This window comes from Uloborus diversus, chromosome 8 (genome assembly GCF_026930045.1).
Source record: "Uloborus diversus isolate 005 chromosome 8, Udiv.v.3.1, whole genome shotgun sequence".
NCBI lineage: Eukaryota > Metazoa > Arthropoda > Arachnida > Araneae > Uloboridae > Uloborus > Uloborus diversus.
The window spans coordinates 62,969,625-63,101,924 of NC_072738.1; the positions used below are offsets into that span (position 1 = coordinate 62,969,625).

The window sequence follows — 132,300 nt, forward strand, 5'->3', positions numbered from 1 at the left end:
ATATTTGCCTCATTAAGAGTGTTTTCGAAAGAGCTGAAGTCTTAATAAAAATTTAAAAAAAAAAAAAAATGACTTCAAAAACTGCAGCTGGAAATTGCTCTGAAAAGTAAAAAAAAAAAAATGTCATTTTTTGAATGACATTTATACTACTTTTTGAACATGATTTTTGAAGTCGGCGCAAAAACAGTAGATAAAATCATACTTAAACATAATTTAATGACAAATGTAAATTTCAATGGACCTAGGTTTTTCAATCGAATTCACATACAACATTTTTAACAACATATTTGTGTATCGATATAAATGTTTCGTTCGTGAACTTTGACTGGTTTTCATGAAAAATGTAAATGAAAAGTGGTTACACATCACCACTTTGGATTTGAAGCAAAAGTGCTACACTGCCTTTTAGCACCTCCAAATCTCAACTCTGACGTTCTTGGTCTACACGGGGCAGTTAAAGGCAAAGGGGTGTAAGTGAAAAAAAAAAAAAAATTTTAGATAACCAACACAAATAGTAGGTGAACCTCTCCTTTGCTTTGGGACAAGAATATCCCTGAAAGTTGCTGCTATACAGCGTGAATTAGAAAAACTTTTCAATGAAAGCCTACCTAGGACCGGAACTTTAATTGCGTTTTACTCAAAACTTGAAAATGTCCACTCACATCCCTGTGCTTCTCACTACCCCCTCACATGACAAACTTCTACACTCATTTCACGAAAACGGCGAACGAATTTTGATATTGATTCCATCACTGTAAAAAAAAAAAAAAAAAAAAAAATCCGAAACGTTACTGGTTATTTCCGTGGAACGTTGCTGGATTTCACGATTTTTCACCTATTTCCCCCTAAAATCAAGTGTCTTTTCAAAATAGTTTTCTGAATTGCTTCAAGTTGAACGAATGCGGACTCCTCAATTGGTCGGAAAAATATTTTTAACTATCAGTTCAAAGATTATCTAAGTGTATCGTCTTCGGTTTGGTTATGGCTCGTCCAGGTTGACTTCGTTCCCAATGAGAGTGAGTTAGTAAGTCTGGATAGATGCAGCTTTGAAAGACAAGAATTGCAGGTAAGGGAGATGCATGGTTCTTACTTGCAATTCTGTCATGGATGCGTTGAAGTTTCTGGAGTTCGCTTAGTATCTCTGGAAGGTTTTAACCAATTCTATTAAATCTGCCGAATTTTCCTTGAATGCTCTAGACTGACTTTAACCGGTCCTCCATATTCTTCAGAAAGATTCAAGGATAATTTCAGTAAGGTTACTGATATTTGGTGGAAAACATTCCTGGCTTTTCAAGATATGTTAATGGCAGAAATTGGGCACATCATCTGCCCATTATTTTCCAGGAACGTTTTTGAATCGTTTTTACAGTGATGTTGAGAAGTGTGTTAAATAATTAAAAAAAAAAAAAAAAGAAATGAGAGAAACGTAAAGAAAAAAATGAAGTAGCAAAAGAATAAATGAGATACAGTAGACCCTCGTTTTACGCGGGTTTATTTTACGCGGTTTCGATTATACGCGGTTTAAGGTTTGACACTTTTTTTTTTTTTTTTTTTTTTTTTTTTTTTTTTACGCGGATGCGGCAATGCGAACAGATAAAATTTTCCTCCCTTTCAAAATCCAAACTCCTAAAGATTGCCGATTACACGTAATAAATTGCATTTTGGCGTACTAATAATCGAGCTTGGACTACTGGAGACATGTTATACGATTGGTTCCAGAGCTCTTTCCAGAAGTAAAGTTATTAAACACACACAGTTCAGAACTCACTGGAAGATGAGCTTTCAGGAGTGACAAAGGAGGAAAAACCAACGAGGATATCGACGTCGATGACACACTACCAAAAACGTTCACATTGAAAATTTTCAGTCATTCCTAGACAATAGAAACCATCTTTCTGATTTGATAGTGAAGGAAGATTCTATCATGGAAATGACGAAAGTGATCATGGATGCGTTAATAATCTGCAAAGAACTACAAAGCAAAAAAATCTTATTGACTGCCGAAAGACTATTATCCCAACAAAACATAAATGTGAAAAAGAAGACAAGTTCGGTTGAAATGAGGTGCGGGAAAGACGGTGTCACTGACAAAAAAAGTTCAGATCTAAACAATTACCAAGTTCCATAGCAGTTCCTCATAGAAGTTGAATTTTCCCATGTTCTTCAATTCATTTAGAAAACAATTTTTTACTTGCTTTGATAATGAGTTTTAAACTTGCGGCAAGTTTTAGTCATCACTATTTTTTTATTTTTTTTCAAACTTGCCAAGTTTTAAACTCAATATCAAAGAAAGTAAAAAATTGTTTTCTAAATGAATTGGAGAACTTGGGAAAATCCAACTTCTATGAGGAACTGCTATGGAACTTGGTAACTGTTTAGATCTGAACTTTTTTTGTCGGTGACACCGTCTTTCCCGCACCTCATTTCAACCGAACTTGGCCTCTTTTTCACATTTATGTTTTGTTGGGATATCATTACTTTTTGAAAAGCTAAATCAAAGGTTATGTTCTAATTTATACAGTTATAAATGCAAAAGCGTATATTACAAATATATGATTTCTTTTTTTCCCCTGCTGTTACGGTGCAGTGGTTTGCGGTTCCTTTTTATTAGAAATTACTAGCAAAAATACCCGGCGTTGCCTGGGCCAGTAATAATTGTGAGAAACAATCGCAAATTTTTTTTTCTGTTTTAACTGAAAGAACTCAAAACACACCGCTTTGACGTCATTAAAAATTGAGCTTCATCCTTACCCATAAAAGTAAAACAGCAATAAGTAAAAAGAGCGAAAGAGTATTCATTTAGAAGCGAAAGCGCAAAGTGAAGCATATAAAAATTTGAAGAATTTCCAAAATATATCTAACAAAAACAAAGATCACTAAAAAAAACTGTGCGCTTTATTTACTTAAATAGTACACACACACAAAAAAAAAAAAAGAAAGAAAAAATGCTCTCTACTATGTTTACCTAAGTGTGCAAAAAGTGAGTTTCCAAATGTTTAAATGACTTTAGACTCATGTTTGCTCCGGAGAAGCCTTGATTCAAAATTTACATTATGATTACTTTTAATGTTGCTGTTGTTAGGCAACGAATTTTCGAAACAATGGGTTTAATCTTTAATCATTTGATGTGGAAATTACATGACATTTACTGTTTTCGATCACGACGTTCTTAAACTAAGTTTTTTAGCAATAAATTATAGCCTAAGTTGTTCCCCGATAATGTAGCTATCAATGGTGAAAAAATTGTTAAAATCCCTCAAGTAATTTTGAAGTTTACCCCGGACATCCGGACAGAGATTAGCCCTTTATGTATAAAGATGAAGATATTTTGATAACTGGGGACTTGGCGCGATTGCTAATTTTGGGCAATAATCATCTGTTTTCCCATTTATCAGCAAGGATAACGTACATTAGCTCTTGGTCTTCGGCTTCCTCAAATTTGTCAACAATTAGGAAAATTGCTTAGACTCATCTCAAAATCTGTCTGGAGTTTCTTTATTGTTCGGGGGGGGGGGGGGGGATTATCATAACGTAGATCGTAAAATATGCAGAATTTTCGAAAATATCTCTCTATTGTTGAAATTATTGCTGCCATTTTTGCTCCTCCTGTAAAATTTTGCATTTAATTGAGATCTAAAGTTTTTATAAAATTTTAAACCCGGTTATTTTTTATTTTTAAGGCTTAGCTCTAGATGTGCAATTTTAATTATTTTGATGGATCATTTTTCATTACAGCGGAACTTAAAGTATTGTTTTAAGCCCCGTTTTGGTTAGAAATTAAATTGTTAATTTAAAACTTCAACAACCTTGTTTTGGCAAAGTTTGACGAGCCCATTTGTTTTGATTTATTTGGCGAAATATTTTGCAATCGCGCGGTGAAGTGATTACGCCGTGATGCTCATAAAAAATAGCGTAGTTTTTTGCTATTTTAATGTAGTTTTTTGACTTTTTAGATTTTTCCCTTTACATATGCATGAAAATCTACCTTTATGCCAAATTTCAAGCATGTGAGACACTTGGAAGTTTGTAAACATTTTGATGAGTGAGTGAGTGAGTCAGTGTAAAAAATGACCTGAATGAATAGATAATTTTTCCTAACCAAATTATCGGAAAGAACTGTACATAAAAACATTTGTTTCTCGGTTCAAATCCATCAGAATTTTGGCACCAATGGCAAGAATACTTTTAGGATTATCATACTAATCAGTACATTATTAAAGGAAAAGAAGGTGGAATTTGAAGACGAAACAAATTTTATTTTCGTCCAGATAAATTACTACAGGGTAGTTCTGTACACACGAGATCAGTGCAGTGGAAGATTTTAATCTTTGGTGGAAAGAACAAATTAGAGAAATATATGAACTTCTCGTTCAAAAGATCGAACCGCTAATCGGTCAGAGTTCGCTTCCCTCACTGATCGGCTGGATTACAGGAACGTGGTGGATTGGTGACATTGGCTATAACAATACAGTTGCGTGATTATTTGTTTACTACTGTTAATGTAGATTATTGTATTTTTTATTCATTTCGTGAAATATCTTAAATTGCAAAGAATTGTTTTTTGGTTTTTAAAGAGTGTTTAGTCATTTTAGTTGAAAAACGTATTTATTTTACATCTGAAGGGGGAGGATTGATTCTCGCTTATTCAGGGAACTGTTTTTACATTTATCATTTTTTTAAACGATATCCATTCGATTGTTTTATTCTTTTTCATATGGGGGACGTTGCAGCGGGATTTCCCGTTTTTTCTAGATGGGTAGTTAGTTTTTTTATACTTAATATCTGAGGATGATTTTTATCCTTTGAGTATGTCTGAAAGAACAAACCATACAATCTATGACGATCTTTCAAGTACGTGAGAAAAAGTAGTTCATAAAACAATTGCTCAGTGGACATTAGATAAATCAAGTTGTAATAAACATACGCATTCTGACACCAAGCAACTTAAAACATTTTCTATTTACTTATTTTTTTCAACAAAACGGTTCAAATACTTGATAGTTTATTGAAATTTTTCAACATTTCAATTTACAAAGTTTGAACAGAACAACGTCTGTCGGGTCCTCTAGTAAATAAATAAAAATAAGAAGATAAAAATAATTTGAATTTTGGCCTCTTGAATTCAAATTATGTTTTTCGCAATCACGAGTGAGTGTGTGTAGGCGTGTGTGTTTATGTGTGTGGGGGGGAGGGTATTTGTGTTTGGGTGTGTAGGGGGTATGTGTATGTGTATAGGCATGTGTGTTTATGTCTGTGTGCATGTATGAGTGTGTGGGTAGTTGAGTGTATGAGTGCTTGTGTGTGTAGGTGTCTGAATGTGTTTGAGTGTGTGTGTGTGTAGGCGTATGTATGTGTTTATGTGTTTGTGTGTGTACGTGCGTTATGTATGCGTGTAAGTGTAGTATATGTACGTAACCTGGAGACGGTTTTCGCTAGAGGAGTAGCATCGTGAGGCGGCCGGTCGACGGTGATGCTGCAGAGGGTGTTGGCGGGAAAATAAAATGATAGGACCTCAAAACAGTCAAATAAAAGCAATAAGCAATCGTGATTGCTCAATAAATTAAGTTTATAAGTAATTTGAATTCTGAAATTTTTAATTCAGATTATGTTTTTCGCAATCACGAGTTGCGACAGAACCCTACTTATTGGTTACTACCCTACTCACTTGTTTCTAGAAACGGCTCCTGTCCCTCCTCTTAGGCGGTTACGTGTGTACCCTGTACCGTTGTGTATGTTTATGCTTGCGTGTGTGCGTAGACCTGTGTGTATCCACGTTGGCATATGTATGTGTGTAAAAGCACGTATGTGTGAGTGTGTATGAGCGTGCGTGTGTCTAGGACATGGACGCCACCGACCAGGAGCAGCGGCTACCGGGAGGAGTCACGCCTGCAGAGGACGGTGGGGTTGAAAAAGGAACCAAACATCAAGGACGGTCAAATGAAAACAATTAGCAATCGTGATTGCTCAATAAAATATAGTAATATATCTTTTTAATTATAATTTAAAAAATTTAATTTTTATAATGTTTTCTTAAATTTGGTTTAGAGCTGGCCCCTCTGTGTCATGAATTTTTTGATGAAATTTATTAAATCTCATTTTTTTTTAGATTAGAAAAAATAGTACATGGAGTCAATGGTAACCTTTCTTTGCTTTGCTCTGTAAGTTATTTCTTCTCAGCGCGTCATAACTCAAAGGATTGAGTGGGTTTGTTTACTGTAGTGGGCTATTAATAGTTTGAGTTTTTTGTTCATTTTCAAAAGAACAATACTATATATTTATAGCTTACGGTAACGTGTAAAACTTGGTTGCCTAAAGAAATGTGACTTTTGATGAAAATTTGCGGGAATATGATCCATGGCGCAGGTAGCGTCATTGAAATATTTAGGGGAGAAGGGGGGGGGGGAGAATTTGAAAGGGACTATTTTTAGACTATGTTCGAACAAAAAAAAAAAAAGAAAATCTTTTTAAACAAGTGAAGTTTAATTTCAAAGTTTGGAAATTCCTCAAATTTGTATATGCTGAAGTATAGTTTTTTCGTTTCTAAAAGAGTACTATTTTGTTCTTCATACTTATTGCCATTTTACTTTTATGGGTTAGGAAGAAGCTCTATCTTTAATCACGTCAAAGCGGTGTGTTTTGAGTTATTTCAGTTACAGCAGAGAACGAATAAAAGTTGCAATTGTTTCTCATAATTATTACAGACCCCGGCAATGCCGGGTATTTTTGCCGGGTATATCTGCCCCTTACCCCCAGTTACCATCGAATAAAGAATTATTTTTCGCCAGGAACGACCAAATACATGCATTTTCTTTATAGTATCTTCTTTTCGGAATTAAAAATCATATCTTATGAATATAGATTAACCAAACATTTTACGCAGTTTCATAAACTTGGCAAGTCTCTGGCGAATGTACGGTATTGTGGTTCTTTGGCGATTAGAAATGGATTTGGATTTATTATTTTACATTTTAACGCTGCTTTTAATTGCAGAAATATGAAATGAAACTAAACAAAATGACATTTTAAAAACTTATTTGTTGGGAATAGTTATGATAACGTGTTCGGTACGAGTGTTCTTAAATTTTGGCGCCACAGCCATTACAAAAGTTGCATTAAAATGTAAAAATTCCGCCAAATTAATTTTGGTAAAAAGATCATTAAGTACTATGAGGTATTGAAGTTAAAATTAATCCACCAAATTAGTGAAATAACTCTTAAACAACATTAAAACTACTATTAAAATCTAAATTAATCCACCAACTTCATTTTTTATCTCCAGTCTTACCAGGCGACTACGTTAGTGCATTGGCGAATTATTTAAAATTTTTATGTAACTTTTCATTTTCTTTTTCCTTTTTTGTGCGTGTATTTATAAGGGTTAATTGTGCTAATTAGGATTTTGTGGAATTAATGTCCCTATTTTATAGGCGACAATGGAGAATATTGTTCTTTCTTTCTTTTTTTTCCTTTATTTTGTTTTTGTTTTTTTTATTTGTTTTTTATCCTATCGGACCTGCACTGATGAAGATTTTTGAAAATAATCATGACTGAGATCATCAGAGAGATTTGGAAACGCTGATAGAGACCATTCTAATAGAGACTTTTGGGAATGTTTCTCTTTGTGAAATGAGAAATTTTTTGTACTATTGTCCTCATTTAAATCTGAACTTTAAAAAAAAAAAAAAAAAAACTGTTGTCCTTACTCTGATTTTAATGGTATTTTCACTCTGAACTTTTTGGTATTGTAATCAGGACCGTTTACGTTATTTAGATACAGTTGATTTCCTTCTAAGGGGGATTTTAAAGGTTTGATGTTCTTACTCTAAAGGGACATTATTAGAATCAAGATTTGTAGTGATTGTTGACCCTATTTTGGGACGGTATCTCCGGTAAGAAGCTATACATTATACAATAATTTAGATTGCCGGTGTAGCACTGGATACTATTTGACGGAGATCGGGATTATAAGGAAACTAATTCACTTTATTTAAGAATAGTTGACGTCGCTCGAATTGAATTTTTTGAGAATTACCCAAACTAACTTCTTTAGAACTCCTGAGCGCATAGGCGTCGGAACCGGGGGAGCTAGGGGAGCTTGAGCTCCCCCTGGAATATTTCAAACCGGCTCAGCTCCCCCGGAAAATTCTAGCATTGCAGCTTATTGCCGTACATTGATTTCCTCAAACCTGATTTCAAAAATGTGATCTGCCTTTTCTTGGAATTTCGGAATTTCCACCCAATAAGCAACAAAAGCAGGGGGCAGACGGAGTGGTCAGTGCACTTGAATTCACCTTCACCCTTTTTTTACTGTTAAAACATTTCTTGATTCCAGAAATGCGGAAAAGTGGTCTCTACCCCGCGGCCAGCGAAAATCAGTACCAGTACCAATATGGATTTGCTCCCCACCTTGAGCTCGTGTTTCGGCTTTCGAGAGCGGCATTGCAGTTCAGTTCATATTCTTATTAGTTTTGCATGCGGTTTTTTGTCCAATGTGGTGGCAAATCCAGAATTTTGTTCTGGGGGCGGCTGAGGTAGTTAAAATTCTTGCTAAGGTCTCCTTATCATTACCAAAGTTTATCGATGTAAACGAAAGTGTTCTGTATCATTATCTGCTATCTAGGGGTGTTAATGACTAATGAATCTTTCTGAGTTACATTTGAAATTATCTAAAATTTGGTATTCAGTGTTAAAATTTTAAATTTTAAATGTATATTCAAAGTTTTTTCATTCGTTTAGACATATTTGTTATGCAATTTGAAGGCAAAATTTTCAATTCTTATTACGGATGCAAAACAATTACGCTGACAAGGTGATGTAAATGAAATAGAAGAAAGAAAAGCTGAAAGATGCTAAACAAATAGTGAAAAACAGCGAGAAAGAAGACAAAATTTTAAGAATTGATATTAAACACGAAAATTAAAGAGAGAGAAAGAAAGAAAAACAAGTAGCTATTCTATCTACACTTTTTTCTCCTTTCCTTCTTTCAGTGAGTAAATGTATAAATATTTGGAACAGGTAGGGAAAAAGTTCAGAAATTTGAAGGGAAATTTCGGAAAACTAACACTCCTGCATCCTGTTACTATCGCAAATTTGTGTATCAACCTTAAGAAAGAACGAAAACAAATTAATTGATAAAGATAGAATGGATGTAGGAAATTATATATATATTTTTTAACATTAAGATGCATAGACAGAGGGTGAAAGAATTTATTTCTGGTATGGGGGTGGCTGCAGCCTCATAGCCCCCCCCCCCTGAATTCGCCTTTAGTCCAATGATCACAAAAAGAGATAATAATGAGCCAGTTTGGCATTTAAATATGAATAATATGGAAGTTGCTCCAGGCATGACTGAAAAAAGGTTATTAAGATTGTTTGTACTTGTTCAAATAATGTTGAACTTGTTCAAATAATTTCAACTTTCCAAAAACTTACAGTGGCTCCCAAAAGTATTCGTACACTTACGATTTTCAATGAAATACACCATTATCGATTCGTTAAAATTGATATTTTGGAACGGGTATTTAATTATAAGATCTATCATTTATTTTTTAACAAAACTACATGAAAATTGTTAATAACATAATAAAACTTGATTTTTAAGAAATCAATAATCAAAAAGTGCCAGAAACTTGATCTCACCAAAGTCTTCGTACACTTTGAAAAAATGTCAAAAAACTAGTATATAATCTAACTTTTTACTAAGTTATTATTTAGTAGAATATCATGCAGTATCAGCAACAGCTTTTAAACATCTGGGAATAGATTTCATTGTTTTTTTTTTTTTCTTTCTTTCTTTTTTTTTTTTTTTTTTTTTTTTTTTTTTTTTTTTTTGAACAATTTCTGAGTAAGTGTTCAGCCGCACTTCGAGGCTTACTGTTTCTAATTCGTTTTCCGTTTCAATAGTGTATTTTCGTAATATATCCACCAGATATCTCCAAATTTGTTCTATTAAGTTTAAATCTGGCGATTGAGGAGATATTTTTAAGCTTAATGACAATATTTGAGGCACCAAACGCAAACGTGTGCTTCTTATCGTTATCTTGATTTAAAAAAAACGAAGTTGTTTCCGATTGACAAATTTTGGGCTAATAATTTAAAATTGTTTTTAAAAATATTTCACTGAACAGCGTGATTCATCGAAAAGTTTCAAACTTCCGAGTCCTGCACCCTCACACAAGAACACCTTCACTGTCCTGATTAGCTGATCCCAACTAAGTTCTTTAGATTTAATTTCTCTTTTTTTTTCTATTTACAATTATGCAACAATTTAACCCAAAATGTTGAATTAATTTTTATTTTTAAGTAAGACGTTGTTCCAAAATGTTTTGAGCTTATTTATCATTGATTTTACGGCGGAAAACGTAAGCTTTCTGTTTTTCGCACGAACAAGAAAATTTCTGCAGGAAGAGGTCCCATTTAATCCAGGTAATCAGAGAACTTGGCGAATAATTTTAGGGGAAAATTAAACAAAAATGTTTCATTCAATTCTGCAGAAATTTTTTCATCACCCAAAGGTGTATTTTTCATCATTTCTTTTAACTGTAAATCTCCGATCACGCTTTGTTAACTTTGCATTTGACATTTTCTTACCTTGTTTTCGATCCGATTCTTGTCTTTAAAGCATTTTATCAAGCACTTCACAATAGAATGGTATAAATTAACTAATTTAGTGACATTTCAAACCAATTTACGGCTACTAAAAGAGAAAAAACATCAAATTTCGAATTGTGTTTTTGGTTTATGCGCATAGCTGCTATTTTAAAATAATAAGCAGAATATTAGGGCATAAATAAACAAAAAATTAAAGCCAAATGACTTTACAGTGTGTCATCACAATGCAAAAATAATAAAAAAAACAACTTATGATAATTTTAATCATGAGTTTATTCAAAAATATTTCAGTGTGAGATGACTTTTGTGGCGTATTTTTTTCTCTGACCCTTCGTCTTTTGACAAATTTCAAAAATAAAATCTGGCAATATTTTGAAAAAAACTTCTGGGTTTTATTCAGAATGGCATAGGAATATTGTGAAAAAAAAAAAAGGACTTCATATTCGATTTCAGTTCGCGTTATTTTGATTTTACTACAAAATTTCAAGGTGTACGAACATTTTTGGGAGCCACTATATCTCATTTTAAGTTATCTGACCCCTCAGATTATACTTTAAGAAGTTATAGTTATTCTTGTTTTTTGAGCAATCACGATTGCTTATTGCTTTCATTTGACTGTTTGGATGTGCTATCATTTTATTTTCCCGCCAGCACCCTCTGCAGCACCACCGTCGACCGGCCTCACGATGCTGCTCCTCTAGCGAAAACCATCTCCAGGTAGCGTCAATGTCCTACACTAACACGCATACATACACGCACGTACAAACAAACACATACACCTACACTGTTATAACCAGAGGTTCCAAACGAGTGAATATATTCCCCCTAAGGTGAAAGCATGGTGACCAAGGGTGCCATACTGGCCAGGAAGTAAAGCAGAGGTGCGAAAGTAGCAGGCAGTCGTAGACAGGGGTGCCAAAACAGCAAGCAATCGCTAAATGGCTTGCTGGCGCATGCGCTTCCGGCATACATTCACCATTCAACCACTTCAATATGGCGGACGAATGATAGATTGCACTACGCGTGGCTTCTACGTCTTTCACATTGAATGAAGTACACTATTGGATTAAATCTCAACTTTTGTGGGATAATTCTTTAAAATAACAAGTAAGTACAGCTTTTGATCACTTTGTAGCTTTTAGGGCTTTCAAACATAGTTAAAAGTACGTTTAATGCTTTTCAGTTACCGTTAGTCCGTTACGATACCGTAGTACCGTTAGTTGTTTATTTTCAGGTTACCGTTACTATCGTGAAAATTCCATCATTCACACAAAACGCTACTAAATGTATCTATCATTATTTTCTTGAGTACTCGATAAGCAACATTTAATCACCGAAATAGTAACCGCAATGATATTTTCAATAACCAACAAGTGAGAACCTAAATAAAAATGATTCTTGTGCTTCGTGTAGCGAGTGCAAAAAATAAAAAAGAAATCTCTCTCCGTCTATCTTTTTCTTTTGCTTTTTCGTTCAAGTGTTTGAATCATTTCCTGTTAGCGGTTATTCGATAGTGTTAGGAGTATTTTTAAATTTTTAACTGTTGAAAAATTTTATGCGCATTTTATTTTATTGTTATTTTGATTGAAATGTTGAACGTTTGAGAAACGATTTTGTTTTATCGTAACTTGAATATCCCAGAATATTTTTGGCTGTTCATGTAAATAATTCATAAGTACATCTACACTTTACTTTCGGTGCGGTTATTTCTCACAAATGATCATTAACTTAACTATGATTATTCAAATAATTACTCGTCTTTAACTTTAAATATATTTGTGACAACTCTTTGATACCAAATAAAGTCTGTAGATATTTATTGTTTTATTCATCTTTAATATTACTTTGTAAAACAAAAAGAAAAAAAAAAAAAACTCATCAGTACGCAGAATTTTTTTACAAGTTTTTTACCGCCCCGAGAGTTATTATAATTATTATTATTTATTTTATTTATTTTTAAGAAAAGGATAAAAATTTCACAGGTCCGCAATGTTTTTCATTTGTTTTTACCGACCCGTGGGTCAAAAGAGGTTGAGAAACACTGATGTAGAGAACGATCAGATGAATTAAAGCAATGAGCACTTCTTAACTATGTTGAAAACTCTGAAATATGGTCAAATGCTGTAATTACAAGTTTTAATCATTTCCAGTACTGAATTCATGCAATGTGAAAAGTGTGCAAAACGTAGACTATCATGAATCAAAACAAAACTATTTAAAAAAAAAAACACAATATATTCAAAAAAAAGCACACACTACGGGGGAGGGGGGTAGGAGGATCTACAGTAAAGGTGCCATTTCTCTCTCCGTAGGTTCATTCTTTTCACTCCGGCTGCCTACTTTTTGAAAGGTGCCTGTTTTTCACCCTAGTTAGAGGTGAAATTTCGGCTCCGTATTGGGTGCCGCTGGTGAACAAGCGTTTCACCCCTGAAAGGTGCCGAATGCAACCTGTAGTTTTAACAGTGTACACACATACACAAACACATACACACACACGCATACATACGGACATATATACACACACCTACACACAATTACCCACACACTCATGCCTGCACAGAGACACAAACACATATGCCTACACACACATACACATTCTCCCCTACCACAAACACTCATACACACAACTACCCACACACTCATGCCTACACACAGACACTAACACATATTCCTACACACACATACACATTCCCCCCCCCCACCACAAACACTCATACACAACTACCCACACACTCATACCTGCACACAGACACAAACACACACACGCCTACATACACACACACACACACTCGTGATTGCGAAAAACATAATTTGAATTCCAGAGGTCAAAATTCAAATTATTATTATTATTTTGTTTTTTTTTTTTGCTTTCTCAAAATTACTATTTTTTCATCACTTCCAGATATATTTTTATGCCAAAATTGTTACCTTTCATCTATTATTGCAGAAAAAAAGCCAACAATATTTTATAGTTTCTATCAAAGACTCAAAGACTTTAAACTAAAAATTTATCTCAATCTCCGCCCTCCTGTTTCATCCATTCCCCTTTTTCTAGTTCTCAGATAATAAGAAAGTCTTCTAAATGCTACGCTGTCGAAGCCTCCCCTTTCCTCCAAAATTATTACAAAGCGCCTCAAATTTTGTTTTCAAGGCTCAATTCCCTGAAAATTTCCGGAAGAGAGTCCTTTGAATGCCTTGCCCTCCAAAACATGGGAGATTATGTAATATTCCGTTTTTGGGACTTCAATTTCCATAAAATTGCTGGATCCCTAACGCCAACAAATATGATTCACAGTCGCGTTTTCCAGCAACTACAATTTCGAAAAATTAAGAAGAAGAAACCTCTGAACTTTTTCTGATTACATCATTGAAAAACGCTCTCTATTAGGACTTCAATTTTGAAAAAGTTCCAGAGTAGAGCCCTAGTACAGCCTTTTCCCCTGCCATCATTGAAAGTTGTCTACAATTACGTTTTTAGGACTTCCAATTCGAAATATTGGGACGGAGATGTAAATCGTTCGAAAAATCGATCGAGGACAATCCTTCGAGTCATATTTTCACTAAAGGCAACAAATATGGTATATAATCGCGTTTTAAGACATTAATTTCGAAAATTTTTCAGGGAGGGTTTTCGAACCTTTTCTCCCCTTAACATTATCAAAGATCACCTATAAGTTCGATTTTAGAACAAGAATTTTGAAAATTTTCCGGGAGAGACCCCGAAACACCTCTATTTCTACGTGCTCATCTTCGAGTACTAATCGACTCCTTTTCAAAACCAGAAGTTTAATCACCTCATTCTCTCCATAAACAATTGTATATATACAATATTCAATAAGAGATGAAAGCTTCGAAGCCAATTTTTTATGGGGAAAACGTTTAAAAGCCTCCTTCCCCCTGTCACCCCCTAAAAAAAATATTTTCTGGTTGCGCCTCTGCTTCTACCCCTTAGATTCCAGACACTTCTTATACTGTGTCCCAGCTCCCCCTACTTCTACAAAGTTCCTACGCCTCTGCCTGAGCGTGTTCGTGATTTAATTTGTGTAATTTTTTGGATGTCTTCCCAGTTTTGCCGACATTTCATTTACCCCCCTTCCCCCTGATTTTCAGTTTTATCATACCTTTTGATACATTTAAAGGGGCAGGCAATTTGAAATGTCAGCGAAACTGGAGGCAAACCATTTTTTTTTGGTAACTATTTGAGCTCTGCCTGTGTTGACCGTTAACTTGAATCGATTGAAAAAAACTACATCAACGTGAGCAAAGCCGCGGGTAAATGCTAGTACATAAATATTTTACGTTTTCATCCTTTGACGCAATAGGAAGAAAATGAGTGCTTCAATGGCGTAAGCACTACAGTCCAGCGCCGTGTCCAAGGGGAGGGTTTTAGGGGTTAAACCCCTCCCTTGGGGAAAAAAATAAGCAAAATGAAGAAAATGTATATTTGACTTAAATTTACTTTAATGAGAAAGTTTGCGTTCAGCGTTTTTATTTTATTTTAATTTTCTCTCTGAAGTTTTTTGCGATTTACAACTGCTAAAGCCTTACAAACTGATGTAATATTTCGGAAAAAGTATGGCGGACGAACCGCTGAATGATCTACCAATGCAAAGAAAGAATATTGCTTATTGTAAGGAGCTTATGGTGAATTTGGCATATGTTACATCTATGGAGATGCATTAGTGATTGTGCTTGGCTATGTAATTTGCATCTGCAAAGAGCTCTTTCTTGTTTAGTTTATTAAGCATTATTTTAGAACATAACAACCTGATATACATTCTACATTATAAAAGAATTTGTGAATAGTTTTTAATACTCATTGCAATATACTACATAGTAAACAGATTTAATTAAAAAGAAGCAAGCAAAGTTTGATTGAAGCGAATCTGTGAAACGAAGGAATACTTTGGTAACTTGTACAGCTAGAGGTATCCTTCAAGAATACAGCAGTCCTTACATGTGAATAAACGCCATACTGGGATCGGCAATTTGTCGTAAAACTAAAAGCTGTAAGGGGGTTGAATTCTCCCCCCCCCCTACTGGTAAGATTAAAACCCCTCCCTTTATGAAAATCTGGACACGGGCCTGCTACAGTCGTAACAAGCAAACATCTTAAGTCGATGTATAAGAATGGTGAATTAATTCATAATGTTTCTGTATAAAACTGGTAGATAATTTAGATTATAGAAGATTGCTCTTACTTAATAAGATTTAATAATAATCAACACCTAAATTGTTTCTTACTCTCTGGTGTTTTTTACGTAGTATGGTTACAGTTTTTAATACATTTATTTAAAACCCGTGCTAAAAGGAGAAAGGAATAAACTTGGTTAAGATCAGGATTTCTAAGTTAAAATCGACTTTTGTTATTGCTGAAGTCGGTTAAAATGTAGCCTATGTTATCCGGGTCACAATTACGAAACGAATGACACCTTATTCTTCAAAATCGGATGAATAGTTTAGGCGCTACGGTGTAACAATCGTAAATACAAAAACATACATAGACTGCTAAAATCATAACCCTTCCTTTTGGCTTTGCCGTAGTCTGGTAAAAAGCAAAATATATGCAGCAAAAGTTATTTACTCAAAAAACTCCAACCTCTTGTGCTTTTTTTTTCTTTTTTTTTTCTCTCATGCATTCCCCGTTTTTCTGACAAAGAGCACAATGAAAGTTAGTTTATTCAACTCATAAGGATTTGACTCCTTCCTTAAAAATCAACCCGATAAGCGCATTCCATCTTTAGCAGAAAATAAAGGAGCGAAATTCTTCCTCACTCTTTAGCCAATAATGTGGTTCAGAAAATTCTTCTCGCCTTACTCTTTAACCTATGGAAAATCTGATTCAGGATGGAAAAATTTCTCCTAAATCCCTCCTCCCAAATCTCGTCAAAAAACATCCCGGTCACATAATTCACCCGAAAGAAGAGTCACGTGTTAGAAGTGCGAAAGGAACAAAAGAAAATATGACCAGGGGAAAGGCTTTATGGACATGCGTCTTATAAAACGCGCCAATTCGACCTCTGGAGCCCTCATCATGGGGGGTGTTGAGGGGTGCAATGACGCGTCACACAACAAAGGACCTCTTCGATCACAATGGGAGAAATGCGGATACAGGTTTGAATGAGAGCAGATTCAGAAACTTCAAATATTATGTCCTTTTGGGTGAGTAAATAGCTGACGGGTCAAAAGAATTCAGCACCCAGCATGGTTAGTTTAAGTATCGGTTGCTCAACCCCGATATTGTTCGTTTGCATTTTTCTCGCCAATAACTTTTAGGAGGACTTCTTGTGAAGTCACTGCTATTGGGTAATGGTATCTTTTTAAGGCATCAGGAATTGATTCACGTCTTATCATTTTTCAGAACTGGCATGTGTGTGTGGATCTAAAAAATGTGGTTACCTCCGCAATGCATGTAATACAACTCTTCCACATTGTGCGGTTCGTTTATTGCATCTATAAATTTATAAGGCACCCATTTTGGAGGAATAAAGTTTGCTTGTGATTGCAGTCCTCACAAATGGTTAATGTTTTTCATTGAAAGAGAGATGTTGCACAAGACTTAAAATTGCACGTAGTCAATAAAATCTCCAAGCTATAAAAAGTTGCATTTGAAGCATTGTTGCTGTTATATATTTGTTGCTGTTATATATTGTTTTTCTACAAACCAAAATAACCAATAACCCTATGCCGAATATCTTTCGGAGAAAAACAACCTAATGTGAAATTTTTATAAGTTGATTTTTCTTTCTCTCATTTTAAGATTACCTTTTCTTAATATTTGTATCCATTTTTTAACTGCATTGTTTTTGGCCAACAAGCATTTACAACCAACCTAACTAGCCTACTGTCTTAGGCGGCATATAATTTAGGGTCTCACAATATGCCTGAATAACTCACAGCATGAATCTCTGCTTGTCAACTATGGTTTAATGACAGATAAAGAATTCCATAGAATGTATGAAGTACACTGTAGGAAAATTCCTTAACGTCACAGATTAGTTTCGGGCAACGTTCCGAGATTTCATCCGTTTTCGTCAATTTCCGGTGAAAATCAAGTACAGGGTGTCCTGAAAAAGACTGACTATTTTTAAAAATTTATAAAAGGAAAACGATTAATGATTAAAAAAAAAAATTCTTGTAGAAAATTCATGTGGTGGGTCGTAAATTTTTCCCCCTGAGTTCCAAATTTTAGTTGAAATTTTTTCCAATAGATAGCGCTGCAGATATTAAGCCCGTAAATAAATTTAAAAAAAACTTATTTATTATTTATTGAAAATTATTTAATTGCTATAGAAAATTACATCATAATTTTTCGAAAATAATGAACAAACGAACAAAACAATATTTTCAAACAATCGTCGGCTGTAAATTTGTGTTAAAACTCTGTCGCAATCGGAGGAAAAATCGGTGAATTCCAATTCTTCTTTTTTGGCTTACCGGCTAACTATGTGCAGCGCCATTTATTGAAACATTTTTGAGCTAAAATTTGGAACTCTGAGGGGGGGGGCGGGATTTAGCGCCCAAAGAGTGAAAAATAAATTTCTGGGTTTTGTAGCTTTGGAGAAAGTGCAGGCAAGTGAGATATTCGGTGCCTATTTGCAATTATACTTTAACTGGTCGTGGTTGCAATAAGGCTTCAAGAACTTTTTTGGTAACTCAGTAACATGACTGGCTCTTACTGGGAGTTTTCTGAGTTCTTCAGAAAGATGACAAGATAATTTCGGAAATGTTACTGATTTTTTAGCGGAAAAACGGTCCTGTTTTTTGCAAGAGATATGTTGCTGGCAGAAATTGAACATATGAGCGGCACATTACTTTCAAGGAACGTTTCTAAATAGTTTTATCAGAGTTCCTGAAATATTGCCTGGGGTACTTCAAGGAATGATTTCACGTTGAAAGGCAATGAAAAAAATGTAGAGCATGTTTTTCGTTTCAATCGCTTTGTCTAACAGTATATTAACTTGAATTAACAATGCAAAACCAAAAATTATTTTCCGTGAAAAAGAGTTATGCTTTTAAGCTTTCAAGCTGGCAAAGCTCGTGCATATTTCTATAGTAATTCCTTTAAAAAATCATGTTTTTTTGCTTTTTGAGATTTTATTGTCTCCCGATAGAAATAAACTTATTTCCTGCTGAGTGAGGGTATCCATTCCTTAATCCAAAATCATCCCTCATGCAACCGCAACCCCCAACAGGGAGTATCGCGCCATCTTATCACACCCGCTTTGAGTGACATCCGTGACATCTTCTCTGATAAAGTCTGGCTGAGTGTCACTTCTGAAGAATTCCGTTTGACAGGATGGGGACCGCAGTTATCAAAAGTGGGCCATCATAGCAGAAGTCACTCAAACAGCTCGTGTCAGGGAAAGCAAAAAAAAAAAAAAAAAATGGTAATGTTGTCCAGAGAATGTACGTTTCTGTTGAAAACATTTATGGAAAAGAAAAACAAATGGATAGAAAACAGCAAAAAATGGTGTGATTTTTTTTATTGTTCCTCAAGAACTGATGAGTACAGTAATTTGCTGCGGTTTTTGGAAAGCATCATCTGTTTGCAGGATTCGAGCAAGGCAAGGTGATGCCCAGTCCCATATACTGGTAAAATTTGATGTTCCTCTTACAAGAAAAACTGCATTTCCAAAGCAGTAATTTCCAAAAAAAAGAAAGAAAGAAAGAAAGAAATTTACCGTAATTTAGTGATTCTAAAATTGTAGCGTCCTGTTCGCACGAAGTTGCAAAGACCGAGTCTCAATGAGGCCCTGTCTGCAAGGCATAGCCTCAGGTAGTGGCGGATCCAGACGACCCTGTTATGGGAGGGGCGATTGAGTAATACATTAAAGGCTTGGGGGGAGGGGTTGACTAATGAAAATAAAATTTTTAAAAAGTTTAAGAACTGAAGCATGTCCCCCCCCCCCCCGAATAATCTGTATTGTTCAAAGAGTTTGAATGAAAGTTTTAGTGTTTTCGAGTACCAACAAAAAAATTGAAGAAAAAAAAAGATGTACTAATATTCGGGATTCAATATCTTAATTAAACCCTTCAACTTTTGATTCGTTTGAGGACTCGTGAAGTATTTTCAGTAGCCATTCAGGTCCTCAATTGCACTTTGTTCTTTATAAAAAAAAGTGCAGTATCAAGATGGCATCTCTTTTTACCAGTTTTCGTATCGAACATAATGAAATACTAAAATTGCATTTGTAAATAAAATTTGAGGATAGTTATGGATTTGTTTGTTGATTTATTTAATATTCGTGCATAAGTAGGAGTGTTTGCAGCCCTCTCCCCCCCCCCCCCCCCCGAAAATTTCTGTTACTGTTTGACCACGGATTGTATGGAATTGAATGAGGGGAAAAATAAAAATTTGATGCGCGTATTCCGCTCATTTGAATGAGACTCTGCTTAATTTAGAGGCTAACATACATCTGCAAAATCTGACATCCCTGAAAACTAATAGATGCTTCCATTTCCGCGTGTAAATCGGATGTTCGCCTTTCCATACAATCCGTGGTTAGACAGTAGGAACACATTTTTATACTATTTGGTGGTTAATAAGTGGAAGGGAGGTATGGAGATTTTTTGAAATTTAAGGGTATACATATTTCGGAAAACAATTGTTTGCTATCTTTGTGTTCTTGAAGAGAAAGTATGACGCTCAGGAATTCTCTCAGTCGTTTTTTGATATTAGAGCTTCGAAAACGCAATTTTAGATACCTTTAGGGATGCTAAAAGCCAGGAGGTTCATGGGCTTTCCCCCAGGAAAGAAAATGAAATTGAAGACCTAAAATCGCAATTGTAGGCCATCTTTGATGACGTAGCAGAAGACATAGGGTTCAGAACTTTTCCCCAGAAACTTTTCAATGTAGGAGTTCAAAAAACGCTGTTTTAGACGATCGTTGAATGATGGTAAAAGATGAGGAAAGAAGGACATAGGGGCTCCTCTCCGGAAATTTTTCCAAGATTGAAGTCCTAAAAACGCATGCAAGCCACCTTTTATGACGTAGGGGGAAGGAACGGGGTTTGGAACTTACCATTGGAAATTGTTCGAAATTGGAACCTTGAAGTGCGATGGTAGGCCATCTTTGGTAGCGCTAAAGGAAAGGATGGGGTCAAGAGATATCTCAACTTTTCAATATTGAAGCTTCAAAAACGTAATGTTAGTAGGTCTTCATTGGTATTAGGGGGAAAGACTCGAGATCGGGGGCCCTCCCCCGGAATTTTTTCGGAATTGAAGTTGGAAAAACATAATTAAAGGCCCTCATAACGACATTTTCGAAAAAAAAAATCGATTCTGGCCATTTTTTCAAAATTGAAGCTCCAAAAATTCAAAAGTTTTGATGATCTTCGATGACATTGGATAGAGAGGGTTAAGGGATCCCTCCTGGAAGATTTTTGGAATTTAAGTCATAAAAATACAGTTGTAGGCAATTTTTCGTGATGTGTTGGAGGGGGGAGAGAGAGAGTTTGGTGATCTTTTCCCTCAAATATTTCGAATTCACAAACCTTTTTGCGGGGGTGAGGGTATCGCCCTAATCTCCCCCCCCCCCCTTTGGATCCGCTACTGTACCTCAGGACGACTTATTACCATGAAATAGTGATGTTGAGATGATTTACTGTCGCATCTCGAAAACTAGAGGCTTATAACTCAAATATTTCTTTTTCTCAAAGTTTTCCTTGGGTCCCAAACTTTTGAAACTGTTGTGAAAACTTCCCATTATTCGAAGACCAAAAGGTCGAACGTTTTAGCCGGTCCCTTGAGGCTTTGAGTTATCGAGAGTTAACCTTAGTATGCCTTTATTTTCATTCTAAAGTTTTGATTTATTTATTTTTTTGGCAACGAGAAAAAAAAAAGAATTTGGAGTGCTTTATTTTTTAACAGAAAGAAAGAAATGTGCAGAAGATTTAATTTTTTACCAAAATTATTTATTCAAGATGACATTTTATTATTTATTTATATGTTTTCTAAATTATATACTCTTTTTTTTTTTAGTTTTTGGCAGCGGGCGAAAAATAAACCCGAGGTACTTAATTTTTACCCAAAAGAAAAAGAAACAAGTTTTTTTATTTCATTTATTTGTTTATTTTGTTGATAATATGTTTTTTTTTAAATATGTATTTTTATTTTTAGTTCTTTTTTTAAAGCGATTAAATTTTTTTCGTTGAAAAAGTAAGCTGCATTGTTTAAAAGGTGCTGCTACTTTATTTATTCGTTTACTTATTTTTACACACCATTTTCATCAGATGTGAGAGGAACATTTTGTTTTCAGGAGTCAGCTAAAAATGTTAAAAGCTGTGTTAGACACAATTTGCAGTCTTAGTTAATTAACAAATTATTAATCAGGTGCTAGAAAGTCGATTTCGGTACTATAACACGGGAAGTATTAGGTTTTGCATTGTTCCAGACTGAACTTTCTGTTTTATGCTCATGGGCGAACTGGCCCGCGGGCCGATGCGCCCTCCCGCCCTCAAGGCTGAACACCTTTTTTCTATTTATTTGTTACATTTTTTTTATAAATTAATTTTATTACTTTATTTTTTCGTGCAAATTCCTTACTTTTCCTTTTTTTTGTGCTAACATTTTTTTTCCCTTTAAACCCGCAAACCTGTGTACCATCGGTTTTTTTCTTTTTCTTTTTTTAATTTATTATTTTTTTTTTCCACCTTTTTTTTTTTTTTTTTTTTCTTTTTTGCGCCCTTTGGAGGCCAAGATTGACTCCCTCTTGCGTGATCCAGTCCATCCCTGTCTATGCTACCATGATACTATTGATCTAGGGTTTGAAATCTTTCACTTATCTATACATATTCCCACCTAGGCCGAATTTGTTGTGCTTGTGCATGTGAAGAGAGAGATAAATAAGTGCTCCCGAGACAAGTGAATGCTTCCACTCTCTCCACAAAAAGCGAATATCTTATGGAGCATCCTAAATCCAATTTGTGGCGTGTTCAAACAGATAAAACGCTGGAAAAAAAAAAGAGAAACTTCTTACATATAAAGGCCATAAAAGTGTTCGTAAGAGCTAAGGACGGGGGGGGGGGGGATGATCTCGGAAATACCAGTGGCTTTGAATACCATCTTTGACCGTTACGTCATTGAGTATTCTTCTCGGCTGGAGGTGTTCTAATGGAAGTTGACTTTCTTCTCCCTCCCCTCCCCTTCCATCGAAAGAATTCCGATGTTATCAATGATTTGGACCGGGCCAGACGCACGCCTCCTCTTCCTCTCACCCCCCCTCCATGTTTTCATTCTATTTTCTATGCAGACGATGTCTTGCATTAAATGCCATTTGTTTTGGAACAGCCCACAATGTAATTGAACATCAAAAAGAATGTTTAAAGAAAGTGATTTTGTTTTCCAACATACGCCAACCTGACTTGGTTGTCTCTCATTGAAATCGGAAGAATCAGACAAGGTGTAATTATTTTCCTTGAAGGACAGGGACATGGAAAAATACGAAATTGAAAAAAATTTCTTGGAAGCTTGTTGTTGTTTAATGATTTTAACTATGCATTGAGGGAATTTTTAATAATCAGTTTTTGAAATTCGTGAACATGCGCAATCCATAATAACAAAAGAACACAAAAGGCAAAAGCGGGGGGAAAAAACTGTGCAACACCAGATGAGACTATCTAGCAAAACAGTCGGAAATGAGTAAACAATTCGTTCAACGTCACAAGTAGTAGGTGAGGACACAATGGGGTTGTTTCCGAAATTTTAAAAGCATTATTTTTCTGAAAGAGCAAGCCTAAAAACATAAGATATAACCATTGTTTAAATATTTATTAAAATTTCTTAAATAATTATTACCGTATTAATGGTAATAACTTATTTAAAAAAATTTAACCGTTTTTGAAATAATTATAATTTTTTTTGCCTGAACCTCAACTTTTGAGAGAGGAAAAATTTTCAAATTCCGAATGAAGTTCCGAGTTTTTACCGAATGACGAAACATGAGCATACTGAGCATGCGTCAAATACGAAAAGCATCATTGTGGGGGGGGGGGGGTGCGATTTTTGCAGTTATAAGCATTCAAAACTGTAATGTAATTTTTTGAATGCTGTCTCCAAATTTGCCGAAAAAGGAATTTTTTAAAAGGTTATAGTATAGGTGATAGTGAACTCAAATACAATTTTGAAAAATAAGACTGTATTTCAAAAGATTACAAGACATAAACGAAGTTTCTTTATGGCAATCCATAGGTGCAAAATTAGACTAGAAAATGTACAATTATAAGCTCAAAAATACAAGTGAATAACACTAACGCTAAAAATAATCAAAGTTTGCATTTGTCTTGTTGTCCCAGTAGCTGACGTCATTGTGTTGAAAGAAACCAACTCCTTAATATCGAAAGTAGAATGAAGACTGCTGTTTGTATGGTCCATGGGTGGGGCAATGACCATATTTTCAAGAGCCAAACTTCCACCCGAAGTCACATTGATTGCAGATTGAAAAGGAATACTTAATATTTCAGAACCATTATCGGAACTTTTTTTCTGAGGGCAGTGCAAAATTTTTGGAAACTTTGAGGTAACTTGACCCTCCCCACCCCCCCCCCCCCCCCTTCCTCCGCAAAAACTATTCAAACATGCATTCAAAAATCATTATTGAAGAAAAACGTTTCAAAATTTTTTTTTATAATACTTTTTCAGTTTCAGAATGTGCTCTCAGCCCAAAATTTTCGAATCACAAACGCCCTTGGGTCACAGTGACCTCTCATCTGATCTTCCGTGATGAATAATTTCGAAAATACATACTTCAAAAGAAAGTGTCAAGTAATTTAAAATTTAGATTCAAAGAAAAAAAAAATGTTTCCATTGGGTGCGATTGAGAGATTTACTTAAAGAAATCTCAAAATGGTGTCGGTTATCTGGTGGAGAAAAAATGAAATTTGAATTTTTGCCATCGTTAATTCGAATTATGTTTTTCGCAATCACGAGCGTGTGAGGCGTGTGTGTGTTTGTGTAGGCACGTGTCTGTGTATGTACGCGCGCGTTCGTGTGTATGTGTATGTACGCGCGTGTGTGTATAGCGTTCGTGTGTATGTGTATGTAAACGTTCATGTGTGTTTAGGCGTGCGTGTGTGCAGGCATGTGTGTGTATGTAGACCTGTCTGTGTTTGTGTATATACGCGTGCGTGTGTGCAGGCGTGTGTGTGTGTATCTACGCGAGTGTGTAGAATATGAACGCAACCTGGAGACGGTGCTCGCTAGAGGAGCAGCAGTGGGAGGGGCCTGTCGACGGTGGTGCTGCAGAAGAAGGCAGGGGGAAGGGGAAATAAAATCAAAAGACGTCATCAACAGTCAAATGAAAACAGTAAGCAATTCGTGATTGCTCAAAAAAAACCTGTGATTGCTTAAAGAAATCTCAAAATGGTGTCGGTTATCTGGTGGGGAAAAAAATGAAATTTGAATTTTTGCCATCTTTAATTCGAATTATGTTTTTCGCAGTTACGAGCGTGTGAGACGTGTGTATGTCTGTGTAGGCACGTGTGTGTGTTTGTGTAGGCACGTGTCTGTGTATGTATGCACGCGTTCGTGTGTATGTACGCGCGCGTGTGTGTGTAGCGTTCGTATGTATGTGTATGTACGCGCGTGTTTGTAAGCGTTCATGTATGTGTAGGCGTGCGCGTGTGCAGGCATGTGTGTGTATGTTGGCCTGTCTGTGTTTGTGTATGTACGCGAGCGTGTGTGCAGGCGTGTGTGTGTGTGTGTACGCGAGTGTGTAGGATATGAACGCAACCTGGAGACGGTTTTCGCTAGAGGAGCAGCAGTGGGAGGGGCCATTCGACGGTGGTGCTTCAGAGGAAGACGGGGGGGGGGGGGGGCGCAGAAATAAAATCAAAAGACGTCATCAAAAATCAAATGAAAACAGTAAGCAATTTGTGATTGCTCAAAAAAGAAAAAATGTCAAGTGTACTGAAAAACTTCCACTTCTTAGCTGAACACTTTTCTGGGAGCGCCATTTTATAGGAAGACAAATTACGAACAAATTTCTCGCAGTCGTCAAGCTAATAATCTTAAAGTAACTTCACATATTTTTGTGGCATAAACAGTCTGTAAAGTACAAAGTTGACAAGCTGAGAAAAACGAAGAGAAGCTACACCCGGAGCTGGAAGAAATGCCACAAAAAGCAAAAGATTCCGTGCAGTATTTATGACATAAGATTTGCACTTCCTTTTTCTAGAAAAGTCTGCTGCTGCCACAAAGGCGAGAATAAATTTTGATCTTTTTGACATTGACTCCTCGTTCAGTGATTTCCTGGTGGGGCGTTATCGCCGCTGATGAGATACGATTTCTGAATTTCATGACATTTTCAGATCAAAATCCAATAAAGTACGCTTTCTTATGACTTGCGACCAGACAGTTCAAGAAGATCTGAAAATCATTTGCGCAATTTCTACCTGTTGACCTTTCGTTAACTTGTAAGCCCCCGCTTATACTTTTCGTATTCCGTATACCATTCTTGCAGTTTCCTTTCATTCTTCTTTTTGCTTTTATTATTCGAAGGTTTGTCTGGGAATTGCAAAAAACATTCGGATTTATAGGCTTAAAGATGGTGCATTTGTAATGTGTTTTGATTTCACATTCGTGAAGCATTCGATTTTCGTTTTAAGTCAAAGCTTGTCTTACTTTGCTTTCTTTTTTTTTTGGGGGGGGGGGGTGGAGGGGGGACGAATATAAAATGTATCTATAAACAGGTACATGGTGGAAAAATCTTTTAAATTAATGTCTTGAATCCAGGCAAGTCTTTTAGGGCAGTGATTCTCAAGCGATGATCCGACGGCACCGGTCCGCAGAAAAACTTGACTGGTCCCTGAGATTTTTCCTCGCGTGCACATTAAAAACATTTCCATACTAGAAAAAAAAAAAAAAAAAAAGTAAAATTTTACAAAAATACTTATTAATTCCTTTTATACTAAAAAATTTAAAAGGGAAACTTTTTTTAAATTATCGTAAAAAAGAGATAAAATATCAGCTGTTCGCAAAAAATTTTCACGAGTGTTTGACGGTCCTTAAGTCGAAAGGTTTTTTCCCCCAAAAAAAGAAAAAGAAAAAAAGGGGAAAACCTTCACTGGTTCTTAAACCAAATTTTCATTTTTTTAACGGTCCGCAAAAGCAAATTTTTTCTCAAATAATAATAATAATAATCTTACTACTATTATATATGCGGAAGTTAGTCTGTATGGATGTATGGATGTATAAATGTTTGTTACTCTTTCACGCAAAAACTACTGAATGGATTTTGATGAAACTTTTCAATAATATAATTTATGCATCAGACTAACAAGGGTAATTTTCACCCCGTTATGGGGGCAAAACCTCCCTAGGCGGGCGATAAAACCCAATTTTCGTATAAATTCTCTAGTATGAGGATGAAAAAATACTTGCACATATTAACATTATATGTCCATCGAAAGCTTTGATTTTTCTGCTGAAGATGGCACCTGTTCCAAATTTCTAAGTTGAATAAAAAACGAGTTATGAGCTTTTTAGTTCCATGTTCGAAGGCTTTCCTCAACACAATTTAGTATTCAGTGTATCATCTCAACTCCCTGCTGATAGCGACAATTGTTGTATTGTTGACTATTTTTGCTTTTCGTCTGACTGTTCAAGGCTTTTCTCAAGTTAAATTTTAAAGTAAGATTTTTTGCACAAGATAGGCAAATAATACATGGATTTGGCTGATTATTTTCCAGTTTTACGCAACTTTGAGGCAATTAATGTTTTTTTTTTTTTTTTTTTTTTTAATTTATATGAAATGAGAAGTTTTTTGTACTATTGTCCGCATTTAAATGGGAACTTTAAAAAAAAAAAAAAAAAAACTGTTGTGCTTACTTTGATTTTAATGGTATTTTTACTCTGAACTTTTTTGGTATTTTAATCAGGACTGCTTACGTTATTAAGAAACAGTTGATTCCCTTCATGTGGGGGATTTTAAAAGTTTGATGTTCTCACTCTAAAGGGACAATATTAGAATCTGGATTTGTAGTGACTGAATATTTTGGAGACTATTTCTCCGGTAAAAAGCTATACAATAATTTAGATAGCAGGTGTAGTGCTGGACACAATTTGACGGGGATGGGGATTATAAGGGAAATGGTTAACTTTATTTAAGAATTGTTGACCTCACTCGAATTGGAATTTTCGAGAATTACCCAAACTAACTTCTTTACAACTCCTGAACGTTTTCCTGATTTATGTTGTGTGATTTTTTGGGTATCTTCCCAGCTTCGTCGACATTTCATTTACCCCCCCCCCCCCCCATTTTCAGTTTTCATCATATCTTTTGATATATTAAAGGGGGGAATGCATTTTAAATGTCAGCGAAACTAGGGAGAAACCATTTTTTTGGTAACTGACCTCTCCCTGTGGTAACCATTAACTTGAATTGATTGAAACAAACTACATCAACCATCAACGTGAGCGAAGCCGCGGGTAAAAGCTAGTAATAATAATAATAATAACGGAAGAAAAAGGAAACAAATGAAAAAAATCACCGGTCCGCGACTTTTTTTCAAAAGCATTTACGGTGATTTAATTGTCAGAATATGAGGGTATTTGTTTCTTTAGTGTTAAGTTAGCAAAGTTAAGTTAAAAATCGAGAAACAAACAAGATTTCCGATTTTTTTTTTTTTGGGGGGGGGGGGGGAGAAAATTTTTTGGAAAATTTATACCCCGACAGAGAGTGACCCCCTAAATTTGAACATCGTTTTTTTGTACAAAACTGCTCAATTAACACATTAACATATGCGGTAATTATTTCAATTCAAAAGCGTAAAGTTCTTAAAACTCTCAACAAAGTGATTGTTTGATAAGTGTCTACCATGTATGTTGGGAAAATTTCGGTACTGACTAGTGACCCAAAATTCGGTATGCTCCGAAATCCAAAATTGGTGTTGGTCTCCCTGCTGCCTGACTTCGGACTTTATGCTCCACTTACTTGCAGTAAAAATGAGATGAATAAAAGTTGGGATTTTCCTCCTTTTTTCCAAAAAATATCTGCCATGCATCGGCATTTAGATGCTTTTCAAGGCCGATGGGCCTCCATATATGTTAGCATCGGCCCCCAATGCCGATGCCGATTGGTAAATTTTTGAACCATCGCCGCCGATGCATCGGTCGAGTCCTAATATTCACTTATTTATGTACTACTTATTTGTTTATTGTTTCATTTCCTTTACATTTATTCATTAATTCTTTTAGTACTCTTTTCTTTGATCAAAAATATGTTTAATAACCGAATAGAAAATATTTCATTAGAAAAATATCTTTTTTTCATCTCAAATATATTTCTGGTGACGGCCTTGCACATACACACACAGGATTTTTTCAAAAATAGTGAAAATGGGTTCAGTACCAATTAGGATTAAAACGTCAAAATTGGAAAGTTTTCATGAAACCAATTCTTTCGCTTCTGATGTACGTACGACTCATACTTATGCTGTCATCTAGTTGCGGCTTCCCTTACTATTCCAATAATTTACAACGGTATGCAGCGGTCGCAAAGGTCGTTTTCGAAATTTTAAAAGTGTGCATGCATTTATGTTAAGAGCATGCTTAAAAACATAGGATTTAACCATTTCTTTAAATAATTTGACAAAGTTAAATGTTTTTTTAAAAATATTTTAATCGGTGCGCAAATTCAATGTCCTTTTTTTACACTTCTGCACATGACATCACAGTGATGAAATGCCTTTCACTGATGCCATAAGCGCAGAACGCAATATTTAATTCGCTTCTTTACTCACATATACTGGCAACGATATGGTTGATAGCAAACGTAAAGCGCAATATTCGCTTCTGAATTATCGATAGACAGCAAGCGCAAACATTCAGTGCGCCAGTAGAGTGCGCGCCAAAATTCATCATTTGTGACGTCATAAAAACCACGCTTTATTTGAAAGATCGAAAAATTTAAAAAAATAAATAAAAATTAAACGTTTTGAGAATAAAAAAATTTCTTCGCTTTTTTTTTTTTTTTTGAGCAATCACGATTGCTTATTGCTTTCATTTGACTGTTTTTGGCGTGCTATCATTTTTCCCACCGGCGAGGCCCCACCCTCTGCCAGCACCACTCGTCGCGTCGGCCGGCCTCACGATGCTGCTCCTCTAGCAAAAAACCGTCTCCAGGTTGCGTCCATATCCTACACACAGACGCATACATACACGCACCAACACACACGCACACACAAACACATACACAAACACCACCATACACACATACCCCTACACACATACACAAACACATACACGCATGCATACAGACACCTACACATACACACAAATACACACAGCTGCCCAAACATTCATGCCTGTACACAGACACAAACACATATGCTTACACACACACACATACACATACCCCGCCCCCACGCACACAAACACTCATACACACAACTACCCACACACTCATGACTGCATACAGACACAAACACACATGCCTACACACATACACATCCCCCCCCAGGGGCGTAGCTAAGGGGGTTTTTTGGGGACAAACCCCCCCCCCCCCCCGAAACGCTAGTCTCAAAAAAAAAAAAAAAAAAAGGAGAGAGAAGAGAAAGAAAAAAAAAAGAAGAAAAAAAAATCAAAACAACTTTTATTTTCTGAGTAACAAAGGTCAAAAATTCACTTCGCTCCCCCCCCCCCCCCAATGCCATTGAAAATCTGCTCTATGAGTGACCCTCAAGTATAAACACGCCTCCTTATGCTGCGACAATTTGATAATTGAGTGAAATTTGACACTTCGCTTTAGAAATGAGATTGATTTGTTAAATCCACGTATATGCAGCCTTTCTTTATCATAGATTCTGCAAATTGTTAAATATTGTTACAAATCCTGTAAATAGTAATTATTGTAGTAACGTAACCTGTAAATAATTTCCCGTAATGAATATACAACCCCTTAACATATGGCTAAAGTATACAACCCCCTATTCTTTTTATTTTCATTGATAAAATTTGATAACGGTCTACGCATTTCTCGAAGCAAAAAGAATGTTGTAGAAAATTCTTGGATGTTTATAAAAGCCGTTAGCGATGGATAAACGGGGAGTTTCGATTCAGATTTCGAACTGAGTGTGTGTATTAGCTCTGTTTATAGCGAGGCATTTCGCTGTGTTGTTTTCGTATTTGGAAGTAAATACGTGTGTAAACGTTGAGTTTACGGTGTTGCGTGATAATTGCTTAATTGCTGATGAATAATTTTGCAGCTGTTGACGATCTTTCCTGTACATAGTGTAAATAAATTTCCTGTGCTTTTATCAAGAACTGTGTCTTCATTTCAAGAAAGTGGAAGTCGCACCGAATCCGTAACAATTTGGCGCCCAACGTGGGGCTTCTTCTGGACTTTCTTGCAGTAAGTGTGACTTTGGACTTTTTTTTCATAAAGACTGTTTGAATTTATAGACTTTGTTTTTATGGTGATTACTCGCGCAATGGATGACCAATTAAAACAACTTCTGGAAGCAATTAATGCTGTGAAAAGTGACTTGACCGAAAGTTTGGTAGCTAATCAAGAACAATTAAAAAATGATATGGCGACTAACCAAGAACAATTAAAAAAATGAATTGGCGACTAACCAAGAACAATTAAAAAATGAATTGGCGACTAACCAAGAACAATTAAAAAATGAATTGGCGACTAACCAGGAACAATTAAAAAATGAATTGGCGACTAACCAAGAACAGTTAAATAGTGATTTAACTGCTAAAATTACTACAAGTCAAAATGAAATAAAAAGTGACCTAACGTCGATGAAAACCATGATGGAGAATCAACTAACCGCCATGGGAGATAAAGTTGATGCTCTGGAAGAAAAATTTGATACTGTGGAAGAGCGTATCGCCAATGTGGAAAATAAGTTGGAAGAAGAAGACAAGAAATTTACCTCATTTAAGGAAGAAATAATTAAAGACATGGAAAGGAGATTGGCGACCGCGGAAAGCAGCTCTGTACAGTTTGGCGCTCCCACATCGGTTGCTCGACCGTCCATTAAACTTGCCACATTTGATGGGAAAACTTCGTGGCAGGTTTACAAAACTCAATTCATGATAGTGGCGGAAGCGAACGGATGGGACTCTGCTACCAAGGCCTGCCATCTTGCAGCATCCCTGAGAGGTGACGCAGCGGACATTCTTCAGACCCTTCCGGACAGCCAGCGCCCTGGATTTCGCCGCCCTCACATCTGCGTTGGAGCTTCGCTTCGGTGAGAAGTGCCAGAAAGATTTCAGCCGACTCCAGTTGAAGTCCCGTTTCCAGAAAACTGGGGAAACCCTGCAAGAGCTAGCGGCGGACGTCGAGAGATTGTCTCATCTTGCTTTTTGTGACTGTCCTGCGGATGTTCGAGACAACCTGGCACTCAACTACTACATCGACGGGGTTCGAGATCCGGAAATCCAGAAAGCTCTACGGATGGCGGATGTCAAAGACCTGAGTTCTGCTGTTGTGTATGCGATGAAGTTGGAGGCCGCCCAGCAAGCAACCCGCAAGGATCGCCATTCAATCCGCGGCGTGAAAACTGATGAGCCTGATCCGGTTTCGTCACGTTTTGCTGATCTGGAAAAGCAAATAAAAGAAATTGCAGGAATCCTCAAAAGGAATTCAGCTCCCAAGGACCATAATGGACAATCACTTAAGTGCTGGAAATGTGGTGGCGAGGGTCACTTACGAAGAAACTGTGAAGCTCGTCAAGAAACCAGAGGGAAGAGCACCTCTCCCTCGCAGGTCCAGGAAAACTAAGCCATGGCAATCTCGCGGGGCGGAGGTCGCCAAATTGGAATGAGCCCCATCTTAAAGTTTTCCAGATTTCATCGACGAGTGGCGGCAGTAATGGACTGTTTGTTTACGCATATGTAAACGGGTTTCCCTGCGAACTGATTATTGACACTGGAGCCAATGTTACGATCATTAGAACAGATGTGGCTCGTCAATTTGGACTCAACATTCTGTGGACGCCGCCCTGCGTTACCCTCCAAACTGTGACAGGTGACAAGATCGAGATTGAAGGTAAAGTGAACTTAGAAATTGTGTTTGGAAATGCCATTTACCATCATACCGCATTCGTTGCTGCTATCATAGACCCCTTCATTCTCGGATTGGACTTTTTAAAGAAGTACGACTTCAACCTCGACTTCAAGACTAACGAGCTGCACTCGACGAGAGAAGACATAGCAGTCTTTCCCGCAGAAAGTGATGTAAAATCCGCTCATCAAATAATTGCCCAAACAGATTTATCAATTCCCTCAAGGTCAGAATCATTAATACCCGGCTCCATTGAAGAGAGCAATAGTTTTAGATTTGGACTCATTGAATACCCCAACTTAAGCAATAACCCAAAAGGAGTGCTGGTGGCATCTACGCTTGTGGACCTTTCCAAGGATGTAATTCCTGTGAGAGTCGCCAACGTGGGTGAAAGGCCAAGGAATATCCGGAAAGGCGAAGTGTTAGCAACTTGTACTCCCGTAAACTGCATCATTAGAAGAATCAATTCCCCCGAGACTGTGTCTTCTGAGTCCTTGACATCGAAGTTAATTGGGAGTGCACCCTTATCGAAGGATCAAAGAACTGCTGCGGAACAATTGGTGGACGACTTCAAGCATCTGTTTTCATCTACATCGGAGGATGTGGGCCGGACGAATTTAACGCAGCATAGGATCTACACTGGAGAACACCCCCCTATTAAACAGCATCCAAGACGACTACCGTTCGCCAAGAAGGAAGAGGTTGAGACCCTCCTGAAAGAGATGAAGGAGAATGATGTAATCGAACCTTCATCCAGTCCTTGGGCCTCTCCCATCGTCTTGGTCCGAAAGAAAGATGGCTCCACCAGATTTTGTGTCGATTACCGACGGCTGAATGAAATCACCAAGAAAGACAGCTACCCTCTTCCACGGATAGACGACACCTTGGACACTCTTTCCGGACACAAGTGGTTTTCGACCCTGGACTTGAAGAGCGGCTACTGGCAGGTCGAGATACACCCTGATGACCGAGAAAAGACAGCATTTACAACTGGACAAGGCTTATGGCAGTTTAAAGTGATGCCCTTCGGCCTCTGCAATGCACCAGCTACGTTCGAGCGTCTTATGGAGACAGTGTTAAGAGGACTTTCTTACGAATCCTGTCTGGTCTACTTAGACGATATCATCATCGTGGGACGCAGCTTCGAAGAACATCTGGCAAATCTTAGGAAGGTGCTGCAAAAGCTTAAGGAAGCCAATCTGAAGTTAAGCCCGTCCAAATGTAATTTGTTCCGCCGGGAAGTGAACTACCTTGGTCACATCATCTCTTCTGAGGGTGTGCAAACCGATCCAGAGAAGGTATCTGCGGTCAGGAGTTGGAGTCGTCCCGAAAACATCCATCAGTTGCGAAGTTTCCTGGGGCTCTGCACGTACTACAGGAAGTTTGTGAAGGGTTTTTCCAACATTGCACGACCTTTGCATAAGCTGACGGAGAGCAAGCAAAAGTTTGAATGGTCCAAAGAATGCGAAGATGCATTTCTACGGCTGAAGGAGGCTTTAACATCAACGCCTATCCTCAGCCTGAAAAATCCTTCATCCTGGACACTGATGCGAGCAACGAGGGAATTGGAGCTGTTTTATCCCAAGAAATTGACGGAAATGAACATGTCATCGCTTACTGGAGCAAATGCTTATCAAAGTCGGAGCGAAATTACTGCGTCACCAGAAAGGAGTTACTGGCCATAGTGAAAGCTGTAAAACACTTCCATCATTACCTCTACGGCCGAAAATTTCTGCTTCGGACAGATCATGCCTCGTTAACTTGGCTTTTGAACTTCAAGAATCCAGAAGGCCAGATAGCCAGATGGATACAGCGGCTCCAGGAATATGACATGGAGATCAAGCATCGAAAAGGGTTATCTCACGGTAATGCTGACGCTTTATCAAGGAGACCCTGTCCTGAGAACTGCCACTATTGTTCCCGAATCGAGAAACAGTATGGAACGACTAGCCCTACCGCCTATCAGGTGACAGTGACTCCAACATCATCAGAACCTGATCCATGGAGTGATGACCAAGTTCGAAAAGATCAACTTGAAGACCCCGACATAAAACCAATTTTAGAGTTCATGGAAAGTGACAGTCGACGCCCTAGCTGGCAGGACGTTTCCATCTTCAGTCCTGCAACAAAAAGATACTGGGCTTTATGGAACTCACTCCATTTACGGAACGGCGTGCTACACCGGAAATGGGAATCTGACGACGGCAAGACATCTAGGTGGCAGTTACTACTTCCTCGATCCAGGATTTCAGATGTTCTGAAAGAAATACATAGTAGTGCGACTGGAGGACATTTTGGTGTCTTGAAAACTCTCAATAAAGTTCGGGAGCGCTTCTTCTGGAGCAAGGCGAAGGATGACGTGGAGAAGTGGTGCCATTCTTGTGACGCCTGTGCTGCTCGTAAAGGACCGAAGAAGAGAAGCAGAGGGAAGCTACATCTGTACAACGTTGGAGCTCCTTTCGAACGAATTGGTATCGACATCCTGGGTCCTCTACCAAGAACTGCTGATGGGAACAAATACATTCCTGTTTCCATCGACTACTTCACCAAATGGCCGGAAGCATATCCCATTCCAGATCAAGAAGCTACCACCGTAGCAGAGACTCTAGTCCAACATTGGATCTCGAGATACGGAACACCTTTGCAGATTCATTCCGATCAAGGGAGGAATTTCATCTCCGCTGTGTTTAAGGGCCTATGTCAAATTCTCGGAATTGAGAAAACTAGGACAACACCACTACACCCACAATCGGACGGCATGGTGGAGAGATTTAACCGCACAATCCTGAACAATCTCTCACTTATGGTATCCAGAAATCAACAGGATTGGGACAAGAAGCTACCTTTGTTCCTGCTGGCCTACCGCAGTGCTGTCCACGAGACTACTGGATTTGCCCCATCTCAGATGCTCTTCGGACGAGAGCTTCGGCTACCTTGTGATCTCGTCTTCGGTCGTCCTCCGGATGCGCCTTCATCGCCTGAGGAGTACATCCAGGATCTCCAGGCCCGGTTGGAAGACGTTCATAACTTCGCACGAGAGCGAATCAACATCGCGGCGGAGAAGATGAAGACCCGATACGACACAAGGTCTACTGGACATGAATTCAACGAAGGCGACAAGGTTTGGTTATGGAATCCCATCCGACGGAAAGGTCTGTCACCCAAATTGCAGTCGCATTGGGATGGACCCTACAAAGTCCTTAACCGACTAAATGACGTCGTAGTGAGGATCCAAAAATCACCTAATGCAAAACCTAGGGTTGTACATTATGATCGGTTAGCCCCATACTATGGCCATAGTTCATGAGTATTACGTAAACAACCATGGTTGATAACATAAAAGTTGTAGATAATTTTTGCTTTTAATGTTTAGTAATATTTCTTGTTATTATTGTGTTTTCTGTATCTGTTAGTTATTATTTAATGTGTGTATTTGTGAACATGTGATAGGAGTTTGGCACCCTTTCTGGGGATTGTACTGCCCGGGACGTGCAGTCCTTGGGAAGGGGGCAATGTTACAAATCCTGTAAATAGTAATTATTGTAGTAACGTAACCTGTAAATAATTTCCCGTAATGAATATACAACCCCTTAACATATGGCTAAAGTATACAACCCCCTATTCTTTTTATTTTCATTGATAAAATTTGATAACGGTCTACGCATTTCTCGAAGCAAAAAGAATGTTGTAGAAAATTCTTGGATGTTTATAAAAGCCGTTAGCGATGGATAAACGGGGAGTTTCGATTCAGATTTCGAACTGAGTGTGTGTATTAGCTCTGTTTATAGCGAGGCATTTCGCTGTGTTGTTTTCGTATTTGGAAGTAAATACGTGTGTAAACGTTGAGTTTACGGTGTTGCGTGATAATTGCTTAATTGCTGATGAATAATTTTGCAGCTGTTGACGATCTTTCCTGTACATAGTGTAAATAAATTTCCTGTGCTTTTATCAAGAACTGTGTCTTCATTTCAAGAAAGTGGAAGTCGCACCGAATCCGTAACAATATGTTTAATTTTATGAGTCGCGCAGTGGGAATATTGGATACAGTCGAATCTGTATATTTCGAATTTCACATTAAAAAAATCGAGATAAGGAGGTTTTGAGATACGGGAGCTTTAAAAAACTTTTTATAGAAATTTGAAATATGATGGTGAAAATTTGAAATCGATACTGAAGACAATATTGGCTCTTGATTAAAATTCCTCTTTATTAGTTTTGTTAGGTATTTATTCTATTACTACATTATTAAATGCTTTATTGCGAGTTTAAGGAATCATTTTGACAGTAAAAGAAACTTTAAGCATATCTTTTTCAAGAAAAAGTCTTGTATTCCTTTTTGGTCCCTGATTTTTTTTTTTTTTTTTTTTTTTTTTTGATTCATTATTTATCCTCTTGAGGTTAGCAATTACTGGAAATCTAACTTGGCCAGTATTCTACGATTTTCCTTTTTTCATCACTTGAAAAAAAACGTATACTTTTTTTTCACTCCAATCATTTCGGTTTTCTAAGGAACCATAATTTTAAGAAAGAGAGCAACCAAAGAACAGTACTAATCCAGATAACAGAGCGAAATGGCTTTTAACTTGAATGACCATGAACTTGGAAATGTTCATTTTACATGTCAAACCTGTGAATTTCACCCCTTTACTCTTCTTCCAAGAAAGTGCGCGAAACGACTGTCCTTTAGTTAATCTTCCTGGAAAGCCTATTCGTGGAACGCATTTCTACTTTTTTTCCACTGCCTCCTCAGTTCTTGAAGACAATTCTTCTGTTTCTGAGTTGAAGAAAATGTTTTTGTTTGCTGCTTTAAAGATCATTGGGCTTCGAATCCGAAAATGATAGCAAAACCGGAATTCGAGACGATAGAGGTTTTTGTTGGTCTGGCATTGTGTGTGTCATAGGTCATAGTCAAAACGACCTTTGCTAACCAGAGTATCCATTGCAATCACATTGATTTTTCAGCCAATATTTACTGCGTATTCTTTTGGAAAGGTACAGTCTGTTTAAAATAGTACATTCTAAGTGAAAGTTGTTGCATAATGAAGCGAGCAAAACCGATAACAAGCTTTTTTAAACCCAAGGAAAAAAATTAAAATGACGAAAAGGATTGCTCTAAAAGTTACGTCGTCTGAAAAAAACAAGTACAGTCTGAAAAGCAGCATTAGTCCCATCGGACCCTTCTGAAGTTAATTTTATTTTAATTCAAAAGAAAAACTGCATAGCATTACATGAATAAAATGTTTAAAAACGAAATGAATCTAGATTATTTCTATTAGCTTGGTTCGCATTAAAAAGTAGAAAATAAAAAAGATTTCTGTTTATACTACTCGAAAATTGCTGTTGCTCTCTCAAATAGATATTTATGTAAATTCTAAAGCAGCTAATAAAATTAAAAATAAAGACTTGAGAGGAGAACAGATGGTATGCATTTGAGCGAATAACTTTCTACCGCCTATATTTCTTCCCTAACTTTTTTTTATTCAAGTTTTATTAATTGCTTTAGAATTAGCATAAATGTAAATACATAAAAAGCAACATATAAATATAACGATATGAAAAGCAATTACATTTTTTGCGGGTCATAATTCAAGAAGTCTTTTTTTATTTTATTTCATACTTTTAGTGCAAGCCAAGTTAGTAAAAAAGGTCTTTATAGTCTGACCACCGATGAGATTGAAAGTCAAACATCCAGTTTACAGGCGGAAGTGAAAGTATCTATTAGCTTTCAGGGATGGCAACTTTTGTAGATGTGTGTTAGCCTCTAAATTAAGCAGTCACACTGAAATGAACGGAACACGCTCATCAGATATTTGACTTCCCCCTGATTTGGATAGACTGGTTTTGACAAGACCGTTGCTAGAAAATTTCACTTTAAATTAAATGGCGGGAAAAGAAAAAAAAAAAGTGGAATTTTCTATAACATTAAAAAAAATTTCTTTGCTTTTGTTTTGTTTGACACAAGTATCGGAATTGGGGCACCCCATTCCCAAGTATGCAAGATTCACCTCATATATATATATATATATATATATATATATATATATATATGTTTTTAATGTTTTGTTGACAAATGGATTGGTTTTTTTATCAGGCTGAACAATGGATTGGATTTGTTTACGCGGATTTCAAGGTAAGACAATTTTGTTATAGGCAGGTACTGTCCCCGTGGAAGGCTAATTATCGGAACTTGTTTTCCTAATTATCCCCCCTGCTTTTAGTTTTAGGTTTGAGCTCTAGTTTATTGTTTTTAGTTTAGCAAGTGGTGCGTTTGCCCATTGTTACTCTATATTATATGTACTGGAGCTTAAGCATTCTCTTCTAGTTTATAGTTAAAATTTTGGTCTTTTGACCATAATTAATGAATCCTCCACGGCTGATGAGCTCTGGATTCACTCTTTTTCTATTCCTACTTAATAGCTGTTTGCATTTTTCCTTTTTTTCATCATTTGTTATTTATAATTTGTTTAATATTTGTAATTCGTTTTGCTTAATTTTATATTTACTTGGCTTTTTAGTTTTGCTGCGTTGCGCATCTATGGGCTCTTGGTGTGGTCTTTTCAATATTTTTCACTTTTATTATTATTATTATATATATACATACATATATATAAATGAAGTAACCCCCCCCCCCCGAAAGTCGGGTCTAGCTACGCCTCTCCCCCCCCCCCACACACACACATACAAACACATACTCGTGATTGCGAAAAACATAATTTGAATTAAAGATGATTATTTTTTTTTTTTTTTTTTTTTTTGTGCATTTTATCAACTTTAGTGACTAAAAAAGTAGTACTTTTGACTGATGGAAAAAACCCCATTGCGAAAGATCCCAAAGGAAAAGAAAAAAGCACATGAAAAATATTTTGTACAGTCCTGTTCATTCTAAGGAATCCCCGAACCTGCAATTCCGCCATTTACTCGACGCTTGGAGGAGAGACTAATAAGTTCCAAAATGTTTCAGAAAAACTTGAAAAAAATTTTAAGAAAAAGTTTCATTAAGTAATGCCAAGATTTTAAGCAGGGCCCATACTTACACGAACCACTATGGGGGACTTAACCGGATGGATGGCACCCTGAAAGTGACTCTGTTTTTTTGCTCCAGACCAGGAGTTGAACAACCCTTGATCCAGCTCCCCCAAAGGTATTGATTAGGACTTTGTGACCACGAACATATTTGACGTGCTCCAGTCCCCATTAACGAAGACTGAGGATCTTCGACCAGCTGGAACGCTGGCAGCGAACTAGTGATGTTCCGGATATCCGTATCCGTATCCGCGGATCGAAAGCTTAGCGTCGTTTTTTTTTTTTTTTTTTTTTTTTTTTTGTAGAACTTTAATTACCGGAGACATCAAATAAAAACCGATGTAACTTTTTCATAATTATGGTAGTAAAAATTTACCCGTACGTTAAAAATGTTGGAGCTAATTGAAAGAACGAAGTTTTCTGCGTTTGATATTTATTTGAAACTTCCAACTTATATACAGTAGGCGCTATAATCTTGTTAAGTAAATATTTAATGCAATTCTAAGCCTTTATACGCGTGATTGGTAGCGATTTCATTATCGGAAGATAAGGAGAAAAAGCTCAATGATTTAAAATTTTTACCTGCTGTCAGTTCATATTTGTTAATAAAGGTGTGTTCTGACCCGCGAAATTCATCTTAATATGAGGTCTGCTCTCGGGACATGTATTGTTTTTTTAATTTTTAATTTAATATTAGTTTTTGTTATTGATTTGGGGTTACTGTTATTCTTCATTTTTGTTTTTCTCGCCATTCTTTAAAAAAAGTGAGACTCAATTCTCTATTTACTGTTTGTAAAGATGTTCCCGGCTCTGTATTTCGTCGGTCGGAGAAGTTCGGTGGAATGGGTCAGCGCTGTATTTATGCTGAAATAAAATGGAAAAAATTATTTCTAGTTTGTCCAGTAGCAGCTTTATACTCTTGCTCCTGTATCCTACATCTACCGAGTAAGCAGTAAGCTAGAAATAATTTTTCGTATTCCATCTAAGCATTAATGCAGCGCTGACCCATTCCTTCCAACTCTCCCTCAATTTTAACGGAGATTTCTTTAGAGAGTAAATCATAATCTTGATTATATTAGTTGACATTTTTTGAAGAAACTGCCATTATTCTGACGGGAATACCTTCCGTAACAAATTTTACACTTAGCTAGTTAAATTGGGTTAAAAAAAAATGAGATCCGTATCCGTGGATCTTGACACTAATGATCCGTATCTGTATCCGCGGATCTACTTTTTTAACGATCCGGCACATCACTACAGCGAACCCGAAACCCTCCAGTTACAAGTCCAACGCCTTATCGATAGGCCACTGTGACATCTCTCTCTTATATATAATTGCAGTGTGTGAAAATTAGACATTAGCCCAATCGAATAGCGTTAAATGCGTGACTCGTGGGTCACGGGTTCAATACCGTCTGACTGTTCGAAAACCCTTATGTACGCTAATGCTGACTGGGGCATATTAAATCTGCAGTGGTCACAAAGTTCTCCAAGTTTCCAATCAAAATCAGTGCGTCTGGAAGTGCTGCATCAGGGGTTGCTCGGCTCTTGGTCTATATCAAATTATTAAGAACCGATTTTTTAAGAGCCCTATGCAACCGGTAAAACCACTTCTGAGGTAGGACAGTATAGGCACGGGAAGCCCCGAGAGTGCGGAGTACATGAAGATTTCGGCAAATTTAATGCAACGTATAAGCGGTCCTCAATGCCGACATTCCCAGGCATGTATTTGCCCAGGGCAACAAACTTTGAATTTCCAAGTAGGCACACAAAAAAGCTCCTAGTTTGGCAACTTTTCAGAAGAAAAGACAACATTTTTCTTTTACTGCGTATTTATTAAAACAAACCATCGATACATAGTATTTTCTAAATGCATTTTTTTCCAGCTTTAAATAAAATTAAACCTATATAAATAAAACAAAGAATATATGTGTACGTATGTCTGTATACATGCAAGTTCCCTATACAAATCTAGTTTACGTAGGATCTCGACCAAATTTAGCAGGGAGGTACTTGGGCACCAGAGAAGGAACGTAGGGGGATGGCGGTTTCGAAAACCAAAAAAGAACCGTACCTTTCGAATGGGGTTGTTTCCTTCAGTCAAAAGTAGCACTTTTAGTCACTGAAATTGATAGAATAAGCAAAAATAAATAAATAAATAAATAAATAAAAAATAATAACATGGACCGAGAAAATTCTTTAATTTTTCCCAACAGTTATTTTTTAATTAATTTTTTAAAAATGTCCGATTTTTCAAACAAGGCGTGGTCTAGATGACGTCACAAATGATGCTTTTTGGCGCATCTTTGTACCGCGTTTCCACGTTATGATAAGCAAGAAACGAATTAAAATTGCGTTCTACGCTTGCTATCAACCATATCGTTTCCAATACATGTGAGTAAAGATGCAAATTTAATATTTTGCTCTGTGAATGGCAACGCAGAATGACATTTCATCATTTGTGATGTCTCATTCTCTAATATGCTCGAAAAAATTAGAATAAAATAATCTGTAGAAACCACTAATTTTTTTGCATCAGATAAAATTTGTTCCAGTGTTCCAAGGTAATTAGAACGTGCATTTTACAACTGTTTTTAACGAATCTCGCGCTAAAATGAAGGTGAATTCAGTTAGAAATCCATTGTTGATCACGGTCATTGTTGGAAAGTGCTTTTAATAAAATTTGTAGCGTGAAGAAAACCATTGAGAAGAAAGATCTGTCTGTTGCCATTTTTTTCTCGAATATGAACAAATAAAATTCTGGCTTTTGTTTTTAGGTTTTTCCTGTGATCGGGGAAAGTTAAAAATTTTCCTTTTTTGATTATTTTCCGCTTTTTTTAGGCCTGATTGCTGAACACGCGTCACTTGACATAACTTTTATTATCAAGATAGACCGTGCAAAGCCGGGCGACGAAACTAGTAATAAATAAATTGTCATATTATATCACATAACTCGTTCTGTATCTGCCTTTACCATCACAGTGTCCACACGACATATGATTACAAATAACATAAAATGTCATTATTATTTTTTTTATTCATTTACTTTTTTTTTTCCCCATAAAAGCTTGATTTTTGCGAACTATCTTTTTAGGGGCTATTTCCATGATAGTTTTCAAAATCTTGCTTCTTATTTTCAGAAACGAGGCTCAAAAAAGCCTTTTTTTTCCTAAGAGAAAAGAGAGAAAGTATATTTTTAAACACCAATTAGAGGATATGCCCCCGAATTTGTGATGCCAAGCAACTAACATTGAAATGTTGGAAGTGTCCTCTAATTCCTAAAGACATATGGCAGTGACCGAGTTGCGGACTTGGAGGGAAAATGACTGACTCCGATTCCGACTTTTGTATCTCAAAACTTTCAAATACTGACTCCAATTCTTTTACACCAAAATCAGTCCGACTCCGACTCCGCTATCAATGGCAGAGTTGTGGACTTGGAGGGAAAATGACAGACTGCGGATCCAACTTTAGCAAATTTAAAACCTTCGAGTACCGACTCCAACTCCACATACAATGACCGAGTTACAGACTTGGAGCAAAAATGAACGACTCCAATTCTGATTTTTGTAATCTTAAAGCCTTCGAGTAACGAATCCGAATCTTTTATCCCAAAATCAGTTCAACTCCGACTCCACAAGATGGGAAGGATGTGGACTTGGAGGAAAAGTTCCTTACTCCAACTCCAGAAGTTTGTAAATTTAAAACTTTCGAATTAACGACTCCAAGGGGTGCCCACTCCCCTAAGAACAAGGGGCCATCCCTTAAATTCCGTAAAGAACCCCCCCCCCCCCCAATGCAAGATCCGAAGGGTGGACTGGCCTGCCGGACCCGGCCCGTGGGTTGATGCGCCCCCCTCGAACGCCCTCTATGTATCTTCGTTTTTTTTTTTTTTTTTTTTTTTTTGCCCTCAAACCTGTGCAACTTCATTTTTTTGAGCAATCACGATTGCTTATTGCTTTCATTTGACTGTTTTGGCGTGCTATCATTTTATTTTCCCACCGCCACCCTCCGCAACATCACCGTCGACCGGCTCCTCACGATGCTGCTCCTATAGCGAAAGCCGTCTCCAGGTTGCATCCATGTCCTACACACACGCGCATACACACACAAACACATACACACACGCATACATATACAGACACATACACACACACATACACACAACTACCCACACATTCATGATTGCACACAGACACAAATACATACGCTTACACACACATACACATACCCCCCCCCCCCCCCACATATTTCGCTAGTTCCCTGAAAAGCCTTCGGGTGGAGCAGGGCGGGGAGTCTCGATGGGTACCCCCCCCACACACACACATTCATGCACACAACTACCCACACACTTACGCCAGCACACAGACACAAACACACATGCCTACACACACAAACACATACCCCCCCCCCCCCCCACACACACACGCCTACATACACACACTCGTGATTGCGAAAAACATAATTTGAATTCAAGATGTCAAAATTCAAATTAATTTTTCTTTTTTTTTTCCTTTCTTTCTTTCTTTTTTTTTTTTTTTTTTTTTTTTTTTTTGCTACCTTTATATTTTATGCCTTTTTTTTCTTACGGCCTCTAACCTGTCCGCCATCGTTTTTTTTTTTTTCACCCATGAATCTGTGTGCCCTCGTTTTTTTTCCTGGAGCTCTTAAAACCTGTGCGTGCGTGCACCTTCGTTTTTTCCCCCTCAACCATTTGTACCATTTTTTTTTCTTTTTTTGTGCCGTCGAACTTGAGCACTGTCTTTTTTTTTTTTTTTTTTGCTCTCCCCCTCTCGAACTTTTTCCCCCTCACTTTATTTTATTTGCGCTGTCGAATGTGCGCGCTTTCGGATTTTTTTAAATCTTTTTTAATGAGTAATCACAATTCCTAATTGCTTTCATTTGAGCTCCTGATGTTGTGGTTCCTTTTTCATCTTGGACCAGGATAGCCTCTACAGCACTTCAGCCCATCGGCCTCTGCTGGCGCGCCTCCTCTGGTCCTGACCACTGTCCCCCGGAATCCCCGTGCATGTCCTACACATACGCGCGCTCATACACACACACGCGCGAAGCGCCTTACACATACACACTGACACAGATACACGCTCACACACACAAACACCTGCCTTTACACTCTTACACTCACGCCTACGTGCAAACAGGCAGTTCTACACACGCACACGCACACGCACACGCACGCCTACACACACGCCTACTCACACACACACACACCTGCTCACACACAACTATACATACGTAACCGCCCATGAGGAGAGGCAGGGCTTGAAAAGACAGAAGCCATTTCTACAATAGCTCCAGTGAGTACAGTCCTGCCGAAACTCGTGATTGAGAAAAACATAATTTGAATTCAAAATTTCAAAATTCATATTAGTTTTTTTTTTTTTACGCCCTCAATCCTGTGCACCTTTTGTTTCATATTGCGCCATCAAGCCTGTGAACCTTTGGTTTCCTTTTTTTTTTGCTCCCTCAAACCTGTGTCCCTTGGATTTTTTTTTTAATGCACCCTCAAAATTCAAAGATTTTCTCTCTCTCTCTCTCTCTCTCTCTTTTTTTTTTTTTTTTTTTTTTTTTGCGCCCTCGAACCTCTTCGCCTTACGGTTCTTGTTTTTTTGTACCCTCAAACCTGTGCGCCTTCGTTTTTTTTATGCGCCCCTTTAGTCAAAGTTGACGCCCTCTTGGGAGACCCAGTCCGTCTCTGCAAGAACCCTCTCTCCCCCGAAAAAGGTAAAGAATACTTCTTAAAACACCCCCCCCCCAAAAAAAAAAAAAAAATTTTTTTTTTTTTCAATTGCGCATTCTGCGCGCCATGACCCTACCCCCCGCCCCCCTCATGTGGGCCACCGCCTTCCTTTACTTCAAAATCAGCCCAAATCCGTAGCCCTGAAGCAGACTCACGGTTCAATTTGTAAGCAAACAAAAGTACCTAATTTATTAAAGTTTGCATATGTAACTTCCTTAAATTCCATCAAATACGAGAATATTCAAATTAAATTGAAAACAGATACAGAACAGACGTTGAACCGCAAGCTTCTTTGCATGGGCAGATTTAAGGGGGGAGAAGGGGGCAATTCCCCCCCCCCCCTCAGTCTTGATAAGACTTTATATATAGTAACAAAAGACTCCTAACAAAATCTGAAAAGAAAAAAAATGATGATTTTTCTTTCTTTCTTTTTTTTTTTTTTAATAGTTCAGAAGTGAAAATGAAGAGCATAGCGAATGTCCTTTTCTGACGGGAAGGAGGCGGGCAGCGTACCGTACACTGTATTGCAAGTAGTAAAGCTGTCACTGGGTTGCTGAAAATATGTTTGAAACGACTCTTTTGAACTGAAAACGATTAGGACAAATATATAATTGAAAATATTAGCTGATGGAGCTATGCGTTCAGCTGCAATACTTAAAATGATCGACTGTTATTTCAACAAATTAGAAGCTACAACAAAGATTAAAAAAAAAAAAAGATTTACCTATAAACTAAGCCAAGCTGTAGCTTAGGGCACCCATTTTGTTGAAAGGCCAAGGCTGGATCCGGAAAATTTTCAAGGAGGGGGCGATAATTTTTTACTATTTACTCTTTACTCTTTGGAACTTAAATTTATAAAAAAAAATTGGAGGAGTGTACTAAACCCCATCGCTTACCCTTACATAATCAAAGGTGTCCTACAGTTATGTTTCTTTCGAAAAACTTATAAACATTCGATATAACAACGCGGCTCAATAGCTTGCCAGGGTATTGCGACGGGATTTTTCCTGGTTCAATAGTCCTACCGCTATTGCGCCGGAAACATGCGCAATAGCTTGGGAGCTCATTTACGCTGGATTCGCGGCCGGCGCATTAGCCACCCACAGCCGACTTGCTTGAAAGAGAGGCTGCCGATCCGGCTTTGAAAAAGAAAACATTTGGTTTGAATTATTTTAAAAAGTAAAATCTTTTTATTAGTATAAGTATGGAGACTCTCCTAGAACAACAACGGAGATATCATGAAGAAAGGGAGCGACTGATTGATGCTATGGTCAAAGAGATGCTCTACAAAAAAAGCTCTGTAAGACAGTACATTTTATAACATACTTGTTTACTAACAAAAATAACCGGCGTTGCCTGGGTCTGAAATAATTATGAGAAACAATCTACTTACATTCGTTATCTGTTTCAACTGAAAGAACTCAAAATACACCGCTTTGAAGTGATTAAAAATCGAACTTCTTCCTTACCCCTTAAAAGTAAAATAGCAATAAGTAGAAACCAAATATTAAAACAAAATCGTATTCATTTAGGAACGAAAGCACATATAAATTTGAAGAACTTCCAAAATATGAAATTAAACTTCACTTGTTTAAAAAATGTATCAGTTTTTTTTTTGAGCAATCACGATTGCTTATTGCTTTCATTTGACTGTTTTTGATGTCCTATCATTTTTCCCACCGCCACCCTCCACAGCATCACCGTCGACCGGGTCCTCACGATGCTGCACCTCTAGCGAAAACCGTCTCCAGGTTTCGTCAATATCCTACACTTACACGCATACATACGCGCACCTACACACATATACATATATACACCTACACACATACACAAACACATACACACACAAACACATACACACACAAACACACACTCACATACACACAACTATCCACACACTCATGCCTGCACACAGACACAAACACATATGCCTACACACACATACACATACGTATTCTTTAGCTTTAAAAACAGCTACAGTTTAAAAAATTGCAAAATGCCTCAGCTATTGAATCAGCTTTCCACAAAAAAATATGGGGAAATTCCTGTTGGTGGATTGGATAATGAGTAAGTGTCCAATCAGCACAAATAAATTTTTTTAATAAACATTAATTTCAATAAAATTACATTAAAATGGATAATAATCGGCCAAAAATCCATTTATTCTATGCCAATCTTTTGTGAAAACGTTGCTTTAAGATTTGACTTGAGAAAAGCCTTGAACAGTCAGACGAAAAGCAAAAATATTCAACAATACAACAATTCTAGCTGTCGACAGAATAGAGTACACTAAATACTGAGTTGGGTTAATGAAAGCCTTCTAACAAGGAACTAAAAAGCTTATAATTCGTTTTTTATTCTACTTAGAAATTTTGAACAGATGCCTTCTTCAGCAGAAAAATCAGAGCTTTCGATGGACATGTAATGTTGCTATGCTCAAGTCGCGCCTATATTAGAGAATTAATGGGAAAATTGTGTTTTAATGCCCCCATAACGGGACGAAAACTACCCTATGTTAGGCTTGCCAGATTTTTGAAATGCTAAACCGGGATACCTTAATGTCCTCCCCTTCCCCCCAGCGTCGCTAGCATTCAAAAGTACACACTTGTGGCTGATTTTTGAGTGTTTTGTAAGGCAATTTATTCTCAATGTTATAAATGAATGGTTATTATGAACCTAAAACAGGGACAATAAAAAAATGACATAGGCAGATAAAATTTGAACATTTCACTTCTTAGATGTAATTTACTTTTGGAACCCGATTTAAAGAATTAATTTTGACCGAAATTTTTGCGTGTTAAATCGGGGTTATTCGTAATATTGGAGTGCGAAAAAAAAATTAAGAACATCTGCATTTACCTGATCTAAAACCTCTAATAAGCAACTAAACAAAAATATTCTTATTTAGAAACTATACACTTTTTATTCAGCATTCCGCGACTTATCAATTACTGTTAATTTGAAATTTTAAATAGATGCTTGACAATTTCCTTGATACCTGACTCGAAATAGTTCTCTTTCGATTTTATAGAGAGAGGATAATACTCGTCATTTACATTCTGCTGCATGAGATATGTTTTTAGTTTCCAGACCATGTAAAGCATTAGAAAAAGTAACAGTTTGAATTGGAGTTTCATTATCGCTTTCTGCATCAGAATCACTATTCATTGATTCAGACAAATCAACAATTTCATTCACTTCAGTTGTATAGGTAGTAGAGAGTCTGTCATCACTTGTGACATAGAATGAAGGCGCTTCCGGTTGCACCCTCACCTCTCAAAAATTGACAATTTCAAGAAAAGTATTTTTCTGCTTTGGAAAAGATGAATAGATCATTTGGAAAGCAATAAACTATTTTGTAACCCAAATTAACAATTTTTTTTTTGACTGTTAAAATAATTCATTAATTAGAGGTTTATTATTTGGTTAATAGCGGTTTTTGCCTTAATTCTACTCTGGGGCAAAAAGAAAAATTCACTAAATCGTGAAATTCGTTAAATAGAGGTTCATTAAATCAGGGTCCGACTTATTTACAATTTATTTTAGTGAGAAAGAACACTTTGAATGAGGAATAAAAAATTGAACAATATTTATAAAAACTTTGCATTTTGACTTTTTTAGACAGTCTTTTTTGGTTTTAATCTTGAAAAAATCCTTACTTACAAACTAATCCGTTATTAGTTGAACAAGTCAATGTTACAAATGAAGTAATTATCCAAACTATTCCATCACAGCTAATTATTTTTAGACCTTTTTGTTCATTTGTAATCACATTTATCTTTTTCCTGGAATGCGTAGTAAACCGGCGGGGACGCCGGGATTTTGTATGTATTATTTTGATGCATATGCTATATTATTGGAACGTTTCACTAAAATCTTTTTAGTAGTTTTTTTGCGTGAAAGAGTAACAAACATTCTCACAAACTTTTGCTTATATAATAGTAATAAGATATATTTATTTTCTTCTTTTCAATGATAAGTTCTTGTCAATTAATTTTGATTTCTTCATTCCTTCTTTGTAGAATCGAGACCAAATCAACTCCGACCACAGACTTCGAATTCTTCTTGATGTGAGTATGATAATGCTGTTCGATCCAAAAATTGTCAAAATTTTTAATATTTTTGAAAAAAACTTTTATCAGCTGTCTTATCATTAATAAGATCATTTCTTTTGTTGAAAGAGATTTTCCAACTAAGCCGAAACACAAAGCTTGAATTAGCTTTTCTGTGTGAGAAGTAGTATTTTCTGTTCAAGGTAAAGTAACAGATCAGGGGTCTGTCCAGGATTTTTCACAGGGTCCGTTTTTTGTGAAAAATCAAATAATTTTGTAAAAAATGAATTAATTTTGTGAAAAATCAAATAATTTTGCAAAAAAAAAAAAAAAATTTTTTAAACGAAATTTTAGACTTTAGAGATGGCACAAACTGCATCAATTAAACTTAAAGTTGAGTGTTTTCCTCTTCTATGTCGAGAAAATCATTCTGGGGTGTTTTTCTGATATTTGGCGGGGGGGGGGGGGGCATCGCTCTCTCAATATCAATATTTATCTACCATTCTACATTATGTTAAATTATACTATAAATATTTCTGTGCAGTATTTAAAAAAATTGTAACAAAAAAAAATAAATAAAATAAAATTCAGAATAGGGTTCAGCATTTAGCTTTTTGACCCAAGACATTCTTAAAAAGCACAGAATTTCGTTTAAAACTTATAAATTCCGTGATTTTAACAAAAATAAAAAGATATTTTAATTGTTTACCTCTTAATAAAGCATAATAATCATCAAAATTCGAAAAATCGGATTCCCATAGTGGATGCAAAGAGATCGCAATTCTCAAAGTGAAGGCATCAAAAGTATAAAAACGGCTTGTAAAAGAAATATTTTTGATAAAATTATTTTAAAATTGCAATTTTAGAGTCCTATGATAAACATTTCATTAATATCTGTGGACACAGTTGACGCAAAAAAAAAAAAAATAAATAAATAAAATAAAATAAAATAAACCATCTATTCAGCATTTTAATTTTTGACTCATAACAGAAAATGGAATTTTGCTTTAAAAACTTGAAAAGAGAGTTCTAACAGAAATAAAGAGACTTTTCATTTATTTGCATCCTAATAAAGCGAAGTTAGCTTGAAAAAAGAACAAAATATGATTCTCATATCGGATGTTAAAAGATAGCATTTTTCAAAATGTAGGCATCTAAAGAAAAAAAAACGGTAATTAAAAGAGTTTATTTAAAGTTAATCATCCTTGTTAGCATCGAAAAATCAAAACCCATATAGTTTTCTCCCAAAATAATTAAACATCGCACCGCACCCGTAAAAACGCAAATATTGACAAACTGGTAAAATGATGAGAATATTTTCTAATCAAGTCATTATAAAGGTTCAACGCCAGACGCTAAGTGGTGATAATTTTGAAGTTGGTAACCCTATCTGAAGCGATCATATTTTTTCCCCACCCATATCCCCCTTTTCCCTATCCCTTTGCAATTCTAAGTTCATTTCGCAGATATATATTATTATTGTTTATTAAATCATGAGCGGAGAAAAGTGCTTACCAATGCCTTTTCAGAAAAGTTTACAACAACACCGCTGCTAATTAGCTGTGATAAAACAAACAACCATTATATTTATTTGGCAGTAGCAATTATTTATCGCTTGCAGGAGCATCGCAAGAGTGCCATTTTTTTTTTCAAAGTGCCGATTTTTTTTTTTTTCAAAATTAGCCGATTTTGTATAAGCTGATCCCTATAATTTGATTTTAAAAAAGGTTCCAAAAATTATCGGTTTATACATAGAAATATGCGTTATTTTGCTTTCAGATTTGCTCTTTCAATAAACAATTTGTGAAAGATCCGATCTTGTTAATCAAAATTTTGTGAAGGGTCCGTTTTGTTTGATCGGGATTTTGTGAAAGGTCCGTTTTGTTTGATCGGGATTTTGTGAAAGGTCCCTTTTGTTTGATCGGGATTTTGTGAAAGGTCCGTTTTGGTTGATCGGATTTTTGTGAAGGGTCCGTTAACGGACCCAAATATCCTCTGACCAGACCCCTGCAGATGAATAATTTATTTTCATACTGACATGAACAGTAAATAACATAGTTTATTAGTTTTGAGCAAATCTGTTTGACATGTAAATTAAATTTGTAAAAATTAAAATATAAGTTTTGTTAGCTATGCTTAAGTTTTCTTTTCTCGTATCATTCCCTCAAGTTAAGTAACTTTGACAGCATACAGGTGTTGATGGCTTAATGGCTTAGAAGAAAGGTAAGAAATGTTTTTAAAAAATATTGATAGAACTAAGCCTGTAAAGTTAGAACATGTTGTTTAATATTTGAAAAAATATATATTTTGTGGAATGGAATTGATAAAAATAATTGTCTTCATTTCATACATTAGTATACTTTTTTGACCATATGCTCCATTAATATTTTTTAAATTCAAAGTTCACCGTTATTCATTTAATAATCTCCTATATGTAATGTTGAAGAAATGCTTACTTGCAATTTTTATATGTAAATATGTTATTGCAGAGGCACATGGACTGTACCGAAATGCTAAAAGAACTTTATGAAGATAAAGATGGGTATGTTCAATATTGTTTTCTGGAATGCTAATACAGTAGAATACCTTTATAACGCTGACCTATATAACGCAATTCTCTATAAACCGCACAACTTTTCAGAAGTAAACAATAGGTTTTGAAGTTTAAAAAATCCCTTTGTTTTGCCTTGCTAACATAAAAATTGTTAGGAAAATTAAATTTTGAAACAGTTTTTCATCTTTCCAGCTTAATTCAAAGCTTTTAAATAAAAATTAATATTCACAATAATGTTGTTAATAAAGGCACTAATTGCTTATTGACATTTGAAAAACAATACAGACAAAGTGAAATCACTCATAATAATATGTGTGTATGCATTCGGGTGGTTCAAAAAATACATGTAAAAAAGGTTCTCCAAGATAGCGGGCCAACCCTCAATATTTTTAGACTTATGGATTAATATACTGGAAAAATTTTAGCTTCCTATTTCAACTGAAAGAGAGCGCTCAACCCCCTTCCCCGAACTTTATATGTATGGGAAGGAGGGTTAAAAAAGACATTGAACTGAAAAAATAATGTTACATATTATAATATACACTAATAATATACATATTCATTGCAATAAAATAATTATTTACAAAAAAACAGCTGAACAGCTGGGGAAATTAAATGTTTCTAAACTTGTGACATTTTTTAAATATTACAGCTAATGTTAAATTAAAGGGTCATTGAGCACCCTGGTAAAATTGGAGTAAGAAGCTAAAACTTTTACATCATAATACTATTAGGAAGTCTAAAAAAAATAGGGGTTGACCTGGACTTCAGCTGAAAAAAATGTTTTTTTTTTTTAAACTTCTCTGGTATGTATGTATTATTTACATAAATTACTAAAAAGATCAGAAACATGCCAAATAGTGATCTTTACAGTCCAACTTTCCAAGATGATACTTTGCCATACCTTTTTTTTTTAGAATATTATTATCTTTGAGATGGAATAAGTAAAGCAAAAAGCGAAAGAAGCCAGAGGTTGCTTTAGCAGCGTTTTTTTTTTTTTTTTCATCTCCCCTCTGGCGAGCCTATGAATGAATTAATGATTAACTGAGTGTACAATCAAAGGATCAATTGCATAGCAGAATAAATGAACGAGTGCCATTATAAATATTTCTGTAGTAAAAATGCTTGTATGAAGTAAAGAATTCTTTAGTGAAAATCTCAATTGTTTAAAATTATTTTTAGCTTAAGGAAGGATGAAATTGCATCATTGTCTGGACCCAATGAGTTTGCTGAATTTTATTCTCGCTTGCGAGAAATTAGAGAATTTTATAGGAAACATCCTCATGAAGTAAGTTTTTTCTCCCATTTATTGCTTTTAAGTATGCATATTGTCATTTAACTCAGAGAAATTTGATTAACGTTGATTTCTTCTGTGACAAATTTTACTTCGAGCATTGTTAATACTAATTAATAGGCGACTTAATTAAATTTTGTATTTTATTTTTCTTTTGTTTCTTTTTTTTCATAAGATAGGGGGGGGAGGGATGTTCACTTGACATTTTATTTCTTTTCTTATCAGTTTTTATGAAACAATGATAAAAGAACTATGAAAAAAAAGATGTATGGTGTATACTACGATAACATTACTGCAGAGGCGGGAGTTGAGAAAAAAACTGAGAATCAGTTCCTGTCCTTCAAAGAAAAGATCTTTTAATAACGCAAAGAATTTTGTTGAGAAAAAACTTTTTTGAACAATGCAATGCTCATGAGTTGATTTAGAAAAAAATTGGGTACTTATGTACCTTGCAGACAACAATATGAACTTTAAAACCAACTTTTCACAAAATTACAAACTTATGTAAGCCTTTGCTGCTACTGAGAAATATTTACTTTCCTTTTTTTTTTTCATTATTGACCTTGATTCTATCCAATTTTTAGATATATCATCCCTCCCTCTCAGCAAGTGTGGTGTACTGTGAGGTTACTGCATTCTGAATTACTGTATGTCAAGTTTAACCCTGATTTCTATTTTAGATTCAAGTTCCCATGTCTGTTGAATTTGAAGAGTTGAATAAACTGCGCGAGAACACAGATGACAATGTTCCTGAAAGTTAGTATCCATGTTTGCTTTTAATATAATCTTTCCTGAAAAGAGTGCTGTGCTCGAATAAAATTCAATCTCGCCTTTTTTTTCTACTTGTTTTCTCAGTTAGGATGAGCATAGGTGACTGGTGGTGATGAAAAGTGCGAGGTCAAAGGAGGTGTAAGGGGGGGGGGGGAACACAGGTTAGATTTTTTTAAAAATGAATTTAATGTCATTATTTATTACAGTAACCCCTCGTTATACGCGTTTTTCGGGGGACAAAGAAAAAGAGCGATATATCCGAAAGCGCGATATAAAGGTGGTCATTAAAAATAGTTAAAAGTTCAATACACAAGTAAATTAGCATTCGTTCTTTTTGACAAGATTTTCTAATGGTTTCGATGTCGCTCACATATGTACTATCACACCTATGGAAATTTAAACAAGATTGAAATTTAAGTAAATTTTCACCGTCAGAAAGTTAAAAACATCAAATGGCGAATGAAGACGATCTTTCTAAGCTACCGCGAGACAAGAGGGCCGCATTCTAATACCCTCTTATTCCCAATAGACTTTCTAATCCGTTTGACTTGCTGTAGAAAGGATGGAAAAGTAAAAGTAACCACATTGTTTACAGAAAACTCTTTTGCCCGCCCAGATTGTTCTTCCTTTCTTAATGTTTCTTTATGCTTTAATGTTTCGGGAGACAGAAGAAAAGAGCGATATATCCGAATGAGCGATATAACGAGGCGCGATATAACGCTACTGTACTTAACCTCTAAAAAAACTCTAGATACGATCTCAAGAAACAGTACAGATGGCCACAGTGGACTACCAGAGGTCTGGCGAGACGAAATTTGGGGCCGTTAACAGACCATTCACAAAAATCCGAATCAACCAAAACGGACCCTTCACAAAATTCTGATAAAGAAAAACGGATCATTCACAAATTGTTTATTGAAAGAGCAAATCTGAAAACAAAATAAGGCATATTTCCCGTGTATAAAACCAATAACTTGTGGAACCTTTTTAAAATTTAAATTAAAGGGATGAGCTTATACAAAATCTGCGAATTTTGCAAAAAACGAAACAAATCAGCGATAAATAGTGTCAAATAAGTATAATGCTTGTTTGTTTTTTGAAAGAAATTAACAGCTGAAAGTCGGTTTGGTTTTAAATAATTTTGCTTGTTTGTTTTGTCATAGCTATTTTGCAGTGGTGTTCTTGTAAACTTCTCTGCTCTGAAAAGGCATCTTTAGCACTTTCACTTTGCGTCGTAAGCACTTTTCTCCCAGCTCATGATTTGATAAGCAATAACAATTTCTATCAGCAAAATGAATTTAGAACTGCAAACCGATAGTAGGGGTGGGGAAAAAATGTGATCATTTCAGAAAAGGTTACCAACTTCAAAATTATTGCCACTTAGCGTCTGGAATGAAACCTCAATTATAGTGACTTGATTAGAAAATGTTCTCATCATACCCTGCTTGACAATATTTGCATATCTACGGTGCAATGTGTAACTGTTATCTTGGGAGCAAATTATGTGGGTTTGATTTTTTGATGCTAACAAGGATAATTAAATTTAAATTAACTCTTTTATTTACCATTTTTTTCTTTACATGCCTACATTTTGAAAAGTGCAATCTTTTTACATCCGATATGAGAATCATATTTTATTCTTTTTTCAAGCTAACTTCGCTTTATTAGGATACAAATAAGTGAATAGTATCTTTACTTCAAGTTTTTAAAGCAAAATTCCATTTTCTAGTGTGAGTCAAAAATTAAAATGCTGAATCAGTGGTTTAATTTTATTTTTGCTTCAACTGTGTCGATAGATATTAATGATATGCTCATCATAGGCATCTTAAATGCAATTCCAAAATAATTTTATTAAAAGTATTTCTTTTACCAGCCGTTTTTAGACTTTTGATGCTTCCACTTTGAGGATTGCGATCTCTTTGTATCCGCTATGTGGTTCAGATGTTTTGAATTTTTGATGTTTAGTACACTTTGTTAAGAAGTAAACAAATAAAATCTCTTTTTGTTGTTGTTAAAATCACGGAATTTATAAATTTTAAACGAAATTCTGTGCTCTTTAAAAGTGTCTTGGGCCGAAAAATTAAATGCTGAATCCCTGCCTGATTTTTTTTTTTTTTTGCACTTATTTTAAATACTGTATTATTTAACACAGTGTAGAATGATAAATAAATTTTAATCCTTTAGGAGTGCCCATCTCCCAGAGAGCAATGCACCCCCCCCCCCCCCCCCCCAAACACTAGCAAAACGCCTAATAATGATATTCTCAACAGAAAAGAGGAAAACACTCAACTTCAAGTTTCAATGATGCAGTACTTGTGCCATCAAAATTTTAAAATTTTGTTTTTACAATTTTTTTTTTTTTTTTTCACAAAATTATTTGATTTTTCACGAAATTATTTGATTTATCACAAAAAACGAACCCTGTGAAAAGTCCTGGACAGACCTCTGACTACTTTCTTACAATTTAAAGCTCTATTTTACTTTTTATGAAATATTAATTTGAGAAAAAGTAAAGAAATTGCATTATTTTGTCAAGTTTTCTGTCTTTAAACATGTGAATGGATCAATTTTATCTTTTTTTTTCCCTGATCGTTGATTTTGAACTTAGAAAGGTGGTGGGGCAAAGCCCCTTTACTTTTAAAAGTGAGGGGGCGGCTGCCCCCCTTCCCCACCCGTACAGAGCCGCCTATCAAGATAAGTTTATACAACTTCAGCGATACTGTGAAACAACTTCTAATGTATAATTAACATGAGGCGCTTAATACCAACACCACCTCAATCCATAAATTTTCAGCAGTTTAAATTGATCTAATTTTGATGCCTAATGTATTGATATGAGGCAGTGAGAAGCAAAGGGATGTAAGTGCCAAAATTAAACATTTCAAGATAGCCAGTACAAGAGGTAGATAAAACTCTCCTCTGTTTTGGGGCAAGAGAGAGTATTAGTAGCCCTGGGGTGGGTTCTGTTATGCAGCATGATTTAGAAAAAGTTTTCAATGTAAGCTTACCTAGGACCGGAACTTCAAATAGGTTTTCCTCAAAGCAGGGAAAATGTCCACTTACATTCCTTTACTTCTCAGTGCCTCATATGTAAAAAACATCCAATGTATTAAATTCTTGTGAATTCTTCCCTTGATAGATATGGCCGATTTTACCGATGAAGAAGGTTACGGAAAATTCCTTGATTTACACGAATGTTATGAAAAATACCTAAATATTCGAGGAGTTGAGGTAATGAAAATATTTCTTTAAAATAAATAATTTGTTGTAAAGTGTGATCTGTTACTAGTATAATGTTTCAACCAATTGTTTTAAGTGACTGGATAAAAGAGTGAGAAAGAAAATGTTTTAGGTTTACTATTTACCATTGTGCTTACTTAATATGTAACCATCCCTTGATGAAGTGATAAGTATAGGTACCTATCGGGTCATGAAGCTGTATTAGACCTGGTTGAAAGTTATCTGAAACATCACTTGGAACGTAAAAGCATGTTCACCAGTAATAAAGTAGCGCTAGCTTGGCCATGCAATTTCTAAAGCAGAAGGAAAGTGCTGCTAGGAAACAGAAAGTCTGAAATTGGAAGCTAAGTCAAAAATAAAAGCTTTTAGAAAGTGTTCAGTAGTATTACTGACATATATGAGAGAAATTAAGACAAAAACAATTACTTTTCTTAACAGCTGCATCAAGGATACTCAGGAAAGAGGGGGACGAGGCGGGAATCTTGGAGTAGAGTTTGGATCTTTAGGGGGGGTAAGGTGCACATCTGTAATTCATGTATTTAGTTACAATAAAGTGAGCATTTAAATGCCCCATAAATAGCAAAGATTTGTCCCAATATCATTTTTCTTAAAATGGCGGGTGAATGAAAACATTATGAAGTATGCAAGTCAACTAATTTTCACTAAACATTTGTGAGCATTCTTTTATTTGCAATAAAATTTCAAATTAAAGTGTCCACAAAATTGGGTGGCACAAGTGCTACAGATAATAAAAATTGCAGATTAACTGCAAAAAGACTAAAATGAGGGAAAACAAAGGTAAAAATTTATTCTTCCTCAAAAACATGGCTGAATTTATTCATAGTACTTAGTACAGTGGAAATATATGCAGTACAGTAAAAAAAATTTTGTATTTTTGTACAACAGAAGTTAATATAAATAAAGAAAAAGTGCATGTACAATGAAGAAATTGGAAAAAATAAATAAATCAATAAATAAATAAAACAAAAACACTACTATAAGCTTAAATTAAAATTTTTTAATGGAAGCTTAATAGAACAAGCATTGCACAGATGATCAATGCATTAGTTTTGTTTGATATACCCTCCACCTTGTATCGGTAACTGGGAACGCGCAATGACATTTTTGCCGCCAGATCAGAGCTAAGCTGTGCCAATGTGGTGAGCATGTGAGGGGTCTAAGTAATTCGCATGCATCCATAATGTCAATTTGAACAGACATTACAATGCCATTTGAACAGACAAGTGACTGACAGTGCCATCATTCGGCACGTTTTTGAACTATTTTTTTCCTTCACCAAATGAATCCCATGAACTCACGACTGTTCTGATGAATTCTCAAGTTTTTGTGTTCCATAGTTTTTAGATTACGGAGTTTTGAAATTAGGGCTTTTATTATAATCACCCTGTTCATTGAATAATAGGTTAAGTAATAAGTTAAAAGAAGTGTAAGAAAAATTTACAAAGTTTGAAATCTGACTACTAGGACTATGTTTTCAATAATTTAAATTAAAAAGTTTAATTCCTGAATTCAATTTATTGTTATAAAATTAACAATTTTATAATTAATGTGCTTATTCATTTCAGAAACATGATTACTTAACATACTTATCTATATTTGATCAACTTTTTGAAATTCCAAAAGAAAGAAAAAACTCAGACTATAAAAAGTAAGTTCATACATTTGTTTTTTATCATTTTCTCAAAAAAGCCTTTTTATCTCCTTTTGCTTTCAAGAATTTCAACCTCTAGACTTTAAATTTTTTGTTAAATTGAATTTTTACTTTTGTATATAGATATTTGGAGGCATTGCTTGAATATTTAGAAGGTTATGTCAACCGTGTAAAACCTTTGCTTGACTTGAATGAGGTATGACTAAACTTCTACACTTTCATCTTTTTTATAATTTTATTTTTTTATTTATTAAATTATTCAGGGGTCTGTCTAGGATTTTTCACAGGGTCCGTTTTTTTGTGAAAAATAAAATAATTTTGTGAAAAGTGAATTAATTTTGTAAAAAATAAAAAAATTTCGCAAAAAAAAAAAAAAAAAAAAAAATTGTTAAATTGAAATTTTAGTATTTAGAGCAGGCACAAACTACATCACTGTTTTAGGAACAGCTTTTAATTCAAAAATATAAAGCCTCAACTCTTATTATATTAGCACGACACTGAAAACCAACTGAACCTTTTTTCAAAATGAAACTTAAAAAATGGCAAACGCCTTTTCGAAAATAAAATCTCTATTCAGAAATTTCGAGAATGCACTCGATGTTCCCTAAAGAAAAATAAACAAATTAAAATGGACATCCCATGCAATGAAATGAGTGGGAACCGAAAATATTGTAAACCCCAATACCTGATAGTAACAGCCATTTAAGATTAAAGAAAATGAAAAAATGGATTAAATCAAAAGAGAGAGCGAGGGAGAAAGAGAAAGCGATGAGAGAACTTTTTTTTTCCTTTCCCCGTGGGAAGGGCTCCAAGTTTTCTGCCCTTTGCCTCACTGAAACATGGTATAAGCGACGCGAGATGAGACACATTCCTTCCACTGCTTCTACTAATGCTATTGAATGAATATATTTTTCGAAGGAGCAGGAAGGGAGCCGGCCCATACACATCTTTCGGGGGTGACGTCGCTTGCCGTTTTCGTAATGCTCGCAGTTGGTTAATTGTGGGCCGCTGTTGAAATGGCCTGAAGGATCATTCTTAAAGCGCTGTCGCTAGTTAACAGAAAAGGAACATTTTTTTCTTATATTAGCGATTAGCAGAGTGCTAGAAATCTGAAATCAGTTTCACGTCCTGATTTTATTTAAAACTGAAACACAAAAAGACATTTTTAAACAATCTAATTCTGCACTACTTTTCCGAGTGGGCTCGGCCCATAGTGACGAGCCGCCACTGATAGCTTTTGATATACCTTTTAAAAAAAATTTTGGTTTGCCTCTATGAGCATCGACAACTTTATCAAAAAGATTTTACTAAAAAAGTAAATGGATTTTAAAAGTGTTATGTGTCTTCATTTCAGGAAATGGCAAGTGTACTTACAGAGTTTGACAAAGTGTGGGAACAAGGAAATTTTCCTGGATGGCAAGTAAGATAGCTATTTTTGTTGCTTTTCAATTATTTTATGCCTTAAGCATGACTACACCAAATATTCGTTTGATATTCCGTATACTGTACACTTCCAATTATTTGTCAAATTGATTGGCGCAAATACCGTGGATAATGAAAATTGCGGATAACACGAAAAAAGGCTTAAAATGTGGGGCAAATAGAATGAAAATTATCTTTACTTAAAAAAAAGAAAAAAAATTGTGCTGTGCATAAAAGTTAAAAATATATGTAGTTAATACATTAAAAATGAATTGTATTTAGTATACAAAAGCAATAAAGATAAAATATACTTACAATATGATCCTACTTAATTATACCTTACCCTTCTGTACAAAATGTAAAACAAAAGAAACTAATTTTAAATGTATGCTTGTTTGAAAAGAAAAAAAAAAGTCATTTGTTTTTGTTCCTTCTTGCAAAAACACATTTTCTTGATTTTTGACTATGATTTTCTTAGCATCAGTTTTTCAGCCAGCTGAGCCCCATGTTGCCCCTTAAAATAATCTGTCAGTATGAAACATTTGTGTGTTTGGCTAGCCTTCTTCACTTCCACTTCTCTTGTCTGTTTTCCCTATTGCTTTATTCTTCCCTATTGCTTTATTTGCGATCTCCTTATTTGTCAGTTAACTGAGTACAGTATTTTTTACCCTGTAATCGAACCCCCCAACACAGATAATTCACACCTCAGATTGTCTACTTGTAAATAATCAGGAGTTTACTGTACTAGTTGTTCTACAACTGTGCTTCAGGTAACCATGCATTCAGCAGAGCTGAGTACATTACTATTCAGTAGACAAATTGAAATATTTGACAATGGGGTCGTTTCCAAAATATTCAAAGTTTTTTTTTCTGAAAGAGCATGCTTAAAAACATAGGATCTGACCATTTTTTGATAAATTTGATTAAGTTTAATCTTTTTAAAGAAATTACTTAAATCGGAGCGCTTTCATTGTTTATGCTTCTGCCGAAGACATCACAAATGATGAAATGCCATTCACAGGGCAACATATTTAATTCGCACCTTTACTTACGTGCATTGGCAACGATATGGTTGATAGCAAGCATAGAGCGCAATATTTAATTTGCTTCTTGATTATCATAATGTGAAAACGCATTAGAAAGATGCGGCAAAGTGCATCATTTGTGACATCATCAAGACCACACCTTGTTTGAAAAATTGGACATTTAAAAAAATAAATTAAAAAATAACTGTTGGGGAAAATGAAAGTATTTTCTGGGTCCATGTTATTTTTGCTTATTCTATCAATTTCAGTGACTAAAAGTAGTACTTTTGACTGAAGGGAACAACCCCATTTGTAAAAAAATCTAATATTTTTTATGCCTTACTATTGTACTACAGTACAAAAATTTTTCAAAATTTCATTTTCTAATATTATCACATTTAAAACAATTTTAATACAAGAGAAAGCACTTAGGTGTTAAATTTAAATTTTATTGTTTTTCAATTTTTCTTGAATCTTATGACACATAACATTAACTGTACTATCTCTAGCTCATTTAAATAAGAAACAATAATCAGAAAAAAACCCTCATAATATGGTGTTCATAAATATGTAAAGTCAATTAACTGCTATCTTTTAAATAAAATATGCAGCTAAAAACACAATTATCATAATTTCACAAATGCTTTAAAAAATACTAACACTACACTTGGGTATTACATTTTGCATTGTTTTAATTTCTAAAGTTTCATACCATATTACATATTGTTTATAAACAAACTAATTAGATTATTCACTGTAATCAAAAAAAGATGTTTTCACAAAATAGGTGAACTTTTTTCATTTTAAATTGGCATTAAATAAAAATATTGCAGTTAAAAAAGTTGAATGAAATATTCTTCATTTGTGGTTTGAATTTTAACTGAATATTTGGTATCCTGCAAAAAATGCTACTTAGTGCATCCGTGCTTCATTTTTCTCAGATTAATTTGTAGCTTGACCAACCTTGTAGTAAAGCAGGTCACTTGATTTAAAACTGTATTTGTTAATCAACTCTAAAGTGGAAGACAAAGTAGTTACATGTTTCAAACTTATTTTTTTTAGAAAGAAACTGAGAGTGCTTTGACTCATGCTGGTGCTCATTTAGATTTATCTGCTTTTTCGTCGTGGGAAGTGAGTATTTGTCATGGATATTTTAATGTCATTTAATATCTTATGTTTTTCAGTTTTTTTTAACCCCCAAAATCTCAATGTGTGTGTGTATGTGTGAGTTTATTCTTTTCCATATTGTGCATTTTGCCAGCTGAACTGTTTGGTTAATGTAAAAAAATAGTTTGCTTTATTTGCACGAGCTTATGCTTGCCCTTTGGTATAATATCTACATGTTTTTTTTTTTAAATATACATCCTAAAAATTATTGTAAATGTTATTTCATCATACAAATCTGATAACTACTAAACAGGTCACAGTAAAGCAAAATAAGGTCTAATTGCAATATTTAGAAGCTATGTCAAGTACATACAGCAAGATTTTAAGGCTGTCCCATGATCATGTATGATTTTACACTGGAATAAATGTTAATGCTTCTTAGAACTTAAAATCTGTCCTTAATATTTGTGTTACATATTTCTTGCAGTTAAGTGTTACATTGAATAGTCTTTTATCGTTTAAGTTTTAAGTCTAATGAAGTCAAAATCATTTCTTTGTCATTCGTTATCACCGTCAAATTTACTTAATGCTTTATTTTCAAAAATTTAATTAGTTTTCATCTAATGTTGAATCTGTTGAGCTTTTTTACAATTTCCTTGTATGCAAAATAGTTGTAATAACTATGTTTCATATCATAGAGTACCATAGAAGGATTTACATTTTAACAGACTTGATTAGTAATTGATTACACAGGGTTACACATACAAAAATGTTGCGTGTTGCTAGAAAATCTCATTAAAAAATAGAAATAAATAATAATAAGTGAAGCAGATTATGTCACTAACCTTTTATTTTTTTAAAGAAGAAGAAGGAAAGTAAGACCAGAATAGTAAGCCTATATGTTACTATTCTGGTCACTTTTTTCATTGTACAGTGGCTCCCAAAAGTCTTCGTACACCTTCGACTTTCAACGAAATAGGCCCCAATCCATTGGTTAGAATTAATATTTCGGAATAGGTATTTAATTATAAGATCTATGATCAATTTTCAACAAAACTACATGAAAATTTTTTAAAAAAATATTAAAACTTAATTTTTTAAAAATCAAAAACCAAAAAGTGCCGGAAACTTTATCTTACAAAAGTCTTCGTACACTTTATAAAATGTCTATATATTATTGAATAATCTAACTTTTGATTAAGTTATTAATTAGTAGAATATCATACAGTATTCGTAACACCTTTTAAACGTCTGGGAATAGATTTAATTTTTTTTTGAGTAATTCCTGAGTAAGTGTTCAACCACACTTCGAGTCTTACTGTTTCTAGCTCTATTTTCGTTTCAACGCTGTATTTTCGTAATCTTGCCTCCAGATATCTCTAAATATGTTACATTAAGTTCAAATCTGGAGATTGAGGGGGTATTTTCTAAACTTTAGGACAATTTTTGAGACACTAGACGCAAACGTTGAAAAGTCGTGTGCTTCTTATCGTTATCTTGATAAAAAACAAAGTTGTTTCCAATAACCAAAAATTTTGGCTAAGAGTTCAAAATTGGTTTTTTAAAATATTTAAAGGAACAGCATGATTCATTATCTCATCAAAAAATTTCAAAATACCAAGTCCTGATGCTGATATGCACCCTCACACTAGAACACCTCCACCGTCCTGATTAACTGATCCAACTAAGTTCTGAAGATTAAGTTCCTAATTTTTTTCTTCTACTTACAATTATACAACAATTTAACCAAAAAAAAATGTTGAATTAATTTTTATCTGTAAGTAAGACGTAATTCTAAAACGTTTTGAGCTTATTTATCATTGATTTTGCGACGAAAAGCGTAAGCTTTCTGTTTTTTTGCACGACCAAGAAAATTTCTGCGGGAAGAGGTCCCATTTAATTCAGCTAATCAGAGAACTTGGCGAACAATTTTAGGTGAAACTTAAATGTAAAATGTTTCATTTAACTCTGCAGAAACTTTTACAGCACTCAAATATGTATTTTTTCATAACTTTTTTAACTTTAAATCTCCGATTACGTTTTGTCAACTTTGCCGGTTGACCTTTTCTTACCTTGTTTTCGGTCCGATTTCTTTCTTTAAAGCATTTTATCAAGCACTTTACTCTACAAACAAATAAAATAACTACATTAGAGACATTTCAAACCAATTTACTGCTACTGTGGGAAAAAAAAAATCAAATTTTTAATGGTGTTTGCGGTTTTTACGAATATCAGCCCTTTTATAGTAATAAGCACAATATTAAGGAATAAATAAACAAAAAATTAAAGCCAAATGACTTATAAGGGTCAACACAATGCAAAAATATTAATAAAATGGCATATGATAATTTTAAACATGAATTTATTCGAAAATATTTGAGTGTACGATGACTTTTGTGGTGTGTTATTTCTTTGTCTCTTCGTTTTCTGACCCATTTCAAAAAGAAGATCCGTCAATATTTTGAAAACACCAATGGGTTGTGTTTAGAATGACATAGGAATAATGTGAAAAAATATTGGACTTCATATTCGAATTCAGTTTCGAGTTATTTTGGTTTTACTAAAAAATTTCAAAGTGTACGAACACTTTTGGGAGCCATTGTATATCACTTTTTCATTGTATATACCACTGGATTAACTTATGCATTACAAAAATATTACTCCTATTACTAAAGTAACAAATATATCACTTTTAAAAATCATGAATTGTTTTAAGAAAATTTTAAATTACTAATTCTTTTTCCCAGGAATTAGCATCACTTGGTCTTGACAGATTGAAGTCGGCACTTATGGCTCTTGGTTTAAAGTGTGTGAGGGTACGTTTTTACTCATCTGTAATTACATACATGTTGAAGCCTTTTTTTGATGTTTCTGATAAAATTATCATCTCAGTTGCTTAATTTTTTCAATGGATTTTAGGCTCCTTGCTAAGTGCTTATTTGCATATTATATTTGGAGAAGTTTTTAACGCTGTTACAAAATCTTCAGCAAGCACAAATACAAAGGAAGAGGCAGTGATCCCTTGAATAGTTTACCACCAAAAATGTTTTGAAACTAAAATTCTAAAAACACAATTTTAAATGATCTTCAATGATGTTATGTTCGGTTGCTCTCTCCCAGCATTTTTTCGTTGCTGAAGTCAAAAAAACTCAATTTTAGATGATTTTTGATGATTTCAGAGTTTAGAGGGTTCGGGAGGAAGGAAACATATATGATGTCAAGCAGTAGGGGTTGTGCCTTAGGATACATAATGAGGTTTCAGTAATTATAATCAATCACCCTCTCCTTGAAAATGTCTGAAAAATGTTTTCAAATTCCATGAATCTCTCCCCCCCCCCCCAAAAAAAAAAAATTAATTTGAATTTTGACCTCTTGAATTCAAATTATGTTTTTCGCAATCGCGAGTGTGTGTGTGTGTGTGTGTGTATGTAGGCATGTGTGTTTATGTGTGTGTGGAGGGTATGTGTGCTTGTGTGTAGGGGGTATGTATGTATATGTGTTTGTGTCTGTGTGCATGTATGAGTGTGTGGGTAGTTGTGTGTATGAGTGTTTGTGTGTGGTGGGGAATGTGTATGTGTGTGTATGCGTATGTGTTTGTGTCTGTGTGCTGGCATGAGTGTGTGGATAGTTGTGTGTAGGTGTGTGTGTATGTGTAGGTGTCTGTATATATGTGTATGTGTTTGTATATATGAGGGTGTGTGTATGTATGTGTTTGTGTATGTAGGTTATGTATTTGTGTGTGTGTGTAGCTGTGTATGTATGCGTGTGTGTGTGTGGCATATGGATGCAACCTGGAGGCGGTTTTCGCTATAGAAGCAGCATCGTGAGGAGCCGGTCGACGGTGCTGCTGCAGAGGGTGCTGGCGGGAAAATAAAATGATGGCTTATTAAAACAGTCAAGTGAGAACAATAAGCAATCGTGATTGCTCAAAAAGAAAAAAAAAATCTGCACAAAGCATTAATATAAGTTTTTCTAAATATTTTTTTTTTCATCCCTCTCTGTCTGCATAAGCCATCTTGCTGATTTCTTGCCCATATTGCCAATCATAGTATTTTAGTGTACGTTATGTATTTTCTTTGTAATACCGCTATTTTCACAACTGTTAGTTCTAGATGTATCATCTCAATTGTAAAAATGGTAAAAATAAGGTGCAGAGTTAAGATATTAAAAGTTTGAAGCAAAAAAGAAAGGTAATGAAAAAATATAAAAAGTAACTTTTTACACGGACCCTAGTACACCTAACTTATGTTTAGGGAAAAAATCTCCATTACAAAATATTTCCAACACGAAATTTTATGTGTGCATTGGGTGTGTTTTTTCGAATTGTATAAGCTTTAGTAATACGTTTTTAACATATCATAGCATAATATACACATTATTTTTTCAACAGCATTGAAAAATATATATATATATATAATATATATATATATATATATAATATATATATATATTTTACTTTGACGACTTGTCATTTTTCTGGACGGACAATAAATTCCAATCTCATCTTCTGCATAGTCACTTAAAATTTTAAACTCCAATATGTTCTTGGTTTTTGGTCGCAAATGTTTAAAATTATTTGTGTTAGTTATTTTTCAATGAAGATCATTTCCCTAAACATAAGCTAGGAGACCTAGTGTTCGTATAGAAATTTTACATTTTTTTTTTGTTCTGTATCTTAACTCTGCATCCTGTTTTGACAATTTTTGCAGTTTGGAAGTATGCATATAGGGCTGACAATAACAAAAGCAGAGTTCTTGCAGGTTAAACGGGGATACACTATATATGTGTAAAGGACTATACCTAAATCCAAAAGAAATTTCTGGCTTTTTATGCACTCCCCCCCCCCCCCCCCGGAACAAAATTTGACTGTACCAGTGTAACTAAGGAAATGTTTGGTAGAATGATTCTTTGTTGTCTCTTTTTAATTTCAAGGTACTACAACTACTTCTAATAATAATAATGTCAGTTATTGTCTAATTTGAGGTCTTATACTGTGCACGTATTCATGCATATACATAATTTATCTTCTGTTGTAAGTGTAATGTGCATCATACTTTGCATCATTATATTTGTGCTAAATTATGAATGTCATTTTCAAATGTTTTAGAAATGATAGATGTACTTTTATTATTGTTCCATGTGTATGAAGCATTACCATTTTATATTTAAACGTGCAGGACATTAGAAGAAAGAGCTCAAAGATTGTTTGAAACAAAAGGGAAAAAACTGAGTGAACTTGATCCTACTGTATTTGCCAAATCCAAACCAGGCAAGGCAGGAAGACACAAAGACATTGAAAGACAAAAAGAAACAGCTATTTTAGAGGCACAGCTGTATCGTTTTGTGGAAATAGTTTCTGTGAGTTCCATTAGTTTAAGCCTTTTTTTTTCTCTCAAATTCAACCTTTTAAGTATGCCTGATTTGTCTGCTGTATATTTTATGCTTTTTTGTTTGCATTTTCTTTAAATTTTGTAATGTCCCTATGTAGCATATCTTTGATATTGTTACTTTAATTGACAATATTCAATCTGAAATGAACGAAGAAAAGAAAAAAAATAGTAAGAAATTAAGATAACACTTGCTGGAGACTCAAGAGAAAGGCTTAAATATGACTAGAAGCTTGATGTTGTTGCATGATATTACTTTTAACAAAAAAAAAAAAAAAAAAAATCTGGCCTATTTTGTTTTTTTTTCTGCAAAATAAATGAGAATACTTTATCCTTAGGAACAAAGGCAAGCAACAAAAGAAAATGTTCAAAGAAAACAAGCGAGAACAGTAGGTGAAAGGGAAGAATCTGATAATGAAGCTTCTGAGTCTGAATCAGATGATGAAGATGATAATGATGTCATTTACAATCCCAAGAATTTGCCTTTAGGATGGGATGGCAAGGTATGCTGCTTTTTTTCAAAAAACTCAAAGTGTAAAAATACTCCTTAATAAACTTTAGAAAGATCGTTATGTATGTAAATGTTTTTCAATAGATATTTGTTTAAGTTATATTGTAAAACTTCTGACTGTTTATGGGGTTCTTTCTCACTCAAAGATATTTTTCAAAAAGGTATGAATTATTTGATAAAGCTTAATCTTTGTTTTGCACATTTAATCACTTTGAAAGCACTCTTTCCTTGTATGTGATCAAAATCACAAGAGTTCAGCATTTGGTTTTTAAATTAATGATTTAAAAAAAAAATGAATAAAATGAGTTCGGACTCTTTTGACTCCTAGACAATGGGAGGACCTTTACAGTGAGAATTCCTTTCTTCATAAAAGTAAAATATTTTTGAAAATATGCTTTGAGAATATATTTTGAAAAATTGGCTTAGTTCTGAATGAAAGAAATATTGAAAAAATTTGCTAATTTTTTCGTTCCTAACCCCAAATGACAAATTAGTAAAATTGTTGAGAAGTAACAACTTACATAACAAGAATCTATAAAGCCAGTATAAAAATAATGTTTGGTGTATAATATTTGTTAAAGATTGTATGTAAATTCAGAAATTGTTTTAGTACCAAATTATTTTAAACAATTCAGCAGCATAGTTATGCTATTTTTGTGTGTTTAAAATGTTTTCATTGTGTTTATTAATGTTTTCAGTTAGCTGTAAATTTTAATCTTGTTTCTCTCATTTATTTTTTGAATTTTTCAGCCTATTCCATATTGGCTATATAAACTTCATGGACTGAATATTACATATAGCTGTGAAATTTGTGGAAATTTTACGTACAAAGGCCCAAAAGCTTTTCAAAGGCACTTTGCTGTGAGTGTTAACTTTTTATTTGCATGAAAAATTATTTACAGCTACATTGTTTGAAATTGCTGTTTGATGCGTCTCTTTACTATTCAATAGCTCACTTCAATATCTTCGAACGGCACTAATTTTATGGACATCTGCCTCTATTTCAAAAGCTTTTATAGTTCGACCTCGAACAAATGACCCTTGTCAATCATTTGAGAAAATGGGTCCATTCCTTAAAATAGCTGGCGAAGGAAGAAAGAACACATGCATAGCTTGGAGTTAGCAACATTTTGGCAATATGAAAAAAAAAAAAATTACTCCTAGTATATTTTCTTTATGTGATTATTTAGACCTGAAAAATTTAAGTTACGGCAATAACTGCATTGAGTTGGTGAAAAAATAAAAATGACAAGCTGTGCATGCTTTATTGCAACTCTACTCAAGCTAATTTTCAATTGCAATTAATTATCGGGGGGGGGGGGGGGAGTAGTTATCTCTGAGCAATGGCTGCTGAAAGAAGTAAAACCAAGACCCACACACTTACGTAGGATGTGACCTGTCCAATAAGACAACTGTCTTGAGCGCACAAAATTAAAATGTTTTTCCTCTTTGGCTATTTTCTTAAATTCGTAGGTGACGTATTCAATCTCTAGAACCAACGACACACTTGCAAATTCCGTTCAAACTTTTCTCTCCATATCGCCCCTTTACGAAAATGGACAATTCTGAAACGGGGCGGTGCAGAAGCTCATCTTTCCGTGGTCAGACTATATAAATTGTTTCTTGTAAACTGCTTTGTTAAAAAGTATTGGTTGCTATTACGTGAAAGTGATCAAGTATCATGTACAGTTTCTTTCATGCATTTCCGAATGCTAGAGTAAAATATGACTTTTGAAAGGAAACTTGCTACATAAACAAATGTGCATTTTTAGCAGATAATTTTTGGTACTTTTTTCAAAACAACTTGCAAAATTTAACTTTGCTTCTGTTTTGGAAGCAAAATGGTCTGTGAAATAGCCAAGATTTCAGTTTTTCATGAGCTTAAAAATTTTAAAATATATAACAGAGTTTGTATTAAGGTGCTACAGCAGATTTTCTATGCAATTTGTTAGTTTGCTAATTTTACATAACTTGCGATCCTGCTGATGCGAAAAAAGAAAAACACATATGCACACTCAGAGCAAACCCATAAACCAGGGGTGTTTGTGAGTTTGTGATCCAAAAATTTTGGGTTGCAGTTTCCAAAAATTTTGGTTTGGCAACATTCTAAAACTGAAAAATTATATGCATAGTTGAAAAAAAAACTTTTAAAATGTTTTTTCAATGATGTCAATGGTTTTTGTATGCATATTTTAAAAGGATAGATGGGGGGGGGGGGAGGGGGTAGAGCTTCCGAAAATTTTACTTGAGTCCACTTGTACCCCTGCTATAAGCCCAAATAGTTCAGGAAAAATGAGTTAAGAATCAAAGGATCAAGTGGAAGAAGCAGAAAAGAATAAAACTTTGTTTTTAGCTATTCAGCCATTCCTTTAATATTGCCTAGGCAATCCAATTTTTTGGAAGCAACCCTACATTGAGGTGACCCCACAAAAGTCTCACCGCTTAGAATATTGCCCCCATTATTCAATCACAACTGTGTTACAATATTTTCCCTTTCCCCCATATGAGAATAAGCAGTCAAGTCAAGGCTTACCTTGATGACAATGTTGAGTGTGGGACAAAACTATTTTAAAACATCCGCTTTGATGTCCTTGAATTATTTTGTACTGTCTCACAGCTATAGGTATTAAGTGGGCTGCTTTGCATGCTGAATGCAAAAGTGATTTTCAAATTCATAATCTCCAGTAACATTTAGCTCTTTAGCACAGAACCTAAATTGAACTTTGCCTTGGATTTTTGATGAATTAGAAACTTCAATCTCCTGTTCTAACTAATTAAGAAAATTGGAACAAATTTCATTTTGTGGAGAAAAAAAAAACTTTTGACTAGCATAAGATGTCAAGGGGTACGAGAATTCTCTTACACCTTTATTTAATAGTTTATGTGTAATTTTAGCATAAAACAAATTAGCAAAACACTAAATTGGAATTAAGAAATAAAAAAAGCTCTAAGCTGCTAACCCCCCCCCCCCCCCCCCCCGAGTCCAAAGTAATTTTGTACCAAAGTTCTAGGCTATAAGTGCTGTAGGATCTCCTGGACAATCAAACAGCAACAGAAAAGTATATACCAAAAGGGGGTTAAGTTCCATTCATTTTAATTAAAATTTTCAAAATGAAACATGTTTCTTATTTTTCTTGTTTTTAATTTTAGGAATGGCGTCATGCTCATGGAATGAGATGCTTAGGCATTCCAAATACAGCTCATTTTGCTAATGTAACACAAATAGAGGATGCTCTTGGTTGTAAGTATCAAACTAAATGGAATATTACTAATTTCCAGGGTTCGAAAATATCATGATATTTTCGAAAATATCGAAATTCATTATTTATATAATATTTCATTTAATATTTTTATCAATTTTAATGGTGTTAATTTAGCATTAGCTGTTTTACTCATTTTTCTTCTGTTGGCTACTTTTACGCAGTAATGATTCAGAAATAAAAAATATGCTTTAGTCGATGCACAGTCATAAGACTTTTCCTTTTTTTCCTGATCAATGTTTAATATTTAATTTGGCACTTTTAATATGAATTAAAACTGATACATTACTAAAAGTTTTATAATAAAATAAAAAAAGAGTATTATATTACTTTGTTATAATAGTGATGTATCAATACATCATTGAAATATAGTAAGTAACATTTTGTTTTTTTTTTTTTTTAAATAATAAATGAACATTTTAATATGATTAATATAAAATACGGGATGAGGGAAAACAGAGGTCATTTTTGAATTTAGGAGGTAAGTTTACCTAAGAATCAACAGGAATTATATTAGAAGCAATTTTAATACCTTGTAGTATAGTAAATAACAAATACAATGCGTATTCAAGCTTTTGTGTAAGAAACATGATTTTCTATAAATATAAACGTAGTAAGCACTTATTCCACGCTTTGAATAAATTTCTGCTTCTTGAAACACACTTAGATGTGCCAGTAATGTTCTTTTTTTTTATTATTATTATCGGAACACAATAATAATAATAAAATGTACAGTACATGTATATCCAGCTTTGTATTCATAAACTGCTTGTATTTGTTCCTTCTAGTTATTGATTGTGGTTTGTAATCTTGATAAAATTATACCCTGTCCTGTTCCTAGCTTTTATATTAAAAATACAGTCGAACTTCTATATATAGAAGTAGCAAATTGCCGGAAAAGAATTCGATATATAGAAATTTCGATATATGGAAATTATCTTATTTTATCATAAAAATCTCCTAAAACATTAAAATTAAAGCTAATTTTTGTGTATGAAAAACTATTTCTAATTTATACGAGCATCAGATTAAGTGAAAATTAATAATTAAAAAATTAACAGAAATTACATTTTTGCCCTTTCATACATCTTCATATTCTTCGGCAATTCAAATTGATCCGCAACATAAGGGGAATTTTCGTTTTGATAGTATAATCGAGAGAAAAGTAAAAAATCATTCTACCTAACTTGAATGATTTTTACTGAAGCTAAAAAGACTAGGAATGATAATCAACAGAGAAAAGGGATAACTTGAAACGGATTTTACAGTGCTACTGGTTAAAACTAAGATTTGAAATAAACTTGAGGGAATTTAAGAACTCCAGAACAAAACAACGACCTATCTACACACCCCTCAACCCCAGATTCCTTATGAGTTTCGTAGAAATCTTTAGTGAACGTAATTTTCTCCCGTAACCATCAGTTTTCATTAGACAAACAGTTAAAAGTGGAAAAAAAATCTACGAATGTGTCGAAATTTTTTTCGATATATAGAGATTTTTCCGATATATAGAAACAATTTTTCTATGTAATGAACATAGAAATTTACTGGGATTTCGATATATAGAAAATTTTGATATGTGGAAGTTCGATATATGGAGGTTCGACTGTATAAGTATAAACAATTTTATATTTCTTATAAAATTAAATCAAATTTAGAAATTTCATTTGAAGCTTTCATTAATATACAGGGTTAGCATAAAAGAATATCCCGATTTTAAAAATTTATATTTCACTTAGCACTATAAATGATACATAAAAATAAGGATAAACATTCCAAGTTTCTTTTCACTCACAAATGTTCGATGTGTGAGCCTTTCGTAACACGACACACATCTTACCTGCATTCTAGTTTGTTCCATAAATTTTATAGTGTTTCACTGTCCATATTTCATAATGCAACACATTTGTGATCTTTCAGTTCTTATAAAACATTTTCTTTGACGAAACCAAAAAAAAAATTACATGGGATTAGGTCTGGGGATCCAGCTGGCCAACGCATAAAGGGTCATCATCACCTGCACGGCCAATCCAGCATTGCGGAACGTGCACGTTCCAGTACTCACGGGCGTTTAAAAAGAGTTGAAATGTTTATCTTTATAGTTATGTATCATTTATAGTGGTAAGTGTAATAGTTTATGAAATATTAATTTTTAAAACCGGGATAGTCTTTTGTGCTAACTCTATGTATCCATTCCTAAAAGGTTATCATTCTTTCATGACACAATGGCCGCTATTTTTATTTATATTGCTTTCATATTTGTAGATTTATTTTACATTAGCTCTAAATTGAAACAAATATTTGTTTTTATAGTATGGCAAAAACTTAAAGAACAAAAGCAAAAAGAGAGGTTCCTGCCGTCAAATGAGGTAAAAATATTTATTTAAATAATTTGGTATCTTTAAACTTTTTTGTTCTGTTACTAAATTTTAATATCATTTCTCACAGGAAGAATATGAAGATACACAAGGCAACGTTGTAAATAAAAAGACATATGAAGATTTGAAAAGACAGGGATTGTTGTAGATAGTTATAATTATGTACAATTTTTATACTCATCAGATAATGCGAAATATATGAGCAAACATTTGTATTGCATTTTTCAAGTGTACTTTTAAAGTATGATTAAATATTTTACTTCTCATACTTGATTTAGTAATTTAAAATGTATTTTGGAATTATGTTAGAAATCAAAATTATAAGTCTAACAGATATTTTCAAATACATAAAGATGTAAAACCCAGAAATTCCTACATCTTATTTCAATCAGAAACTAATTTATAAAAAACTCTTCAGCTACTGGTTGTGTACACCAGGTATGAAATTTTCCCAGGACCATCCTAGCATAATAGAAATAGAAAAATATGCAAGTTGAGTTTCATACCTAATACTGTCACTTAATATAATAAGGTTTCACCTTCAAGGACGGATATAAGGGAGGGGCAATTGCCCCTTCCTTGAGGAACTCTACATCGGCAATTTTTCCAAATAGAAGTCCTACAACACAAATGCAGATCCTCTTTGATACCGTTAAGGAAAGGAATGGGATTCGAATTACCTTTCCGGAGACTTTTTAGAAGTGAAGTTTCAAACGATCTTCGGTGATGTTATGCGGATGAGTTCGAAGGCTTTCCCCTATGCCTTTTGCGAGAAGGAATGGGTTCAGTGACTTTCCTCCCATAATTTTTCGAAACTTACTTTCTAAAAAGTGCAATTTTAGACAACCTTCGACAATGTTAGGGGAGGGGGTTTCAAAACAATTCCCAGACATATCACGAAACTGAAGTTATAAAGCACAATTTTAGAATTCTTCTTTCAATGAAAAAGAGAAGGAATAGATTCGAGGACCACCTTTGATAAATCTCTTAAATTTTTGTTTTAGAATTCAGATAAAAATGATGCGACAACCCCCCTTCCTCCGCAAGCATGTGTAAATCAGATACATAGTAAGATGTGGATTAAAAATTAACTGCCCCTCCTTGAAAAATTTCTGGATCAGTCCTTATTCATCATACACATGTTCTGTCTTGGTTCTATGTACATGTAACGCTCTTCAGCTGTTAGCTGGTTACACTGCATTTTAAGTAGCACTAAATAATAAACGTAAACGCTAATTTTTGTAGAACTCTTATGTTAACCTATTCAAGTTGTGCAAATACTAATATAGCATTGTGAAACAAAATTCAAAGTCTTTTATTTCATACATTTTCCCTGGTGATGAACAGGGACTGGGAAAATCAAGTGAACAGTTAAAATGAAAATAAACAAAAGTTCAATATTTTTATTGGAAATAACCCAGTCTGGTGACTTATTACAACAATGAACAGAAATGTTTAGAAAAAATAACAGACTAGAAAAAATGAGCATAAATTGTTTCATTTTAATTCATCTTCTAAAGCAGTTATGGCAGTATTCAACTAATTGAAGCAAGTTGATTTTTTGTAGGGAAAAGATTAAACAATTTAAATCTAGTCCTAAATTGTTGAACAAACAAAATTTTTGAAAACTAAAATGTAGAAATGCAGAGGCAGGATTGAGAAATATTTGTTAGAGTTATTCAGTATGTGCAATATATTTAACAATAACAATATTCTTTAGTTTTTTTTTTCTTTTTTTTTTCTTAACCTTTCTGAATCACAGTATACAATTTTATAAATTGCAGAGAGTAAAAGAATCTGTTATTTATATATCTGTAACAAATGTGAAACAATATTTTCTATACATACTTATTTCTGCCTCTGCAATAAGAGTGAAACCTAGTACCATTAAACATCTATTAAAAGACACGAAATATTGCTATATACAAGTTTAGATTTAAAAGTAAATAAATTTTAACTCTGACATAAATATTTTATGGCTGTGTTATAACCATTGCAACAAGACAATAGTTGAACTGAATGCATAGAAAGTTATTTTTTAAATGAGGATAATCTCCAAGCATTAAGACTAGGAGTGTAGCTTAAAATACATTTTTCAAGGGTTTGACAAGTTGGTCCACAGTGAAATTTTGTAAAGAATCAAATAATTTACCACAAAATTAAAGTAGGAGATATAATGAACACATTAATAGATTTTACTATGCAGAAAAACATTCAACAAAATCTATTTTAAAAATTTGAGCAATAACATTAACTTGTTTAACAACACTTAGGTACATATTGTTTCCTACTTATCTACAAAATCTATTTCTTAAAAATTAAAACAATTACAGCAATTACTTTTGCTTTAAGAAATAACTCTTGTATTTCTAACATAATCTAAACATTTTCATACGGTGCACAGTTTTACAAAGGTAAAACATTTTGCTAATAAACTGAAAATGTTTTCTATATCAATATTTTAAAACTTCGGATGAAATGTATCGACTGCTCAAATTTTTTACTTGGGTATGTTCATAAATGTTTATCATACATTTTGCAGAATATTTTATTACAATTGTGCTGCTACATGTACATGATAAACATTTTATTTTCATATATACACATACAAGTCCAATTTTAATTAACATGTTGAATTAAATATACATAAAAACCAATTAAATATTTCTCTCAAATGTTTTTGAAAAGTTATCCAATATATTCCTATCACCAAAAATATAAATTGCACCTTAAAAATACTAAACAGTAAATATATATTCAAAATTTGCAATTTTTCACCAGTTTAAGAAATAACAGCTAAAATTTTGAAGTAAACAACAATGAAAAGTGTCATTAACAAAGTATTTATCTAATAATTTCAAACTTTATATACAGTAATATAATTTCTTCTAAGGATTTATAACATGAATTTTTGATATACTCCAATATATACATTTTTCTTCATAAAATTATATAGAATTTTTTTTTAATGAAAACAATAACAAAAACAAACTAAAAAACAACATAGAAATATATGGCAGTGTTTCTAAATTGTATAGAAGATAAGCAATAGATAAATACTAACACAAAAAAATGAGGTAGAAATTATTTACAACAAAATCAAAACAAGACATAAGTGTACTTCACATAAAATTAGCTTAGGTCATTCATTATACAGTACATAAAAGGAACATTATTTCTCCAGACATGACACACATAATCTGGGGCAGTATATTTATTGGTAATGGAAAATTAACAACGTAAATAAATGAATGTGACTATTTTCATGCAAAAATAAGGTAGAGTACAAACATAACAAAACTAGAATTCAACCACTTTCAGAATATTTTTTCAAGCAAAAATAATTGATGTTGTCTAGGTCAGTGATAGTTATGAGAAACAGCTATCATTTGTTTCATCAATAAAAAGAACTTATAATATTGAGGTCAAGCAATGCAAATCAAGCTCCAACCCTGCCGATATAACTAAAAATAAGTATAAAGAAAAAATTAAGGTAGATTTGAAATACAGGACATTTTTCTTCCTTTTGTTTTCAAAATATATAACCTTTGCTAGTAAGCTAATGGTAGCAAATTCGATTGTGTACCAACAGAAATAAAAGGCTTTTCCTTTCTTCTTTATATTTTAGACTTCCAACATCTAGTATTGTGGGTGCATGCTGCAAAAAATATCTCGTGCTGAAGGGTTTGGCCTATTGGTTATCACAGTTTTAACACAGAGTATAAAATATATACATGTTTATAACAGAGTAATAATATTAATTAATTTTGTGAGTGTGTGGAGAGAGAGAGAGGGTAGTAACTACATAATTTTTTAACAAAATGGAGGACATAACAGTATGTATTGGGTGGGGAGAGGAATGCTATATATACACACACACACACATATATATGTGCATAAATAACTAAATTAATACTGTTAAAAAAAAGCTGTGTTGTTCAAAATAAAATACCATGCTTGCCAACTCTACTGTTTTAACGTGAGACTCCCTTTTTTGCTTCAATCTCCCACGATATCCCGATTTTTACCATTTTGTTCAGTTTTCAATCAATCGTCAAAAAGTTTCACTGACTTCAATAGATGGCGGCTTTTTCTAGTCATCCACCAATGTCTGGGAAAGTAGAATTACATATAGTGTGTAAAAATACGCACTGAAACCGATTTTCTCCCCAGGGCTAGGAATTCTATGACAATTACGCTAGAGAGCGCAAAATAAGTTGCTTGCACCAATTTGCAACAAAGCTACATTTAAGGGCGATTCTGCACCATTTTTTCCTAAGTATAGTATATCGGTATGCCAAAAAAAGGGTAGCTGCTAAGTACTCCATTTTTCCTGTATTAATTTGCATGCTGCAAAAATTCAACTACTTCCGATTTTTTTCTTTTTTCAAAAAATATCAGTGTACTGAAGGAGTTGGATTGTTTAAAAGTTTAACTGTAAAAAAATTTCCAATTAATGACTCATTTAGTAAAAATTAATTTTTGAAAGCATTCCACATTGCATGTACAGCGAAGCACGTGCTTTGCTGAAAATTGCAGCAGCTTGAAAATATTTCAATTATTTTGAAAGTTTGAAGTTATTTTAACATGTGCTACCCTCTACCTAGTACTTATTTTGTATTTATTTTCGTTATATATTGATTTTTTTTTCTCGGATTTTAATAATTAAATTTTTGTAGCTACTTTTTTTGAGAGACTGGGGAATGTACAAAACTTTAAGCTAATTCACTCCTTATTGTTTGGTTTTTCTTTTGCAGTATTTTTTATTTTTCTTGCTGCTACCAATTAGCTTACATCTCCAAAAAATTCTTATTTCACCTTAAATTTAGTATTCATGTTATTTAAAAGCATAACTTAATAGTTTTGTTGTGAAATATGTTGCTGAGGAATCACCTATATTCTTCTAGTGAAATCTGTTTTTTTTCTTCGAAGGTTGGCAAGTATGAAGTACTGTTGCGAGGCACAAAATCTTTCTTTAATTGCAAGAAACCTTTTTCTCTTCACATCTTCATTAGCTTTAGATGAAGTAGCGTGCTTAAGTGCCATTATATTTACTTAATTTTCATATTTAGAATGATCAAAATGAATGGAAATTGAAGAGTGTTTATTTGTAATAAAGTAAAGTTTTTTGACTGGTTTGGTGTGTGAACTTCCACCTTTAGTGATGCTAAAGGGATGAAAGTCGTTTCACAAAACCAATATTAAGTAGGCTATAACAAAAAGCTGATACTTACACCTCGAGCTTCGCTTTGCGTTTAAATTATCTCCGAGATACGTTACTTGTGAGAAATTCACGCTGTGTCCATTTCATGAACGTCAAATTGTGTTATAATGCAAGTCCACTGTATACATATGTGTATATAGGGGTGATTTTTTCTCATAATTATTTAAATATTGATGAATGAATGTATTTGACAGAAATTTTAGCCAGTTACATTACCATCTAGTCTGGTTAACAGGGTTTTTTTTACAGTATATAATGCTTTTCATTTTCCTTTATTGATATTTCATTGTTTTATAAGCAAAAGCTTTATCAAAATATTAGTAGCTTTTAACAAAAGAATATCAGGGTATATAATGAGAGAACTAAAATTTGCATTTGAATAACCTAGCAACTTCTAAATGCAGACTGCATAGATAAATTATAAACAAAATGGTTGAATCTAGATAAAATAGTTTCAAGTGTTAATAATCCATAGAATAAAAAGTGAATTACTTCAAACTGTTAAGCTTCAGATCTTTGAAGGGCAAGAATAAAATATTATTAAGTTTCATACGTGACAACATTAAATAACGCGTCAAAGGACATGTTCATGTTGATGGATATTTTTTACAGTAACATTCTAAATTTTAGATTTAACGTTTTATAAATTACATACTTTTCTGAATAACTGAAGAATGTACAAATAACAGGAGAACAATACTGTACATGTATAATGGAAGAAAAACATGAAGAATGCAAGAAATGCAGTTACAACACCAATGTTTTTAAAAGATTGATGAAATGATTTTTGTGCTCAATTATGTATAAAAAAGCAGCACATATCACAGTTAGAACATCCGAATATGATTAAACAATGATTACTCTTGTGGGAATTTACAATGCAGCCACATGTAAGGAAACCAGTACAAGGTATTTTAAAATTACTCACTAACTCAAATAGAAATATGGAATGAAAAGTAACTTATTATTTATCAAAATTTTTTTAACTGACAGTCTCTTCATTTTATGTATATTTAATTTTAGAGCTTAATTTGCCGAAAAAGGGTTTTAATTTCAATTTGAACTTAAAAAAATACATTCAAAATATGGGTAGCAAGATAGCTTACTAGTTTTCAATGTTAATGAAAAACAAGGTACTTCATTAACTTTAGGGGGGGGGATGTGCAACTTTTAGCTTAAACTTAGAGGGATGCGAGTGGAAGCTTAAGAACAAAACTAAATAGCTTTTTAGCCTACATTCCCACAATTTTTTGAATTAAAAAAGCATGAAAAAAGTCTACTGTTTTGTAAAAAAGTAAAAATAAATAAATAAATAAATTGAATAAACATTACAAAATTTTAATGGAGGGATATGAGGTAGAGACATGCGTCTGTTTCCCTAAACCTTTAATGAAATAATTTGATCCAAAAGAAATTTTGTTCCACATCTCTTCGCCAAGACACCTCATTCAGAACCGTATATATATATATTTTTTTTTGGTGGGTACCTATTGGTCATACCATTTATATGCCATCATGCACCAGTAACGCAAAATAACTATGAGTTTTGAAGCTAGAAGATCATTAAAGTTTTTTAAATCAAGAATTAATGGGTTGATTTTCAAATTTTTGAGGTGTGTCACTATTAGGGCTAGTAAGCGATATGTGGTGTTTTTCACTCAGAATTTTTAATAACTTTTTTTTATATATATATAACAATTTTTCGCAAAACTTTAAAAAAAAAAAAAGAAATAGCTTGGAATTAAGTTTCTATGTAGATAATTTTTTAAACCATTCTTACTTAATAAATATATTTATTCTTTTATTTTATTTTATTTACTTTTTTTTCATATTCAAAGCTTTATAATATTGAGACTTCAAAAAATATTAAATGAAATAGTAATTGTAATACCAATTTATATTTTGTTTCTCCAATGTTTGTACGCTTAAGTATTATAAATAACTGCTTGAATTTAAAGTTTTTAAGAAGAAAAATCATTTATATATATAATTTACTGAAATATTAAGCCTAACAGTTAAGTTAGAATGTTTTTTTTTTTTTTAATTTACTAAAATAGCTTCCTTTTCACATAAAAAATACTTTTTCATTTTTGTTAAAAAAAAGCATAATCGAATCAATTTCCAAGCTAAGCCAATTAACAGAGATTAAAATGATGTATGAAAATTGATGTTGGTATATGGGAAAGTAGACTTGCTTAGTTCTGGACAAACTTCCTTCTGATAGTTTTCTATCTTATTCTGTTAACCTTACTTTTAATTCAATTAAGATAATTTTTGGCATAACTTATGCGAAAAGTTATTGTCATATTTGATTTAAAATAGAACATGATAAAATAGAACAAGTTGAAGTTAGGGCATATAATACTTTTTCAAATGTAACATTGCTGCTGGGAAAATCTTACCTAAGATGGATTTCTTAGCATTTAATTATGAAAATTTTAGTTAGTGAATACATTATCTGAGGAAAGATGAGTAATGAAATGAATTGGTTCCCTTTCATATGAACATATTAGCACAACCATTTGGCAGCAGCAATTGCTATTGCATTTCTTCAACATTAAAAAAGGTAAAATTTGGCCATTAATCGAGAAATTCACTTTTTAGTTTCTGTGTTGGGAACCAGACCATGCTTTTATGCACTCTGTAAGCACAAACAATCAATTTTACCTGAAAGAAAAAAAAACTTTTTTAAAAAATAGAAAAATACAATGTTTCAAGAATACATAAAATAACATTCAAACATTTAAGCAAATAAGAACAAATTCTCAATTCAATATATATATATATATATATATATATATATATATATATATATATATATATATATATATATATATATACACACAATAGAGCATAAAAAATCTGCTAAGTCAAAAATTCTGATGAATTTTTTTTTCTTATTTATCTTTTTTTTTAGTATTAGGAGATAAATGTCTAGCATTTTTAAAGATACTAAGTTGCATTACTGGACAAGACAATGATTATTTTTCAAAAAAAAAAAAAAAAAAACTTGTTTTAAAACAGATTATAATTGATCAGAAAAAATGAAAAATTCAGAAATTGTAAGATGGAAATGAAAAATTGCTATTATGTGTTGTGTTTATTTTGTTTGCATTGCCGTTCCTCTTCAACGACTCAAAATATTATTTATTTTATGGCCCAAAATCTTGCACAATGTCTAGTTCCAAACTGTGCAGATTTTTGATTATCTACTGTATATATAGTACAGTGAATGAGTATAATACAGCGAATGAAAAAAAACTGCAGTACTAGCAGGGTTGGCAAGTTTCTGCCGGGGCAGTTAAAACCACTGGTAGAAACCGGTTAAAACTGGCATGGCAAAAACCACTTTCTGCCACATTTTCGGCAAAAACTGGCAAAATCTCTCAAAATGACAAAAAAAAAAAAAAAAAAAAACACCATTGACAGACAGTAGAAAATGCAAGGAAAAAAATAATTGCTAACAAAAGCACAGTTTAATTTACAATATTAACCCAGTTCAAAATCAAATGTTCTTTTTTTTTCACCCTACAGTTGCTTTCTGGAAAAGTTGGTTGCAGAAATCTAAATAGTTTCTCAATTTATTATGCACGAATGAGAAACTTTAGAATATTCTTGCAACAGAAGAGCTAGCAGGCAATGCATCAAGAAACAAGCAATATTCATGAAACTTTCAAATTGTATACTTTATTCAACTGGTCTATCATGTAGTAACTAGGGTAGTGGTAAAAATTCGATTGGAAAAATGAGTTTCAAGAAGTTGGGCCAGTTTGTTTTGCAAAGCTGTGATTTTAGGTACAAAATCTAGATTAATATTGGCAACTAAAATTTGACACTTTCTTCTTGAAGCACATGATAATTTCAAACACAAGCAATCTAGATGAAGCATATTTGCGAGCAAATTACGAACAGCCTGTTTAATTCTGTATGTCACTCTTCCATCCTAAGAACCCATATGATTCTCGTCCTTTGTTAGATTAATCCAAATATTACGAGCATTAGCAATCGAAAAGTTCCCTTTCTGAAATAAATCAAGGGCACTAGCATAACATTTTATTTTTTTACAATGATGAAATGAAGTTTCATTTTTAGTTTACCTAAACAAATATCATTTAGTAATTTCTTTAGTTTTTTAAGACAATTTTAAGTTTCTGCCGGTTTTAACCGGTTATAACCAGTTTCTGCCACTGGCACGGCAAAAACTAGTTTCTGCCGGCAGAAAGTCAACCCTGAGTACTAGTGAAAAAGTGAAAAATGGCAAATAATGTTCTAAATGTGAATGTTTTATGCAATTATGGTATTGTTTAAATAAAATGCAGTTCTAGAATCAATCTCAGTTCTTGTTTTTCTTATGATTAACAAAATAATTAACCCTTAATTAATTCAAAAAATGAAAAAGGTGAAAAATGCAAGGTTTAAAAAAAAGTAAAACAAAACAATAGATGTGCAAATTATGAAGTCAGTGGCAATTCTACCTAACTGTAATCATTTTACATAGAGTTATAAATGTTACACCCATGAGGACCATTTCAATGTCTAGTACAGTGGTTCTCAAACTTTTTGAGCCCATCGCCATCTAAAGGTTGACTGATACATATCGTCTCCCCCCACACACTTCGTCCTTCAAAAAAAAATGATAAGTTAGCTAATGAACATCAATATAGTTGAAAATATAAGTTCCCAATTTTAATTTGAAATAAAATGAATATAGTAAAGCAATTTTATCCAATTATTCTTAAGTTAAAAAATAAATAAGTAAGTAAAAGTACATTTTCTATGTTTTTTTTTCTTTCTCCTCCAAAACAAACTGATAGGTATTTTAAGGGATATACTGAACACAAATCCTTGATATGATTTTCAAAAACAGAAGTGTATCCTTTATGAAATTATTTTCTTTTTTAAATTGGAATCTGGAGGAATAAAAAAAAAATAAAATTATAAAAATCAAATTTAGAATTATAAATTCATAAACTTGGCAATGAATGATGAAACTCTTCCTAAATGTTTACCAGAGGTGGGGAGAAAAAGCTCCTGAACTATGATTTGTTTCCTTTTAAAGTTGTGGTTCCTTGTCTGAACAATCAATTCCATATTAGTTTTTAATTTCAGCACTTGCTAGCTTTTATTATTATTTGACCTTTTAAATTCTCATCACCCCCTATCGTCCTTCAAGAACTTATTGCCCTCAGGTGGGGCATCACTGACCTAGTAGATCTTCCACAAGGAGAGCTTTGCAATGGTCCTGCTTACCCATTTCATGAAACCAAAGCCTGATAATGCCTTCCTGTATTTTTATCTGAGTATCAGGCTTCTTAGCAGCAATTTTGTACCAATTATAAGGCAAAAATTTTCAATTCATGGTTAACCCTGGTCTAATCCAAAACTTTCAGTGCTTAACTGTTTCATGAAGGATTGCTCTTAACGAGAAAAATTGTGAGAAAATTACTTTTTCAATACCTGTATTGTTGAGAAGATGAAAACTTCAAAACAAAAACATTCATGAATAAGTTAGATTATACATATTGATTTCCCTGTATAACAGGAAATTGAACCTCAATTTACAGCAGGATTCACCAATCAAGTCTGCTTCATCGCATGTAGGGTTGTTTATTTTAGGTAGCTTGAATTTTCCTCTTATGCAGTTCAGGCTCTGTAAAATGAATAACCCTACATGCAAGTCTCCATTTCCACTAGACCAGACCGTTTGCTCCTGTCTTGACTCTTTGTCTTAAAGTAATTAGCGTATGTTTATCATGGTTTCAAGAAAAAAAAACATTTTTTTATTAATTTTGATTATCCCTAAAAAATTAGTGCATCATGTTTTTAATTTAGTTCTAAAATTGTCTGTTAATCAAAATCACATTGTTTTTTGACATCATATTATCTGTGGATTATACAAAAATTATTTTTTTCTTCAGGCCAATTTTAGGACCTGCAAACTATATACCGTCCTACATAATACACTGGAAAATACAGTATTCATAAATGAGTTTGTTGCCAAATTCAATTTTTCACCACTGGAACATTACAGACATTTGAAAAGCAATTTCCCCCCAGTTTCCTCCATTCTGATGCAAAGTTTTGGATTAGACTGGGATAGTACTAAATAGAAATATATTGGGATCTAATAGGTATAAACTACTGCTAAGAAACCTGTTACTTAGATAGAACTGCAGAAAAGTATTATCAGACCATGGTTCCATAAAATTAATCAGGAGCACAATCAAGTTAATACAATCTTCTATGCAGCATTATTGTAAAGCTCTCCTCCCAGCTCCTGGAGGACCTACTAAATATTGAAATGTTCCTCATGAGTGCATACACTTTTAAGTATACATAATATGATAGCAGTTGTGTAGAATTCACATTGACTTCAAAATGGGTGCATCTGTTGCTTTATGCTATGTTTTCTTAAAAATTGTATTTTGCATTTTTTGAAATACTTAAAGGTAAATAATATATTAATCCTAACAAAATGTGATTGAGACTAATAGTAAAATTGTACTTAATCAAAACATTTCCATCATTGCATAAATCATACGCATAAAAACATTATTTGCACTCATTTCCACTTTTTCGCAAGTGATGCAGTTTTTTTCTCTCCACCACTATGTGCACACATATGTTACTATTAGAGCTAGTACATCGATGTTTCATACATGATGCATTTAATAGCAAAGCAACACAATAAATACTGTAAATAAAACTGTGTCAGACCATGACTTTTTCTTTCACTGACTGCAGTCCAAATTCCACCAAAAATAAAAAATATAATTACAGTTAATACACGGATGTGTCACACATGATGCATTCAATAGCAATTTAATAAATACTGTAAATAAAACTGTTAAACCATGGGCTTTCCCCCTTCCTCTGATTGGTCGCTACTCCATCAAAAAAAAAAATTACCATTAATGGACGTTTCACACATAATGCATTTTATAACATAATAAATACTATGAATGCAACAATGTTAAACCATGTTTTTTCCCTTACAATGTCAGTAGTCTCTGTTCCATAGGTAAATAAATAAATTAATAAATAAAATAAAAGTAGAAACATGGATGTTTCAAACATTATGCATTCAATAGCAACATAACAAATATTGTAAATAAAACTGCTGGGACAAGATGATATTTTCTTCCGGTTATTGCCGCTGTTCTATCAAAAAAAAAGAACAACTACTTTTTAAATTAATACATAGATCTTTCACTCATGCGTTCAACAGCAACACATTAAATTCTGTAAATTAAACAGTTAAACCATGATGTTTTTTTTCTCTGTGACTGGTAGCTGATTCACAAAGAAAAAAAAACTTGCTGTTAAAATTAATATATGGATTTCATACACATGATGCATTCAATAACAATATAATAAATACAGCAAATAAAACTGCATTAAAGCATGACACCCCCACCCACTACTGTCGGTAGCCCTTGTTCCACAAAAAAAAAAAAAAAAAAAGAAAAAAGAAAGAAAGAAAAGCAATTTTAAAACTTGTACCTGACTGTATTCACATCCATGTGTACACATGATGCATTCAAAAGCAACATAATCGATACTGTGACTAAAACTGTGAAACCATCATAGGTGCCAACATTAAATAATGAAAACTCTCAATTACCTTATTCTGGATTTCATGCCTAGTTATTCAGATGTCAATTTTTTTAATTAAAAAAAAGTATAACCTATTTTTCAACACCTGTTTGATGAACCTATGGTGAAAATGTGTATATATATATATATATATATATATATATATATATATATATATATATATATATATATATATATATATACATATAGTCAATCTATTTTCAAGTCTATATTCAACTATACTGTAAAAGAGTTTAAATGTTAATATAGGGATGGAAAATATTAGTAATGAATGCATGTGAAAATAATGCATAAGAATCAAAATGAGACATTAAGATATCTTTTATATAAATGCCGTACAGTTCTTTCAAAATTTCAAGGTAATAATATAAAACAAGCCTGGATTTATTATTTTTAGTTAAAAAATAACATCTTACTTCAGACTCTGGATAATGAGCTGTCGTTATGGCTACTTTGTTATTTCCATTTTGCAAACCTGACATTTTATAAACAGATTGCTCCCCCTGAAACAAAATACCATGTAGATATTTCAAAAGCGAAAGATTTCACATAAAGCTCTGAATCACATTTAAATAAGCATTTGTACACTACAGTTTTTTCATACAAAAATAAAAACTTTCGAAACATTTTCCATGTGAGCATTTAAATAAAATCAAGTCAGTTTTCTTATTATTTGGTGTGTTAGATGCATAAAAAACTTTCAAAGATTCTCTTTCATACTTTAAAAGATTTTTAGCAGATGGAAATTTGGGTGGTTTCATTCTTTTGGGAGCATAAAATAAACTATTTACATTAATATTAAACTATAAAAAGCAACACAAAATTTGCACATATCTGGGGCAAACAAAACAATCAACAGAGTTATTTTTGAAATTTATTTCTAAACATGATTGTAAACTAAATAATTTCACTTTTCATTTACATAAATGATCTAGTTTATTAACATATAAGTATATTCAAACTGAAATTAAAATTCACACATTTATTTTTTAAACTAATTAAGCATGTACACAGTAAAAATCATGTTCATATGCATTGTGATGTATCCAAACCGTGCTACATTTTATACTGAAACCGTATTATATAAGGCTTAGAAATAATGTGAATCAAAGTTTGTGTAAAGTTATATCGAAACTAAGTCTTAAGGTACAAATTTTATAATCACTTAATTTCGGCTCAATAGAACATGCAAACAAAAACTGGCAAACAAAACATACATTGATCCACCAATCCAAAATTAAAGTTGTCATAAACAATACAACTTAATTATTTTACATACTCTCAAATTAAAACTAATATGGACAACAAGAAAAACTTCATTAAATTTCTTGACTAAGAAAAAACGCATTCAATCAGAAAAACAATCTGAGCTTTTCCATAGCAAAATAAAGTTTGCCTGAGCAACAACAAGGAAACAAAATGTAAAATAAAATAAATAGAATTATACTATTTACTTTGCGACACATTTTGTTTCGACTACCTTTTTTTATTGATTGTTTGCCAAATTTAGCTTAAGTTTAATCCTAATGATACATTCGTGCAATGAACTAGATAATTTTAATCTTTTTTTTAAAGAATTCTGATGAGAAATATTAAGTATTTAAAAGTTAAAAAATAGGGTTATATGGGGAAACCAAACTTTCGAGTTGGAGACTGAGAATATTTCAAATAAGTTTCATAAAAACTTATCAGTATAAACTTATTGCAGTTATATCATACATTTTTTAACAGTGAATTAAACAAAAGTGGAATTCAGTTTTTAAAATTCGTGTTATATCAAAACCATGAAGTATTAAATTCAAGTTTCATACCGTGTAATATTGAAACCGTGTTATAATAATCGCAAATTTGGTACCAAGTAATATGGAAATCGTGTTGTACAAGTACAGTGTTATGCAAGGGAAGCCCCTATCACAGGCATATTTTTTGTAATAAGCTTAATGTACAGTAAAAATGTGACTGAACCTTACGGGAAAACATAACTAACTAGTAAATAAAATCATGTCAAATAAAACAATTTACCTTATTGAAAACTTCTTGTTTTATGCCATTGATGAATACATTACGAACCAAAGAATCTGCATTGAAATCACACCGAATCGAACTACCTTTGATGGCTGAGCTGGCAATGAACAATAAATTCTGTTTGCCAATTTTTCCTAAAGAAAAAGTTAAAGAATATAAAAACAGTAATTGTTGCAACTCATTCAAATAGTTCAATTTTCGATAATTACATTATAATTTATGCATTAGTTTATTTCTTTTAATAAGTCATTAGCTTAAACTATGAAGAAATGTACAGTAACAGTTTTTTTTTTCTTTTGCACATGCACTCCAACAAAACATTTACCAATATGTAGATAAGATTAGTAATTCGGAATGGATGAGCTACATAACATTGGTGTATCATGACGACACTTTACATTAGCCATGAAAAATACACAGAACACTTGAAAATATAAACATTTTGGCATTAATTTTGGTCTCATAAAAACAAAGTTAACTTTGAAATCAGTTAAATATGTTTTGAAAACTTATCAACTGTTAATTATGAGGGGAGTGAAACATAAAAATAATCAAATTGAATTTCAATTCCATACAATTAACTTTTAAAAAAAATTAATACACAAAATAAATAGAAGAAAAAATACAAGAAAGAGCACTTATGAACAAAATATTGTACAGGAAAGTAAAATCAATGGAGCTGAGAAACTTATCATACTAAGTCACGAATGTTACAATCAAATACATATTTTAGTCATAAACTTTTTGAAAAATCAACACCAGAGAACAAGTTACTCACCTGGTGATTCCAGTTTTACATGATGATGAAAGTTAATTGAATACTTTGGTCCTTCATTAAGAGAAAAACACTGAATGGGAAACAGGGCGTATTTGATGTCAGCAATATGTTCCACAACATACCGAGCTCGAGATTCAAATTCAGAGACTATCCTATTTTTTAAAAAATATCATTATAAAAAAAAATATTTTTCTAGATGTTAGTAATTGAATAAAGCAGAAATTTGAAATTTATAAAACATAATGCTTTGAAGAATTTTAAAAACTAATTATATGAAAAAGAATATTTTAAGCATTCATTAGCCTTAACAATTTAAAAAAGATTTTAAGGTCTGACACAGTTAGTTCAAAGGCAGAACAAGCTAGTCATACATACACAGGCAGCCCTAATTATTTTCAACAAAAAAGTAGCATTCAGACTTAAAGAATGATGCAGATGATATCATACCAGTGACTTATTAAATAACCGAATTAATAATAGTAGCAGTCATCATCATTAAACATTTTAAACCTTTTCCAAATAGGATATATCCCAGATAGCATTTTTTGCTTGCAGCAAACTTGCAACAAATTTGCTTTGCAATTCTGCAAACTTGCATCAAATTGGATGAGACAAGTCTGCAAGTCATATGCAAACGAGATGCAAGCTTATGCAAGCCTTGCTTTCCCCACGAAGTGAACTTGCAGCAAGTTTGTCCTGCAAGTCTTATCAAGTTTGCTGCAAGTTCGTTGCAAACTAGCAGGAAAGTCATTTTTGTGGTATCAAACTTGCTGCAAGTTCAAAGCAACTGAAGCTTTGCTGTGACAAGTTTGCTTCAAACTGAGCTTTGTCATATCAAATTTGCTACCAGTTCATATCAAATTTGCATAGCATTTTTTTGCTTGCAGCAAACTTGCTTTGCAATTCTGCAAACTTGCATCAAAATGGATGCGACAAGTCTGCAAGTCTAATGCAAGCCTTGTAGTCCCCACAAACTGAACTTGCAGCAAGTTTGTCCTGTAAGTCATATCAAACTGTTGCAGGTTCATTGCAAATTTGCTTAGGTGCATCAAATTCTGAAAATTTTCTGCAAACTAATAGAAAAGTTTGTTGTACCAAATTTTCCACAAATTAGTGAATAAGTAGCCATTTTTTTTAACAAAAAGTATTGTGAACCCACTGCAAACTAGAACATACTTTTATTGTATTCATTGCAGAAATATTTGTAATCGAACAAACTTTATTGTATTAAAAATTTGAATTTATAATACTACACTCCTTTGAAAAAAATCAGGTCTCAAAATTAGTAGTATTTCTAGCAAACAATTATTTTAGTTTTAGCAATAACTGTAGAAAAATATTTTACACCTATAAAAATATAATTTAATTAAACAATGAATATTTATGTTATGCATCCAAGAGAAGTTTGTAATAGTTTGCAATAAGTTAACAGTACCTTTGATCTGATTCACGAAAATTTGATACAACAAAACTTTTGTTTTCAGAAAATTTGCAGAAATTATAATGCAAAGCTAAACTACTGCTAATTTTATAAAAGCTTTTCTCTAAACAAATTCTCACTTGTTTTTTAATAAAGGATTAAAACCTTTTCAAAATTTTATATCCCAATTTACACAATGTAATACAGTAAAGCATGTGAAGTTGACCACCTGTCTAGGTTGACCGCTTTTTTCAGGCACGGAATTGAACCTTATCATATAAATCTACCTTTGTAAGTTGACACTTGTTAAAGTTGACAACTAAAGTAATGCACCGCAGGTGGTCAACTTATACAGGTTTCATTGTACAGTAAAACCTGTAAAGTTGACCACCCTTGTAAGTTGATTCCCTGTCTATGTTGACCACCAATATGGAACAAATTTGGCTGAGAATCATACAACAAACCCTTTGTAAGTTGACCACCTGTCTAAGTTGACCACTAAAGTACTGCACCGCAAGTGGTCAACTTACACAGGTTTCACTGTACTAGCTTTATTTACCAATTAAAATTTGAATAGGGCATTTCATTTTTCTTTAACAAAAATTCTCATGCGAATTTCATCGAATGTTGTAAATACAATGTTAATTATATACATGTGAATTTAAATTTAAACCCAATTTGCAAGTACATTTGAAGACTTTTTTTTACTTTATTATTTACTACGTAGGATCTGATTCAGGCATAAAAAGTTTGCTAATCTGTGATCATACATTCATCTAATTTTATGAAGAACAGTTGATTATCAAGCAGATGAACACAAAAAAAATCCCAAATTCAATGTAACATTATATTACTATTAAATAAATTAATTAGTTTTTGGATATTGAACTGGCATTTAGTTCACAGTCTCATAGCGACCTTCTAACAAATTTGAGCACAGAAAGTAAGGTATAGGACACATTGTACAAGTTGTACTGAATAACATTGAATTGATACAGTAGACTTCTCCAGAAATGTTAATTTTTGCTATTATTCTAATAAAATATATTTGTTAAAATGTACAATTCAAACTAAATTATATGGAGAATAAATTACTAGTAAATTATTTTTTGAACTTTTTTTCCCCTATGATATACAAATATGGCACAAGCATCAATTAAATAAACTTTTACTCTACGGAGACTTTTCAGTTTTGTGGTAACCCTATTCTCAGCAAACACAAAATAAATTTAAAAAGACAGTTATAATAAATCAATACAGACTGTTTATTAACAATAATTACAAACAAATTGTCCAACAGTATTTACAGAATATTATATAATACATTGATTCTTCACACTTTTCTTCATGTCTTTGTGTCCTAAAAAAAAAAAGCATTTTAGAAAAATTACAAGTTTTACTTTCATTAAAGAATTCTGCTAACAGTAGTCTTAAAGACAGGCATAAACTATAGTTCCCCAGTTATGAACCCTACTCGCATTAAAGGGGCTGCTTGAAAACCACCAATTGCTAATGTTAACTTAAAGAGAAATATATTTTTAATGTTATATTTGCATTTATTTTCAAATCTTTTTTCAATGGAGAGCTTTTGTTACCACACAATTTCTGTTTTTTATTTCTATTAAAAAGTGAAGAAGAATCTTTGTTGGTAAGTTTTATTACTTTTGGAGACGTTTTCACTTTTGAAACATGTTTTAAAAGAAAAATTAGCCTTGTATTCTCAAAACTATTTAATGCAAAAATAATCGCCAGCACTGAAATGCAAACTAGACCTGTTAAAACATTATGGTCTTGTGCCATCAACATAAGCGATCATTTTTACAAGATCAGGAACTGATTTACAGATCCCCAAACTCTGGATGCAAAGCAGATTAAGCCTTCTAATAGAATGAACAAGTCTCAGCTAATATGAATAGTTTAAAATCCCAGTACCAAAATATAATTTTTCAGATGATAGCAAATATAAACAGTGCGAAGCTTCTTTTAGAAGTACATCATATGAAGCAGTGAGAAGCAGAGGGATGTAAGTGGCATATGCAAGTTTTGAATAAAATGACTTTAAAGATAACGTCCAAAGTGGACTAACATTGATTTTTTTTTTTAAGTCATGCTGTACAGCAGCACCTTCCAGGGTTAGGGTTGCCAACCTTGGAGAAACAATTTGACAAGCATCTGTAGCAGGGTTGGCAATATTTTGGACACAACAGTAAAAACCACGGTTTTTACCGTCCTGTCCAAAACTACATTTTTTGAGAAACTATTTTGTGAGAAAATATCAAAAACAGAACAAAATGCATCAAAGTTATGTTTTATATTGAATATTCATTCAATGGTGAACATTCAAATATAAAAATATATGTAACTGAATGATATAGCTAATTCTAATCTAGTTACATAGAAGTTGAATTCATCATTAAACATTCCAAATTGTACGCATTTTCTTTGTTTCATAATAGTAACCAAACTTTTTGGCATTTATGCACGTGTGCAAAAGAAAGTGTTCAAAATATAGTTCAATAATTGACTGAAATGCAATAAATAGTTACAGAAAGTATATTATATTAAAATATGAATTTAAAAAAAACAAGTTTTAAAATTTTAGTGAATGTATTTAATCAATTTAGTATTCTTTAATCTATCGTAAAAAAAAAGAGTTAAAATATCATGTAAAACTTGAACGCAAAAACCATTAAAAAAATATTCTTTATTTTTTTCCACCAAAACATTACATTCAATAACATTTTTCTGAGTTATAAATTGAACTGAAACTAGTTGTCTTGGTAGTGCAGTGAATTTCTTTTCATAACTCTACCAACTGTTACTAAGAAAGTTTTTGCATAATCGAGTTATGGGCAATTTGTTTTAAGTAAAATATTTATTAATGAACCTTTCAGAGAAAATACAAATACTCATTAAAACTTATTATTATTTATGCATTATTAATATTGCAGTAAATATGAGTTGGTTTGATTACACTTTTAGCTTTAGCATACTTTGACAGATTAGGGTACTTTTGGTCGGTAAAAACCTCCTGTTCTGTCTAAAACTCAACCCCGATCTGTAGTGAATTTGAGGAGTAGCTAGGTATTTTGCATAAAATTCAACAAAAAGCTAACTTTAAATCTCAAAAACACTTATCTAAAATTATTTTTGAGCTATAATAATCATTTTAAACACTAGCATAAAAATAATTATTTTTTACTTAAGACAGTTTTAAGCACTATGTCATGCCTCATGCTTTTGAACGCTCGAGTGTGAAATGCGGAGCAAAATAACTTTTTTTGCAGAGCTACGGAGTTTTGTAATCTCACTGCCTCATATGGAAGTTCAAAATTTAATTTAGCTAAAGTATGAAAACAATAATAAAAATTAAGTTTAACATTGATAGAATCGTTGGTGAACATGATGAAAATTGTGTATGAAAGAACCTAACAAAACACCTAGGAGAATTACTAAAAGTAGGTACAGCAAACTTAAAAAACACTGAATATTTCACGTTTTTTGAAAATCTTTGATCGAAAGAAGACATACTTTATTTTAAGTAAATCTTAGAAATGATAGTTTAATAGCATAATCCAGCCTTCACATTCCCCATAAATAGTGGGAAAAAAATTACTTTGGCGAGTTTTCCTCAAAGCAAAAATCCTGACTTACTTGTAGCATTCCCCAAAAATTGTAGGATTTATTACTTCCAAACAAGGTTAGGTTTATAAACATGATGGAAATACAATACCAGTTTCAACTAAAAAACTCCAATCGTTCAAATTTGCTTGCGAACAAAAGCTTACTGAAAAAAAAACATACAAATTATAAACTAGCAATAGCTGTCATAAATCCTGCTGAAATTTTATATGGGTAATTGGTTGGTCTAAACTTGATAAGAATTAAAAGTAAAATGTGAAATGACAAGTTTAAAATCTGATTTCAATGCATACTGAAAAATTTTTGTTTTCCCCCCTTTTCTTCTTTAAAAATTCAAACTAGCATATACTTTTGACGTAGCCCAAATGCATTAATTTAGCTTACATGCTAAATGGGGTGTATATATAAGATTTTCAAAGTGCATGATATTCTTTTTTACTTCCTTTTACAAAAAAGGAAGTATTGTATTCGCGAAAAAATTTTCACTCAAAAATCGCCCTTAATTTCCATTTTGCTCACCCCCAAATGAATGCTGAGTTTTTTTTTTCGATTCGACCACATGCGGAAAAGTGCCTAAGAATGTATAGACACGCGAAATATCCATTTTGACCATCACCGAGGTAATTACAACGACTTTTCTCGTGACGTCTGTATGTATGTGCGTATGTATCTCGCATAACTCAAAAATGGTATGTCCTAGAAAGTTGAAATTTGGTACATAGACTCGTAGTGGGGTCTAGTTGTGCACCTCCTATTTTGGTTGCATTCGGGTGTTTCTAAAGGGGTCTTTTGCACCTTTTTGGGGGGAAATCATTGTTAATTTCGATGCAAACTCAAGTGGTGTTATAATTTGGCGGTCACTTGGCGATATATCGCCAGTCTTTTGGTTGCCAAGTTTTGTCGCCAACTTGGCGAAAAATTTGGCGATTTTTTTTTTTTTAAATCTGCTTTCAATGTGGCCATTGCTAGTGATATTTAAAGAGTTAGAGAGAGAATCCCATTAAAATTGCAATAATAGGGAAATAGCATTAAATTGGTGTAAAAGGAAGTCATGTGATGCACACATCAGCTCGTTAATGTTATTTTCACAATGATTTACTATCTAGTCAGTCCAAATAACTTAAAAGTATTTATAATTAATGCACTTATTAAAAAAAAAACAATCATTTTTTCCTCTAACTGCTTTTTGCCAAATATTAAATACATTTAAGTATTATCTATGAATACCTATTTGACCCCTAAAAGTGAATTGAAAATGAATATTTACCTTGAAAGCAAATAAGAGGGAAAGTAATTATTCTGCTGCTGAATACTTTATATAAAACAATTCAATAAAACTTGGGAAATATGATAGGTTGTGGTTACTAAGATATGGTAAACATTTTTGACTAGAGGTTTAAGAGTTTACACTGCGAAAAACTGTTACTACTCAAAAACCTGACAACCCAGCTTTAAAAAATCCTATTTATGAAGTTTATTAATAAAAATAAAAATGTTGTACTCAAAAACTCACATTATTTCTTGATGTTAGCTCCTATATATCCTTATACACCCTTTGACAGGCAGCTATAAAAAAAACATAAGAATAAACAACAGGACATGCTATATTTGCTAATACATTTAACCAGAGCTCAAAGTAAAGTCAACAAACAAGAATACTATTTTGAAATTGTCGACTAAAATTATTTTATAGAAATATAACCAGTTTTAAAATTGGAGACAAATATTATTAATGGAGCTAATATTCTGAATAATAAAAACAAGTTATTGCTAGAAGCTAAACTAAGTTACAGTTAAGCTATATATGCAAAAACAGTTTTGTTTAATTTAAATTCCGAAATAAAGTCATATGAAACACATGAAATCATCTGGCAATCCAAAGGCAAAAAAGAAATTATTCAAGCAAACTTTGTTTCGATAAAGGTAAAAAATCCTGCAATAATTATCAGAATAATCATTCTGCGTAGGTATATTTCAAGCCTCGTGTTAAACACAAAAGTTATGTTTTTTCCTTTTTTTGTATAGAGACCTCAAAGAAATGTTTTTAAATTTTAAACCATTTGTTTAAAACAGCTTCTCAAATTTTCATTAGTTGTAGGGAGGAAAGGGACACATGGGAACAATTTTTTACATTTCTTTATTTTTCAAAAAAATATTATCAATTTCGCAGCACCAAAATATCTCCAAGATTAAATAGGTAATCTTTTCTTTGTGTCATGTACTTTTTAAAGAATGTTTTTAATTGCTTATATGTGCCCTTCTTAGGGAGAACATATAAACAGGACTAGGACACATATGAAAATGATGAAAAAATGCAGGACATGCATCATATTTTAAAGAACAATATAACGATTTGCAATAATGAAGTTTGACTAAACAAATTAAAATATGTTTTCCCAAGTAAAAGAAAACGATGAAATTACATAAAACAGCTGCTCAAATGAAGAAGTTTCGACCAGAGAATCATAAATCTCATTGTTCTAAATGTTTGTCCAAGTGATCGAGTAATGGGACTGCTATTATTTGAGATTTTTTCAAGATTAATGTTATGTAAAACATGCCATGTTCACAAGTATCCCCCCCCCTCCCCAAGTGTACATAACCATATTTCACCAGAGCAAAATTTGAAGTTCCTATCAAAAAACTGAAAGGGACCCTGATTACAAAAATGGCAGTGTTTTATTTCGTGCAAAATTTATACTGAACGAAATATACACGAATATTTTGAAAATTGGGATTGATGACAGGAGTCCGGTAAGGAAAACACATTCATTTGAAATGCTTATAATCAATATTTCACAAAAGATCATACATTTAATTTACTGCATTTTAATTTGATGTGAAATATTCCTTCAATGAGAAGAACAAATTGTATATTCGTAGTTATTCTGTCTAGAAGTTTTTACTAAAAAAAAAAAAGGTACGATTGATCCAGGGTGCGGGGCAGCCGTGAGCTAAGGCAAGCCACTTCTCGGTTTTATCGCCTGGCACCTGTCCCCCCATTTAGCTTGTTAAATTTGTCTACTGCCATTCCAAGCCGGGCCCCTTCAAAGGATGGGTCGCTAGTTTCCGACTAAGCTGACATGGCCTCTCGTCGGCATTGCCAGGGTGGTAAAATGGATAAATTTAATAGGTATTCAAGAAAAGACCAAAGAGGAATACAATTCGCAACGAATTAACAAAATTATGAATTTTATTTTAATATATAGATTGAAGCAAAAGTAACGCTTTAGTGATACATTGAATATTCAGTTGGTATTCAGTACACTGCCTATTCAGCAGACAAACCGAATCTTCAAAATACAAAAGAGTCTTAAAAGTTCTGTGTTCTGCTCTACTTGAGGTGGTTAATGTTTTTAGTTACATTTTTAGTTAGAATGAAATGATTTTCATTAACATCTGAAAATTGAAATATTTTGCTACGTTGTAATCCGAGGAGGCATGAGCCCCAACTACATCTGATTTTCGAGACTCTACGGTGCTTAAAATAAATTTAACAAGAGTAAAAGTTAAAGTAGAATTTTAACAAATTTAAATATACAAAAATAGGTCAGGGCTACAAAATTCTTAAAAATTTTAACATGCCCTGCTGGGCACGTTTGTCAAAAAAAGAAAAAAAAAAACCTTTCGGAATAAAAATTTTAAATGCCCAGTTTTTTTTTATTTTATTTTATAATAATAAAAATATTTTAATTTTTCGTATACAAATACAAATACAAAAGTGACGACCAGCAACAGGCTCTGGGCCCAGCTATACATTAATCAGACAAAAAATTACACCTGAGTCAAGAACTGTTTCAATATAAAACGTAAAATAAAAGTTAAAACAAATAGTAGGGGAATGTGGGGCAAAGCGAAATGGTTAAGATGACTGAGCTTTTTCAAAATGAACAAATAGGAAATTTGTTTTGAAAATTACAATATATAAAGAAATAACATTACACATAAAATAAAACTTGCGTTACAACATTATTTTTTATTATTGGCAGTAAAATTTAGCCTTCGAGAAAAAGTAGAAGTTTTTCACGTTTTTTTTCTCATGGGACAAAGTGAAAAATTAAATATTTTCTATTTGATTGTGAGAAATTTTTTCGAACAAAATAATGATCAAATAAATAATAATTCACTAAATGAAAAGATAATGAAACAGTAAACTAATAAATAAATTAATTTAATTATTGATACAAAGAAAATAAAGGAGTGAATAAAATAAAGAGTGAATGCATAAGAAAATAAGTGGAAGAGTGAATTAATAAGTGAATTATTAAATTAAGGAAAAATTAGTTAATTATACGTAAGTGATTTGGTAAATGATTGAATAAGTAAATGAAATGAATTATTTCACTTTGCCCCGCATGCACTTGACTAATTGTGAAAAATATTAAAAGTACAAATGAGCTGAATATTAATTAAATAAATACTGCAAAGAATATTCGGAGTTCCCAATTAATATTTGAAATGTTAATTACAAGAACTTTATGATTTAATAACAAGAAAATAATTTTCGACTTACAACAAAACATTAGAATTTGAGTATCAATTTTGGAAAATTGCTTGTATTATCATTTGCTTTGATTTTTAGAGGTCTTTTTTTCTTGACTGGAATAGACTATGTAGTATATGACCATAGTACAAAAAAATTCAAACTGCTACTTTGTAATATTATCACCCACTTAATTTTAATGCAAGAGAACATTCTCAGATGGTCAGATGTTAAGTTATCAGTTATGCAAACTTGCAGATAAACAAAGTTTCCCATTAACTAGACTTATTGATTTGCTTTTGTTTTAGGAATGATTTTCATTTTATTTGCATGAAGTAATCAACCATTAATTTGAAGAAAGGATTCAATGCCAACACAACGTAAAAAAACCGACTAAGGTTATATTTGAGATCGAGTTTGAAACTTTATTTTGGCCTTTTAAGACATCGACAGTCGATCGAATTAAAACATACGGTTTGATGAAATCTGTCACATAAAAATTGTTATCAACTGTATTTAAGCCATTCTGTATGCATATATTCAAATTTATTCATAAACATCAAGTTTAAAAAGCTTAACATTGAGCTTGAAACATGTGCTACGCTACAAAGAAATGCTTTGACGCGAATCGTGATAGTAAAAAAATATAAACACCAGTGCATTCTTCTGAAGTACAATTTAAAGACAATTGCATTTGAATAAATATTAAACTGATAAATACCTTTTCTCTGCTGTTCCAACGTGCAGCTTACTTCGTCAATCCATCATGGCTCCCTGCTTCGATTGCTTCTCCGTGTTTGGCGCCGAACCGCAGACTACATACTACCGCGCATGCGCTGGGTGTCCGGATTGAAGCAAGTGTCCATCAAACAAGCGTTTGCAAGAGTAGTTTACGGTGGTGCCCCCCAACTTGCTGAAAGTCTGCCGCAAACCAGTCACGTCAAGTTTGACACAACAAGATAATATCAAGAAAAAATCAAACTTGCCGCAAGTGAGCATGCTATCTGGGATTTTGTCAAACTGGCATCTGGAGTGAGAAGCAATAACAGATTTATTTGATTTCCTCTTACTATGTATGAAACTAATGTTTCTTAATAGACACCATCTGTAGTTTAAGTGCTTGTGACTAATAATTAGAAATTTGTCATACGCTCTAATGCAATAAAAAGCCCTTCATAAAACCAGTTCCAATAGTTTTTCCTGCCTTTTTTGAGACTCACTCAACACAAGAGAAAATACTTACTATCCTTTGCTTTTTAATGAACTCAGCATTCCAAGCTCAAGGGAGCGAGAAAAAATTGTGAGAAGCATGCATTGTAAGATTATGTTTTTCAATACTTTGATACTGATATTGTTCCACTAAAGCCCTAGATTAGTGGTTGTCAGTCAACCAATGGGTGACCATTTCAATGAAAATTTCTATCAAAAAATCAAGTATTATTCCAAAAAAGTGAAGACCATATGTTTCTTTATTTAACAATTCATATTGTATATCGTGCTGTGACAACAGCCTTCCAATCTTTAGTGCATCCGCCGAACCCACCTTGGCAATGTAATTCAGAGAAAACTCACTTAAGGCTATTTATTTTTGTGCTAAATATATATTTTTTAAAAAAATAGATTCTGAAAGTCAGAAGAGGCTACCATTTTTTGTGATTCTTGTAGCCAATGGCTTACAGGGCTCATAGTGGGTGGAAAAAAATATATAGGAGTTTAAAAGGAAAAATATAGGAGGTTGATAGCAAAATATATAGGAGTTTGATAACAAAAGATATAGGAATTTTAAAGGGAAAATAAAGGAGTTTGGTATAAAAACATATAGGAATTTCAAAAAGTATAGCATCTAATATGTTTGGAGCACCGTGCAAAAAAAAAAAAGAACGCCAGTATCAGTAAAAATTCTATAGTGCATGAAGTCATAGCAATTTGAAGAGTCACAAATGTGAGAGCAAATGAATTTTTGTACTCGCAGTTGCTTATATGAATCATGTTTGTTAAAGACAATTTTGATTCAATTAAGCAAAATTATGTGTGCGTGTTTTTCTTTTTTTTTTTAACGAGAATCCACATACAATTTCAGAGAATTTTATTAAATTCTGGTCAAACGATATATTATTAGAAGTATACCGCACACTCAAAATATCCATTCTTTGATTATTTAAAAAAATATTATCACAAAACAGTATGAAAAAGCAATTACAAAATTCAGATTTTAACTTAAGTGCTTCGAAAAATGCATCTCTCATTGATTGCTGAAACTAGATAATAATTAATTTGGACATTCTTTTTTCAATGTCATAAATCTACCCATAGTCCTCGGTATTGGTACCTCATTGCTTCAATGCTAACATTACCAATGAAAAGTCAACTCCATGTCTCTCTCGTCTCACTGGTTCTGTTGGACGTATAAGAAAATTGTTACAAAAAGTGTGCAACACTTTGCCTCCCCTTTGTTTCACTATTTACAGGGGGGAAAAAACATAATTAATGGACATGTTTGATTCAAATATTCTGTAATTTTTTAATGTTAAAACTGGATTTTGTTTCATTTTTGAGAAATTAATTCATAAATGGCTGATTTAATTACCAGGTGCTCACCCCATAACTTACAGTTAATGTGTGTATATATACATATGTACACATATTATATAAAGGGTGAATTTGACTTAATCTGTCAAACAAAAAGGGTTGTTAGAAGAGCCCAAGTGGAGCCAAGAACCATCCATTATCCTCTCCAATTTATACCTGTAACCGAGTAGATAAAAAAAATGAGCCAAAAAAAAAAAAAAAATCTGAGATGAAGACCGATTTTTGAAACATTTGAAGTACTCAAAGTTAAATTGTTGCCAAAATTTGAAAATGCATTTTCAAAAACAATCATTTAAGCTACAACCGGTCATTTATACTACATGTAAGATTATATGTGACAAAATTAAAAGCTTTCAAAATCTTTACATCAGTACACTTAAAGTTAACATGTTATACTATTAAAATTACAAAGTAAAATCATTAATTGAAAACAAATTAAAATTGGCAAGTAAAACCATCTATATTTTGTATATTTCATAAAAATAATTAAATAGAAGTTGAGTACATATGCCAACATTAAAGATTTAAGAGTGCACAGTGCAAGGGAGAAAGAAGAAAAAAATGGATCAAAGGTTTTTGGATTTTTGGGTAGCATTTAACATCCAATGAAAAAAATATAGGAGTTAGTGAGAAAATATAGGAAATATAGGAGAATATCTGACAAATTGTGAAAATATAGGAAATATAGGAGATATAGGAGGACTATGAGCCCTGTGGCTACTAGTCGACCAGGGGTGCCCACAGGGGGAGAGGGGTATGGCACAAGTTGAGCCATCTCAATTTGGGGGGGAGGGACAGATTTTTTAAATTTTTTTATTTAAATTTATTTATTGATTTATTTTTAACTTAAATTATTTATTTGATTTCATTCTGTTTATATTTTATTTCAATTATTTATTTAGTTTGTGTGTATGTTATTGGCTTTGCACAGAACTTTTCTGTAATATTAATAATAACAATTCAATTTTTTTTTTTACATATTTGAAATAAAAATAATTAAATAAAAAATATTTAAAAAATAAAATAAAAAAGAAAGCTAAAAAAAAACGTAATTTTTTCTTTTTTTTTCTTTTTTTTGAAGGGGGGGGGGTGTATTTGCGCCTTTCTGCAGTTGAAGCTCATAGGAACGACCCCTGTTGTCCTAACGAAATCAGTCACTATAACGAGAGGTCGTTATAACATATTGCATGATATTTAGTCATTTTTTTAAAATGCAAGATTGATTTCTCAAAGTTATGCTTTGTTTTAATAACAGTGGTGGCTTGTGGAAGGGGACAAGAGGGCCCGGGCTCTGGCCAACAGAAAATAGTTTATAACTTTTATCTATTTTGTGCACACCTGCTTGAGATTAAAAAAATGGATTGTACCGTATTGTCCTGCGTATAATCTGCGGATTATCTGCTACAGAAGTTAAGATATTAACCCTTCAAGCGGCCGTGACGTAAAATTCCTTCACCCAGCGATGTATTAAAGAGCGACCGTGTCGAAAAATTTGGCCTTGAATATTCTGCTTCGAGAACAGCTGCGTAGTAAAATTCTATGGAAGAATATTCATGGCGAAATTTTTCGACACGGCCGCTCTTCGATACATCGCTGGGTGAAGGAATTTTACGTCACGGCCGCTTGAAGGGTTAATGAGGTGCGGATTGTCTGTGGGCGTTCCCCCTATGCGTTGGTGTTCCCCTTAACACCAACGCATTGAACTTCAATATTTGCAGCAGGATTCGCAGAGACAGTTATCCTGCCTGTATGTTGTTTATTTTACATAGCTTGAATTATCTGACATAATTCAGGCTATGTAAAATAAACATACAGTAAAAAAAAGAGGCCTTCATTTGCACAAGATTTGACCTTTTGCTTCTTTCTTGACTCTTTGTCCTCAAGTAATTAGCGTACTATAATGACAATCTAGAGAAGAAATCATAAATTTCCTAGATTATTTTTTTTAGTTTTGAAAAAACTAAAAAAAATAATCTTAATGATGCTAGGGAAAATCTCAATTCCTTTTAAAAACAAATATTTGAATTAAGATTTTTCAATAGTTACAGCTAATTGGTCGGCTAGATCCCCCCCCCCCCCCCCCCGCCCCGTTGAAAAACATTACGGAACATCTAAACTTTCATTTCCAGATCTTCAATTTCGCAAATTTACTAGTTATTAAAAGAATTAAAATAAATATAAAAATAAACTAATTCAAAGTAATTATTTATTAAAGGATTAACAATAAAATTAATCCCAACTTAAGCGAGGGATGCATTCCAAGACTCCTTGTGTAAATCGAAATTTCGTGTGGTGGGAAGGGATATGCATATGAGGCAGCAAGAAGCAAAGGGATGCAAGTGGACATTTTGAAATTTTGAGTAAAATGCTTTTAAAGATCGAATCCTAGGTAGGCTTTCATTGAAATTTTTTTCTAAATCAAGCTGTATGCCGGAACCTACCAGGGCTACTAGTACTATATCTTGCCCCAAGATAGAGGAGGGGTTCACCTACCATTTGTACTGGTTATCTCCACATTTTTAATTTTGCCACTTGCATCCCTTTACTTCTCACTGCCTCATATGATGTTTTTTATTACATTGCCACTTATTTTAGACACTTTTAAACAGCTTTCAAAATTTTTTACACCATTTTAAACTGTATATTACCGTTTTTTACATAAAAACTGAATTTTTACCTTTTTTTTAAGTTGCATTATTCAACATAAAATTCTGTTACGATGCTCAAATCAATGGGAGATAGACACATAAAATAAAACCGTACGGTATGTACATAATAAAGCGCTGCACTATAATAGTACTGTGCAGTAGATACAATTATAGTTACATTTATAACAAAAATTTAAGATGACAATTTATGTTGTGCAATTAGATAGTTATTCTGATATATTTCTAAATACAGTTGCTTCGCATTGTTGTGCAATTAGATAGTTATTCTGATATATTTCTAAATACAGTTGCTTCGCATTTACTTTTTAACATTTTCTATCAATTGAAACACCCCTCTTTCACTGTGTCTATAATCTACAATACAAGAACAGATTCTAATTTCATACAGTTTGCATTTTGCTTAGACATTACTCTGTGAGCTTCATATGAAAAATAAGTTCTGAACTTATACGGATTGTCTTTTCTTGACTTTTAAATGTACTTTTTGACTTTCAATACACACACTAACAAAGCGATGTTTAGACTAGTGGGGGTGTTTGCGCAGTCATTAATGCTAAAAGGATGAAAATACATTCACGAAGTCTAAATTTAGTAATTAAAAACGATGCCGACATTTAGCACCACATTCCCCTTCTAAATACAGTAAAACCCCTCTAATGCGGACACTAACGGGACAATACTTTTTGTCCACAATAGAGAGGTGTCCACAGAACAGGGGTTTAATAATGCTATTTGCATTGGAACTGGGGGTTAAAAAACTGTCCGCATAAGAGGGGTGTCCGTTAGGAGGGGTTTTACTGTATTTTCGTGTTGCGAGAAGAAACTCATTTTAGCTTTAAAACTTGTTGCTCATGAAAAAAACTCACGTTATAGCCATTTTGCACAAGTTGAATCCCGTAGTAGCGGGAGTCGACTGTACTATTAAAATTTTAGATGAATATTGCTTTTTGAATTTTATTTATTTTGAAAAGCCTGGGGGTGAAAATGCCTTCCTTGCATTCCTTTACCGGTGCTGAAAGGGAGACGTACCGCAGTGCAAGAAAATGTACTGGACATAAATGGGAGAATAATAATTTTCGTGATGTATTTTGCAGCTTTTCCTTATCTGGTTAATTAAATTTTATTTTTGAAAGTCAGGGGGTGAAAGTGCACCATCCTGCCGACAATCATGGACATAAACATAAGATTAATATATTTTGTGATTTACCTTTAATTTCATTAATTGAATACAAAAAAAATAATGTAATAAAATTTAAGTATTAAAAAAATTTCTTTTTTCCCCTTCAAAAACAAGGGGAGGGGGTGCACCCATGATCTGGCCCCCTCACGTTTTTAAGGCAAGAGCCACCACTGTTTACCAAAGAGTAAAAAAACTAATGAAATAATAAAATAATTTATTAAAAAATTTCTCAATTTCTTTCTTTTTTTTAAAATTTTATGATTGAACACTGTCCATAAATTACACATAACTTTACGTTTAGCGACAAAACGCATTGAAGATAACAGAGAGAAATAAATTGGTTATTTTTAAAATTAGTTATCAATCTTTTTAAATTTTTCTTTTCTTTTGAAATTTTCCAAGTGTATTTTCTCCTCTTACAGACATTGTAAAAGTTTCCTGCTTTTGAAAACTTTTTCAAAAAAATATAATTTGAAATGTCTACGGTTTGTGTGTGGTTTTCATCATCAGACCCCAAAGTGGTTTTTTGGCGGAAAAAAGTAGGAAATAAGAAATCAAAAATTTTAAAAGTAGGAAAAAATAGGAAGAGATAGGACTACACACACGTCAAGAGGAAACATTTAGTGTAAACTTTATTTCTAATGTAAAATAAACTAACAGTATTTTCGATTTAAAACTGTCCCAAAAATAAACTAACAGTACTTTTGAAGTATTTAAGTGATTTAATGAAAGACCGAGTCGCAAAAGCAAAACGAAAGAAACAAGCTGACAATCATCAGTATAAAAAATAAACTGGTGGAAACAAAGATATTATTTACAAAAATATGAAAGTAAAATCCAAACAACGAAACACCTTTCAACAATACAGTAATAAAAATTGTTAATGTGAAAGAATAAATTGCAATATAGCAATCACAAAAAAAGAAGAAAAAACAGTAATAATAATAATAAAACTCATATTTTGGTGCAATAAAACCATTTTTGGAAAAGATTTGTTCTGTCAAAAACGAAAACATTCCTTTGAGAGCTTCCATTTATCATTTCAAAATACTAACACATTCAGCTCCTGTTGTCATAAACTATGATACAAAAAGCGAAGCAAATATCAAATTAGTTTTAGTTAAAAATAATCAGCAGTTGACATGCATTCTTCTTGCATAAACAGGGGCAGATCTTTGAATTTGAAAAAAAAAAAAGGGAAAAAGACAAAATATGCAGAATTAAAATAAATTTGTTCTTAAATGTGGGACATAAAATTTATAATAAAATAATTAAACTAAATAAATAACAAAATAAGTAAACTAAAGGGTTCGCATTATGTTATGTATTTTTAGCATTCAACATAAATTTTTGTTTCAGGCAATTCATTTACGTGGGTCAGTGAGGTCAATCCCTGGCTTTGGAAAATTGATGCTTAACTATACAAGTATGTGCGGTTTTTGTTGTTTTCAGATAAAATTTGCATTCAGTATACATCTTCGCTAGCCACCCCCGGGGGAAAATCAAAATGACGAGCCAGTTTTAATTTTAATCAAACAATAATAACGAATACTGTTTTATTGGTTTGATGATTTTATACCTCCTTGTTCCAAAATTTTTGTCACCGAAAAAATAAAGGAAAAATCCATGTATGGTAAACATAACATTTTTATTACAGACAAAGATCAGTTATTGTCCATTTTTCACAAGAAGGCACTTCGCCACGCCTCCTTGAACGCAGAGTTCCATTTGACACGGGGGGTGATCAGTAAGCAATTCACGCGCTTCTGAAGGAAACAACCAGACAGCCTTAATTTGGGCGTGCATTTTAATGTGCAAAAAAGTCTTGGTGGCCATTACATCACTTGCTTTACTTGTCTGTTGTCATTTTGGTTATTCTTGCATTTTAAAAACTGCTGCTTTTACAACAAAATGCTATGATCCGAATATACCTTCTGCCGAAAATAGCGAAATAGAATTATCGGATCCCACGTGACAAGGGAGGAGTCAAGTGCCTTCTCGTGGAAAATGAACAATACTAATGTTTCTCTGTGCATAAAAGAGAAGGCATGTAGTTTCCCTCTCAATCCTCACCATGCAACAAAAATATTCATTCGGAAATTGTTCACAAAATTGAGAGTAAGGGGGGAGCTTCTGGCATCAAATGCCTGCATATATCTGTTTCTCTCTCTCCTCCTTTTGATCAGGCCCCCTGAGTACAGTAACTTACAGTAGATACGCCACATCGGTATAATTGCCGCACCCCGAAAAGAGTAAGTCTGTCAAAAAAATTTAAAATGTTCAGAAATGCTGCATTGCCACATGCAGCACATAAAAATGATGAGCTACTCCTCGATATTTAATGATATATCAGAGTAGAAAATATCCATTAAAAAGAAGAAAAAATATACAGTACATATTTGCTTGTGACTCTATCCCGCAACTTTTAAAAATGTGAAGAAATAAAAACGAAATTTTGCATTGAAATTGATTTCCGATTTTTCTCCGAAAATCGGGAACGTTTTGCCCATCTAGGTTTTGCTGTGTTTTCTTTTTTCTCTCTTTTTTTTTTGCAAATACACGCTTTTCAAGGAAAGAAAATTAAATTTTATAAATTTTGTAATCATGCTTATGATTTAAAATGCCCGATAATCATATTTATGTATGAAAAAAGTCAGTTTTATTTTTGAAGTAGTCTGTTTTTGCGAATTTGTTATCTGTCGCTTTTATTTTGTACTACCATCCATAAAATATGTACATTGTACAGGTTTTTCATTTTTGTTTCCTTATATTCTTTTTAAGGTTTTACATTGCTTTTCTGTTTAAATAGAGCTCAACTTCACTTCTAATTATTTATACAAAAAAATTGGCGAATAGGAAATTCGGCTTTTCCTGCACTTTTTGAACAGTCAACCAATTACTTTAATTAAAGCTTCTAATTGACGGGTAAATAATGTATAATTGCATCAGAATGTGCCAGTATTTATTTATTTATTGTTTTGTTGAAACAGTAGGACTGAAGTGGGGGCGATGAAAAGAAAAGTCGATCATAAACGCCGCAGCAGCAAAAAAGTCACTTGCGAAAATTTAACTTTTAAACATGCAGACGCTGCAGCATTCCTTAGTAATAACTGTTGTCAGTCAATGAAAAGCTCAGGATCCGCTTGTTTCTTTTGCTTTTCAAAATTGAAACATGCAGAAAATTATTGGTGCGGCATTGTGAAAATAAAGAATCAGTGCACAATTAGAAGCGCTATACTAAAAAAAGAAAAAGTAGGAAAAAAAATGAAAAAGTAGGAAAATAAGGAGAGAGCTCTAAAAAGTAGGAAAAATAGGAACTCTTTGGGGTCTGCATCGTTTATTTAACCCAAGACCAACAAATAATTCCTTTCAATGGAAATATTTTACCTTTAGAAACATAAAGCGTTTTACTATTAATTTTCAAATAGTTAGTCCTGATAACATTTTAAAAATTGAAACTTAGTTTTGGACATTATAATGGTATAAACGGTTCAGTTTGGACGCTCTAATGGAAGTTAAAATAGCATGGCATCTATGGAATAGAGAATGGGAATTTATGTACTGGTCGCTATAACGGAAGGGTCATAGTAATAGGAGGTCGTTCTATAGAGTGTTGACTGTATTCAGAATTCCTTGTTTTATTTCCAACTACAGTGAAACCTTTGTAAGTTGACCACTTGCGGTTCTGTGCCTGAAAATAGAGGTCAACTTAGATAGGTGGTCAACTTACAAGGCTTTACAGGTTTTACTGTATAAGGTCAAGGTCAAAACCCAGTTTCCTACTTTTAAAAGCACTTTATTATCACAATCTATAGCTAGGGTAAACCAAACCTGAAAACTATGCAGATCCTAATTATAGCATTACAACGCTGCCAGGTTAGGTTTGCCTTAACTATAGCTAACTATGTTTATAAATAAGTATTTAAATGCAAAGGTTATAGAGTGAATTTTATTAAAATATTAACATTATAATTTTTTATTACTCTTTATCATTTTAACTTTTATTTCTTGAAAATAACTGTCATCATGGAAGTAGTGTTACTGGGAAAGGAAAAAAAACTAATGAAATATAAAAACCAAATACATTAGCATTATTTCTCTATCACTTCATCAAACCAATGAGGCATATTTTTAAATATTGTGTTTTGTTCAAAAACAGAAATAATGCACCAAAAATAGGTTGATGTTGATAACAAGTAACTCACCTCATGATATGCTCAACTAAAATGCTATGAAGTATCGTCTCGCTAGCATATTGGTTGGTAATGCGAAGCACATTAACTCCATCAATATTTGTGATTGCAAAATTGGCACCATGTTCTAATAAAAGTTTGGCAATTCTAGGTTGTCTATTTTTGCAAGCCTATGGGAGACAAAAATATCAAATTATAATACGCTTCTCTCCTCCATTTGTCTGAGTCGTAAAGCAATACATGCATTTAATTCATATAAACTGATGCTTTATTTCTTTTTACGAAATCATTAGACTTATCTCTCAGCAAATTGTTGCCTCAGCATAACACTGAGACATCTAATCCCAGGAATAACATTAAGAAATGCTACTGTTACTCTGAGGTGACAAAATACAAATACAATACTCTGGGCCCAGCTAGGCTGGTCCAAGTCAGTTTATTAGTCCCCAACAAGGGCGCCCATATAGGGGGGCAAGGGGGGGGGGTCGAGCCTCTCCTTTGAAATTAGAACTTCCTTGCTTTTGGTACTTTTTTCGTTGCAAAAATGTAAAAACATTTATTCTCCAGCCATTAATGAATAAGTTATTAAAAATGAAATACTTTAATGACTCTAATCTGTCCTGAAATCGGTTTCCATGCAGAAAATACCCTCCTAACCCATGGAGAAAATATCTGAGCCCCCCCCCCCCCTTACAATTTTGCATATGGGCACCCTTGGTTCCTAATGAAGATTTAAAAGCTATCTTTAAAAGCCTCTTTTAAAGCTATCCACCCACTTGCTAATTTCTGCCTCTTCCAGTAAGCTGTTCCAAGCGCCCACCTCCCTACAGAAGTAGTAATTTATTTATAATTTCCAAGTTAGCTTGAGCCTTGAATGGCTTAAAAACAATGACCTCTCATCCTGCTTTCCGTGCAAAAATTTAATCCGTTAACATCTTTCATTTTGATAAATTTAATCATGTCCTCCTCTGACTCTCCTCTACTCCATGCTATACATATTAAGGCTTTTAAGTCTGGTATCATAATCTAAATCTGTGAGTCCCCTTACTAATCTAGTAGCCCATCTTTGTTTAAACCCTTTCCAATACAGAAATATCTTTCCCGAGATTGAGACCAAAACTAAACAGCATACTCCAAATGTGGGGAAATAAATGTAACCACACTGGCTATAAATGGAAAAATATGCTTGAACTGACAGTAGGACAGAAAATGGCAGACGTAACAGGAGATACGAACCAAATATATAGCTTTGCACAGCACAGTAAAAACAGGAAACACACCATTAATAAAGTATAAATTAGCAAATAAATTGCAGACACTTGTTTCGAGGTTTCAAGGAACCAATGCAAAAAAATTGCGAGCTTCTCGATGTAAAGTCATTGAAAAATGACAGAATTTCATCCAGAATGACTTTTCATCTAAATAAGCTTTTCTTTCTTTCTTTCTTGAGGATTTTACATCCAGAAGCTCAAAACTGTTTGCATTGAAAAAGGGGCTACTTGAAATTCCGAAACTTGAGACAGTAATTGCAAATTTATCAATGTTGTGTTTCCTATTGTTACACAATAATACAAGATAGACTTGCAGTAAAAACTGAAAATACAAGCTCGGGTTTTATATTAATAGATTGGAAAAAATAAATTATAAAAAAGCTTTCACTTTACTTATCCGTACAATCTTTTTTTATTATGCTAATTTTTTCTAATAATATTTAAGCAACACATCTAATTTCAGTGTAATCAGGATAATGAGAATAAAAATTTAGCACTTTTTAAAATTTTGTCATTAGTTGCACATTTTCTTGTAAATGAAAGTCAAAATAAACTATGGACAGTTAGAAAACATTTAACATTTTTGAGTTTTTCTTAAAACAAATAATTCCTCATATCACTTTATTCTAAAGTAGTAAATGGATTTGATAGTTTCTTACAAGACAAACTTAAAGTCAAGTTATAAATTAATGGTAATAATCATCTAATAAGCAAAACTGATTTTAAAGATGAAGTGGAACAGTAATAGTGTCCAATTAATGTCAATTAATCTTTAATATTCATAAAATATGATTTTTAGTTTCATAACTATTTGAGCAAAAGAAAAACATAATTAAAAATCATTTAGTGTCATACAAATTTATATGCATTCTTACACATTTACTTTTTTTTCATTTTCACAGTAATCTGTAAAAAATGTAACTTAATTTTGTTGAAACTTTTAAAAGAATAGAACTAAGAGTACATTACTTAAGCCCAAAGTTTGAAATTATGTGTTTCAGAAACAACATAAAGCGTTTGGTTTCCCTCACTACGAATGCTATTAAAGTTGTAAACTACAATTCGATTAAATTGAACTGTTTCTCAGAACTAAGAACATAAAGCTCAAAGAAAATATTCGTACTAATAGTTAACTTATATACATACACTCAAAAAAGCATATGAAACAGACAAAACACTCAACTGATTGTAATATTGTTTAAATACTTTGAAAAACCAAACTAAGAAAAATTCAAAACTCAGTTTAGTTTTTCAGAAGAAAAAAAAAAGAACATCATTTGCATAAATTCTTACCAGCATCAAAGCAGTTTCTCCTTGATTATTTTGTTTGTCTTTATGAGCATTTGCTTTCAATAAAATTTTTGCCACATTGTATAGGCCCTATAAAACACAGCCATTATTAAACAGCAACACAATTTTCATGACTATAATTGCATAAGAATGCATTAAAAAAAACTTACCATCTTAGCTGCAAACATCAAAGCAGTAGTACCATCCTCCTGAGAAAAGTTAACTACATATTGATTGCTGCAGAGTCTGTCAATTTTGTCCAACTCATCATTTACAGCAGCATCCAAAAGAGAAGAAAACATTTTTCTAGATGAAGTGTCAGTGTGACTTTTGTAACTTTCCTTCCTTTCAGAATTGCTTCCATGTTTATGAGCAGAATAAATACCCTGGAAATCAAAGCATAAAAAAGATTAAAACTTTTCAATACCTCGTTAAAGTTTTGGGGGGGGGAAAAACTTCACTCTTTTAAAATAAAGAGGAAATTGAATTAAAGTTAAAAATATTAGGTACAAGCTCTTAGGAAATAGGTGATCTACCCCTCATTTAATCTCATTACTCAAGAGATAGCACAACAGATGTCAAAAATGCCGTGAGCAGGTAAAGGGCAGTAACTGCAAACTTTTAATTTTTTCCTTTTTTTTCATGATTTTTTTTTCATCTATTGTTTGTTAGCTTTATTGTACAAGCTTGCTCATTTGGTTTCCGCTGAAAAAAAGGATGTGAAAAAAACGTCCCATTCCAGCATTTCCCTATTGTTGTATTGAATCCAACACACAATTCTTCAAATATCTTGAAAACTGATTTCTGCAGATACTGCTGTTTACCTGCACGCAGCAGATCAGCTCTTGATATGTGGTGCTATCATGAAGTAACTAGATTATTTCAACTTTTTGAAAGGGGTAATAGATTGTCTATTGAGAGAATACCAAATATTGTTGCTGAAAATAAAGATATAAAAACTTTGAATTTAGGTTTTAACAACTTCAGCTTCTTTACCTACATTTGTGAAAAATAAATTTTACTAGCATCATATAATTAGCATCATACTGATGTTTTTTTTAAGAATAACCAATTTTTCCAACAGCATGACAGTATCATAATTGCAGCAAACTTGTCACCAAATGTTTTCCATTTTTAAGTGTTTTCATCAATTATATAGAACCGAAAAATTGCGCAAGGGATAAAATTACAACTTCCCTTTCAAAAGTTTTGGCATTTGGTGTGTTTCAGCTCATTAATTCTAATCCTAACCCTAAGCAATAAAAGATACAAAACACACAATAAATTTTCATGGTCAGTACAGAATGTTTTTTCTTTTTTAAATTACAGCTGGTTACAAACTTAAGACAAGCTTAACTTAAGCTTGTTAAGACAAGCTTAACAAGCTTAACTTAAGACATCTTTTAAAAAATCAGATTTTTTTAAAAGACAGACTTGAATGAAATTAGGGGGGGGGGGGTGATGTTAATAAAGTATCACAAAATGCAAAACTTTTTAAACTCAAAACTGACGCTCTTTCAGTAGCTATTCTACTACTTAATAGTTTTGCAATCTCCATCAAAACAACAATACTTTGAACCAACCGATTACTTCTTGACATTCTTCAAAAGTTTTAAAATTAAATAACATCTTGATTAATAGTTCTACTTAGTTAAACACATACAGTATATGCATTTACGGCATAGCAATGTTCTTATATGTATGCAATCTTTTGTCCCCAATGCTAACATACTTAAAAGATAACCTTTTGAGGGAAAAAATGCACATGGCATTTCAAAATTATAAAATATAAATCTTGGCTTTGAAAGGTAGAAAGAAGAGAAGAAAAGGCATTGATAAATTTTCCAGAACAATAGAGAATAACATATTAGAACACCATTTAATAAAATATTGATTCAAGAAAAAAGAAGAATCTTACCTAACAGACACTGAAAGATACTTTTATGTTAATTTTTTCTTTAAACAAATTATTTGCTAAAATAATAAAATTCACCTTTTTTTGTTAGCAAACAAATAAATCATTCTCTTTTGATGCTATGCTCAAAAAGTCAATTTTGATATGATTTTTTGAAAATAAATATTTATCAAAAATGTTCAACAAATAAACTAAACTGCAAAAAATAATTTAATTTTTAAAATCTTACTAAAAATTTTCGTCAGGTTAAGGAATCTCATACTTCCTGACTATCCTATCAATTTGCTAATACTTGCTGAATTCACTTCTGATTTTTCTGTCCTTGGTGAAATAATTTCTAGTTGTTGAATAAAATAAGCTTGAATAATTTCTAACGGGTTGAAGTTAATTTTGTAAGATACATTAGTGCGAAATAAAATAATTACCTTAGCTTTATCATGGATGCTTATTTTACACATAAGGGGTTGATTCTTCCTTTCTGGTTTTTCATCGCACGAGTCTTTAGACAACCTTTTGTGAACCTCTTTACTTCTAGAGCTGGACGAAACCATATCTGAATCCATCTTTGGTCCACTGAAATTGGTAACGTACTCAGGCTGCATAAAGCCTCTCTGATCATCCTTAATTAATAATTCTTGCAATATATTGGAATTGCTTTGGCTAGCTTCAATGCTGTAACTCTCAATTCCAGCACTCTTAAAATCTGCTATTCTTCGTCGATTCTCATCCAGAGTACGTTTCCTATGGACTCTGTTTTTGCGCCTCCTGTAATCTCGCAAAACATCGTATTTTTTCCTCTTTTTTATGTGCATACTTATGGGTTTCACTTTCAAAGTAGATTTGTATGTCAAACTTTCACTGTTAGTCCTATTGCATGGTTTCCTTTTTAACACAACTTTAGGGCACAAAGGAGGCAGATTATCTTTCTGCCCAACTTCAGTTGATTTTCCATTTTCTCCGTGAGTAAAAGTTCTCGATGCCCTTTCTTTAACTTTGCTGTACATATCTTGATCTGAAACGCTTATTTTACCTTCATTAAAATCTCTCCAGAAGGTATCCTTTAAATTTTGAGCAGGTTTAACTTCAGTTGCTTGCCATGTAGTGCCAGTTGAAAATCGACTGGATTCATACATAATCTATAAAAAGTTTTTAAAAAATTAATATTTCAGCTTACTTCATTATTATTTTTTAACATTTTAAAGACACATACTAGAGGCACAGGCAGCTGTAATGATATTCTCAAAATTACCATTTTTGTAATAACTGTTTTTAAATTAAGCCCCTCAAAGAAAATATAATGGTAATCCGAGGATTTACTGATATATATCTGATATTTATTTTGAAAGTATCATAATATTTTAATATTTATTTTTTCAACTAACGCACTTTCAATATAAAAAGAATAATAATCATAGTAATATTATTCATTTATTATTGAAAATAACCAAAAAAGTTATGTACTATATTTTTATGATGCATTAATACATAATTAATATAACAAAGCAACATAATATTCCTTTTTTTGCTCGTATTTTATATCCATAAAATTATTAGTTATGTAACAATTTTAGTTCACATTAAAAGCACCTAATTATTAAACATTGCTCAGAAAAAAAAAAAAAAATCTTACACGACTGTGCACCGAATAATGCATATTATTTATTTCTGAATCATATAACTTTAAAAGTAGCCAACAAAAGAAAAATGAGTAAAACAGCTAATGCTAATTAATTCCATAAAAATTGATAGAAATCAAATTGAAATATTAGATACAAATAAAGAAAGAAACCTTAATTTTAAGTTTACATATTGTAATTATGATACAAGAAAATAAAGAGTGATTTGAGGATGCATTTACTATTTTGAAGATTTGAGTTTTTGCTAATTGAAAATGTTGGATATATATCAAAATATCCGATATATATCAAAATACATGAAATACACCGCCAGCTCAGTCATTTCCAGCCGTCGACTGGAAATGACCGAGCTGGCGGTGAATTTCATGTATTTCTCCTTTAGCCCTGGCTAATGCACGGTAATTTACTGAATATATATCAAAATATCATGATATTTTCGTACTCTGAGTGATCCTGAATTTTAGAGGTAAAACAAAACTACAAGCAATGCCTTTCTTGTAATAGAATCAGGCTTTTAAATTTATTTTATTTTAATAAAATCAAAAGTTTTATTCATTCCTCTCAGATACTAGACTAGCATAAAAAGCTTGAAAAAATTCACAAAAACTATTTACAAAATTGATAACAAAATTAATTACAAAATTACATGATTTATGACTAGGAAAGTTAATGATACTCCTAGTGAAAAACCTATACTTTAAAAACGCAAACTAATAGACATTTCTCTAACACATGTTTTAAAAATAAAACATAATAAGAAGAATCAAAATATTTATTATTGCGTACAGAAACATAATTACTTACTTAATATTAGGGCAGTTCTCAAAAGGTGGGAACAAAAAAGTTAACTTTGAGCAATTTCAAAAATTTTCGAATTTGACATCAATTTTGATTTTATTCTATAGTATGCATACCTAGAACACAATATATGAACATGAAAAGACAGCAGGTATTTGTAAAAATTGTTAATTAGCAAATTAAATCAGCAATCTGTAGGTAACAGATTTTGGACATTGTTTTCCTGTAGGTAACGGATTTTGGACATCATCATAACGTAAGTTTCACCATTTTTGACAATTGTTAATCTGATTTTTAACTTTTCCAATGAAAATTTTATTTACTACTTTTTAAATTTTGCAATTTAATAATAAAGAGGATATTAATGAAATACTTGAATGGCTATACATGCTGCTCCTTACATTTAATAAAGTTTTGGAATGATTTTGAAGAAATTGATGCAAGGTTAAAAAAAAGCTTCAAATTAAAAATAATACAATTGTAAAAAGTGACATCAGTTTTAATAATGAATATTTTTTCTAATGTCATAAGAATTAAAATGATGTCCAAAAAAATTATTGAAGAAAGAAATTCGTATTTCTATTTGGAGATCGTTAAATTATGTTTCCAAAAGAAAGAAGAGAAAAAGAATTCTAAAATAATAAAAGCGGAAAAAAAAAAAAAAATTGCTAGCGCAGGTGATAAAGTCGCCAAAACTGGTACAGCTGACGATAAACTACATTTGTCAAATTGGAATTCCCCTCTGGTAACCTTTAGCTTATCGTATACTGTGTTGTCGCTAACGGAGGTTTGCTCGGCAATTTTAGCGCAAAATGGCTTTCGGTTCGATCATAAGCAGCCATGTTTCTACTGTAATTTATGTATTGTTCAATGTGTAACATATTAATTATGCAGAATACCAATGGATTAAAGAAGATAACATTATAATAACGTTTTTTATTGAGGTTAGAAGACAGTAGATCATCAAAAATTATGAATAAATGGACAGAATTATTGGTGTCAAGATCGTAACGCCATTTGGACATCTCACATGTACGTTTAAAAAAAATATTTTTCTTCTAAGATACTGCATAAAAGCTTATGAAAACACTTTTAAACAATTAAAAATTGATTCTGAGGCTCGATAAACACCTTTAAAATGAAAACATCATATACTTAGTTCTCAAAAAATAGCATTGTAAAGATCGTAAATTTTGGACATGCATCAAATTTCAAACTTACTATTTTCTAAAATCGTTTACAAAGTGAATAATCTGTCTTTACTTTTGTTATTTGTGTAAAATATTAACAAAAAATTATTCAGAGTAAGATTCATACCTTTAAATTTTTTTTGAAACGTATGGAAATAATTTTAAAAAATTTTTCTTTAATGGTACATTTGCTCAGTTAACGTTTTGGTATGTCCAAAATTGCGCCTTTTAGCAAAGAAAATATTTTTTTAAGGGCATTTAAAGAGCTTTTTTTCCATAATTTATGTCAATTCTTGTCTCTATACAGTATTATAATTTAACTCAAAAATTTTTGAGTTAATTAAAATGAAAGTTATTTGGTGTTGAAGCTTCAAAGTTGAGGTCTGTGTTTGCTCCCACCTTTTGAGAACTGCCCATTACTTAGTTAATGAAAAACTTTAATAAACACATTGTTAAACACGATTAAATTAATACAAATTTCCATTTTTTTTTTTAAGTTTTAACATTTCTCAAATTTATAGACTTACTAAATCTTTAGAATCCGGAATAAAAGACTGGCATCTAAATGACTTTTTATTTCTTTTTTTATCATGACGGTCTTTCATTTTTTCTTCAAGTTCCAGAATCATATCTTTACATGACAAGAGATTTTCTTCGGGTTCTAAAGTGTCACTTTCACGTCCATAGCCACGCCATCTTACTCTGTACAATTTCTTACCCTATATTTAAATATTTCAAAAATTAATATTTTACTTGTCAATTTCAAAAGGTATATTAAAATACTGTAAAACATGTGCATAATTAAAAGAAGACAAAACATTGAATAAGATTGAAAAAATAAGGCATTTTTGAAATTTTGAGGAAGAAAAAATGACAGTTATATCCTTACTTACCAGGAAACCATAGGATTGAATCAGAATGAAATAAATCAAATAAGTAACAACAAACACAGCAACACATGTTTCTGGATGCTTCAATTATTTGCCCTCGCATTAAATTTGAAAATTAGTGGTTTGAAATTATTATTTTTAGTTCAATGAGAAACTTGACATTTTCTTTTATTAATCTATCAACATTGACTTTTATGAGCAATGAAGCAATTTAAAGAGAATTCTCGAGATGAGCTTTAAAAACATGATTCCTCAGTTTTGACTTTATTCTTCATTATGGGGAACAGCTCCTCACAGTGTAAGTGTTACCAAAAAGAAATGTTGTGAACCAAGCATGAGATCTGATTGCTAGAAATTGATCTTTTTTAACACATAATGAAAACAAATCCAACAGTTCCAATGTTTTTAAATTTCTCTTCAAGTTGATATTACATAGAAATGCAATAAGTTCCATTTGATACACCAGTGATTATTAAAATGCCAGTAAATATTGTAGGGAAAAACATCTTGAAACAAAATTGATTGGCCTAATTCAATTTAAAATTATCTTGTGGGGACTGCATCTTATTATAATCGAAAATGGAAAAGAAAAGAAAAAAAATCAAATTCTGAACACATATGCAAAAATATTGCATTCGTTTGCAAAAAGTATATGAAAAAAAAAAGAATTTTTTAGTGAATGAAATAATTTTAGAAATGTATTTTAATAAGGCCACTGGCTGTAGTGAACAACATTAATAATTACTGATATGAAATTCAGTCAGTACTTTTGTGTAAATAAAAAAAAAAAAAAATGAATATGAAAACCTTGGGTTTAGGAAAAAATTTTTGCCATGCTCAATTTCTAGAGGATTTTAACCAATTTTCCCCCTTTAAATGTTGCTAACTTTTAAAGCGGAAGAAAATCATACTGAAGAAGAAAATCTGGAGACAGCCCACAAAAGCAGAAGCTTCCTTGATAAACAGTAGATTTTGCAGTGCATATGAAGGCATTGTTTACAAAAATATTTTCCTGAAACTTCCTCTGGGTTTAGGTTCTGAAATTCCTATGCAGACTTTTTATAGAAAAATAACAAACTACTGCACTTCAAGAATATTAACATCCAACATTTACTATTTAATAACTTATTTAAATTAACAACAATAAAAAAAAACATTAAAAATCTCATGAAAATAATTCTTTCAATCGTAAAGAGAAACACGATTGTAAAAAGAAAATAATACTTTTTTTTTTTTTTGTATTTTAATAGACTTATTTTCAACCTAACATACTATAAGATATTCTAACATTACGAATGAAATTAATAAAACTTTGATTTCATATATAAAACAAGACATTTTTATTACAAAAAGTAATCTGCACCAGCATACTAAAATATTTTCATTTACTTGTTTATATACGATAAAGTATCTCCCAAAATAGAAACAGAACTATGTAAACATACATATTAAAATGTTCATTAAATGAATTAAAATGAGCCTGGTAACACTTTCTTTTAATTAATAAAACAACATCATAAGATAATGTATGTTAACAAAAACCAATTAGTCTTTAAAAAATAATTCCATGCATTAGATTAAAAGAGGTATTAAAGCCAGGAGTATTCATAAAGAACAGCACATTTTAATGAAAAGCTCAATGCATGCAATACTATCCAGAATATATTGCATTTCTGTTCTCTTTTGTACTAATTGCATTACAAATGCAATGCGTTTTACGCCTTAACAATTTTAGCATTTCCATGCAAATTAAACATTTTTTAACCATAAACCTATACAACATACTTTTACAATTTTTACTCCAACCAATTTTTCTACTTCATATACATCTCCTTGTATAAGGAAATGTTTAGGTTCTGTTTCGACCATCCTAATCTGCTTCCTTGGAAGAAAAAATAATCAAAGCCCTGGCATATTGCGCCCTGGCCCCAGTCGGCGCATCTTCGCGTCTCGTCCTGTCAAATAAACACAAAATTCCTGACAGCGTTCCATCTCCCTTCCAGCCAAAATGGAACTTGTCTGCTCGAGATCGTTAGAAATGCAAATTGAGGGAGAGTGTTAAATTTCTCAATAAGAAAGTAAATAAAAAACAATGTTATTAAAAGGGTTATTTCTAATCTCAAATCAAGGTCCATTCTTCCCATTGGTTATCATAACATATTTTTAGGATAATATTACATATGTTGACCGATTTTCATTTCTGTCTTGGAAATGGTCCATGAAACCGCAGCAACCGGTAGCTCACCGTCGGTTGATCACATGACAAATAATGACGTCATATCCAAAGCTTTAACATTGACTGACGTCATTCGCTATCACGTGATCAATCGACTAGCTACCGGTTGAGCTCGTCGAACGCAAGCTTATAGTGGTTTGGTTACTGATATCACTGACCGTTTTCTGGCTAGTCGCTGCTTTCGGTATCACGGAGGTAGCTCAAGAGGCCCTATTCACAACTCCAGAGCTCAATACACTACCTTGCGGTGATTAACAATACTACCGAAAAAGGAAAAACATTCCATTCCACGTGTTTTCGTTGGGGTAAATTACGGGCTTCAGACAATTTATGGTGTAATGTAATTTCAGAAGAATAAAAAAAAAGCTTCCCAGAAATACGATGAAAATTTTTTTCATTCACAAAGCGTCAAAGCAGTTATAAGTTACGGCATGTGTTTTACCTTTTTCATCCGCCATTACTGCAGCGCCCCCTATAGTTTATAGAAATTGCGAATAGGCACTAATCTAACTGCTGATGGTTTCTCAGAACGCAGCATTCGATTGAGAACAATGATACGACCCCTGTAGCAGGGGCGGCTCGTCACTATGGGCCGGGTGGGCTTGGCCCACCCAGACAAACTGTGCACAGTTAAATAAATTATTCAAAAATAACGCTTTGTATTTCAGTTAAACAAAAAACGAAGAATTGGGGGCATGAAACAGATTTTAAATCTCTAGCACTTTGCATATTGCTAATAAAATATTACAAGTTTTCCATGTGTTAGCGTTCGCGATTGCAAGCTTTGAGAATGATTCTTGGGCCATTTCAGCTGTTGCCCCCTGCCACACCTCCGCTCCTAACCAATCACAACGATTCAACCAGGCACCAAAACGGCAAGTCCGTGTCACCCCGACTTCTGCTGCATGGGCAGCAGCTTCCCTGCCCCTTGGAAAAGTATCTTCACTCAATACTCAATACCAGTTAGGGCAAAGAAGGAGGGAAATGTTTTACGCGCGCATCACTTGTACGAAAAAACAGCTCGGAGGGCAGAAAAAAGCGAGCCCATGGGAATAAAAAAAAAAAGTTTCTCACGTGCTCCGACCCACTTTTGTCTTTAATCTTAAACGGCTGTTAATATCTGGAAAAAGGATTTACAATTTTATGGATTTATCGCAACTCATGCATATTTTTATTTACTTAATTTTCTGCTTGGAACTAATATCCAGTTCTATGGCTAGTGGATCTCTTGTAGATAACTTTTAAAGATAGGTGGTTGTCTGGGTATGAGCAGAATTTTTGGAATTTTTGAATAGAGATTTCATTTTCGAGTAGCACACAGCACAGATTAATTGGTTTTGAGTGTGGTGCCAATAAAAGTTCTGAATTTGTCCGAAACTTTTACAAAACAGCTTCAATTGGGTGAGATCTATTCAATTTTCTTCTTTGTTCAGATAAGTGGCTAAAGTACTAATAAGTATTAATCGTAAAATAGGCTTTATTTATTTATTTTCTATGTTAAACTATTCGGTTGAGCAAAAACTTGAATTATTTCAGTTTGACCCGGTACATCGCTTTAAGTTCTTAAAGGCATAGCGGCTACATTACCTCAAAAATGTCCAAACTATTGATTTTTATTTATTTAAAAACTTCAGATTGTTTCAAAAATTATGGGAGTTTCAACACTCTAGCTTAGTTATTAAAAAAATGATTGGCTTTAGGTCACTCACGCAGGTGTGCGTTTTCTCAATGAACTTCTTTTTGAGCAATCACGAATTGCTTATTGTTTTCACTTGACCGTTGAATAACATCCGTCCTTTCATTTTATTTTTCTATGCTTATAATGCAGGTGTCCATGTGGTTTGGAATCGAATTATTTATTAACGACCCTTCTCGACTTCACACAATCCTTTTTACATGAAAATAGATTCCAGCACACAACATATCCAGCGCATAACATCTGACCCCTGACACTCATTTGAATTTTGACATCTTGAATTCAAATTATGGTTGCGATAAAAGTCCTTAGTACAAACAAGAAACCCAATGAGTAGGGCCCTATCGCAATTCCCGATTGAGAAAAGCACAGTTTGAATTCAAGATCTCAAAATTCAAACTTTTTTGTTGTTGTGTGTGTGTGTGTATTTCCATGTTATTGTATTAGCTAAGGATTTTTTTATATTAAAGATACAGCTTAAAAGTAATACGTCTTGCAGTCAGTACAATATATGTAACAAAATTGTGCCATAGGGTAAAAACTTTATAAATTACTAAAATGTTGAAAGTTTTGTATATCCTTATAAACAAAATTTACTATGGAAGTTTCACGATTTTTTATATAATTAACGACAGAATTTTTTAACTAATAGGATAAGCAAACGAATGCACAGCTTTTTAGAAATGATTATCATTTAGCAAAAAGATTTCTGAAATATGTGCAAAAACAAAAAAGGCCTTATATTTTTTTTTTATAAAGTTGAAATATTCTTAAGTGTTCTGATTTTTTTAATGGCATTAAAAAAATTATTGATTTATCAGCAAGCGCATACAAAGATTTCAAAAAATTACATATTTTATTAAAATGCAAAAAAAAAAAAAAATGAATTGAACTCTAAATGAGATGTGACCAGTAGGTATTGGCGATTCCAATGAGAAAAAGTGGGCGTTGCCCGGATGATCAATGTCGGACCGAAACCTGTAACTAACCGTGGCCGTAATCGCATTTTACATAGCAAGCTTTGTTGATTTTCCCGTACGTCGGTCAATGCAGGAACGATCCTGGGTCCATGGTAACCATATTGGCGACTTCATCTATTTTAAGGCGAGTTCTTATCAACATGACGAACATGATGCCAAAAAAAAAAGTGCGATACCATAAGCAATACAGATGCAGTTTATTTTTCCTTTTTGGAAACACTTCCTAAAGGAGTATGTTCTTTCCGATTTTTAAGTGTACTTTTTTTCATGTATTTGGTATTTTCAAGAATGGTAAACATCATTAAATGCAAATTAGTTTAAGAAAATAAACTGGTTCGTTCTGTATTCTAAAGTTAAATATTTTGAATCATAATAAAGCAAACTAAATGACGTTACAGTTTTTCCGCATTTTTTATGAAATTCCATTTGCACCAAAAAAATCTTTCCTAAATCAGAGATGCTCCTCTTCCCCCTCAAGAACAATGACGTCCCCTCCCCTCAAATGCATCCCTAAAATGAGATCCCCCTAAAAACGACAAAGACAACTTTTAGCAAACCCTCCTTTCCCTAAAAATTTCAATCATGCTGTCTGCTCTGAAGTCCCACTCGCTGCACTTTATTAATCTATTTATAGCTAGACAGTTTCACATAGAAAGAGGACTGCGTGCCAAGCGCCTTGCCTCCGGACACACACAGGAAAGATTTACAACACTAGAGAAGGAAATAACACTCAAGGCACAGGCGGGAATCGAACCCACGATCTTCGGCTTGGAAGACAAAGCTTCTACCACAGAGCTACGGAGGCCCCTCGTTGTACTACCTTAATTTTGATAACATATTAATTGACCCCCTTAAGTGCCCACTCAAGGGGATCGTGGCACGAACCGTACCATAGAAATTTTAAGGGGTATCCTGGGTGCTGCTCCCGATTGGGGGGAGGGACAACTACGAAACACATAGATGCAGAGGGGTACCCACCTTGGGAGGTCCTGGCGCCCTGCACCATCGAAATTGTTATGGGGGGGGGGATTTCGAGTGGTATTTTCCCTGTTATGGGGTCTTATTTTGGAGTGGGTGCACCTTTGCTCTTAAGAGGAGGGGGGAACCCCTAGATGCAGTAATTTTGCAAACTTTTTCTGCAAAATAATAGTTGTAACATTTTTCATTAGAAATGGTTCATTAAAAATTTTAATATTTTCTCTCTTTTCTTTTTTTGTAACATAGATACAGCATACGCAACTTTCAAGAGAAACAATATTAACTTTTGTGTCAAAATGAACTGTATATCGCTTTTCCAACCCCATGCCGTTATGCATAAGCTTTGGGAAAAGCAGCAATAAATATAGTTGGATACTGTGGCAATAAATATTGAGAGTTCAGAGATTGGTAATAAAATGATATGTATGACTTATTAAGAACGTGAGTAAATAGCAAAAGTAGTACTTCCTTGCAAATGAAGAAATTCACAGGACATCAGTGGACGCCCAAAAACAGAAGCACAACCTTAGATATTGGGCTTTGGGGGGGGGGGAACACCTTCATTGAGTCTCAAGCAATTCTCACTAATCTTTGAGTGCTTATGAAAACACGAAGATTGCTAATGAGCCACAAGTAAGTCCGTCGTCATTTAGGGGGTTCGGGGCATGGGCGCGCATAAGCAAAATTTTAAGGAGGGAGGGGGTCAGATATTTTTTCCATGGTTTAGTAAGATACTTTCCGCATAGAAACCGATTTCAGTACAGATTAGAGTTATTAAAATTTGACATTTTTAATAATTTATTCATTAATGGCAGGAGAAATGTTTTTACTTTCTTGCTAGAAAAAGGTACTAAAAGCAGGGAAGTTCTAATTTCCAAGGTAGGGCTTGAGCCCCCACTTGCCCCCCCCCCCCCCCTCCATGTGGACGAAAGGGAGGAAGGTCGAAAGTCCCCCTTGCTTTGGAAAAATAATGCTTTTTATTAGTTATAAGTGGATAGCGGGCGTGTTTTTCGTTGTTTTCCCCTAAGTCAATTCCCATTGAGTGCACACACCCCTCCCTCCATGTCAAATTTCGAAATGAAGGACCGCAGAAAAATATTTCTGATTGTGCTGCCCCCTAATAGAGAATATGTTAGAATCCCCCCCCCCCTTCCACTTCAAAGAAAACGCAAACCTACCTGGACTAAAGGCTACCCACCGATTTGTTACGTTAAACTATTATTTATTAATTTATTGCAGCGAAAAGGCAAGGAGCAAGTTACTACTTCATTAAGTTATTTACTTAGCCCAATTTATATAATATGTGCATATAAGTATACAAAAGGCAAATGTATGTTCAAACTGACAAACTAAAAAAATTTCTATCCTCTCCTACTCTATGATTAACAGACATTAAATTAACGTGACTAGGGGTGCAACCCCCCCCCTCCCCGTTTAAAAATTCCCTACTCTTGATTTTCTCCTGCAATAGAAACTGAGTATTTTCCGCATCGTTCCCTTGTTTTTTTTTTTTTGAAATGACGAGCCTGTCAGGTGCTTGTACACTCAAAACAGCCTTCATTATAAAAAAAAAAAAAAAATCAAAACTATGACTTTGAAGTAATTAAAAAAAAAAAAAAACGTTTAATACAGAAAAATGTTCATATAGCAAACGGATTAAGGAGAAAAAAAAAACGATAACACTTGTTTAAAATAGAAAAGAATTTTCCAAGTAATGTGTTTCATATGATACATGAGTAGAACTCTGAATAGATTAAAATTTGACAAACTCTTAATAAAACTCTATGTGAAACATAAAGTTAAATAACAATTCTTAATAAAACTATTTAATATATAAAGCTGAATAATTTTCTTGTAAATATACAGGCGTCTCTCGTATTCATTCCGTGTAGTATCGAAATCGTGTTATACGAGACTTTTTAAAATTTATTAACATATTTTTTACACTAATTAATCATGTACATGGTAAAAATCATGTCAATATGTATCGTGTTGTATCGAAACCGTGTTATACGAGACTTAGAAATAATGTAAATCAAAGCATGTCTATCGTGTTATATCGAAACCAAGTTTCATGAAAAACAAAGTAAAACCTCATTAGAGTTATCAAACATTAACAGAATGTATTAAACAAAAAAGAAATGTCTTCTTTATTAAAGATAACTTTCGTGTTATATCAAAACCATGAAGTATTAAATTGAAATTTCGTACTGTGTAATATCGAAACCGTGTTGTGCAAGTACCGTGTTATACGAGGGACGAATGTACTACAGTAAATTTGTTTAAAATTCGAACGTCAATTACATTGATTGTATTATAAAATAAAACCTGCTAAGTGTGAAGCATATGCAAAATATAATGCTGTGGTTTTATTTTAATTTAGAAGCAAAATTACCCACTTATAATTGTAATGTGTGTTGTTTAAATACTAACACTGAAAAACACAATTACAGCATATAACCAAATCCAGAATAAAACATTTAAAAAAATTACATGGTATGATAAATTGAGGAATGTCTCCACATGCTTTTCAGCACTTATTCAACATGGTGCGAATATTTTTAATGCCCTTGCTCAAATGTTCTTGACTTTGAAATATGAATATAGCTTAAAATTACTCCTCTGTTAATTTGAAAGGATGATCTTTTTAAAATCCCCACGGAAAATACATGTCTAATGACTATCATGCTAAACTTGTTACCACACAACTATATTATTTTTACCATTAATTACTAATATAGTGCTTTTGTAGAAAACAAATTAAAGTACAAGAAAAATATATTTGACCCAAAGAAAGACAATCATTTTCTCTTTTAACTATAGCTTTGAAATTTAATATTTAAATACATAATTTAAAAAACTATATGTCATTGCTTTGACGGGATTTTTGAAACATATCAATAACATAAAGCATATATACCACTACTATTATACACTTAAGTTTTGCTGATACCTTTTACTTAAAATGCAATGTTGATTTAATGCTCATTTTCTTTTGATTCCCCTCACTAGAATACTTTGCTTAATTTCTACTTTCCTCATACCCCTAATTTCTTACACCATAAAATTACAGATAGTGATCTCCAAGTTTTAATGCCAGCATGCCAAAGAAGTTCTGTAAATGTTTTTCTTTTGACATTTATGAAACTTTTGCACCAGGAAAAACATTAGAGTACTGAGCTAACTACAGGAATAACTTAGAGAAGCATATTCATTCTTGGTATGATAACAGCAAGAATTTGTTTTAAAATAGAATAATACACAGATTTTTTTTAAGCCGGCTGTGTTACAATTCTAAGCAAAATAATTGTACCAGAAATAAAACATACATGTAACCAAGTAAAAATGTTCAAACCAAACTTTTTATCTCGAGGAAAACTAGCCTAAAAAATGTTAGCATTTATAAAGAGGGTTTTAGTCATAAATTAAGTGACAACATCCCTTTATGTTAATTCTGTAAATGCTTTTTATTACATCAGACACAAGAATCATATATTTAGACTACACTATATGACTGATGTTGAATGCACTTGAATTTTAACAAGTCGGTTTTAAAGCGTTATTGCCAGCAAAATTAGTACTTCACAGCAGACTTTATTAAAGTAACTGTTGTGCAAGTTCTAAATTCAACTAGTGTGCTTTAAGTTTCTATAACCTCATCCATCTGCTCATTATTCAGGATCAAACAATTGACATCTTGGTAAACTAACATGGAACACTTCTGAAAAATAAATACATTAAAAAACAAAAAATATATTCATAAATCACAATACAAATTGAACATTCAACTTTGGGCCACATTGAAATAATTATTTTTATACTTATATTTACAGGAAGTTTGTGCATCAGATGAACTTAAAACTGATTTCTGGCTGCAAAGCATAGACCCACCATTTCAAAGATTCTATTGGTTGTTCTTACTCATTGAAAGGTCCAGTTAAAGCATTATTACCAGCAAAATTAGGACTTTGCAGCAGACTTTAATAAAGTAACTGTCATGCAAGGTCTAAATTCAACTAGTGTCATGCTTTAAGTTTCCATGAAATCATCCATCTTCTCGCTATTCAGGATCAAACAATTGCCATCTTGGTAAACTAACATGGAGGAACCCTTTTGAAAAATATACAATAAGCAAAAAATGTATTCATAATTCACAATACAAATTGAACATTCAAACTTTGGGCACATTGAAATAATTATTTTTTATACTTATCCCACAGGAAGTTTGTGCATCAGATGAACTTAATACTGATTTCTGACTGCAAAGCATAGACCCACCATTTCAAAGATTCTAATGGTTGTTCTTGTTCATTGAAAGGTCCAGTTAAAGCATTATTACCAGCAAAATTAAGACTTTGCAGCAGACTTTAATAAAGTAACTGTCATGCAAAGTCTAAATTCAACTAGTGTCGTGCTTTAAGTTTCCATGAAATCATCCATCTTCTCGCTATTCGGGACATCTTGGTAAACTAACATGGAGGAACCCTTCTGAAAAATATACAATAAGCAAAAAATGGATTCATAATTCACAATACAAATTGAACATTCAACTTTGGGCACATTGAAATAATTATTTTTATACTTATCCCACAGGAAGTTTGTGCATCAGATGAACTTAATACTGATTTCTGACTGCAAAGCATAGACCCACCATTTCAAAGATTCTATTGGTTGTTCTTACTCATTGAAAGGTCCAGCAAAATTAGGACTTTGCAGCAGACTTTAATAAAGTAACTGTCATGCATGCAAAGTCTAAATTCAACTAGTGTCGTGCTTTAAGTTTCCATGAAATCATCCATCTTCTCGCTATTCAGGATCAAACATTTGACATCTTGGTAAACACTAACATGGAGGAACCTTTCTGAAAAATATACATTAAGCGAAAAATGTATTCATAATACAAATCGAACATTAAACTTTGGGCACATTGAAATAAAGCATTTTTATACACATGTCCGCAGGAATTTTGTGCATCAGATGAACTTGGAATTGATGACTGACCAGTGAAAAACCCACAATCTCAAAGATTTCAATCATTGCTCTAACAATGACTGCTCACTGAAAGGTGAACTTATACTTCAGGTTCTATTGACAAATGTACCAGGTGCCCTACTAATTTAATAGAATAGTGTTTCATGCTTAAATAATTTAGCTCTTAGCAAACTACAAAAATCTTTCATTTGTTGCTAGACAAAGTTAAAGTTCAGTAGAGATTAAACATCTGGCATATAATTTTGAGTAATGAATTAAACAGCTAAATAGTTTAATTATGTAAGGATTAGGAAATAAGTATTTTACTCATGATAAACACCTATAATGCTGGATAAGAATAATACCTAAAATGCATGAATTTTGACAGTAAATTAAACAGCATACTGATTTCTGACACCAAGAATATGAAAATTAATAAAGGTTCATTTTTGGCACACCCGGGAAGGCTAATAGGGAGAATATTCAACAAGAAGAAAATATATGATGGTTGAAGGGAAGGGGACTTATCAGGAAGAACCTTTACAGAGTTAATTTTTGAAAGAAATATTTTGCTGGGAAATTGAACAGTTAAAGGGCTATTCCACGGAAAATGGTAATTTTTTCCCGCACGTGACGCTTTGTATATTTCATAAAAAATAATAATTTAAAGGATAATGAACAAAATTTTGTTGCTTAAGACATCAGAAACGCATGTGTGACTTCTTTAGCCAAAACTGTCTTTAAAAATTATTTCTTTTTTATGAAATACAGAAACCGTCACGTGTGGGACAAAATGACCATTTTTAATGGAATAGGCATAGACATTTTTTTTTTCAATGGTTTAAATAATTATTTCTAAACTTATGAGATATGTTTCCTTTACATTGGAACCATAGCTTTCAAAATCTGCAATTTGTTTAGTCATTGCAGTATTAATAGAGCAAAAATATTAGCTTATCCACAAGCAAGTTACCAGAGGTTGACTTTAGATGTGACGCATGTAAATAAATTTTAATTTAAATAAAATTGTTTCAGAAGTATCTTTGTATCAAATTTAAAGATTAAAAAAATTGCTTACCCCAGTTTCATTAAAATATTAAGAGATATGACGAAATGTTAATGAAATTTAAGCGTATTTTTGTCCCACATGTGACGGAGGAATGGCCCTAAATAGTTTCAACTATGCAACAGGAAAAGAAAATAAATGTCAGAATGAAGTCATTTGATGCTCAACTACATAGGAGACAAAAAGAATCCTTACTTAAGACTTGATATCTGAAAGAAAGTTAATTTAGGCAGAAAATTAAATTTGCTGTTAAATGTTCCTAATGGTTCAAGGAACAAAAATGCTTTACAGTACAATTTTTAATAGCGTTCATTAGAAACACATCTTTGCACGCTAATGGCTAAAAGGAGGAATCTGCCCTTAAGAATAGATGACAGGAATAAATTTAATTCTCGCAGTAATTAAATTAATTATACATCAAAATGGTTTTACTAAATGAAGGAAATTAAACAATTTACTCACGATAACAGATTTCTAGTTGACGCAGATCTACGCACGCTAAAGGCTGACAGGAACAATTCTGACAAAAGTCAACACGTCTGAGAAAAATGATTTAATTTTTGATAATTAAGCAACTCAGTAGCTTTAATTATGCAAGGAAAAGGAAACATCTAAATGTTTCACAAAGGATAAACGTTTAATAATGTGAATACATGCACGCTTACAGGAAGAATCCTTAAGGACGTCTTAAAGAAATGTACGTTAATTTAGGCGGGAAATTAAAAGAAGCCTAATAGTTTCGATTATTCAAGGGGGGGGGGGGAAGCAAAAATCTCAAGCACACGAGAAACGTTTATTTAATGCACACCTATGCAAACTAACGTCTAACAACAATTCCCATATTATATATCTGAAAGACGTCTAATTATGGCATAAATAAATATAAATTTTGTCCAGATAGAAAGTACAGATGCACCGAATGATAATCTAGAAAAAAAGATAAGGCCTAGCCATAATCAATCTTAATACATGCTTTTAATTTCATGATCGTTGTACTGTCCAACCACAGATTGCATGGAATTTTCAAACGTCCAGATCAACGAATCTATGTGAATAAGGGGGAAAAGTAAAAATTTGATGCGCGTATTCCGCTCATTTGAATGAGACTCTGCTTCTGCAAAAGCTGACATCGGTAAAAAATAATAAATTTATCCATTTCCGGCTGTAAAACGGTGTTTGTCATTCCATACAATCCGTGGCCAGACAGTAAGCATAAAGGAACATGCTCTTTTTCAAAATAAAAAAAACAAAAAGATACAACTTAATATAGTCACATCCAAGAAAATGTTTCACTTACTTTCATGCATATTTAATTGTAAAAATCTCATCATAATAAATACATTAACACATTACTCATTACTACATTCCTCAAGCCATTTTTTAAACCACGCACGAGGTACAGGAAGAATCCTTGTCGCCAAGTCTTAGAATGATATCATTTAGCGCCAAAATATAGGGTTGCCTCCCGTTTATCTGTC

The 132,300-nt window shown here is 33.1% G+C and overlaps 2 protein-coding genes across 2 annotated transcripts; one reads left to right on the forward strand and one right to left on the reverse strand.

The window, feature by feature from the left end:
• The first annotated feature begins 46,518 nt into the window (after positions 1 to 46,518).
• LOC129227322 (splicing factor 3A subunit 3-like) lies at positions 46,519 to 74,350 on the forward strand. The gene is made up of 18 exons (XM_054861866.1): positions 46,519 to 46,711; positions 49,434 to 49,481; positions 51,953 to 52,005; positions 53,200 to 53,305; positions 53,992 to 54,067; positions 57,222 to 57,313; positions 58,909 to 58,991; positions 59,118 to 59,190; positions 60,349 to 60,414; positions 62,504 to 62,572; positions 65,296 to 65,358; positions 66,007 to 66,011; positions 67,726 to 67,906; positions 68,274 to 68,438; positions 69,197 to 69,307; positions 71,597 to 71,687; positions 74,020 to 74,075; positions 74,155 to 74,350. Exons 1-18 carry the CDS (start codon positions 46,616 to 46,618, stop codon positions 74,230 to 74,232), a joined length of 1,512 nt encoding a protein of 503 aa, XP_054717841.1. The 5' UTR covers positions 46,519 to 46,615; the 3' UTR covers positions 74,233 to 74,350.
• A 3,986-nt stretch (positions 74,351 to 78,336) lies between these two features.
• On the reverse strand, positions 78,337 to 120,843 carry LOC129227723 (M-phase phosphoprotein 8-like). Its single transcript, XM_054862326.1, has 11 exons — positions 120,681 to 120,843; positions 118,533 to 118,724; positions 114,806 to 115,516; positions 112,636 to 112,851; positions 112,469 to 112,555; positions 109,917 to 110,074; positions 89,729 to 89,880; positions 88,948 to 89,084; positions 88,403 to 88,405; positions 87,342 to 87,422; positions 78,337 to 81,975 (listed from the first exon to the last, which is right to left on the reverse strand). Exons 1-11 carry the CDS (start codon positions 120,762 to 120,764, stop codon positions 81,889 to 81,891), a joined length of 1,908 nt encoding a protein of 635 aa, XP_054718301.1. The 5' UTR covers positions 120,765 to 120,843; the 3' UTR covers positions 78,337 to 81,888.
• Positions 120,844 to 132,300: the final 11,457 nt, after the last annotated feature.

What these genes read in the sequence shown, in the direction of transcription:
- LOC129227322 (XM_054861866.1), top strand. Translation starts at nt 46,616, where the DNA reads ATGGAGACTCTCCTAGAACAACAACGGAGATATCATGAAGAAAGGGAG. An exon ending in TAAATATTCGAGGAGTTGAG is followed by an intron (nt 57,314 to 58,908) that starts GTAATGAAAATA and finishes TATTCATTTCAG; the next exon opens with AAACATGATTACTTAACATA. An exon ending in CTTTGCTTGACTTGAATGAG is followed by an intron (nt 59,191 to 60,348) that starts GTATGACTAAAC and finishes TCTTCATTTCAG; the next exon opens with GAAATGGCAAGTGTACTTAC.
- LOC129227723 (XM_054862326.1), bottom strand. Translation starts at nt 120,764, where the DNA reads ATGGTCGAAACAGAACCTAAACATTTCCTTATACAAGGAGATGTATAT. An exon ending in TGATGTTTGCAGCTAAGATG is followed by an intron (nt 112,556 to 112,635) that starts GTAAGTTTTTTT and finishes TGTGTTTTATAG; the next exon opens with GGCCTATACAATGTGGCAAA. An exon ending in TGTAAAACTGGAATCACCAG is followed by an intron (nt 89,085 to 89,728) that starts GTGAGTAACTTG and finishes CTTTTTCTTTAG; the next exon opens with GAAAAATTGGCAAACAGAAT.